This window comes from Loxodonta africana, chromosome 1 (genome assembly GCF_030014295.1).
Source record: "Loxodonta africana isolate mLoxAfr1 chromosome 1, mLoxAfr1.hap2, whole genome shotgun sequence".
NCBI classification, from domain to species: Eukaryota; Metazoa; Chordata; class Mammalia; order Proboscidea; family Elephantidae; genus Loxodonta; species Loxodonta africana.
This window is the reverse complement of record NC_087342.1, coordinates 206,977,316-207,118,364: the sequence shown is the minus strand read 5'-3', so window position 1 is coordinate 207,118,364 and position 141,049 is coordinate 206,977,316. Positions and strand designations below refer to the sequence as shown.

The window sequence follows — 141,049 nt, the reverse complement described above, 5'->3', positions numbered from 1 at the left end:
TATTCTGTTTAGAATAATTCAGTTAGTACTGTGATCTATCAGAACCACTCAACAAGGACAATCATCTTGGATTAAGTCTGATGAAGGTTCATAAGTGATTATTGGCTCAAATAGAAAGCCATTAATATGAGGTTGTTAAAAACTGAATAGAGTATATGCTTAGTTGTTTATAGAAGAAGCTGAATTGAGCAGGGCTGTTGAGAATTCCAGCTTTAGGAAGTTACTTTGACTTGACGCAGACCTGAAATTGACCTTGGCATTTCACAAGAGGCAGTCAAGGGCAAATAGGCCCTTTATCATTCTGTCTCAGGGATATGACCTTGTAGTTACTCACTTAGGGCTGTTGATGTATTAATGAACTACACACACTCCATGAGTCCCCTGGGCACACCACCCTCCTAAGATAACCAAAAGTAAGTAACTTAAAATCATTTCACACATTGTTTTCAACTTTAAATCTTTTACTGAATTATATGATATAGTGTTATGGGTCGGTCATCAAGAACTCATTCATTAAGTCTTTCACAGTGGAGAGGAAAGGGCTTTAGGGGAAAAGTCTAGTCCAGTGCTGTCCAACAGACTTTCTCCAAGGATGAAAATGTTTTATTATTGGTGTTGTCCAATACGGTAGCCACTAGCCACATGTGGAGGAGTCCTGGAGACACAACGGTTAACCACTAAGCCACTAACTGAAAGGCTGGTGATTCAAATCCACTTAGTGGCTCTGCAGGAGAAAGACCTGACAATCTGCTCCTGTGAAAACCAAAAAACCCATTGCCATCAAGTGCATTCTGACTCATAGCAACTCTATAAAGCACCATAGAACTGCCCCATACAGTTTCCAAGGCTGTAAATCTTCACAGAAGCAGACACCGTATCTTTCTCCCACAGAGCAAGCAGCTGGTGGGTTCAAACCACTGACGTATCAGCAAAGGAGCGCTTAACCACTGTACCTAAAAAACCCTATGGGGAAGTTCTACTTTGTCACATAAGGGTTGTGATGAGTCAAAATCAACTCGAGGACACCTAACAACAGCCACATGTGACTACTGAAAATTTGAAATGTGGCTAGTGCAACTAAGGAACTAAATTTTTAACTTTTTAAAAATGCTAGTTTAATTTAAATAGCCACATGTAGTGGCTACTGTACTGGATGGTACATCTCTAGAGCCCCAATTCTAGGCAGCCCTTGTGTCTTTTCCCCTTTCTATAGAGCAAGGGGATAGAGAAAGAGGATTTTTAAGGTCCCTTTTTTTTCTATTTCTGACATTCTCTAATTCTTCAATCTTAACTACTTCCATAATCTTAAACACCATCATCTTTATTCTAAACATCCGAAAGATGAAGCAATTTTACTAGTGGCCCAGAATAGAGGTCAATTCTTATGATCCACTTTTTTCTTTATTTTTAATTATTTTGACCACTGATATTCTGAAAGGAAATCACAAAGGAGCAGGCAGCAAAAATGTAAAACCAGGAAACCATATAAATTATACCATGGTGTAACAGGTGAAAACAAAGATTGTCTGAATTCTTCCACGACCAACTCATTTGTGTCTCTGACACATAGAGCTGCCAGTGCATTCGCTTGTTCACTTAACAGACAGTTTATGGGAAGACCCTGTACTAGGCATTAAGAATTCAAGGATGTAGAAGACAGTCCCTGCCCACAAGAAGAGCCATGTTGTTATTGTTAGCTGCCAGGGAGTTGGCCCCTGACTCACGGTGACCCCATCCACAACACAACAAAATGCTGCCCTGTCCTGAGCCACCTGCGTGACTAGCTGGGGATCAGACAATTGTGATCCATAGAGTTTTAATTGGCTGATATTCGAAAGTAGATAGCCAGGCCTTTCTTCCTAGATCATCTTAGCCTGGAAGTTCTGCTGAAACCTATTTAGCATCATAAAACACACAAGCCTCCACTTACAGACAGATGGTGGTTGTGCTTCAGAGGCATTGCCTGGGAATTTAATCTGGGTCTCTTCTCCCACGTGAGAGGTGAGAATTCTACCACTGAACCACCAATGCAGGGAGCCAAAATCAGAGTAATATTTATGTGGAATCCCATCACATGGCTCCAGAGAACAAATTTAGCAACCTCTAAATACCCTAATCTGAACAACTACACATTCAACAAGATTAAAAAAATAAAATAAAATAAAAAACCTTGCCACTAAGTTGATTCAGACTCCAAGCGACCTATAGGACAGAGTAGAAGTGCCCAATAGAGTTTCCAAGGCTGTAATTTTTAAGTAAGCAGACTGCCACATCTTTCTCCTGAGGAACAGTTGGTGGGTTCAAGCCACTTTTGGTTCACAGCCAAGTGCTTTAACCACTATACCACTGGGGATCCTTCCCACAAAGTTATCCTTGCTAAATGCTGACACTTCCCAAACCAATAAAGCTCTGTTTTCATCTGGCTCTGGCCCCCCTGCCCCACTCGCCCCTACACACACACCTTGCAAAGACATTACATCTTTGAAGAGCTGAAAGCTTACTTCTTTGGCCCATATTAGAAATATATCCTGGAATTGTACACTTTCAAAAAGAGCGCATGTCCACGGGCTGAGAACTCTGTTTACTTCAAGAGCTTTTGAATTTTCTTTCTTTGGGATTTAATAATAAATTTTTGAAATTTTCAGCCTCATAATTAATATGTTGTTAGTTAAAATTTGTGTAAATCAAAAATAAATAAATAAATAAAAACCCACAGGTGCCAGTGTACTTATTCCATCCTCAAAAAAGAAACAGCTCTATAACGAGAAATTCAACTTGACTGTTTTAAACTTTATTCTCTTTAGATAAAATCATCTCTTTGAATTTGAAAGCCTGACAATTTTGAACAAGCTTCCTTTTATGTAGCTTAGATGATTTGCTGGAGATATTTTCTTAAAACTTTCAACTAGTGCAAATCCAAATATGCAACATGAAAAGCACCAGCTTGAAAAGAAATCATAAAGATTTTAGCAATGAAAACAGAAGATGCCTGTTGCCTCCTTTGCAACGTTTTTACTCTGAAAGTTATAATAAAGCATTAGTACTTCTCACACTAAGCCTTATATGCAAGTATTAAAACCCCCATTTCAAAAGAATAAGAACTTGAGCCAGTATCCCGCTTACACAGAACACCAGATTAAAGACATCTGTACAACGATTGAGATTCCAGCACAATTCTTCCAGAAGCTCTTGCTCCCCTGCTCACCATGTGCTACACATACATTAATAAAGCTGACAAAAATGTAAGTGAAAGGCATGCCAGGAGTGGAGTTTCTCTTTCAGGATTTTTTCAATTTAATAAAATTCTTCTGAATCTAAATATGCAAACCTTGTAAGTCAAATGCTTTGTTAGAATTTTAAGTCATTTTGTAAAAAGGATCTAGATTTAACATTTCAGTGTTCGGTTAGGAGATCACAGATGCACACAGCAATTCTCAGCAAGACCTATTTTAGGAGTATATACCTTGGGAGTCTTGTCACCTCCTGTGGATTGCCACCACTTCCAAAATGGAATTCAGCAAAAGTTTTTAAAAGATGTTCACAGCTACAGAAGATGATCGGCCTTCTGGAAAAGCAGTCCTTTTAGCTCCTACCACTGCACTATCCATATAGCATGTGTTCAATAAATGCTGAATTGAATAGCATTTCAGCATGTCAAACACGACATGTGGAAAGGCTAATTTTAGTGAGACAGCCACAGCTGTTCAGAGCCAAAGATCAAAGGCATTGTGGAGAGATGTTATTTTTTAAAAAGAGAAAGAAATGGACCCATGAATGACTTGTTCACTTACATAGTACTCCTCATGTCCATTCGTCATTGACATGTTTATAAATTATTTTAGCCTATGGGTTCATTATTTATCGCTATAAAGATTCTCACTGTTAGAAAGTTTGTATTTGTATTCTCATAATGGAAAGTATGATGCGAATGATGAAGTGCTCTGCCTATGTGTATGAGCACAATTTAAACCCAGGCTTCCTGACTCTGAGGCCAGCATTGTTTCTGCCACTACACTGGCCCTACTAGGCTGAGTGAGTTCACATGCTTGTGAGGGTCTAACGAATCTGAAGCACTTCATCACGTGCACTCTGCAACCTAGACCAGGTCAGTGGAGGTAAGCACCAATGCTGAAGGGCATTATCCCAGCCAGCACTGAGGGATCATAACCAGCTTCCATCACATTCCAAGAGAAGATGTTTGCAAGTGATACTCACTTCACTAAGTCAGGAGCATGGATGCCATCCTTTATGGGCACACTGCAGATGAAAAAACAATCACTATAACTGATGAGCAGCTTTTTCCGTTTTCACCATCCAGGGAAAGAAATGGGTACTTTTGCAGTGTAGGCCTTAGTTTGAAGCTAAACCCAAGTGTGGAAAAGCAAATGTCATTGTCACAAAATTTCTAAGCCACCTTACTAAGCCGGATCTCATCTGTCTACTAGTCCTACAGCCTTCTCAAGCCCCTTCTTACCTCAGTGCCTCATTGAGGCCTAGTCTTACCCCTCCAAACACACTCATTGACTTGAGAGACATAAAGCAAAGCTGCTCTCCAAGGAAGCTCCTTTACGAGTCTGTGAGTCCTCCATTAGGATTAGAAAACTCTTCAGGTCATAAGGAGCCCCTGAGTAAGAAGCACTCTGGGAAGGTTCCTCAGGAATTACCACCTTGTAGGTGACATGTAAGGAGCCTTTCACTCTACATGCTGCTATGTTTGTTACTGAGAAATTTTCCTCAACCACAAAATAAAGAGCTGAATCAAGCAATTTCTAATGTCCTTCTTGCCTTAACATAAAAATGCTTTCAGAAGTAACATAAATGATCATAATAAGGAACATTTCAAGCATTTACTACGTTAGGCCAGGGATAGGGCTAATAACTTTATTTACGTTATTTCATTTAACCCCTAATAATACTCCTACCCCTAGAGACCAGGTGGTGGTGATGTTGTTCAGTGCCATGGAGTTGGTTCCTACTCAGAGTGACCTGACGTACAACAGAACAAAACTCTGCCTGGTCCTGTGCCATTGTCACAATCATTGCTATGTTTGAGCCCAGTGTTGCAACCACTACACCAATCTGTCTCATTGAGCGTCTTCCTCTTTTTTGGTCACCCTCTACCAAACATGATGTCATTCTCCAGGGACTGGTCCTTCTTGATAACATGTCCAAAGTATCTGAGATGAAGTCTCACTACCTTTTTCTAAGGAGCATTCTGGCTGTACTTCTTGCAACACAGATTTGTTCATTCTTTTGGCAGTCCATGTATATTCAATAGTCTTTGCAAACACCATAATGCAAAGGCATCAATTCTTCTTTGGTCTTCCTTATTCATTTTTCAGCTTTCATATGCATATGAGACAATTGAAAATACCACTGCTTAGATCAGGCACACCTTGGTCCTCAAAGTGACATCTTTGCTTTTTTAACACTTTAAAGAGGCCTTTTGCAGCAGATTTGCTCAATGCAATGCTTTCTTGACTGCTGCTTCCATGGGTGTTGATTGTGGATCCAAGTAAAATGAAATCCTTGACAACATTAATCTTTTCTGTTCATCACGTTGTTTATTGATCCACTTGTGAAGATTTTTGTTCTATGTTAAGGTATAATCCATGCTGAAGGCTGTAAAAGCTTCAAGTCCTCTTTGCCTTCAGCAAGCAAGGTTGTGTCATCTGCATATCACAGGTTGTTAATGAGCTTTCCTCCAGCCCTGACCCCTGGTTCTTCTTCATATAGCCCAGCTCCTCGGATTATTTGCTCAGCATACAGATTGAATAAGTGCGGTGAAAGGGTACAACCCTGGTGCAGACCTTTCCTCAGGGACCAGGTAGGGGCTCTTAACATTTACAGATGAGGAAAGTGAGGATTGGAGAGTTAGGGGAGTACAATCTCTCTCCACTGACCTTTACTTAACCAACCCAGGAAATTAACTGACTGTAATTCATTTTGTAAAATTGCACTGTGAAAATGCCCTGTGAATGCTGGTGGCTGGCAGCCTCCTCTCTATTAGGCAGGGTCTGCATTCAGTTTTCCCCAGGAAAGTCATGCACTTACCAAAGTTAGACGTGTTTGTTTCCAAACTTGTTTGTGCCAGTTATACTTGTCATGGCAATGAGATAATTTAATAAGTACATGAACCAATGAAGTATAATAAGAAGAAAATTGCTGTTTCAGTTGGATGCTTTGGAAAGGTAAGGCAAATCATACACACACACAAAAAAATGTTGTTGAATTAAATGTAGGGTGAGAAAACGGTATAAGATTGGAGGACAGAAATCCTAAAAGCCTAGGATTCTTTTCTTATATCGTTTCACATGTGTCTTTACATTTTTATTCCATCTTTAAGAGAACCGAACTGGAAATAATCTTAGAGAATGCAGGCTTGTCCCTGGCCTAATGTAGTAAATGTTAGAAATTTCTCTATGATCATTTATGTTATCTCAGAAAGCATTTTTATGGAAATTTTGCAAGAAAGGCAATATGGATCTGAAATTGAAGGTACATTAAAACAACAAGAAAAAAACCTAATTTAGCAAATAAATATGCATTTCTGATTTAAATTTAAATAAAAAGCTTATGGTATGCAAGTGGTTTCTTTGAAGAGTATTTTTTTCTCCTTTATAAAAGCATAATTGACATACAAGGAACTACGCATATTTAGTGTACAATTTAATACGTTTTGACAAATGTGTATAACCGTGAAACCATCACCACAACCAAGATTATAAACATTTCATTCCCTCGAAAAGTTTCTTTGTGCTCCTTGTAATCATTTTCTCTCATTCCTCCTTATTGATACCACTTCCCTCACCCCCAGGCAGCCACTAATCAGCTGTCCTTACAGATTTCTTTGCATTTTCTTGAGTTTTTCCATAAGTGGAATCATGAAGTATGTAATTCTTTCCCTCTAGTTTCATGCCGGTAAAATTATTCTGAGATTCATCCATTTTGTTCCATGTATCAATCGTTTGTCCCTTTTCATCACTGAGTAGTAACCCACTGTATGGATGTACAATATTTTGTTTATACATTATCCTGTCGATGGACATTCAGGTTGTTTCCAGTTTGGGGCTATTACAAATAAAACTGCTATAAACATTCAGGAACAAGTCTTTACATGGACATAGGCTTTCATTCCTCTTGAGTAAATATATAGGAGTGGAATGGTTGTGACTTAGAATAGGCATATGTTTAACTTTTTAAGAAACTGCCAAACTGTTTCCCACCAGCAGTACATCACATTTCCAGTGACTTCACATCTTTGTCAGCACTTGGTATTGTCTTTATTTTACCCATCCCCGTGGTTGTGTAATGGCACAGCTAATTGTAGTTTTAGTGTACATTCCCTGATGACTAATGATATAGAGTATTTTATTATTTTTTTACACGCCATTTCTACATTTTCTTTGGCAAAGTATCTGTTCAAATCTTTTGCACATCCGCATTTTTTATTGGGTGGTTTCTCATTACTACATTTTTGAGAGTTCTTTATACATTCTGGATACAAGTCCTTTCTTCTAGTCCTTGGCTTACCTTTTAATTCTCTTAACAATGTCTTCTGAAGAGTTCATTCTTAATTTTAATAAGATCCAATTTATCCATTTTTAGATTTTACATTTAGCTCTATGATCCTTTTTAAGTTAATTTTTTTTTTCTAATATGGCGCAAGGTATGGACAAAGGCAAATCTACTGCCAAAGACCCCTTTAAAGTGTTAAAAAGCAAAGATGTCACTTTGAGGATTAAAGTGTGCCTGACTCAAGCCATGGTATTTTCAATCACCTCATGTTCATATAAAAGCTGGACAATGAATAAGGAAGACCAAAGAAGAAATGATGCCTTTGCATTGTGGTGTTGGCAAAGAATATTGACCGTACCATGGACTGCCAGAAGAACAACTAGAACTGTCTTGGAAGAAGTACAGCCAGAATGCTCCTTAGAAGCAAGGATGATGAGACTTCATCTCACTTTGGACAAGTTACCAGGAGGACCAGTTCCTGGGGAAGGACATCACGCTTGGTAAAGTAGAGGGTCAGCAAAAAAAAAAAAGGAAGACCCTCAATGAGATGGATTGACACAGTGGCTCCAACAATGAGCTCAATCACAGCAACAATTGTGAGGACGGTGTTCTGTTGCACATATGATTATTACGAGTAGGAACCAACTCCACAGCACCAAACAACAATATGGACCCAAGTTGATTTTATTGTGGCGGGGGGGGGGACAAGAGATGTGGGTATCAAATTGTTCCAGCACCATCTGTTGAAAAAATTATTTTTTCTCCACTGAATTATCTTTACACCTGTGTTGAAAACCAACTATATATGAATGTGTAAGTCTATTTTTGGACTATTTTCCACTGACTCACCTGTCCACCCTTATGCTAACTGTAAATATTTTCTTAAAACTTTTTAAAATTTATTGACCAACTCATGTCGGTTTTGCCAGGGGTCTTTTACTGTACTTCAACACAGTAAACATTTAATAAAACAGGAAAAGCAGGAGAAAGGACAAGGTAAAAGAGAGAGAGCTGGGCAGGAAGGGAAAAAAATAAAGCAAAGGTACTGCTCCAGGTAAAAGGAAAAGGGTTAGAAAATGTGGAGAACATTGAAAACTGTTTGCCATCACCAAAGACAACTGCCCACCCAATATGACTCTATCCTATGCTTTGAAAGTCTATGCCTATAAATTAAACAGCTTTAGGTAATAATTCATTTGTGTTCTCATGTTTTATTCATCAAAGGCATATGCTACTGCCAGTGTTTCTGAGCAGTATGAGATAACCAAGGTTGATACAACTCCTGCCAAAAATAAAGTGACATTTTAGATATCCTGTGCAGTCTTGTGGTGAGTAACTTTATGAGCTACATTAAGCTTCTTGAAATATTCAGAATAGCCCCTGGGACTCCCACCATTCCACCCTGTCACTGGTTTTAGATCTATGGGGTCTGGAAGCCAGAGAGAGCCACTAGCCTTGGGGCTTCACCTGGCTTTACTTCCCTCCTCAATCACCTGCTGTGCCATCAGAGCTGTAGAAAAAGATGTGATTTATGAGCGATGAAAATAAGAAGAAAGCGTAAGGCCTTGACTGCCAACCCACGGTTTTGCAATAATTTGGTTTATCACTAATTAGTTCAAGGAATGGCCCCAAAACCACGAAAAATTTCAATTCTCTCCAAGAAACATGGAACCAGCACTTTTTCCCCCAAGGCTGTATAGAATTCAAACCCCAATCAGGTTCAGTAAGTTCAAAAAGTCTGGGATACCAGAGCTATAGGCAAGATACTGAGAAATTGAAACTGAAACACACCGAGACAGACTGTTTGAAAAGTGAGTTAAAAAGAAAAACCCTGCCCAATTTGGGTAGATCAGTGCAATCAAATCCGACAGCTTGACATGCTTAAACCTAAATATATCTCCAAGTCAGACTCCAAAGTGAATACGATGATGGATTCTTAGTGTAGACTGTTAAAATGTCACACAGACACAGTTCTCCTCAAACAATGATCTATTTTAACAAAAGGGTACAGATGTCAACAAAGTAATGCCTGAAAAATGAGGTAAAAGGCACAATGGTTGATTTCAAGTATTATTCTTCCCTTTTAGTTTTTCTAAAACTATGGGATGCTTGCAAACATGCTTGTCACCCCAATACCGGGGGCCAGGCTAGGCCTCAGAAGTACTATTTTAGTGTGTATGCTGCTGAAGCAAGGGTACTGTACCTTTTAAATCTACTGCCTTGTTAATCCATACCCAAAATTATCCCTTAACTGAACACAAAGTGCCCATCCACTGATACATATTAAAAATGTGTTAGTAACCTCCTCACCCACTAAGCATGCTAATAAGTAGAAAATGAACTGAGATATTGCTGCTTCATTGAGCTAGAAAACCAGTGCAAAGTACTGGCCCCTCACTACACAGCAAGCAAATTTTTGAAAATTGGCCTAACTCTATTCCTCATAAATTGAATCAAACTTATATGATTTAATTCTAGACACTTACTTGAGCCCAGGACAAAGAAAAATTAAATGCTTGGACATGGAGGAAAAATCCATTTTCTAAACTGGGAAGTGAGTCCATGTATGTCTATAGTTTTGTTAGTCTTCATACCTAACACATTTTAGAAGTTATTTTTCTTATACTCAATTAAAAACATTTTATAAACGATGCATTAATGAAGAAAGCCTTCAAAAATCACTATTACAAGTAATATTTATTAAAGTAGTAGATGGGTCAATAATAACATATAGTACTCAAAAAATAGACCAGAAGCCAGAATATTTGCTTGTGAGATATGACACCCGTAAAAAGCCTTCCCTGGCTAGGGGGAGTAAAGCTGTTATCCAAATACAGGCAATCCCGGGTTATGAATGCCCACCTTACATGCAACCCATACTTATCATCCAACCCCTGGAAAGCCTATGATCTTAAAAATTCAAGGCACATTCAATGGTTCAGAATAAAAAAAACAGGCACTACTTTCTGACACGCATCAAAACATTATTATTGCCATATTTTTTTTCTTTTTAAATTTACTGTGCTTTAAGTGAAAGCTTACAAATCCAGTCTCTCACACAAAAAGTTACACACACCTTGCTATGTACTCCTAGCTGCTCTCCCCCTAGGGAGACAGCACACTCCTCCTCTGCACCCTATATTCCCCCGTCCATTCAACATGCTCTTGTCCCTCTCTGCCTGCTCATCTCACCTCCAGACAGGAGTTGCCCACATAGTCTCAGGTGTCTACTTGAGGCAAGAAGCTCACTCCTCACCAGTACCATTTTCTCTTATACTCCAGCCCAATCCCTGTCTGAAATGTTGGCATCAGGAATGGTTCCAGTCTTGGGCTAACAAAGAGTCCGGGGACCAGGACCTCCAGAGTTCCTCTAGTCTCAGTCAGACCATTAAGTCTAGTCTTTTTATGAGAGTCTGAGATCTGCATCCCGATGTTCTCCTGCTACATCAGGGATAATCTGTTGTGTTTCCTGTCAGAGCAGTGATCAGTGGTAGCCGGGTACCATCTAGATCTTCCAATCTCTGGCTGAGTAGTCTCCGGTTTGGGCCCTGTCTCTTGGGCTCATCTTTACCATTTGTCTTTGGTGTTCTTCGTTCCCCTTTGCTCCAGGTGGGCTGAGACCAATTGACGCATTTTAGATGGCTTCTTCCTAGTGTTTAAGACACAAGACACCTCTTACCACAGTGGGATGCAGAATGTTTTCTTAACACATTTTGTTATGCCGATTGACCTACATGTCCCCTGAAACCTAGTCCCCACACCCCCATGCCTGCTACTCTGGCCTTCGAAGCATTCCATTGTATTTAGGAAACTTCTTTGCTTTTGGTTTAGGCCAGATGTGCTGATCTCTCCTGTATTGTGTCTTTCCCTTCACCTAAAATAGTTCCTCTCTACTATTTAATTTTTTTTTACCCCTCTCCCTCCCTCCCCACCCTCATAACCATCAAAGAATATTTTCTTCTGTGTTTAAACTTTTTCTTGAGTTCTTATAATAGTAGTCTCATATAATATTTGTCCTTTTGCAACTGACTAATTTCACTCAGCATAATGCCTTTCAGATTCCTCCATGTTATGAGATGTATCACGGATTCGCCATTCTTAATCGTTGCATGGGATTCCATTATGTGAATATACCATAGTTTGTTTATCCATTCATCCGTTGATGGGCACCTTGGTTGCTTCCATCTTTTTGTTATTGTGAACAGTGCTGCAATGAACATGAGTGTGCATATATCTGTTTGTGTGAAGGCTCTTATTTCTCTAGTATCTATCCCAAGGAGTAGGGTTGCTGGATTGTATGGTAGTTCTATTTCTAGCTTTTTTTTTAAAAAAAGGAAGCACTAAATCAATTTCCAAAGTGGTTGTACCATTTTACATTCCCACCAGCAGTGTATAAGTGTTGCAGTCTCTCCACAAAGTCTCCAACATTTATTATTTTGTGCTTTTTGGATTAATGCCAGCCTTGTTGGGGTGAGATGGTATCTCATTGTAGTTTTTATTTAATGGCTAATGATCCTGAGTATTTCCTCATGTATCTGTTAGCCTCTTGAATGTTTTTTTGGTGAAGTGCTTGTTCATACCTTTTGCCCATTTTTTAATTGGGTTATTTGTCTTTTTGTTGTTGAGTTTTTGCAGTATCATGCAGATTTTAGAGATCAGGCGCTGACTGGAATTGTAGCCAAAAACTTTTTCCAAGTCTGTAGGTAGTCTTTTACTCTTTTGGTGAAGTCTTTAGACGAGCATAGGTGTTTGATTTTTAGTAGCTCCTAGTTATCTAGTTTCTCTTCTGGTGTTTGTGCCTTGTTAGTAATGTTCCGTATACTGTTTATGCCAGCTATTAGGACTCCTAGCATTGTCTCTATTTTTAATTCCATGATCATTATGGTTTTAGATTTTATATTAGGTCTTTGATCCATTTTGAGCTCTTTTTTGTGCATGCTGTGAGGTATGGGTATTGTTTCATTTTTTTGCAGATGGATACCTACTATGCCAGCACCATTTGTTAAAGAGACTGTCTTTTCCCCATTTCATAAACTTTGGGACTTTGTCAAATATCAGCTGCTCATATGTGGATGGATTTATGTCTAAGCTCTCAATTCTGTTCCATTGGTCTATGCACGTGTTGTTGTACAAGTACCAGGCTGTTTTAACTACTGTGGCAGTGCAATAGGTTCTAAAATCAGGTAGAGTGAGGTCTCCCACTTTGTTCTTCTTTTTCAGTAATGCTTTACTTATCTGGGGCCTCTTTCCCTTCCATATGAAGTCAGTGATTTCTTTCTCCATCTCATTAAAAAATGTCATTGGAATTTAAATCAGAATTGCATTGTATCTGTATATCACTTTTGGTAGAATAGACATTTTTACAATGTTAAGTCTTCCTATCCCTGAGCAACATATGTTTTTCCACTCATGTAGGTCTCTTTTGGCCTCTTAACAGTAGTGTCTTGTAGTTTTCTTTGTAAAAGTCTTTTACAACTCTGGTTAGATTAATTCCTAGGTATTTTATCTTCTTGGGTGCTATTGTAAATGGTATTGATTTGGTGATATCCTCATTGATGTTCTCTTTGTTGGTGTTAAAAAAAAAAAAAAACCAGTTCAACTGATTTTTGTATGTTTATCTTGTATCCTGATGCTCTGATGAACTCTTCTATTAGTTTCAGTAGTTTTCTTCAGGATTCCTTACGGTTTTCTGTGTATAAGATCATGTCATCTACAAATATAGTTTTACTTCTTCTTTGCCTATTTGGATGTCCTTTATTTCTTTATCTAGCCTAATTGCTCTGGCTAGGACCTCCAGCACAATGTTGAATAAGAGCAGTGATAAAGGGCATCCTTGCCTGGTTCCCGATCTCAATGGGAATGTTTTCAGGCTCTCTCCATTTAGGGTGATGTTGGCTGTTGGCTTTGTATAAATGCCCTTTATTATGTTGAGGAATTTTCCTTCTATTCCTATTTTTCTGAGAGTTTTTATCATGAATGGGTGTTGAACTTTGTCAAATGCCTTTTCTGCCTCAATGATAAAATCACGTGATTCTTGTCTTTTGTTTTATTTATGTGGTGGATTACATTAATTGTTTTTCTAATATTGAACCATCCCTGAACACCTGGTATGAATCCCACTTGGTCATGGTGAATTTTTTTTCGATATGTTGTTGAATTCTATTGGCTAGAATTTTGTTGAGGATTTTTGCATCTAAGTTCATGAGACCTAAGTTATAGGTCTGTAATTTTCTTTTTTTGTGGTATCTTTTTACCTGGTTTTGGTATCAGGGAAATGCTGGCTTCATAGAATGAGTTTGGGAGTATTCCTTCCTTTTCTGTGCTCTGAAATAACCTTTAGTAGTGGTGGTCTTAACATTTCTGTAAATATTTGGTTGAATTCTCCAGTAAAGCCATCAGGGCCAGGGCTTTTTTTTCTTGGGAGTTTTTTTTTTATTATTATTACCTTTTCAATCTCTCCATTTGTTATGGGTTTATTTAATTGTTCTACCTCTGTTTGTGTTAGTTTAGGTAGGTAGCGTGTTTCTAGAAATTTGTCCATTTCTTCTAGGTTTTCAAATTTATTAGAGCACAATTTTTCATAGTAATCTGATATGATTCCTTTAATTTCAGTTGGGTCTGCTGTGATATCACCCATTTCATTTGTTATTTGAGTTATTTGCTTCCTCTCCTGTTAGTCTGGCCAATGGTTTATCAATTTTGTTAATCTTTTCAAAGAACCAGCTTTTGGTCTTGTTAATTCTTTCAATTGTTTTTCTGTTCTCTATTTCATTTAACTCTGCTCTAATTTTTATTATTTGCTTTCTTCTGGTGCCTGAGGGTTTCTTTTGTTGCTCTCTTTCTATTTGTTGAAGTTGTAGGGATAATTCTTTGATTTTAGCCCTTTCTTCTTTTTGTATGTGTGCATTTATTGGTATAAATTGGCCTCTGAGGACTGCTTTCACTGTATTCCAAAAATTCTGATAGAAAGTGTTTTCATTCTCATTTGAGTCTATGAATTTATTCTATCCTCAATTTCATCTATACTCCAGTGGTTTTTGAGGAAGATGTTGTTCAGTTTCCATGCATTTAATTTCTTTTCTCTGGTTTTTCTGTTATTGATTTCTTTTATGGCTTGATGGTCACAGAAGATGCTTTGTAATATTTTGATGTTTTGGATTCTGCTAAGGCTTGCTTTATGACATAATATGTGGTCTATTCTTGAAAATGTTCCATGTGCATTGGAAAACAAAGTATACTTGGCTGCTATTGGGTGGAGTGTTCTGTATATGCCTATGAGGTCGAGTTGGTTGGTTGTGACATTTAGATCTTTTTTTTTTTTTGAGCTTCTTTCTGAATATCCTGTCCTTCACTAAAAGTGGTGTGTTGAAATCTCTTATTATCGTGGAGCTGTCTACTTCACTTTTCAATGTTGTTAGAGTTTGTTTTATGTATCTTAAAGCCCTGTCATTGGGTGTGTAAAAATTTAACATGGTAATATCCTCTTGGTATAGTGTCCTTTTAATGATTATATAGTGTCCTTCCTTATCCTTTGTGATGGATTTAACTTTAAAGTCTATTTTGTCAGAAATTAATATTGCCACTCTTTCTCTTTTTGATTGTTGTTTGCTTGATATATTTTTTTCTCTCCTTTGAGTTTTAGTTTGTGTCTTTAAGTCTAATGTGTGTCTTTTGAAGGCAGCATATACACAGATTGTGGGTTTTTTTGTCCATTTTGCCACTGTATTGGTGCATTTAGTCCATTTACATTCAGCATGGATAAATGGATAGGTATGAGTTTAGTGCTGTCATTTTGATGTCTTTTTTTGTGTGTTGTTGACAGTTTCTTTTTTCCACTTCATTGTTTTGTGCTCAGTAGTTTTTCTTTAAAAATAGTATTTTCCTCTTTTTCATTGTTATTTTGTTTTTGCTGTGTCTTTATGTTTTTCTTGTATTTTATTTTGATGTGTAGGATTATTAGTCTCCTTTGTGGTTACCTTATTGTTTACCCCTATTTTTCTAAGTTTAAACCAAATTTTATCTCTCTATATCACCTTGACTCCTCTCCATATGAAAGATCTGTAACTACAATTTTTAGTCCCTCTTTATTGATTTAATGTTGTCATCTTTTAAATAATGATTTCACTGTTTTCCTGTTTTGGGGATTTTTAATCTTGATTTATTTCTGTGATTTCCCTATCTGGGTTGATATCTGGTTTCTCTGTCCTGTGTTCTAGTCTTGGGTTGTTATCTGATGTTATTGATTTTCTAACCAGAGGACTCCCTTTAGTATTTCTTATAGTTTTGTTTGGTTTTTATGAATTCCCTAAACTTCTGTTTATCTGGAAATGTCCTAATTTCACCTTCATATTTGAGAGACATTTTTGCTGGATATGTGATTCTTGGCTGGCAATTTTTTTCCTTCAAGGCTTTATACATGTCATCCCATTGCCTTCTTGCCTGTCCAAGTTTATTCTTATTGACTCTCCTTTGTAGGTGACTTTTTGTTTATCCCTGGCCACTCTTAAAATTCTCTCTTTATCCTTGGTTTTGGCAAGTTTGATTATAATACGTCTTGGTGACTTTCTTTGGGATCTACCTTGTATGGGGTTTGATGAGCATCTTGGATAGATATCTTCTCATCTTTCATGATATCAGGGAAGTTTTCTGCCAACAGATCTTCAAAAATTCTCTGTGTATTTTCTGTTTTCCCTCCCTGTTCTGATATTCCAATCACTCATACGTTATTTCTCTTCATAGAGTCCCACATGATTCTTAGGGTTTCTTCACTTTTTTTTTTTTAATTCTTTTATCTAATTTTTCTTCAAATATATTGGTGCCAAGTGTTTTATCCTCAGACTCACTAATTTGACTTTTATTTCCTCAATTCTGCTCCTCTTTCTATTGAGTTATCTAATTCTGTAATTTTATTAATCTTCTGAATTTCTGATTGCTGTCTCCCTATGGATCCTTGCAGCCTATTAAATTTTTCATTATATTCTTGAATAACGTTAATTTCCTCAACTGTTTTATCTGTGTGTTCCTTGGCTTATTCTGTGTTTTGCCTGATCTCCTTCCCAATCTTTTGAAGAGTTCTGTATATTCATCTTTTGTATTCTGCCTCTGGTAGTTCCAGGAACACCCCTTTATCCGAAAAGTTCCTCAGTTCTTTGTTTTGGGAGATTATTGAAGTGATCATGGTCTGCTTCTTTGTGATACTAACTCTTGTCTCTGAGCCATCTATAAGTTATCGTATTAATTTGTTTGTTTATTGTGTCCTAGTTTCTTGCTTTGTTTTGTTTTGATATGCCCAAATAGGCTGCTCAAGTAAGCTAACTTGATTATTGGAGCCTTTAAAGCTCTAATGTCCTGTCACCAGATGGCTAGAGCTGTTACCAGGTATACGAACCTAGGAGTCCATTCACTTTTCTTGTATGAATTCAGCTGAGGTGTCCAGGTAGTTGGTCACAAAGTGTGTGGTCCGGGCTCTCACCTACTATCTTAGAGGAGCAGTAATGATTGGTCTATGTACAGGTTTCTGGTTGTGGTGGGGTCACGCTCTGAGCAAGGCAGAGGGCTGACAACCTTCCCTTAAGTGTCTGTGAGGAAGGAGCTTTCCTGTTCTCTAGAGCAAAGAGGTGGTTGGGCTCTGCATTTATACTGTAGGCACCCAATGCTTTCAACTGTAAGGACTGGGAGGTACCACTTATCCTTGGACCCGTCGCATGTGGCTAGGTGGCATAGGTGGAGCCATCAGTCCTCAGGCCCCTGATGTGGGTAGGCAAGGACCCTGCTTAATAGGCAGAGTGGCATCAAACCTCAAAAAGCCGCCTCTCCACTGCACAGCTGAAACAGTTAAAGTCAGACCTCAGGCACATACACCCTTGCAATGTAACAAGGATCTAGCTGCTGAAATGGGGCCACGTGGGTCCATGCAGGGGTGAAAGCCATTCAAAGTCTGTGGACCACTTGTGCCTGGACAGGAGCCACTTCTGCCCTAAAGTCCCATTTTGGGGAGATGGCAGATTATTTTCCCCCGTTTGTTAATTTGTTCCTTATCCAAGGCTGGTAGAATGGCTTGGGGTGTGCAGCAGGACCCAACTCAGGCCCAGGGAAATCAACCGTCACTGAAGCTGGCTCAGGGCACAGGGAGGAGGGATCAGATAAATGGGAGAGAGTTATTTCAAAAGGGGAGCCATTAGATCCACATGGTAAATTAGACGCAATCACTTATGCCAAGAGACTGATTTTCGCTGATCCTGGAGGCGTGAGTAGACTCTGCCTAAGGAAACTGTGTCCAAAATGCTACCATCAGCCCCACCATGGTCACGCTAGGACATCAGAGCTGAGGGGCACCAAGTCAGGTCCAGCAACTCCTCACTGCTTCTGAACTGCCTCCCTCCCCTGCCGCTCAGTCCAATTTCTTAACTTTGCCTTTGATGTTCAGGGCTCCTAGCTTGTCATATACATAATCGATTCACTTGTTTTTTCTGGTCTTTTTTTGTAAAAGGGACCACAGAAAGCGTCTGAATACTCTGCCATCTTGGCCCCACCTCCTTGCTGTATTATGTTAAAGGTGCTTTAGTGCTTCTGGAAGTGTTTAATGTTTTTATACATAGAAAGCTACACCAAGAAAAATATTTGACTAACTGATGCAGATACTAACTGTACCTAACTGTTCCGACTTCGTACAAATTTGACTTAAAGACAGACAGGAACAGAATTCATTCATAATCTGGGGACTGCCTGTAATGTTTTTTAAATGGTTCCACAGCAGAGGAGAGGGGGTGTATAGATCCAGAGATTCAATGGTGAGATCTCAATCTTCCAGTACCCTATAATCATAAGTTTTTCAGTCTACTTCCTAAGACATATTGTTGCTTATTTTCATATAATGTTATATATCATAGACTAAAATTAGCTCTCTAGCAAGATACACCATGTTTATCTTGTGGCTTCAGAAACTCCTTGAATGGTTTACCCTTTGATCCCCAGTTTAAGAAGCACAGGGCTTTGAGCAGCACTATAAAAACCAAGTCCCCTGGCACCATGCCTTTATTTTGGCTAGCTGTCCTTGGGTAAATGATGGTCCCTGTTCAGAGAACCCCACAGTCCTTTCCTGTGAGGCCATCCATCCACCCCTGCACCCACAGGCTCCTCTCACTTACTTCTTGGTGACTCTGTTCCATAGAGTCCCGACATTTATATACGTTTTCATGTTACACCCACCCACATTTGAAACAAGTTAAACAGATGTCTTTCTATTTACATATTTGGTAAATATGTATGTGCCTTTAGTTGACATTTTCTTTCCTTTTCAGCGAATACAACTGCCATTCACGTAGGCCCCCTTAGCATGAGAAAGTGAAAAAAAGATGAACTGAAGGCAAAAGAAATCAGCAGACACAAAATCAAGACAACAAAAAGAAAAATTAGCCACATAAACTAGAGACCCCAATTAGCCTGAGATCACAAAAATTAGACAGTGCCCAGCTACCAGCAATGACCGCCCTGACGGAACACAACAGAGAGTCCCTGACAGAGCAGGAAAAAAGTGGGGTGCAGAGCTCAAATTCTAGTAAAACGACTGGACATAATAGTCCGACTGAGACTGGAAGGACACCGGAAGACATGGCCCCCAGAGTTTCTGTTAGCTCAGAGCTAAAACCATTCCCAAAGCCAGCTCTTCAGACAAAGATTTGACTGGACTAGAAAACATAAAATGATACTCATGAACAGTGTGCTTCTTAGTTCAAGTAGACATGAGGCTAAATGGGCAGCTCCTGTCTGGAGGCAAGATGAGAAGGCAGAAAAGGACAGGAGCTGGTTGAATGGACACAGGAAATCCGGAGTGGAAAAGAGGAGTGTGCTGAAATATTATAGGGATAGCAACTACGGTCACATAACAATGTGCATATAGTTTTTTGTATGAGAAACTAACTTGAGCTGTAAGTTTTCACTTAAAGCACAATTAAAAAAAAGTAAAATTAGGATCTAGGTAAGGTTTACACTAAAAGGTTTCTCAAATAACATGGGCTAGTAACGGGGGTCTGTTCAGGTACCTAATTTCTAAATCTGGGAGTAATTAACATGCCAAATAAAGTTGACCTTTATGAAAATGTTGACAGAGAGCAGAAGGGAGAATTAAAGAAAATTAATGAATATTCCACCTCTAAGCCATGTTTGAGTATTTACCTAAACCCCATTTTGAGAACTGTGTAAGAGAATCCACATTTAATTCTTAGCTACTGATTATATGAACTTACTAGATTTAAGTGTTCTCGGTCTCTGTTTTTTTATCTATAAAATGAGTACAATGAATGGTAGCCAAAGCAATTTAACAAATATTTACTAAGTAAATAAAAACCATAGCCTTTACTCTGAATTCTGGCATCTCTGTGACTGCTATGGCTATGACTTTGCTACTTTTAGAGTAATTTGGTTTACCAGGAATGTAATTAGATAGCTATAAACTTGATTTTGAAATATGGTATTTTTAATCAAATGTCCCAGAACCCACTTGACATGGTGTCCATCACCAGGAAATGGTGCTATGGTGGCCAACTCCATTTAAACACTGATAAAATGTAATCAGTCTTGTTCTGCTGATCTCCATGAGACAAAAAAGTGCTTTATTTTATTGTTGCTGTCTCTGAAGATTAGCAATGCAAGATCAAGCTTATATAAAAACCACAATGCTCAAAGCTGCCACTAGAAGAATCTGCCTTAAACTATATTATTTCAAATATTACATCTGTACAACACTTTATTGTCTCCAAAGGGATTTCACATTCTTTACCCAAAATTTATCCTACATACAGCACAGAAGAGCACAAGCTGAAGACATGCTTTTTTTTTCCTTTCAAAATCTAACACCTTACTAGAGAAATAGCCTAAATGATTAACAATCTAATAGCTGCCAAATTTAAGTCAAAACAATATAACCAAGATTTAAAGAAATGCAAACTACTAAGAATAAAGAAGACTTTTCTTCCATTAAACTTAAGGTTTGGCAGTGGGATTTAACTTGGGTAAGAGCTTGGCTGCTTACCAAAAGGTTGGCAGTTCAAATCCACCAGCCACTACTTGGAAACCCTATGGGGCAGTTCCACTCTGTCCTATAAGGTAGCTGAGTTAGAAGGGACTCTATGGCAACAGGTTTGGCTTTTTTGCAGAAAGACCTGTACTTTCCTTGCAATTGCAATGGAGTCTTGCTCACGTAGACTACACGGGTAGAAATCACAATATTCCGAACCCCTAAAAATAAATAAAATAAAATTTACACCTCAGACGTCTGTAATAAATTAATGGTAAGGCAGGTTTTGAATCCACTAGCAGAGTATGAAAGATTCCTTCTTCACCCGAGTTTCCATATCTTATCCTGTGTTCTAACGTTTTTGTGGATTTCAATCCACTGGCTTAGAATGATACCTGAAATGAAGTGGCCAACGAGATTTGAAGGATAAACTATACTTTATCACAGTGCATAAAATCAGCAAGAAGTTAAATTGTGACTCAGTTTTCTTTGTTTATAATGAACAAGCATACAGTCAAATCCTTTCATTAATTGTTACAGGTCTAGGAACTGAAGAAAACATTTATAGGACAGGATTATCTATTCAATAGAATCCCCTATAACCAAAACAGTAAGTTTGGATTATTTCATATGGAATTAACGTCTTTATATAGAATGTGTAATTTGTTATACAGGAGTTTACATGTGATACACCACTTTCAAACAGCACAAAAGTTCATATTTTTTATTAGCTGTAGTAGTTAAGTTTGAAATGGTTACCTGAATAGTGATAAAACACCTCAGAAAACATCTCTACTGTCTTTCTTGACGAGATAATCTCAACAACAAAGTGGCACACTAAAGACAGAGTACAATGTTAGCTTCTGCAATTTTATTATTTTTAATACATACATTTCACAAACAGAAACCCTCTAACACCACACACAATTCCATAACCAAATGTTTCAGCTTCATCAACATTCTTTAACTATTTACAGCGTCTTCCCTCAACAAAAGTGCAATCCAAGACATCTTGACAAGAAATCTTTACTGACAAGAATGTATTTTTGAGCTGGTTTCAATGGTGTCCGTCTTTCAGTTACCTGGAATGATAATAAAGCCAAGGGTACATAGAGATGAACTGGGTCAGGCAATATCCTACTGTAGGACTCACAACAATGAACGGGAGCACTTTCTCCCCACTTCGTCCCCAACTTCCATCAAAAAGTACTCAAGGGCTGCTACCTGGGGCTAAAAGAAAAGCAGACTGGAGTTACTGACCTGCACACAGGAGCAGAGACTGCAGGTTAAGCACTGTTCTTGCAGGACTAAACAAAAGATTTCAGCAAGTTAGTTCTGGTGGTTTATTCTGTTAACACATCAGTATACCTGTTAGTTTTAAGGTTCAACACCTATTATTCCCACTTGATGAGTTAATTTTTCCAAACAGGTACGAAAATATCTTTAATTCAGAAAATGAATCTCTTTTAACAAATACTAGAAATTAAAGGATGTCTGGGGAAAACTCTTCCTTAATAAAGACGGGGTAACTTGTTTCCCGATTTCACAGCACAAAGGGTATCTTTTAAGGTGCAAACCCAGCACATCAGCTGCTTCAGATGCAACCAGAACAGAACAGAGAGCTGAGGCGGCTTGAAAAGAAAATGGTCAGACATCAGGAATTGTCTTCTCAGTAAACAATTTTAGTTAATTGAGTAGACAATTTTATTTGCTCAGGGTATATAATTCTTAAAATGATAAAAAAAAAAAAAAAAGGAAATGTTAGAGTAGCTGAAAAATCAATTTGAAATTATTAAGAGTGGTTCATACTATTGAACTGAACATCAGAAATGCAGAAATTGGGTCTCTTGGGTGACTAACATCCTTTAATATCCTAGCCACTACAAAAATAATCATCTTTTCTGACATATTCCAATTCCCATCAAGGTACTCAGAGCAAAGTATTTTGAGAAGACTTTGGGAAAATACCAAAGTCAGCAGATTTCCAAAATAAGATTTATCTTCACAGCGTTGCAGATTCGGTTTTATTTTATTTGCGAGGCAGCCAATTTTTTTTCCCTTTTAAACAAGAATGTTAACACCTTAAAGGCAAAAAATAAATGCTCAAGTGTGACACCTCTGCCCTCTTTTTACATAACGGCAGCATCCACAGACTCCTAATTTTATCATCAAAATAAAGGTCTCAAGAAAATCTTACCCAGTTACAGTGAAACGTTATCACAACTTATTTTTTAAGGAGTGAAAAACAAGATAAGGAGAAAACATTAAACTGGAGCAAACACTATACCCACAGAGGTTTTAGACCAAAGAATTTGCTGAATGCAATCTTTCAGGAAAACTAAGCTTCAGGACAACATAAGTAGGTTTCACTATAAAAGTTTAGCTGGGTTAAAGAACAGCGTTACAAGTATTTTACTATTCATTTTAAATTCAGAAATAAATGCCAAATAGTATTCTAAAGACAAGGGAAACTTACCAGTTTTTATATTTGGGTACATGAGAGAGCCAGTAAGGCAAGAGCTAATTCACAATTACAGCTTTGCGCATTAAAGACAAGTTTGCGAGGGCTCTGTCCTGTGTACCTCTTTTAGTTATGTCAGACACTAGCAGACCAGTGATGATGCTTTTTCTCACAGGCATTTTGAGCTTTTCCCCTACTGGGAAATATTGTTCAGCTCATCAAGCACCATGCCAGATGCAGCAAACCAAGTGACAAGCATCCAAACTGAGAGATGAAGAATATTAGTCAATGCATCTTTAAGGCTGCGCTGTTTCAAAAACATCAAATATTTCATGTAGTAGAACTGAAAGTCACAGTAATGCCTAAAACACTTCTGCAGGGAAAATCCACAGTTTCACTAAGAAAAAAATGGTATAAGCCAAATGAGTAATAAAAAATGTCTCAATTTGGCTATCCATAAAACATGATGATATTTTCAGCATACTCTTAGTATGTACGCATATCACACTTGAAATCATCAGATACATTTTTGAGAAGTCATATTCCAGTTCCAGTTCTATAAATGTATGGGATATGAGTTCATTTAAATCACAAGAAGGCTGAATTCTGGAAAGGCCAATGATCTAACTGATCAAGCCCTTTGTATTAACATCTTTTTTCACCTATGGTAAGGTATAATGGGGTTAATGTGTTTACCTGCTAACTGAAAGGCTGGAAGTTCAATTCCACTCAGAGGTGCCTCAGAAGAAAGGCCTGGCAATCACCCTCAAAAAATTAGCCATTGAAAACCCTATGGAGAACAGTTCTACTCTAACACACATGGGGTCGCCATGAGTTGGAATCGATTCAGTGGCAACTGTTTAAGGTATAATGGGGATCTTTATAATGATGTATTTTTTAAATATATTGTTATGCATTATGCAGCCCTGGTGGCATGATGGTTAAGAGTCTGGCTGCTAACCAAAAGGTCGGCAGCTCGAATCTACTAGCTGCTCCTTGGAAACCCTATGGGGCAGCTCTACTCTGTCCTATTGGGTTGCTAAGAGTCAGCATCGATTCAGTGGCAATGGGTTACAGGTTACGCATTACTACCAGTGTTTTTCCAAAGTGAAATACACTTAACTACAAATATTAAAACTATTAATTTCCTTACCATCCTCTCAAAAAATATTTCCTTTCCCTTCTTGGGTCAAATCTTCGATTCTGGAAACTCAGCATTAAATGGGTAAAAGGGTGGCCATAAGCAATTTTGAAGAAGATAATGAGTGGCAATGACTGGTTCTGAAACTCACCAGTTACGTTCTGTGGCTGTGAGGTTTACCTGTGAGAAGAATCTGACATCAATGGTACACTGACAGAGCGACTGTACAGATCGTTACCGCCCAAATCGTGCTATTTATGCATCTCCTTCAAGGGCTATTTTGACCAACCTCAAAGACATAATTAAATGGCACATTTATGGATTTCTGTCCTCTCAAATCAGTGTGCGTCATTTCTGAATTTCTTTGATAAATCCTGCTATAGGTCAGCTTAGCTAAAAATATTTGTCACATAAATAGCTCTCCTATGTCTTCTAATTTGGACATTGTTTTTAGTATGGAAAACTGACGGTTAAATTACAACAGTGATGGATACAGCACTCAGGTCCACTTTCAAGCACTCTGTCAATGAGGGTGAATTTCATGTCAATGTGTGCTGCAGAACACTAAGCCGAGAGACTAATACACTCAGCTCTCCAGGGACAGACTTACATTCACTTGTCACAAATTCTTCCCAGGGCCCAGGGAAGAGCTACAAGTCAGTCTTTAGACAGTTAACACTTTAGTGAGAGTTTCCTCCCAACTCCTACCATGCTTTTAGCTTGTAACCACATAATCCCTTTCCTAAATTCTCCTCATCCTCCCCACCACCTTAAAGCTGCATCAAAGACTCTTCACAATGGTGAACCACTATCCCAAACTCACAGGATTACCCATTCGGGCTCTGGTCATGACCACAGACAAACACTCAGGAATCAGAAAGCGCAAGGGGTGGCCCCCATTGTAGTGGCACACATATACAAAGTAGCTGTCCTCAAAATTAGAAAAGAAATTAATGTCACAGAATGTTTCCCTATAAAAGATATGTAACAAAGTAAGAATATCAATAAAATAGCTATTACGAAAGCAAAGCTTTCATCAATAAGCTTCGAGGACTTTGAAGGAGGAGAATGGCTTCACAAAGTGGTAGTCCAGGTTCCCACAGTGCGGACACTGCTGGACGTTGCTGTACTCGGAGAAGTACTGCATCCCAATCCTCACGTCGATCACCGGCTTCCCGCAGTGCTTACAGTTCAGGCGAGCCTGGCGGAAACACAGACAGTGTAAACTAAGACATCCTCTGCTTCTCCCCTTGAAGAAACCATCCTGACAAAAACGCGACAGCGTTAGATGGGAAACTGATCACGAGTTTAGTAAAACGTCCCTTTGGTAAAATCAAAAAGTGGGTATTACAAAGCGTAAGATCGTTGATGTGGTCAGCTGTCACTGAGTCAGCTCCAACTCATGCTGACCTCATGTGTGACAGAAGGAAACATCACCCACTCCTGTGCCATCTTCACAATCCCTAATACGCTTCAGTCCGCTGTTGTGGCCACTATGTACTGAGTGGTTTCCAGCCTAGGGGGCTCGTCTCCCAGCACTACACTGGGCAATAGTCTGTCGTGATCCGCAGAGTTCTCACTGGCTAATTTTGGGGAGTAGATCACTAGGCCTTTCTTCCTAGTCTTAGTCTGGAAGCTCTGCTGAAACCTATCCAACATGGGTGACCCTGCTATTTTAAATACCAATGGCATAGGTTCCAGCATCACAGCAACATGCAAGTCACCACAGTGTGACAAACTGACAGACAGGTGGTAGAAGCCTTAGTGTGATAGATTTAACAACTCCTAATCTCTGAATTGACACACTGCATTGGGCAAATCTGCTGCAAAAGATTTCTTTAAAGTGTTAAAAAGCAAAGATGCCACCTTGAAGATTAAGGTGTGCCTGACCCAAGCCATGGATCTATCGCCTCACATGCATGCAAAACCTGGACAACGAATAGGGAAGACCAAAGAAGAACTGATGACTTTGAATTATGGTGCTGGCAAAGAATACTGAATACACCATGGGCTGCTAAAAGAACGAACAAATCTGTCTTGGAAGAAGTACAACCAGAATGCTCCTTAGAAGTAAAGATGGTGAGACTGTGTCTCACATACTTAGGGCATGTTATCAGGAGGGATTAGTTCCTGGAGAAGGACATCATGCTTGGTAGAGAGTCACTGAAAAAGAGGAAGACCCTCAATGAGATGGACTGACGCGATGGCTACAACAATTGGCTCAAGCATAACAATGATTATGAGGATGGCACAGGAATGGGGCAGTGTTTTGTTCTGTTGTATGTAGGGTTGTTATGAGTTGAAACCAATTCTACAGCACCTAACAACAACAACAACAATCTCCTGATCAGGACTGGAAAAAGATTCATTACCAACCTATGATATGCGGATGACCACAGCCTTCAGTATGGATTACACTGCAGCCTAAAGAAAACAAAAATCCTCACAGCTGGACCAATAAGCCACATCATGACAAACAGAGAAAAGACTGAAGTTGCCAAGGATTTCATTTTACTTGGAGCCACAATCAACATCCATGGAAGCAGCAGTCAAGAAATCTGACAACTTATTGCATTGGGCATATCTGCTGCAAAAGATCTCTTTTAAGTATTAAAAAGCAAAAATGTCACTTTGAGGACTAAGGTGCATCTGATCCAAGCCATGGTATTTTCAATTGCCTCATATGCACGCGAAAGCTGAACAATGTGTAAGGAAGATCAAAGAATTGCTGCCTTTGAATTATGGCATTGGCAAAGAATATTGAATATAACATGGACTTTCAGAAAAACAAACAAATCTGTCTTGGAAAAAGTATGGCCAGAATGCTCCTTAGAAGGGAGGATGGTGAGACTTCGTCTTACATATTTTGGACACATTATCCGGTGGGACCAGTCACTGGAGGACATCACGCTAGGTAAAGTAGAGGGTCAGTGAAAAAGAGGAAGACCCTCAATGAAATGGGCACAGTGGCTCCAACAATGGGCTCAATCACAGCAACGACTGTGAGGATGGCACAGGGCAAGGAAGTGTTTCATTCTGTTTTACACAAGGTCGCCATGAGTCAGAACAGGCGCCTAATAACAATTATTTGTCTCCTGATACGCAGCTCTGCTAGTAGTTGCACATACTAATAAGAAGAAAACTCTAATCTCATACTGCCCAAACTTCTCCACCAAAGTTTCCCTAATAATAGGAAACCCATATGACACTGGGCTTTAGGGAGTGAATGAAGCTAACTTCCCTCTCCAATCCTGCATGAAACTTCTTTGAAGATTCTGGGTTTATTTTTAAAAATAATATACATTTTTCATTTTACCCCATACTGTATTTCTGTTTTCTTTGATGTAAAAATAAAATCTCCCCGAAATACTTCAGAAAAATTAGCAACCCAGGAAGAAGTGCCAAGTTTATCCTGGGGCATCTGGAACCCACTAGCATGCTGTATCCTCATTCATGCCCAAGCCTCCATTGAACAGCACAATACTCAAGGCTTTCAATACCCAGAAACTAAAATATGGCTGACTCTCAATCTAGATTCACTCTAAAAATAATCAGAAAAGTATAACCTCATTTTGTCCTCGTACAACTTCTATGAGGTAGGTACTATTACCTGAATTTTTTTAAAAACCCAGTAAAAACCCAGTGTCCTATAGGACAGAGTAGAACTGCCCCATAGAGTTTCCAAGGAGCGCCTGGTGGATTCGAACTGCCGACCCTTTGGTTAGCAGCTGTAGCACTTAACCACCTGAATTTTAGATAATGAAATGAGGCACACAGCAATTAAGAAACATGTCTAAGATCACAGAGGCAGGAAGTAGAAGAACTGGGACTTAAACCAAAGTAGCCTGGCTTCAGAACCCAAACTCTTAGCCTTGTATAGACTGTCTCTCTGTAACTGGAGGCTAAATGTCCTTTTAACTGTCCAATTTCACTGAAAAATGCTAAAAGTCAGGTTCTGACAAGCCCCTCCCTTTATCTACTCCCTTTAACCTGTTATTCCTTTCTAGTAATGAATATTGCTTATTTTTGGTTAAAGTTTTATTGGAAGACTTCCCTTGATACCTTAGCAGTGTATAATGTTTATTTACAGTGAATATAACTGATTTTTTTCATAAAAACAAACAGTGGTCAAACATATTTTCCATTTCAGTTAGGGGCCAGAAAACACAGACCTGGGCTTTGATTGTTTTAAGGAAGAAACCCATAGTGAGTACCAATTCGCTGTGTGTGGCAGGATGCCATTCTTTTTTCTCCCTGAAGATTTAGCAATAATCCCACTGCTTTCCAGTGGGGCAGGAGACAGAAGGCCAGGCCGGGAATTAGGCTTTAGTCCTGGCTGTGACACAAACTGTACACTTGGGGAAAACATTCAGATCCTTTAGGCCTCTGTGATATGTGTAAAATCAGGAGGCAGGACTAGATCTCTTAGGCCGTTTCCACCTCTAACATTCTGTGAGTTACCAGGTCCAAACATTCTTTCACTTCCTTGATTCTTCAAAACATAAGCCTCTGTGGGGTATGTATGTGGAGAAGGAGAGCCACTCCTATGGTTTCTCTCATTTTGTGAGCTGGCATGAAGCCATGGTGACTATTCTGAAATGCTTGTGCATAACTGAAAGAATGTAATATCTCAATTCCAAGAAAAGTTTAAAGACAGAAATGTGCTCAATGTATTAGAACAGTGTAAAAGTAACCAATCCAATCTGGAATGAAAAGGACACGCTATGAATGGCTATTTAGGTCCCTTACGACCATATTACTTTTCTAAGAAGCATTACTGTAAAGTATAGCTAAAGTATCACATTTTTCATTCAAAAGACATGTTTTATCTTCTGAATAAAGTGATAATAGTAAGGATATTCTCTTTTCAAAAGTCAAACTCTACGCAGAAGATACTGAACTAGGTAGTAACTGTTGTCGCTAGTTGCCGTCAAGTTGATTCCCACTCATGGTGATCTCATGTTTGGAGAGTGGAAATGCTCCATAGGGTTTTCAAGGCCTGTGACTGCCAGGCCTTTCTTCTAAGACACCTCTGGGTGGGTTCTAACCGCCAACCTTTCAGCTACTAGTCGAGTGCTTAACCGTTTGCACCCCCAGGGGACTCCATGTAGTAACTAATAAAGTGTTAATCAGTTATTTAAACTAAAAGCCAGACTTTGACACTGAAGAGCAAAGTCAATTCCTCTCCTACCCGTGAGTATCAAGGAATTTTAACACGTGCTTCTTTCCCCAAGCACTCAAAAATAACCCAAGATATTTCCAAGGATTTAGTCCCCTGTGTTTCTATGGGCTTACGTAATATGTTTTTATATGTTAGTATTCTCCTCCTTCTCTGAGGACAGCTAAATTTCAGATGCTCTTGGTGGCATCAGAAAATGCCTCCCGTTAGCAGTGATTTAAGGATTACAAATGTTTCGTGCCAACCTTAAACACCTTGCAAGGCAGGCGGTCCCAGTGTAATAAACTGTGCTATCCCTCAGAGAGGCAAACAGACAATTCTGCCTGCTAAAGACAGTGAAACTTTCTACTTCCTTTGAAACAACTGTTTGCTTATTAGAAACTTAGTATATAGCTATTATACAAAATATTAGAAAATATAAGTAAGCAGGGGAAAACTAATCACTCAGCATCCCACCATCCAGAGACTACCTGTGGTAACAGGCTCACATATGCCTTCACCCTCATTGTTTTAAAAATGGACGCATGCTGTAATGCCATTTTCTAACCTAATTTTTTCACTTAATATACTGAGAGTATTTTCTGTATAATTTATATGTTATTCTCTAATATCCCCTTTAATCACTACATAACAGTCCCTGGATGGTGCAAAGGGTTAAGTGCTCGACTACTAAGTAAAAGGTTGGCAGTTTGAATCCACCCAGAGGTGCCTCAGAAGAAAGGCCTAGTATCTAGGCCTTTCACAGCCAGTGAAAACCTTGCGGGGCACAGTTCTGCTCTGAAACACACAGGGTTGCTATGAGTCAGAACTGACTCAACGGCAACCAGTTTTCGTATTCCACTAAATGGCTGCATCACAGTGCGTTAAATCAGCCAGCACTGTGGGACTTCGGGGAAGTTTGTGGCTGTTCACTATTGTAAGCAGAATTTCTCCTTTACTTCCTGACGCATCTTCTCCATACCCTCACGCCTCCCCCAAAGTAACACAATACAGCCTCTCACTCTCTCGATTCACTTGGGTCAAACCCCTGCTATTACCTACTGCTCCCTCTGAAGGGTCAATACCAACCTGACAGCAAGGCGAGGCGGCCAGGATGTCGTAGGTGTACATGGTGCCCAGCTGGTGCCAGCTGCCATCCCACCGGGACTTACACTTGATGCAGATGATCTTGTGCACCCCCTCCAGGCAGTCCACACACACTGCATACAGGTGCATGAGTCTCCCTGTGCACAGAAGACACAAAGCTGAGAGTGGCCATTATGGAAACCATGGTTTGTCTCCAAATGGGATAGAAAATGCCCTCTCGATCAATTACAAGCAAATGTTTTATCATTTGGATGAGTATAAAAATCAAAACAGGTATTTGTCACATATCCCCAAGTTATCCTTTTAGGATAATGATGAATTGCTATTGTCAACTGGGACATATATTTTCAATTCAAGGTTATTAAATACCTACTTCAATTCACTTTTCGTGAAAGTGCAGCTAGGTTTACAATATGAGCATACAAATTCAAATGACCAAGCCACGTATGTTCAAAACCAGACTGTAATGACGAGGGACTTTCTGCTCAGATGTCTATGTGCAGCATACAGAGTCTGAACTAGTAACACTGGCCTTTAGTCACAGGCTCTCAGATGAACATACAGGGAAGTATGGTGGACAGAAGGTTCCATTAACAACCGGAGAGCTAAGCTCAGCAGGAAGGAGGAGGGACTTAAACTCTAAGCTCTACTCTGACAGGTCCCATCATAAAAAAGCCAGAAGTCTCTCTTGGTATCAACAGCCCAGAATTATACCACAGCCAAAATTACTACGTTAACTGCCCTTGTCCCCAAAATTGCTCAGCCACCACCACATCTAATTTAGGAACCAGAATTATATCTTACTTGTAAAGTGGTTTTTTAAAATAAGTACAATGTCTTGCTATTTACTGGGCTCTCGAGTCACAAAGTGGCTCAACCCCATTCCTCCATTATTTATCAACATCTTAATGCTTGTAAAGGAAAGATATCACTTATATGGAAGAATCAGGGTTCAAATGGTCAGAGAAGAGTCAGATTGTCCAGGACCGGCCTGGGTGATGTGTAACAGCAACAATGCTGCTATTTGGGGACCAGAGAGCTGTGCTGTACTGAAGTCTGGTGTCAGGAGAACACACACTCCTAAGTGACTTGATTCAGGTTGTGTGGCTCAGTGCCATCAGTCAGGCTATAGAGCTTCACCTGTCAGTGGCAAGGATTAGTCTGACCTTTACCTGTGAGAAATGGAAATGTGAAACTTACAGGGCAACCTTTTCTTGCATTTGCTTACATGACTCTCTCTCCTTGAGGGATGGAGCCATGTCTCGGTCACCCCTGTAGCCTCAGTGTCTAGCACAATATCTAGAACGTAGAAAGCACTCCGCAAGTGTACACTAGATGAATGGATGGGGCTTGTTAACAACCGAAGACATTACAACCTGGGGGCCTCTATGCCAAAAATGGGAAGAGTGAGAGGAGCTTCTTGGTAATACTGCCCACCCCTGCTCTGGGGTACTCTGGGTCTGGTCTCCTCCTAAACTTACTCACTGCAATTTTCAAACATTCAAAAGAGACACAGGCTGCTGCTAGGAACAGTGGGGGCAGAGGCACCCACCAAAGTCAGGTGTTGACAACAATGATGATGATGACGATGATGATGACAGGTAACTTACTGAGTGCTTGCTGAAGGTCTGGCACTGTGCTACAAGCCCTACACGAATCATTTCACTTAACCCTTACAACAACCCTATGAAGTAGGTACAATTGTTATTCCTACTTCAGACAGGAGGAACTGAACGTAGAGAGTTTAAGTACCTCGTCCAAGTTCACAGAAATAGTAAGTGGCAAAGCCCAGACTTACAACCATGTTTCTCTGGCTCTAAGCTTCCAGGCAAACTCATGAGACCTCCTGCCCTAACTGAGTCTCTAGATTTATTTCAGTTTCTATCATACAGTGTCATAAGTATGGAGAACTTAACATTTCTAAATGCTAGAATTTTGAGTTCAAATACAAATGCAGATTCCAGAAAAAACAATCACATGTGGTTCAAAGTACTGAAGTCTAATGAGAACTTCCTAATTAGATCAGTCTTAATAAATTATTAAGACCAAACAAGGATACATTCTTAGAGGAAGAGTCAGGGAACTGAGGCTGGAGTTAAAGGGAAGGGCAGTGAGGGTGAACGGCAGAGCAAGGGAGCAACGGTCCACACGATCCACCACTGGAAATTCAAGGTTATTTCAGCAACACAGAAGCAGCTGCAGACTGTGGAATCCTGTTTTACACTAGCTTGTTATAAATAAAATTACACGGGACTGTTCCGAGATATGGCAATAAGAACAGAGACGTGGTCAAGGCCTCAACTGTAGCACTGATGATTTCTCTGACACTGATAAGACATCCTGATCTTCAGGAGATTTTATAATTAATAGTTAAACTTCTCAATATCCTTGTAGCTCACTAACACACCCCCATTATATATGTATGTGTTCGTGTACATGTATACACACACACACACACACACACACACAAACTCAAGATGATTTATTTTTCATCTCTTTCTCCATCCACTACCCTGACTGATAGGTGCCATCAAGATTTAGTCTTGGGCTCTGTCACATAATCTTCTTTTTCTTTCTCGTTCTATCTCCATTCACTACTCCTTGGCATTCATCTCAAAAGCTTATTTCTAATAGTGCTCAGTAGACATCTCCATATGAAAGTCAGATCATCACTTAAAACCCAATATACCCACTCCTCATTTATCAACATGGTTAGGTTCCAAAGACCAGGTCATTATGCAAAAATTGGCATTATGTGAAAATGGAGAATGATCACACCAGATCACAAAATAGAGGCTAACTACATCATTACATAACTACCAAATTATATCATTACATAACTGCCAAGCCACTGAGAATCACGGCTCAGGCAAGTTGACACATAACCTTAACCATCAAAGCCAGCATTACTCTTCCCTCACAACTCAGCATTCATTACTGCCAGATGTACGTCATTAATGTGCAAAATAGTTGGATAGTAGATTATTATTATTGTCATAAATGTGAAATATCGGATAATAAGACAGCTAATAAGTGAGGAGTAGGTGTACACACGAAGTCCCTCCATCTTCTTTATCCTAAAATCCCTTTCCCAGCTTTCTCTACTCCCGTCTGTGACAGTACCATTTATCTGCTCTAGAACCAAAGTGAGCCAATGATGACTCTTCATCCTCCACAGAAGTTGTCCCCAAAGCCAGAGTTTTCCTTTTAAAACAGTATTTGGCAGATATCCTGCCCTCTCAATTCCCACTGTCACCACCCCAACAGTCTCTTATCTCCTCACATCTAGAGTAATAAGTTTCAACTCTGTCTCTAGAGTCCATCCCTTTCAAGCTATTTTGATCCTCTGCTTTAAAAACAATTTTAATAGTTGCACAACTTGATGAGTGTAACTGATACCACTAAGTTGTACAGCAGAAAAAGGGCAAAATGGCAAATACTGTGTTATGTATAATTTTACAAGAGCAGCAACCCCCTCCCCCAAAAAGAAAGGCTAAGTTGCTGATTCTACTTAACCACATCCAAGCACTTCATAGGATTAGTTCTATTGGTCTGAAGGTTCAGGGTCCTGGTTTCGTGGGACTATCCAATCAATTGCCCCAATACTGTTTTTAAAGTTAATGCTCCACTCCCTAGTTTGGTGAGTAGTGCCTGGAGATTTATAAGCTTACCAGCTGCCATCCAAGATGTAACAATCGGTCTCTATTCGCCTGAAGCAGCAGAGCAAGAAGGAGACCCAGAAACCTGAGAAGAAACTAGACTGCAGCTCTAACTGCCTCCATGAGCAACCACCTCTTCAGCCATGAGACCAGAGCTGGATGGTGCCTGGTTACCATTACTGAATGTTTTGACGAAGGACTCAATAGATTAATCCTGATTAAAATAGAAAAATTGTGAAACAGAATTTCAAATTCTTACAGAATCCAGATTTACTGGACCTATTGAAACAGAAGGAACCCCCATATCTACTCCTTTGAGAAAATCTTCACACCACGAACTGAAATTATTCTCTGAAATCTTGTCTAAACTAAAAAACTATTTAGCTAAATTAGTAAACGATGTTTCCTATGAGAACTGCATTCTTTTCAAGAACTATCAATATGAGACCAAATTGTCAATAGTGACTCTAAAGCAAACATGAGAAGTTCGGGGGCCAGTGAGTCTAAATCAACGGTGGTGAAAAAATATGGGTAGAGAGAGTAAAAATGGCGACACAATGTGAAGTATGTAACCAATGTTATCGAATTACACATGTAGAAATTGACAAATGAGTATATGTTCGCTGTGTATATTTTCACCAAAATTAAAATTAAAAGTTGTACATAAAAAAAAAATTTTAAAACCCTTCACTTCAAAAAAGACAGGGAAAAAGCTCTTTATTCCAGCTTGAAAGGCCCCCGCAATCTGTCTCCCACCTGTCTGACTCATTTCCCACTCTCACCCAGCAGTTCTTGCCAGTTCACTTGCTGTCTTCTGATCCCAACCTGGCCTTTCTGGCCACCACTCCTTTGCTCATGCTGCTCTCTCCTCTCATCAACAGACATCTGACATGACTTAACCCCTCTGCCTATCAAATCTGCCTCCTTTGAATACTCCAGGCCAAGGTGGCCCCTTGCTTCTTGGAAAGTACAGGATATACATAATATCCACGTGGTACTAGTTCTGTATATGGTACTAATTCCTGAAGCCTGGTACAGTTAGTTACATTTATATAAAAGTATTTTATATCCTAAGCCTATAAATGAAAAGTAAAGACTGACCCTTTTCTTGCTATGAGCTCTAGAATACCTAGCACAGGAAATTCCTAAGTACTGTTTGATGGATATTGATGGTGCCATTGTCAGGTGCCATCGAGTCAGTTGAGACTCATAGCGACTGTATGTACCACAGAACAAAACAGTGCCCAGTCCTGAGCCATCCTTACAATTCCTCTTATGCTTGAGCCCACACTGTTACAGCCACTGTGTGTCAATCCACTTCGTTGAGGGTCTTCCTTTTTTTCGCTATCCCTCTAACTTTACTAAGCATGATGTCCTTTTCCAGGGACTGATTCCTCCTGCTAACATGTCGAAAGTATGTAAGATGCAGTCTCGCCATCCTTGCTTCTAAGGAGCATTCTGGTTGTACTTCTTCCATTCTTTTGGCAGTCCGTGGTATGTTCAATATTCTTCACCAACACCACAATTCGGAGGTGTCAATTCTTCTTCGGTCTTCCTTATTCACTGTCCATCTTTCACATGCCTATGATACAACTGAAAATACGATGAATTGGGTCAGGCGCACCTTAGTCTTCAAGGTGACATCTTTGCTTTTCAAAACTTTAAAAAGGTCCTTTGCAGCAGATTTGCCCAATGCAATCCATCTTTTGATTTCTTGGCTGCTGCTTCCATGGCTGTTAATTGTGGATCGAAGTAAAATGAAATCTCTGACAACTTCAATCTTTTCTGTTTATCATGATGTGGCTTATTGGTCCAGTTGTGAGGACTTTTGTTTTATGCTGAGGTGAAATCAATACTGAAGGCTGTGGCCTTTGATCTTCAACAGTAAGTGCTTCAAGTCTTCTTCACTTTCAGCAAGGTTGTGTCATCCGCATAACACAGGCTGTTAACGAGTCTTCCCCCAATCCTGATGTCCTGTGCTTCTTCATATTGTCCAGCTTCTCGGGTTATTTGCTCAGCATACATATTAAACAGGTATGGTAAAAGAATACAACCCTGATGCACACCTTTCCTGACTTTAAACCAAGCTGTATCCCCTGTTTTGTCCAAACAACTGCATCTTGATCTGTGTACAGGTTCCTCATGAGCACAATTAAGTGTTCTGGAATTCCCATTCTTCGCAATGTTGTCCATAATTTGTTATGATCCACACAGTCAAATGCCTTTGCATAGTCAATAAAACACACGTAAGCATCCTTCTGGTATTCTCTGCTTTTAGCCAGGATCCATCTGACACCAGCAATGATATCCCTGGTTCCACATCCTCTTCTGAATCTGGCCTGAATTTCTGGCAATTCCCTGTCAATACACTGCTGCAGCCGCTTTTGAAAGATTTTTAGAAAAATTTTGCTTTCATGTGATATTAATGATATTGTCCTATAATTTCCCCATTTGGTTGGATCACCTTTCTTGGGAATAGGCATAAATATGGATCTCTTCCAGTCAGTTGGCCAGGCAGCTGTCTTCCAAATTTCTTGGCATAAATGAGTGAGCACTTCCAGTGCTGCATCTGTTTGTTGAAACATCTCAATTGATAGTCCATCAATTTCTGGAGCCTTGTTTTTCACCAATGCCCTCAGTGCAGCTTGGACTTCTTCCTTCAGTACCATTGGTTCCTGATCATGTGCTACCTCTTGAAATGGCTGAACGTGGACTAATTCTTTTTGGTATAACTACTCTGTGTATTCCTTCCATCTTCTTTTGATGCTTCCTGCGTCCTTTAATATTTTCCCCATAGAATCCTTCGATATTGCAACTTGAGGCTTCAATTTTTTCTTCAGTTCTTTCGAGCCTGGGAAACACCGAGCATGTTGGTCCCTTTTGGTTTTCCATCTCCAGCTCTTTGCACATGTCATTATAATACTTTACTTTGTCTTCTCGAGGCACCCTTTGAAATCTTCTGTTCAGTTCTTTTACTTAATCATTTCTTCCTTTTGCTTTAGCTGCTCGACATTCCAGAGCAAGTTTCAGAGTCTCCTCTGACATCCATCTTGGTCTTTTCTTTCTTTCCTGTCTTTTCAGTGACCTCTTGCTTTCTTCATGTATGATGTTCTTGATGTCATTCCACAACTCATCTGATCTTCGGTCATTAGTGTTCAACAGGTCAAATCTACTCTTGTGATGGTCTCTAAATTTAGATGGGATATACTCAAGGTTGTATTTTGGCTCCGTGGACTTGCTCTGATTTTCTTCGGTTTCAGCTCAAACTTGCAGATGAGCAGCTGATGGCCTGTTCCAGTCTGCCCCTGACCCTGTTCTGACTGACGATACCGAGGTTTTCCATCGTCTCTTTCCACAGATGTAGTCGATTTGGTTACCGTGTATTCCATGTGGCAAGGTCCATGTGTAGTTTGATGGGTAGATGGGTTAAATGAAAAGTAATTTGTCCATCATGAAAAGAAAAAGGACATTACTGCCACGTACCCTGTACTCATGTACCCTCATTCATCTTCATAAAGGATATTCAGTTTTAAGATAGTAAAGGTGCATCCACCCACTTTTTCTCTCTAAAACTATCCACTCCTCCTGCCTTAAGCAGCATGAAGAACAAGAAACAGAAACACAAACTCCATCTTCCGTGAACTTATCAGGAACCTACAACCCTGAACCAAGATACATGAGGTCTGAAAGTGCATGGAAGAATGGTAATGGCTTAGATCTGAAACTGGACAATAAGCACAGAGAAGAGTAGGGTGAGGGGCTAAAAGGGAAACAGTGAGGTGCTATAAATTACAAAAACCATAAGTTCTATGCAACTCTTCCCATCAAGAAGAGGAGTCTGGAGTCCAGATTAGCCTTGGGGCTCACTTTGATGAATAGAATGTGACAGAAGTGATGTTAGCAGTTCCCCATTTAAGGTTCTAGAGACTGCAATTTCCACTTTAACCCTCCTGAATGCTGGCCTGAGAACACTGTGTGAAAAAGCCAGAGCTAGTTTATTGGAAGATGATAATACGGAGCAGAGCTAAGCCATTTCAACTGAGGCCCCCTAACAACGAGTCTGCCATCTGCTTGACATGTGTAAGGCCATTCTAACTGTCCAGCCTCAGGTGTGATGGCCTGGGTCAGAAGAATCACACAACCAACCCATAAAATTGTGAGAAATCACTACTGTACTAAGCCACTAAATTTTAGAGTGGTTTGCTTTATCACAGAGGCTTTAGATACAGGGGATTAAGTTTTACAAAATGTATAATGAAACTACTCCCCGAAACTCCAGCTCCCTTCCACCACTCAAAATGATAAAACAAGAAATTGTACCATGAAACAAAAATAGAATATTAAAAAGAGCCCTTAGAAATCAAAAATGTGAAAACAGAAAATTTAAACTCACTGAATATACTGGAAAATAAAGTCAAGGAAATTTTCAGAAAGCAGAACAAAGATATGAACAACAGGGCTAAAAACATATGTTAAAAATGATCCTCCAAAAAGGATCACACTACAAGGTCCAATATCTGATTAACAGGAGTTGTGTGGGGGGGGGGGGCCCGTGGTGGAAATAGAGAGGAGGGGACTATCAAGGAAATAATATAAAAGAAAATTCCCCCAAACTGAAGAACATAAGTTTACAAAGTCAACGAACCAAGAGAGTGCCCGGCACAATGAACAGGTGGAAAAAAAAAAAAAAAATATATATATATATATATATATATATATATTTGTTGTTGTTGTTCTTAGGTGCCGTCGATTCGGTTCTGACTCATAGCGACCCTATGCACAACAGAAAGAAACAGTGCCTGATCCTGAGCCATCCTTAACAATTGTTGTTAAGCTTGAGCTTATTGTTGCAGCCACTGTGTCAATCCACCTAGTTGAGGGTCTTCCTCTTTTCCACTGACCCTGTACTGTCAAGCATGATGCCCTTCTCCAGGGACTGATCCCTCCTGACAACATGTCCAAAGTATGTAAGACACAGTCTCGCCATCCTTGCCTCTAAGGAGCATTCTGGTTGTACTTCTTCTAAGACAGATTTGTTCGTTCTTTTGGCAGTCCATGGTATATTCAATATTCTTCGCCAACGCAATTCAAAGGCGTCAATTCTTCGGTCTTCCTTATTCATTGTCCAGCTTGCACATGCATATGATGCAATTGAAAATACCATGGCTTGGGTCAGGCGCACCTTAGTCTTCAGGGTGACGTCTTTGCTCTTCAACACTTTGAAGAGGCCCTTTGCAGCGGATTTGCCCAATGCAATGAGTCTTTTGATTTCTTGACTGCTGCTTCCATGGCTGTTGATTGTGGATCAAAGTAAAATGAAATCCTTGACAACTTCAATCTATTCTCCGTTTATCATGATGTTGCTCATTGGTCCAGTTGTGAGGATTTTTACTTTCTTTATGTTGAGGTGTAACCCATACTGAAGGCTGTGGTCTTTGATCTTCATTAGTAAGTGCTTCAAGTCCTCTTCACTTTCAGCAAGCAAGGTTGCGTCACCTGCGTAATGCAGGTTGTTAATTCGTCTTCCTCCAATCCTGATGCCCCATTCTTCTTCATATAGTCCAGCTTCTCGTATTATTTGTTCAGCATACAGATTAAATAGGTATGGTGAAAGAATGCAACCCTGACGCATACCTTTCCTGACTTTATATGTATCTGTGAAACTTTAGGATAACCAGGATAAAGAAATGATACTAAAACCTTTCAAGGTAAGGAGAAGAAGAAGAATTAAAGAATCAGGTATAAGAATAATATTAGAATTCTCAACAGCAACACCAGAAGCAGAAGACAGGAAAGAAATGCCTTCAAAATTCCACAGGAATAATATTTAACTTGGAAGACTGTACCAGGCAATGGCAATCAAGTGTGAAGATATAATCAAGATATTCTCAGACTTTCAAAGTTTCAAAACATCTATTCCCATGTACGCTTTCTCAGAAAGGCCCTGGAAGATGCTCTCAAACAAATTGAGAGAATAATTCAAGGAAAAAGAAAACATGGGATCCAGGAAACAGAAGATTTTAAAAAACGAAATAAATGAAGAAATTCCTAGAAAGACAACCATGTAGCATAGCAGGTCATGAGTGCACCAGGATAGGCAAGAGCAAGATGAAAGTCTCTATGAGAGAAATTTCAGGGGAAAAAATTTCAGAAAATGTCTGACAGGGACCCCAACACCCTTTTAACTGAGTACTGAAGTCACTCCTGAGGTTTACCCTTCAGTCAAAGATTAGACAGGCCTAAAAAACAGTAACACATGTAGTTCAATTATGTACACAAGACTAAATGGGCACACCAGCCCAGGAGCAAGGACCAGAAGGCAGGAGGGGACAGGAAAGCTAGACAAATGGAAATGGGGAACCCAAGGTCGAGAAAAGGAGAGTGTAGACAGGTGGCGGGGTTGACAACCAATGTCATACAACAATATATGTATTGTTGTGTGAGAGATTAATTTGCCATGTAAATTTTCACCTAAAGCACACACACACAAAAAAAAAACAAAAAAATGACAAGTATGTGGAAATGTTTTTTGAGAGATGGGTTGAAGAGCTGCCAAAGAGTGAAAACAATTAGCCAAAGTTTCAAAGAAGGCAAAGCAAATGAAAATGTGATGCAATTATTAGATCCAATAAAAACAAAAGCTGTCCTAGAACGGAAATATAGTACTTCTTACAGGAAATCCACCTATACTTCTTGGATCAGCACTAAATATTTATTTACTCATAATATTAAAAGCTTTAAGGATTTAACCAAGAATTGTGATATATTATCCTGGGAGAGGGGAGGAAGATGTTAAAAAAAAAAAAAAGCTTACACAGTCATCCATCCTAAAAGTAAGTTAATAGATAGTATCTAAAATTGGAGAATGAAGATAGCAGTATCTTAAACTATCACAGTAAAAATCTGAAAACTCAACTAAGATTCGAAAGTCCCTTTGGATTTGGAGACAGACAACAGGGGGTAATAGGAAGAAAATAGTGGGGGGTGTATTATTTTCATTAAAGACTTTTTGTTAGCACTATTTAACTTTTAAGGGTATCAACATGCTACATGTCATGCACCCCATCTTTACGTAAGCTCAATAGTTTTATATGAATTGACAGATTTTTCACTTACCTAACCAACTCCCTGTCATTCAATTTATGGCTGAAATGAACCGAAGTCCTTGCTTCTCATCCAGAGGACTAGCAAGCAGCACTGAACCCTGCCCCGCCTCACACCCGCCACCAGCAGGGTAGTTTCTCAGCTTTCAGTAACCCTCCATTTTCTTTTGCTGCTATCAATAGAGTCTCATTATCTGTAACTTTCAAAATTAATTCTACTCATCTAAAAACATGATGGCCCTCTCTAACCCCTACTTTCCTTCCCACTCTGTTATGTTTACTTGGATCAAAAGGGCACATAGCTTTCTGCACACTTTAAGTTTCAAAGGCAACTGTTTTATACCAAGTGACATAACTGTACAATTTGTTCTCTAAATATACTCCCAGTTATGAAAAACTACACACCAGCAGTCCTCTCTTCAAATTATGGCAAAACAAAAACATAAAATTACCCACTAGGATAGCTGTGCTTGGCACAATGACATCAGATTTAAAAAAAAAAAAAAAAAAAAACAGTACCGCCACCCCATCACTGGTAACTCTGAAATATGCAATGGTTACCTAGCACCTGCCTAGAACAAAGCAGCAGTAGCAGCTAAAATTAAGCCAGAGGAAAGTGATTCCATCATGTTTGCTTTTAGGTTTCTAACAAATGAAAAGCAGGCAAGGTGAATGAACACCTATACCTTGAAGGTGACAAGGAACATCATATTCAATCTCATCGTGTCTCGATGGGCTTAGGAACAGAGTTCCGTCCACCAGTGGGAACTGTTCGAACACCGGGAGCGCTCGGTGGCACAGAGCACAGTTTACAACATTTCTATGGCTGGCACTGAGGGCCGCGAGGATGAACTTCCGCAGATCCTCGCCCTGGCCCACTTGGGCATCGTCTTCCATGCGCACGTGGAAAGTGTTCAACTTATGCCGGGGGATGTGCGTGAGCAGCTCGGAGAGATCGAGCCGCCGCAGGAACTGCACGGGAGCATCAAAGTGTCCCCCCCTGTGAACCGATAACCCGGCTGGACTGTAATCAAAGTGGGCATTTCTGAACACGTGGCCCCCCGCCACGGCCTTTTTATGAGGCTCAAGATGTATGGCATTCTTTAGGAATTCCCCAAGGTATCTCGAGGAGCGGGGACCGCTGAAGTGGGCAGGGGAGAGGATGGAGTAGCCTGTGGGTGGGGACTGGCCAGGGGAGGCGCAGGGGGAGCGGGCACCGTAGGGCACAGCACTGACTGCTTTTTCCTGGGAGTTCTGCCGGTCCATAGAATGGCGTCGGGGGAGATCATGGTTCAGGCCTTTTTGGGGCTTGTTCTGTGGCCTGCACTTCTTTGCCTCCTCCACAGCCTCACCCGGGGGCTTCCCTGTGTTCTTCTCCAACCCAGATTTTTTCTTTTTCTCGTCCTGCATCCGCTTCACCTGGTACCAGTCTGTGTCCTTCTTTAAGTGGCCTTGTCCACAGCGGCAGGAGCAGAAGCGGAAGGCCAGGTCATAGCCCTTCTTTGTCCACATGTTCTGGCGGCACTGCTTCTCATTCCAGCTGCGCGCCCGGCCGATGCAGTTGAACTGGACCAGGATGCTGCTCTCCCACTCGTAGAAACACTGCAGGTGCATCCAGGTGCTGTAGGGGCAGTGCTCGTTGTTACACACCACCTTCTGGTAGTCGTCCTTCTCTAGGTCAACTGGCCGCCCGAAGCTGCAGATCAGGGGTGTGGCACAAGGGGCTTCTGGGGAGGAACAAAAAAGGAGAAAGAACTTCAGTATACAGAACATTGGGAGGCCAGGTGACATCAGAGATCAAGACTATCATCCCAAAGTAGCCCAATCAAGCCAAAAGTCTAATCTTTCTGGTGTCAAGAGTTCTACCACTGGCATTACCACCACAGACAGGGCGAGAAAATATTTACCATTTTCTTCTGATACGATGTTGTGCCAAGGACATTTATTTTCTGATATTTGTTAAATGCTGAAAAACATACCAATGAGCTTCAAAAAGTCCAAATCCTTCATAGTACCTTTAGCTCTGTGTCAGTACTTCCAACGATATACCATGACGTTTTCCTAAGATGTGGGTGTAATGACAGGCAGTTCTAGGGCTCCCTGAAATGAGTCACTCCAGTGAATTAGAAAATAATATGATGAAGCTACTTAACCAACCAATTCTGGTGGTATCTCCAAAAGAGCCCTATATCATAGGGTTTAGGTTGTCCTAAATACCATATGGAAACCTTTGTGGCGTAGTGGTTAACTAAGTGCTGTGGCTGCTAACCAAAAGGCTGGCAGTTCGAATCCACCAGGCACTCCTTGGGAACCCTTGGAAGTTCTACTCTGTCCTATAGGGTCGCTGTAAGTCGGAATCGACTCGACAGCAATGGCTAAATATCACATAAAACAAAACGAATAAAAAAACTAAACCCATTGCTGTCGAGTTGGTTCCAACTCATACCAACCCTGTATGTCAGAGTAGAACTTCACATAGAGTTTCCAAGGAGCACCTGGTGGATTTCGAGTTGCTGACCTTTTGGCTAGCAGCCATGGCTCTTAACCACTATACCACCAGGATTTCCAAATATCACACAGAGGCTAGAAAATAGGCCAGCCTCATCTCTAATTCTCTTCTACAGTTATTTGATACCTGATGGTAGGGATAGATCAAATTAACTTTTGGTTCACACAGAATTATATGCTAGGTTGTGAAGAAAAAAGTCTCCCAAAACCGTCAGGACAGAAAGCAGCAACACTGAGATCTTTCTACCCTATCTCAAACATATGTCCCACAAGGGGTCCAAACAGCCACATAGGTTCCCAGAAAGGAAAGGAAAGCATGGTGACACAAGGAGAACCCATTTCTTAAGAAGTAAATCTGGGTCCCTGTAACTTCTCAATGGCAACTGAATTTCTGAGCTTAACCTAACTAACTCATTGCCACTAAGTTGATTCTGACTCATAACAACCCTATAGGATAGAGCAGAATTCCCTTCTAGGGTTTTCCAAGGAGCAGCTGGTGGATTCTAACTGCTGACCTTGGTTAGCAGCCAAGCTCTTAACCACAATGCCACCAGGGATTCACCATCTAAGCTTAAACTTACGAACAAATCTGTCAAACAGGTATGTGTTAAAAACCCTTTCAATACAATTTTTTTTTTTTGATGGGATGTGTTTTTAGTATTGGAATGCACGCTTACTAATTAAGGGTGTTTAAATTTTTGACTGGTAATACGGATTTGACAAATATGATCTGGCCATACAATCATCAATGAGGTGAGCGGCACCTTGGTGCCACCAATCTTGGGCATGACAGTATGCTACTGAGAACTAGGTAGGTAATTTACTCCTGGCGCCTTTCCATTAGGTTACATGAGGAACCTCTGGTTTTCCAAATATGACACAGAAAAACTAAAATAAACCCATCAGGTCTCCCTATTACCCAGGAAAGCCACAATTATGCTTGCAAGCCTTATCTCACCAAAATAAAGGGGAAAAAAGGCAAAAGTTTACAAAACTAACATATCCAGGAAGCATCACCTAATAGAATACTCAACCTATACAACAACAAGCCTCCGATTCTGGTCAGCTGAGCTTCACTCATTTCAAAAGGGACCCACCTTGACGCTAAACACATTAGAATTGAAATAACGCCTTTCCCCTAGCGTCCGGAGGCATAAAAAGGGGCTCGCAGATGGGTTAGGTCAATGGTAACGAAAAGGTTAAGTCCTAGCCCCATGCAACACTAGCTGTTTAACAGTGGAGAAGCTATTTTATTTATTTAATCTCCAATTTCCTCAATGGCAAAATGGACATAATCATAGTAGCTACCTTACAGAGATTTTTGTGAGGATTAAATAAAAAAAGTTTGTTGAGTCTAGCACAGCACAATAACGTTGTAGCTGTTATCCTTCTCGTTAGTTGAAACTTTATAATACAGCCTGGAACATCTTCATTTGTAAAAGAAACTGTGTAATGAGGTGATTGTGGGTCCAGATCAGAGATGGAAAAACCGATCTAGTCCAAGAACCAAAGGTGGGGTCAGAACTGGAAGACTGAAAGGCAGGCAGTAAAGCAATAGAACAGAGCCAGGGAAGGAGATCCGAGGCAATGCCAGAGACCCAAGCTCATGGTACCAGTTGTGTGGAGTGGGGGTTCAGTGTAACCAACAGGTCTGGGATGAGAGGAGCACAAAGAGCAACAGCACTAACCGCCTTCTGCAGTTGGTATCTTCTGTGCTTTTCTACAATTTTCAATAAAACTGACCATTTCCTTTAAAGCTCCTCTTTCATTTCACTGTTATTTTATTATTATCATCCTTTTTTTTCCAGCTTTTTCTCCGGCTCCTCTTTTACCTTCCATTCCCCAAAATAAGTACTTCCCAGGGCTAGATCTTTAGCATTTCCCTCTTTTATTTCTCAAGGCAGGAGCTAAAAATTAAATTTAGTATTTCTTAATGGGGGCATTACTGACATCTGGACAATTCTTCGTGGGGTGCAAGAGTCCAGTGCATTTTAGGAAATTTAGCATCACTGGACCCTGGGCACTAAATATCTGTAGCTCCCCACCTGCTCTACCTTCCCCGCTGTGGTAGCTCCAATTGCTTGTATGTTTTCAAGCACCTCCCCCCACACACTTTTAGAGAACAGTGCTACTTCCAGTAGAGAACCATTAGGCTTAATCAAGAAGGTTCTATATGCCATACTCAGGAGTTTAGACATTATATGTTATAGACAAGAAGCTACAGGAGAACTCTGAGCTGTAGGCTCCTGAAGTCGAGACTTCTATTTCAGAAAGCTCACCCTAGTGGCAGTGGGGTATGAGACTGGAGGCTGCTGGGGGATGAAGCAGAGGAAGCTGTAATCACACAGGTGAGAAATTATGAGCGACTGAACTTTTGAAGCAATGTGAGGTGACTAAAGTTTCCTCGAAATAAATGCTGATAACAGGAGGGGCAGGTTGGAAGGAAAGAACACTTTGAGCTGGCCCTGTTTTGGACCTGCTGAGTTGCAAGTATTTACCTAACACCAAGTTGGAAAAAGACACAACTGGAGCTAAAAAGAGCTAGAGCTATTCCTACAACAAAAAGACAAACAACCCAATTAAAAAATGGGCAAAGGATTTAAACAGACATTTCCACAAAGAAGATGCATAAATTGCCAATAAGCCCAGATGCCAAGGCCATTAGTCATTAAGGAAATTCAAATCAAAACCACAATTAAATATTACTTCACACCTACTATTATCGAACAAGTGAGGTAGGATGTGGTGGGAATATAAAATGGTACAGCCACTATGGAAGAGTTTGGGGTTTCCTCAAAAAGTTCAGCATAGAATTACCATATGATGTAGCAATTCCAATCCTGAGTATATACTCAAAAGACTTGAAAGCAGAGACTCAAACACATATGCATACATCAATGTTCACTGCAGCATTATTCACAATACTCAAAGACAGAAACAACCCAAGTGTTCATCAATAGATGAATGCTGTTGTTAGGTGCTGTCGAGTATAGTTCCGATTCAGTGACCCTATGCACAACAGAATGAAACACTGCCCAGTCCTGCACCACCCTCACAATTGTTGCTACGCCTGAGCCGATTGTTGCAGCCACTGTGTCAATCCATCTCATTGAGGGTCTTCCTCTTTTCTGCTGACCCTCTATTTTACCAAGCAAACAGATGAATAAAGAAAATGTGGTGTATGTATACAATGGGATATTATGAAGCCATGAAGACAAAAGAAACTGATACATGATACAACATGAATGAACCTTGAAAACATCATGCTAATATCATCATAATGTCAGACACAAAAGGACAAACATTGTGTGATCCCACGTATATGAAATATTTAGAATAGGCAAATGCATAAAGACCAAAGTAGATTAGTGGTTACTAGGGGCTGGGTATCATTAATATCACACATAAGAAAGCTTTTGCTGAAGATTATTCAAAAGCTGTTGTAGCAGGAATTCAGGCTGGATTCAGAAGACATGGAATGAGGGATATCATTGCTGATGTGATATGGATCTTGGCTGAAAGCAGAGAATACCAGAAAGATGTTCACCTACGTTTCACTGACTGTGCAAAGGCATCTGATTGTGTAGACCATAACAAATTATGGACTAACACTGCAAAGAATAGGAATTCCAGAACACTTAATTGTGCTCATGAGGAGCCTGTACATAGACCAAGAGGGGGTCATTTGAACAGAAAGAACAGCGGGATACCACGTGGTTTAAAATTAGGAAAGGTGTGCATCAAGGCTGTATCCTTTCACCATACGTATTCAATCTACATGCTGTGTAAATAATCCAAGAAGCTGGATTATATGAAGAAGAACAAAGCATCGGGATTGAAGGAAGACTTATTAACAACCTGCGGTATGCAGATGACACAACCTTGCTTGCTGAAAGCAAAGAGGACTTGAAGTACTTACTGATGAAGATCAAGGACTACAGCCTTCAGTATGGATTACACCTCAACATAAAGAAAACAAAAATCCTCACAACCTGACCAATAAGAAACACGTGATAAACAGAGAAAAGACTGAAGTTGTCAAGGATTTCATTTTACTTGGATGCACAATCAACGCCAATGGAAGCAGCAGCCAAGAAATCAAACGACATGTTGCAGGGGCAAATCTGCTGCAAGAGACTTCTTTAAAGTGTTAAAAGGCAATGATGTCACTTTGAGGACTAAGGTGCACCTGACCCAAGCCATGGTATTTTCAATCTCCTGAGATGCATGCAAAAGCTGGCCAATGAATAAGGAAAAGTGAGGAAGAACTGATGCCTTTGAGTTATGGTGTTAGCAAAGAATACTGAATATACCATGGACTAACAGAAGAACAAATAAATCTGTCTTGGAAGAAGTACAGCCAGAATGCTCCTTAGAAGCAAGGATGCCAAGACCTTCTCTCACATACTTTGGATATGTTATCAGGAGGTACCAGTCCCTGGGAAGAACATCATGCTTGGTAAAGTAGCGAGTCAGTGAAAAAGAAAATGACCCTCAACGAGACAGACTGCCACGGTGGCTGCAACAATGGGCTGAAGCATAACAATTGTGAGGATAGTGCAGGACTGGCAGTGTTTTGTTCTGTTGTACATAGGATCGCTATGAGTCGGAACCGCACCTAACAACAACAACAGGTGGTGGAAGGAGGAGGGAATGGGAGTTATTGTTGAAGGAGTACTGAGTTTCTGTTTGGGGTGATATAAACATTGTAGAAATATATAGTGGTAATGGTTGTACAATAGGATGGATGTACTTAATGTCACTGAATTGTACATTTAAAATGGTAAAAGGAAAAAAAAAAAAAAGAGCTAGATTTGTGAATACAGGTGTGGAGTCACTAACCCAGAGATGGAGGTTAAATGCCTGGAACTGGTGAGAGCGAGCCAGCCTGAGAAGACTGTGAGGAGTGGGCAGAGATGAGGGACTGGGAAAAAAATTCTAAGAAGCAACATTAAAAGGCTGGATGAGAAGAGTTAACCACGGAGACTGATTAGCAATCAACTGAGAATTTACTGGACAAGTCAGGAAAGAATCATGTCAAGGGACTCGGAAGAGTTTTAAGAACGGAGGAGTGTGAAATGTGGTAGAGTGACAGCGAAGATCAGTTTCTCAACCTCAGAACTACTGACATTTGGGGCTGGATAATTCTTTGTTGTGGGAACCGACTATGCATTGTAAAACGTTTAGCAGCAACCCTAGCCTCTATCCACTAGATGCCAGTAGAATACTAGCTGGGGTATTTATTTTGTCCTGAATATTATAGAGAAGCTAGAAAACAGCCTCACCTCATCCCTAATTCTCATTCCTAAAGGTAGGGTAATTATGAGTCGGAATCGGCTTGACAGCAACAGGTTTATGTGTTTTTCTGTTTTTTAACAGCAAAGAAAGGAGCTCTCGTGGTGCAGTGGTTTAAGAGCTCAGCTGCTAACCAAAAGGTCGGCAGTTCAAACCTACCAGCTGTTCCATGGAAGAAAGATGTGGCAGTCTGCACCCGTAAAGATTACAGCCTTGGAAACCCTACGAAGCAGTTCTACTCTGTCCTGTAAGGTCACTATGAGTCGGAACAGACTCGAAGGCAATAGGTGGTGGATGGCAGAGATGTTGGTCTAGAGAATTATGCCACCAGGCGGTGAAGACAAAAAAGAGAATTCTCTCAAAGTTATCAGGGGGGACCTTTTAAGTCTCCAAAATGTCTACAGACGTTGCCAAGTGTCTTCTGGGGGCAAAATCTCCCCTAGGGGCAAAATCTCTCCTAGGTGATGACCACTGGATAAGACAGAGACTGAGATGTCCTCAACAGAATGAGCAGTGACATCCCTGTGAGAGCCAGTCCAGTGGAATGATGGAGCTCGGGGTCACAGTGGACAGTGACGAATGAGTGGGGAGGTGAAGAAGCAGGAACAGTGAGTACAGAGGGCACCTCGGAAAACTCTTTCTGGGAAATATAACTGTAGAGAGAAGGAAGAGAAAGGGCACAGCACAGAAGGCAACAAGGTCTGAGATCAACTGGGCCAAAAAAAAGATAGGCTGAAGAGATAGGTTGTCATTGTTAGCTGCAGTAGAATCGGGCCCAGGCTCATGACAACCCTACGCACTATAGGATCAGACTGTTGTGATCCACAGAGTTTTCACCGCCAGATTTTCGGAAGTAGACCGCCAGGCCTTTCTTCCTAGTCTGTCTTATTCTAGAAGCACCATTGAAACCTGTTCAACATCACAGCAACACGCAAGCCTCCAAGAACAGATGAGTAGCAGCAGTGCATAAGGTCCGTTGGCTGGGAGTGGAACACAGGTCCACAGGTCTCCCACATGGAAGGCAAGAATTCTACCACTGAATTACCTACCACTGCCCCTCAAAGATACAGAAGAGGGTACAAATTATGATTCCCCTACTCAAAAAACTTTACAACCTCACCACTGCCCACTGAATTACAAATACAACATTCCACCAAATGAGAGAGCACAGGTGATAGCACCCACACAGCCTATACAAGCATAGGTTATGGCTGTGTTTGTTGTTACTTGCCACTGAGTTGTCTCCAACTCAAAGCATTGCTAGGTCCTGCACCATCTTCATGATCATTGGTATGTTTGAGCCCACTCTTGCAGCTATTGAGTACTGCCTTCCAATGCAGGGGGCTCATCTTTCAGCACTATATTGGACAATATTCTCTTGTGATCCATAGTTATGGCTATGTTACCATTATCCACTTCAGTGTAGAATCCCAGGGCTGTAGCAAAATGGCCCTAAGCCAACTTTCCGACTTCCATGTATTTGGTCATCACCACCTGATCACTGTAGCTTCCTCATCCACCCCCGGCGGTCCACAATCATTAATCTTCTTTATCAAAATCCCATTCAGTGTATGTAGCAGTTCATAGTACAGACTCCGGAACTCTGCTGCCTGCATTAGGATCCCAGAAGCACCAATTCTCAGCTGTGTCCTCTTGAACAATTACTTCTCTTTGCAGCAGTTTCCTCAGTTTGAAATGCAGATAGTAGCAGAATGTACCTGATATACTTGTAGCCCTTAAAACAAGGCCTAGCACTTAGTAAACCTCTCCCTCCTCTCCTGCTCTTTTAAAGCCCAACTCTAAAAACACCCATTTCTCCAGGACTCCCAGTTTCCCTCTATCCTGAGTCTCCTCAGCACGGTCAGGTCTGAATCTGACTTAAAATCCTTTAGTGCCCCGCTTATTTTCTTCTTTGAATTTTTTGTTGATCCCATGTGTTTTCAATAACGAAAGGTATGCTGATTAAACAACCACTTCAGAATTTTTGTTATGAGTTATAGATTTTGACACTATCTGGAGTTCCGTATGTTCCAGAGGACTCCATGATCCCCATTGTCTAGGATCACATACGCCCCAGCAGATGCCAAAACACAGTAAGCCCTACTGATATGAGTCAATGAATGCATGGCAAAAATAACTTGTGAGAGTTTGAGTCTCTTGAAAAGTACCACTGCAATGCATTATTTCTTATTGGAAAGGCATTATTTACCATTCAGAAGCTAGAAAGGAGGATGTCAGCAACACTTGGAAACAATGAATGGCATAAAGCAGAAAATGGCTACTACAAACGAAGACTGGCAAGAGTTTATTCTTGTGATAAGTACATTCTCATGAGAACATAGCAATTGGGAAACACAGTGAGGAGAAAGGCAAACTGGTCAAAAGTTTAGAAAATTCACACATTAGGGAGGCATTTACCTAAGACAATACTCAATCTACACAAAAATGAAGCTCCCATTCAGGATTTTTCAGTTTCACACATTTCAAAAGGCTCCCACATGGAGGCTAAACACGTTAAAATCAGGTTACCTCTTTCCCAAAAAACTCCAGAGGCATAAAAAGTGGTTGGAATATTATATGACCCACAAACCCCCAAAGGGTTAAGTCCCTCATCGTACTTCCCTGGCTCAGGAGAGCGCACCTCTCACTCATCTTTGTGTTCCTGGCACCACAGGCCCCAGGCCTTACACAAACCTGGTAATGAACAGAACTGCAACAAAAACACACCAGCAGATCAAACCCACACAGGACAGGCAGAGCAGAAGGAAGCGAGAGAGCTGTAGCCCCGGACAGGAAGACCTAAGTGTACTGCAGTGTGCTGAAATGAAGTGGAAGAATGGCTTGTAAACTCTGAGTAAATTAACTGCAGTCCCCAGTGCTGTGACCTTTTGTGTCCTTTAAAATGTTAATTAGTCAATTAAAGTTCAGCTGCTTTTATCCTCAGTCCTTCAGAGGAATAATAGCCTTGAAGGGAATGTCTCTGGAATGTAGTGGCAGTAACCAAAATGATATTAACCCAGGGCTAATGAAATCAAATCAAGGGATGACATAACTATACTTTTATAGTCACAATATACAAAACTAAAAATTTTTTTAATGCTGAGACTAATTTGATATTTCTTTACGAAGTATTTTCACATTAAAGAAAGGAAGGCTAGAAGGGGAAGGGAGGATGGGGAACTTCGTCTTACATATTTTGGACACGTTATCAGGAGGGATCAGGCCCCAGAGAAGGACATCATAAGGCTCTCAAAGAGATGGACTGACACAGTGGCTACATTAAACATATCAACAATTGTGAGGATGGTGCAGGACCAGGCAGTGTTTTATTCTGCTGTACATGGGGTTGCTATGAGTTGGAACCGACTCAACAGTACCTAACAACATATCTATGCACAAAGGTTGAAAAAGTATCATTCAGCCAATGCTGAGCACTTCCCACGTACCAGGTCTTTGGAGATGAAAGACTAGTAAATCGTGCTGAAAGCTCTACCAGAACACGTACATGGAACATGGAGGAGGTCCCACTGCTCTGCCCACATCCCTGTTTCTGTAGTGTTGTTTGTAGTCATCATAGCCAATCTCACCTGCTTTGCTGCCTTCAAGGACTCTACAAGGAAGAGCCCCAGATCCGCTTGCCAGCCCTGCTTGTTTACATGTCAGCCACTTTGATGTGGCTGGTGTGGCCAGGCTTCAGAGAGAAATACTAAGCCAACAGGTTGTTTAATATCAAGTAATATGTGCATCAAATACCTCACCCCATTACAACCTCAAGAGAGAGCCTAAGAGGGAAGTAGGCAATTCAGAACAGGGTGAGCCTTGGGAACAGTCTGAGGACTTCTGACAATGCTTTTACATCTCACACAGCCTTCTGATGAAGCAGGTGGAAGCCAGCCTCTACCTCATGAACATTTTTTCTTTCAAGGCTTAGCTCAAACTCATCTCCCTTCCTAGCCTCACCCTTCCATTGTCCACCCTGGGATGACGGCTGGGAATAATGAGAGGGCTACGTGGCCGCTTCTGCCATGGACTAAGAGTTGACGCTGAGGAGTTTCCTCACCTGTAAAACAAGGACAGAATGCTGCCCCACTCACCTCAAATACATGTGGAAGCACTTTGTAAAGTTCCATAAAAATGTTTACTCTTTTATGCTGCTTCATAACTATTCTACCATAACTGTTCACCTGTGTATCTGGCTCCCCATTGAGATGCAAACTGATCCATTTCCTGCATTTTCTATCTAATGTTTCAGACACCCAGTAAATGTTTAGGTATTAAGTAAATATATGAATAATGCCAGGCCTCTTTTTCAACTCCCCAAGCCTTATAATTAACCAAAATAAACAGGAAACGATTTCAAAGCTCTTCAAAACAGCACTGGTGGCATTTAAATTCAGACCTATAGCAAATTAGCAATATTATAGAAGCCCATTTGACTGCTTTGTGAAAGAGATACCTAAAACTACAAAATCCCTAGTTCCTTTACGAACAGCAGTCCCACAAAAGTATAATAAATGTAATATAGATTCATCTGATACAACTAACCCTTTAAGGCAGACGAGGGGAGGAAACCTACATTCAGAGAGGACTTGTGTCAGGCACCTCCCTTGGGGCATCAGCACGAGCTGTGGTAATGAACAAGCAATATGGGAAAGCACTGTTCAAAAACAGGTATGTAAATCCCAATGCCTGTTTTTATAGCTTCATCATTCAATACTCAGTGCCCCGCTTCCATTTCTCCCTACCCAGGTGAAAATAAACAGGGGTCATCTCACTCTGGGCAAAACTCTCAAGTATTTTCAAGTCTGGACAACAGATAACTAGGCTGAGGACACTTGAGCAAAGTTTGTCTTCTCTCCTCAGCCCTCTCACTGGTATCCCTCCTCCCACGCTGGTCTCGGGTCTCTGCCTCCCCAACTACTAAAAGGGAGGAATCTGACAGCAGCCATTTATACTTGGCTGCCTGACAGAAGACTCTGACCTCTTCACAAATTCATTCATACTGACTGAAGAGAACCACAGGCATGGCCATTTACAGCTTTTTAACTGTAAAATTACATTTCCACCCGTCTTCAAATAGGTGCAAACCTCACTCACAAGTAGGAGGAGGGTTCTGAGAGTCAGGCGAAACACAGAATTTTCTGAATTCATACGAGGCTTTCTAAACAAAATCTAAGGTAGGAACTTGGTCATATTCATCCTCGTGAACCCAGTACTTTCAAAATCATGTTGTTGTTAGGTGCCATCAAGTGGATTTCGACTTATATAGGAACCCTATGCTGACAGAGTAGAACTGCCCCCATAGAGTTTTCTAGGCTGTGATCTTTATGGAAGCCAATTGCCAGGTCTTCCTCCCATGGAACCGCTGGTGAGTCCAAACCACCACCCTTTTGGATAGCAGCTGAGTGCAAACCGCCACACCACCAAGACTCCTTTTCAAAATCATACTAGGTGTTTAATAAGTGTTTTTGTTGAAGGAAAGTATGTCCTGATCAGATTCAGTACTCTCCTGGGGACTGAGGGGCTGGAGGATGGAGAAGGGAGGAAGGGAAGGGGTGAACCCTTGGGGTGAGTCAGTATGACTGCTGGAGACTGCCCCTAGTCAGGTCTTCTAGACATTAAGCTCCTCCAAGCCTTCTCTGCCAGCACAGAGCCTGGCCCTCACCTTCACTTCCTCAGATTTAACAACATCTATTCTATCCTTCTCCTGCATCTAACTTAATATTTTCTGAACATTTACTTAATAAAATATTGCTGATTTTTTTTTTTCATACAGTAATTTTTCTTATCTAGAAACACATTCTCCTCTAGGCAGGAAGTTTCTGACAAGAGTGTGGGTCCTGTCTCCAGCTTCCGGAGAGAGGACACAGAACGTGGTGCTGGAGGAGCAGACTCTGGAGCCAGCCTGCCTGAATCTGGCCCTCAGGTCTGCCACGTATTAGTTTTAAGACCTTTGGTAAGTCATTTAACCTCCCTGTGCCTCTGTTTCCTCACCTGTAAAACGGAGGAAATAATAGCAGCTACCTCAAAAGGCTGCTGTGAGGATTAAAGAAGTTACCAAAGTTGTTCAAACAGCGCCTGGCACACGGTAAGCACCATTTAAATATAAGCAGTTATTATTAAAGGCCGTATCATTTTATATTAACCTGTAACCCATTGTCACCGAGTCAATTTCGACTCCTAGTGACCCTGCAGGACAGAGCAGAACTGCCCCATAGGGTTTCCAATGAGTGGCTGGAGGATCTGAAGTGCAGATCTTTTGGTTAGCAGCCTGAGCTCTTAACCACTGCGCCACCAGAGCTCCATCACTTTATATTACTTGATGTAAAAATAAGGGACTCTGAACGTGTTTAGATGGTGGCTACAACCGGGAGGTGACCAGCTTCCTTTCCCCAAATGTAAATCAAGTGCAAGGAAGGCTTACCTGGATTCCACCAGAAGTTGGGCACTTTAGACCGTGTTAAATTAAACCCTTCTCATCTAGCCCTTCACCACACACAGGTGCACACCCTCCTCTCACCTCCTGCCTCTCCTGGAGCTGATCTTCATCCAGCCGCAAATCCCATCAACGCGCTCCGGGCTCAGATGTGCTGCCTGCCCCTCTGACCTGGGAATGCCTGCCAGACCATCTTGACAGCACTGAGTATGTGTGTTAAATCATCTTAGGTCTAATGTCTGGCTTGCTCTCTGAACTTTTACTTTTGCCAATCGTGATGTCTTATGTGGACTTTAAACTTATTGAGGACAAGAAATGTACTTCCTCCCCCACAACAAGCAATGCAGCGTGGCGTATATAATTCATTAAATATATGCCGACTAGTTTTTTTTAGTTTTAAGGAGAAGAAAAGGTGACCTTCCAGATTCTCTTCTCCTCAATGTCAGACACATAAGTACCTTGTTCTATGTATTTTTCAACCTAAGCCATCTTAGCCAAGCCTAGGTAACAGGGACTCACAAAAGCTGGTTCCATTTTACGCATGCGATGCATTCGTGAAAAACTGACATAATTCAAGACCAATCTTCCCACAGTCTGGGGGGGATAGTGTGGGGAGTGCACTTTCCGAACACATAAATCTGTAGGCATGGTGTTATATTTTTGCTTTCCTGGTTCTTTTTAACTTTACTGGCATCATCTCATATTTCTGAGCTTACCTCATAAAATAACGGCATGGCATATCATAGTATTTTATCATGCCTAATTTCCGTTTCAAAGTTCCTGATTTTCAGCACTGCTATAAATACTTGGAAACCCCGGTGGCACAGTGATTAAGTGGTACAGCTGCTAACCAAAAGGCTGGCAGTTCGAATCTACCAGGTGCTCCCTGGAAACTGTATGGGGCAGTTCTACCCTGTCCTGTGGGTTGCTATGGGTCGGAATCGACTCAACAGCAATGGGTTTGGTTTTGGTTTTGTTTTTTTTTAATAGCATACCTGGGTGACATTTTGAAAGATATAATAAAGGTTTTAAATTATAGGAAGCTAAAATAAAAACACAAATGTCACCAAAATCCTTGAAGAAGTTCATTACACAGAGTTCATGTAAAATTGCCAAAGATTAGTAGAAGACATTTCTGTTTATAATAAAAGGTGGTGCCGCTGGGTAACCAAGCAGTTTTACAATTCCACTGGCCTGCCAGCTTTGAAAATCTGAGATGACTTGCTGCATAATTTGGGGGAATGTGTCCTTTGAAGTTCCGTATATACTGTGAGGCTTTTATTAATATTACTTATGTCTCATTTTTTTTTTTATGTCTCATTAGTTAGAATTTGCATAATTCAATTTGCATATAATAGGATCACACTGTATTAGAAAATTAATTAGCAGGCTGCCTTTTCTCCTGCTTGGAGGTGCTGGATCACTGAAAACTACACTATATCCTAGCATCTACACATACGACAGCTACATAATCTGAAGGAAAGCTCCAGAATGCTTAGAACCAAATATCATAATATCACAAGATGGAAACAGGACTCCAGACTAAGTATATGGTGTTTTTATATATGCATGCATGCATCTGTGCATGTGTGTGTGTGGATGGATGAAGGGATGTATGGAATGATGGGTGTGTGCACATAAATAACTAGAAAACTATTCCATTTAAGGCTCCAGAGAAGACCTGATATCATCTTTTGATAGGAAATGGTCTTCTTCTAAAACACTGAAAATCCAAAAACCAAAGCTGCCGTCGAGTCTATTTCGACTCATAGCAACCCTATAGGACAGAATAGAACTGCCCCCCAGAGTTTCCAAGGAGCGCCTGGTGGATTCAAACTGCTGACCTTAACTACCTCATCACTACTCTAAAACACTATAGAGCTTAATTTTGATTATCCTCATCAATGTCCTCCTTTGCGAGGACACATATTCAAAATCTGCCCATAATCAAAACTTCTTAATCACATTTTATATATGTGATTTCCATTTACCATCTACGTTACAACATGGTGTCCCAAAACGTTGGACCTGTTTCTTCTCTTCTGGTGGACCCCAAAATGGGGCCTGGAGGCCCAAGGCCATATTGGAGTTGACCACCTCCCCTTATCTCTGCAATCTCAACGATCTCATGATTTTACCTCAGCGTGGGGCATCTACGGACCAGGTACTTGTCAAAAAAATACAACCCATAACTCACTGCTATTCATTATCTTCCAAAAGCTCAAGTGAGAAAAAGTTTTTAAGATCTCCTAGATGATATGCTATCTACACATTCCTCTAGACCAGAATTTTAACGGGGCAGTTTGGCCTGTACTGTGTCCTATGAAGTCAGTACAAGGTTTGTGTTATGAAATGTGAATCTGAATGCCGTTTAGCTGTAGCATGCGCTCTCCTAGCAGCCACACCTGCACCCCAGGCCCATTCATATACTTATGTCCTGTAGGCATGTGGGTGTGTGACTCCTGTGCTAGATAAAATCTATCCCTCAATTAAACCAGACCATCAGGGAGCTGAATACCTGATCACATTGTTTCAGTCCCTGGACAGATTGCTTTCAATGACGTCAGAAGGCCTCATAAATTTGTTTTATCTATGAAAAGATATTGTCGTGGACATTGTTCAGTATTTTAAAATGTCTATAAATAGCTAAGCAACTGGCTTGTTTTGATCTGATGGACACTGTAGAGCACAATATATACTAGAAATGTGAAGGACCAATTTGTGATCTACCTCTTGTACATGACTCAAGACATGCATGATTTTTTTTCCTAATAGTATTTTCCCTATCACTAATATCCTCACTTATTTATTATTTATCTTATAGTATTACGTGTCATTTGGAAAGCCACTTTAAATTATTTTTGGAACAAGGAGGGTGTAAATAATCAAAACAAAGACTCATTTACCACCTGGTAATTTTCAAATCAGTTTTGCCCAACATGCGTTAAAGTCTGTATGCCATGGGTGTCAAAGTGGTTCCCTCCCTCTTCATTTTCCAAAGTCTGGGAAAGATGGGCTGGAGGTGAGAGGTAAGGGGAGTGCTGATCTACCGACCCTGGGAACCCTACAGGCTCAGTACCTTCCAGGAGCAGCTGCCCTCCAGACCATACCCTGTGCTCCACCCCTTACAGAAGTATTCAGAGGCACAAGCAGCAAGGGCTCTCAGTTCTCGAAGCCAGCTCACTCTACCCATTTCACATTTCTCTTCCACCTTCCCTGTCTCAGCTACCTCAGCTCCAGAATTTGCTATTCATCCTTCTGTTATAACATGGCCTCTGCCTATTCCCATCATTCCTGGTTTCTCTCTCTGTTATTCTCTCAAGACATATTTTTGGCTGGCTCCTGTCACTCAACCAACCCAACCTCCTCAGTCTTCCTTCCTCCATCTGTCCATGCACGTCTCCTGCCCCCCCAAGATCACCCTCTCCCCTCCCCACCTCACTGATGAAACCCAAACACATTAGAGTAGGCCCTGATTCCTTTCAACTCTGCCCTGCCTTGTCTTCTGAGGGATCCTCTCTCCTTGGCTCTAGCTCACGACGTCTAGACTCTTCTAAGGGTCTGTCATCCTCGTGTGGGCCCAGTCTTGTCTCCACTTGGCTTTTCGCAGCAACGCCCTCTTCCTGCCCCCTTCTCTCTTTCTCCTCCCTCATGTATCAACCTTGGAATTCATTTCTGACAAACATGAAGAGTCCCATAGTTGCCTCAGAGACCTTACCTATGGGGAAAAGAGAAAGCAGAAAGGAACTAAGAAATGACAAATAATAAAGATGTGGCCATGTAATCCAAACTGACTCCTAGATAACATTACCATTCACATTTACAGAGTCCAACTCGACCTTCTTAGGATGGCTAACGAAAAAGTATCAATGTAATAATTTAATAATGAGAACAACAGGTTATATTTATAGCCTTTATCAATGGCACTAACAATCTTAATGTTAACTTGTTTTAATAAGAAAAAGTCATATTCAATTCAGGACATATACATGTACTCTTATGTAAATTAAAAGAAAAAATAAGTTTATAACAGGCACCAATTGAAATAAGGTACACACACATCCATGTATATGAGCTTATCTATAAATAACTATAAATACACCCTTATCCATGTAATTGGATACATATGTACATGTGCACATGCTGTTGTCGTCAGGTGCTGTCCAGTCTGTTCCAACCTATAGCAACCCTATGTACCACAGAATGAAACACTGCCCGGGTCCTGCATCATGCTCACAATCATTGTTATACTTGAGCCCACTGTTGCAGCCACTGTGTCAATCCATCTCATTGAGGATCTTCCTCTTTTCCATTGACCCTGTACTTTACCAAACATGATATATCATTCTCCAGGGACTGATCCTCCTGACAACATGTCCAAAGTATGTAAGATGCAGTCCTGCCATCTTTGCTTCTAAGGAGCATTCTGGCTGTACTTCTTCCAAGGCAGATCTGTTCGTTCTTTCGGCAGTCCATGGTATATTCAATATTCTTCGCCAACACCACAATTCAAATGCGTCAATTCTTCTTCGGTCTTCCTTATTCATTGTCCAGTTTTTGTACGCATATGATGTGATTGAAAATACCATGGCTTAGGTCAGGCGTATCTTAGTCTTCAAGGTGCCATCTTTGCTTTGCAACACTTTAAAGAGGTCCTTTACAGCAAATTTGTCCAATGCAATGGGTCTTTTGATTTCTTGACTGCTGCTTCCATGGGTGTGGATTATGGATCCAACTAAAACGAAATCCTTTTCAAATTCAATCTTTTCTCCATTTATCACGATGTTGTTCATTGGTCCAGTTGTGATGATTTTTGTTTTCTTCATGTTGAGGTGTAATCCATACTGAAGGCTGTTGTCTTTGATCTTCATCAGTAAGTGATTCAAGTCCTCTTCACTTTCACCAAGCAAGGTTGTGTCATCTGCATAATGCAGGTTGTTAATGAGTTTTCCTCCAATCCTGATGTCCCGTTCTTCACATAGTACAGCTTCCTGGATTATCTGCTCAGCAGACAGATTGAATAGGTACGGCGAAAGGATACAATCCTGATGCACACCTTTCCTGACTTTAAACCAATCAGTATCCCCTTGTTCTGTAGAACAACTGCCTCTTGATCTATTTACACGTTCCTCACAAGCACAATTACGTGTTCTGGAATATCCATTTTTCGCAATTTTATCTATAATTTATTGTGATCCACACAGTCTAATGCCTTAGTATAGTCAATAAAACACAGGTAAACATCTTTCTGATATTCTCTGCTTTCAGCCAGAATCCATCTAACACCAGCAATGATATATACCTGGTTCCACGTCCTCTTCTGACTCCAGCCTGAATTTCTGGCAGTTCCCTGTCGATACACTGCTGCACCGGCTTTTGAATGGTCTTCAGCAAAATTTTGCTTACATGTGATATTAATGACATTGTTTGATAATTTCTATATTCGGCTGGATCACCTTTCTTGGGAATAGGCATATATATGGATCTCTTCCAGTCAGTTGGCCAGGTAGCTGTCTTCCAGATTTCTTGGCATAGACGAGTGAGCACTTCCAGCACTGCATCCATTTGCTGAAACATCTCAACTCCATCAATGCCTGAAGCCTTGTTTTTCACCAATGCCCTCAGTGCAGCTTGGACTTCTTCCTTCAATACCATCGATTCCTGATCATATTCTACCTCTTGAAATGGTTGAACGTCTACCAATTCTTTTTGGTATGATGACTCTGTGTATTCCTTCCATCTTCTTTTGATGCTTCCTGCATCATTTAGTATTTTCCCCAGAGAATCTTTCTCTATTGCAACTTGAGGCTTATTTCTTCAGTTCTTTTAGCTTGAGGAATGCCCAGTGTGCTCTTCCCTTATGGTTTTCTATCAAACTGACATATATAGGTGTGTATGAGCACACACAGGTCTATCAAGATGAAGTATTATTTCCACAGTGAAGAATAATAACAAAAATGCTCTTCAAAACTCTTCTGTTTTAATTTCACTTGCTCTAGTGGAGAAAACCCAAAATACTCTTTAATACGAAAACTGATTGTTACAGTCTTATATATATTTTTTGCAAACAGAAAGCTATGAAAACAAAAAGTAGAAAAGACAAGGGCCTTCAGTTTATTATAAACCCAAGCTAGTACTTGAATGGGAGTTACAGTTCTGCTAGCCAAATTCTCTGAGCAGTTACATTTTAACCTCATGGTCCATTGTGAACCCCACTTGTTTTTGTCTGTTCAAAAATGGCCAGCTCTGTCCAACGTGTGTTATTCCCATGCAGCTTTCCTTTGTTGGTTGGGTTGGTTCTTTCTCATGTCACTCTTTGAATGTCAGCCAGTTGAGTGTTGGCCACGCAGGAATCTGTCACCACCATTTTGAATTCTGACCACAGTCTCTAAGATACTAATCATTCCTTGCCTCCTTACTTGGCATCAATACAAATTCAATGAGTACCTTCTCCTTTGGTATAAAACCAGATTTTACAGTTTGCCACTCTAGTAGGTGTACTTCATCTTTTTCATATCAGACAGTGAAGCAAAAGAAAATGATAGAAATATATATATATGAATATTTGGAAACAAAAAAAATTGGTAATACTCTGTGCACACATGTGATGACATCAGCATTTCTAGTTTCCCCTTTTCTGCTTCTAGAATGAATCAGGAAGCATCAATACAGGACACAACAACCCTGAATTTCTTCCATCATAACAAATGATAATAAAAACGATAAAAGTTAGTTACCTGGAAATATTGTAGATCTGAGGCCAAATTTTTTTTTATCAGCATGGGATGATAAGTGGACAACACCAATTTACTAGGTCTGACACACAAAATCCCTCTGAAATCAATACAATTAAGAACTCAAATATAGGATAATCTGGGTACTTGACTGTGTATCAACACCTGCCAAAAGTATTATAGTTATATTCCAAAAATACTTTAAAAACTGAAGCCATAAAGATAAACTTCATATAGAAAACCATTTCAAAGTGTTCCAGTCTCTGAATAAGTCAGTTTTCTTAGCAGAAAGAGCTTTCAAATTTCGAGGTGACTAATAACCAATCATTTTGGGCAGATGTATGATTTATTTTTATAGCTATCATTTGATAAGGGCTCTGTTCTAAGAAATACAGTAAAGGCCCCAGAGTTCGCCTTAGGGTTAAACACTTACTGCATAAGAAAGAAAATATATAGGTCTCTGAAAATAAGCCAATTACGACCAACTGCCAATCAATCAATCGTCGATTCAACCGATGTTTCTGAACACCTATTATGTGCCCAGTGCTGAGTTTAGTGTAGAGAATGCAAAAGGTGAGTAACAGAGAGATGGTGGTCTCCTGCCCTGGTGGAACCCATTGTCCACTGAGGGAAAGAGACAACTAACTGTACAGATAAAACAGCTATAATTCTAAAAAAAAAAAAAAAAGGCTAGAGGGACCCTGGAGGTCATGGTCCCCAGACTCTTTGTTAGGCCAAGACTGGAACCATTCCCGAAGCCAACTCTTCAGACAGGGATTGGACTGGACTATAAGACAGATAATGACACTGATGAGGAGTGAGCTTCTTGGCTCATGTAGACACATGAGACTATGTGGGCAACTCCTGCCTGGAGGCGAAATGGGAAGGAAGGGGGGAACAGGAGCTGGTTGAGTGGACACGGGAATACAGGGTAGAGATGTGGAATGTGCTGTCTCATTAGGGAGAGAGCAGCTAGGAGTACATAGCAAGGTGGGTATAACTTTCTGTATGAGTGACTAACTTGATCTGTAAACTTTCACTTAAGTGAACCAAACCCTCTGCCATCGAATCGATTCCAACTCATAGCGACCTTATAGGACAGAGTAGAACTGCCTCATATGGTTTCCCAGGAGTGCCTGGTAGACATTTATCAGACACTACTTGCCTGATATGGCACTAAGCATCTGAAAACACATCCTATCATTTAGGCCTCACCTATGACACAGGTGTTATTATTCCTACTTGTAAAGTAAGAAAGCGGGAGCTTAGAAACATGAAGTGATTTGCCCAAGATCACAAACCAGAAAGTGACAGAGCCAAAACTGAAAACTGTCTTTTAACTCCAAAGCCTGTTTCCTGTCCACTGTGCTCCCCTGTCATTCACAGAGCTGGAATTCCTGTTGAAGGACTCCATAGTGGGTGTTTACAATTTTAAGCCATTGGTGGCATTCCTTGGCCCTTGAGTGTAGTCACTACATTTGCTGTTTTCATTGGTTAGTTGTTAGAGGCACACATAGAAGCTGTGCTTAGCTCAGATTTAAAAAAGCCAGGGAAGGCTTCCCAGAGCAGGTAGCAGGAAAAATAGGAGTGCACCAAGTGAAGGGGACGCAGGAGGCATGGTACGTGCAAAGGCCTGGAGGTGAGGCAGGGATTCTCCCCCAAGCTCCCTCCACCACAATGGATTATATGTGGGTTAGGAACACAGGAACATTATTTTAGTCACTTCTCATATTGTAAATGTCACTTTACAAAACTCTTAGTGTGGTTTCAGAAAACAAAACAAACTTTACAAGGAATACTTGAGGGATCCTAATTATCTAATTACAATAAATTGTTAATTAAAAATATTTGATATAATATGGACCTTATATTTATCTGGTATAGCAGACATAATATACAAAATTAGTGATTATTTAAAGTAAACTTATTGTTTACACAGCCAATGGCTGACTTAGCATCTAGATAAAACTTATTCTGAATTGTAACTTATATCCCTGTGTTTTAAGGATGTTATGTCTCACTAGGAAATCAATTTTCTTCTAAAGAACAGTAAATATATTGCTACAGTAAAATAAACATGGCTCTCATTGTTCTTTCTAAATAGCCTTTAAAAGGCCCAAATGGATTTTTAAAGACTGTCCCAGGTTTTATTTAAATGGTTTTAAATGTCTCTTTTGGAAAAGTGGAATATTCTTTCAAAAGAAAATAACATTTTTGGCTCTATTCTCTCTGTATTCTTTCACCCCAGAGTTTTCTGCAATTGCTATACTCCTTCCTATGTGAAGACTAGAAAATCTCTACCACAAGCTCAATCCAGAATTACACTTCCAATGCCTATGGGATTACCACCCTTCACCCTCACCAAAACTCAAGATGCCTACCACAAATTCTGCTCCTCTCTTTAATTTACTGGATATGATTTCCTTTAGTTCTTTGAACATATTTATAATGGCTGATTTAAAGGTCTTGTCTAATAAATTCAACATCTGGGCTTTTCAAGGACAGTCTCCATTGACTGCATTTTTTTTGTGTATGGGCCATACTTCTCTATTTCTTTGTATGACTTATAATTTTTTGTTGGAAGCTGGACATTTTAAATAATATAGTGTGGTAACTCTGAAAAACAGATTCACTTCCCACCAAAGAATTTTCTGTTGTTGCTGTTTCTTGTTATTGCTTTTGGTTTGTTTCATGATTTTCCAATTAATTCTGTAAAGTCTGTATTTTTTGTTGTGGGCAGCCACTGAAGTCTCTGCTCAGTTAGCTTAGTGGTCAGCTAATAACCAGACATATTTCTTTAAATGCCTTAAAAGAGTGAGTCTCTCACCCTTTGCCAAGGAGCTCTATGTGTGTACACCAGAGCACACCTTCAATGCACTATGGTAGTTAACAACCTTACTTTAGCCTTCACTTTCTGCTTATGCAGAGCCTCATGTCAGCCACAGTGAGAATTAGAGCGTTCCAGGTCTTCTCTGGGCGTATGCAAGGCCCTGTCCATGCACATGGTCTTCCAAAACCAAACCCGTTATCACTGAGTCAATTCCGACTCATACCAACCCTACAAGACAGAGTAGAACTGACCCATAGGGTTTCCAAAGAGTGGCTAGTGGATTCAAAGTGCCAATCTTTTGGTTAACAGCCGAGCTCTTAACCACTGCACCACCAGGGCTCCACACAGTCTTCTACAGCCCCAGTAATATGTTAAAGCTTTTCAAAGCCCCCTGTGGACATCTCATTTCCAGTGTTTTCTTTTTTAAGTTTTTTGGCCTACCTCATTTGTCCCAACTGGTTATCATTGCCTCAGGCAGCTATAATGTCAAACAATTGTCACTAGCTGTTTTTGAAAAACACCCTAGGAATAGGACTTTTTGCAATGGGCAACCTTCTGCATCAGGTCAAATAAAGACAAACCCTATGAATGAAGGTTTTCCGAGGAGCTTCTGGACAGGTCAAATAGTGACAATTCTCTGGAGTTGGGGCTTTTGGGGCAGTGATAAATATGTTCTTCCCTTTCCAGTGACTGCTATGCTGCTGGTTTTCAATGCTACCATGGAGATACGGAGAAGGGGTGAGAATAGAACAAATTAAAACATCACGAAGCCTGCTGTTCTTACTGAAATTCAGCCATTTTTCTTGAGTAAACACTCCCAGGATATCCAGAATTCTAAAAAGTTGGTTTTGATCATTTTTGTCTGTGTGCTCATTACTTTTATGGAGAAGCAGATTTCTAGAGGTCCTTATTCTGCCATTCCAGAAGTGCCTCTTAACAAAAACTTAAGTTTATGTACAGATTTTGTTATAAAATATATATATATATATATGATAGAATGATCAACAAGTAGTTCAAGACCAGACTTGCCGGCCTGACATAGACTAGAGAAACCCTGATAGTATGGTCACTGGACACCCTTTCAGCTCAGTAACGAAGTCACCCTTCAGCCAAAGACTGGACAGGCCCAAAAACAAAATGAGACTAAACAGGCACACCAGGCCAGGGGCAAGGAAGAGAAGTCGGGAGGGGACATGAAAGCTGGTAACAGGGAACTCAAGGTTGAGAAGGGAGAGTGTTGACATGTCCTGGGGTTGTTAACCAATGTCATTAAACAGTATGTGTACTAATTATTTAATGAGAAACTTGTTCTGTAAGCCTTCATCTAAAGTACAATAAAAAAAATTTTTTCAATTAAAAAAAAAGTCTTTCAAGCAGGACAATACACTGTCTTAGGATCAAATTCTGGGTAAGAATGAAATGCAAAAAAAGAAAAAAGTTTACGCTGATAGAAAAGTCGCATTAAGAGAAGGGTTGCACAGCCGATTAATGTGACTGCTGTCCATAAGTTGTACACCTGTCAAAAGTTGAATAGGCAAAAATTGTGTGAGACAGATACACTTACAAAAAAAAAAAAAGAACAAGTACCCTGGCTCTTGTACAACCAAATACCTCATGGGATTCAGTTTCTGGGTTTGGAGGGTTTAGGGTTGTGGTCGTGGGACATCCCAGTTAACTGGATTAGTAACATGTTTAGTGCTTCTGTTTCTGTCTCTTAGTTCATTGCACAGTGCCTGGGGTCTTAAAAGCTTACAAGTGGTCACCCATGGTACAACAATTGGTTTCCATTCACCTGGAGCAACAGAGGAAGAAGAAGAGTCAGGAAAAGGAGGAAGAAATGGAATGTGTGGCTAATTGCCTCCATGAACATAAACAACTACCTTCTTTGCCATGAGTCCAGAAGAACTGGATAGTGCCTGGCTTCATTTCTGAACATTTTGATCTAATATTCTATATAAGAATCCTGATCAAAAAAAAGGAAATTCAGAACAGAATTTCAAATTCTCATGGAAACCAGATTTTTTGGAGCCACAGAGGCTGGATAACCCCTGAAACTACTGCCCTGAGATTATCTTTAAGCCTTCAACCAAAAATATTCCCTGAAGTTGTCTTGAAGCCAAACAATATTTTAGCATAGGACTAATAGGCCACAACTACCACTGCCTCCAGACTGAGTCCAGCACAATTAGATGGTGCCCAGCTACCACCGCCAACTGCTCTGACAAGGATCACAATAGAGGGTTCTGGACAAAACTGGAGAAAAATGTAGAAAAAAATTCTAACTCACAAAAAAGACTAGGCCTACTAGTCTGACAGAGACTGGAGAAACTCCAAGAGTGTGGCCCCCAAACAGCCTTTTAACTCAGTACTGAAGTCACTCCTAAGGTTCGCCCTTCAGTCAAAAGATTAAAGAGGCCCATAAAACAAGACGAGACTAAATGGGCACACCAGGCCAGGGGCAAGAAGACAAGGTAGGAGGGGACAGGAAAGTTGATAATAAGGAACCCAAGGTCGAGAAGTGGAGAATGTTGACATGTCATGAGGCTGGCAACCAATGTCACAAAACCATATGTGTATTGTTTAACGAGAAACTAATTTGCTCTGTAAACCTTCATCTAAAGCACAGTGAAAAAAAAAAAATAGTTTACCTTAAGTAGTAGAGAATGTCTGCCTTGAGCACTGTGCTCTTTTAAGAATTATCTATATGGGAGCAAACTGACAACAGCAACTTTAAAGTTCAGATATGAAACTTAGGTGGCAGCGAGTTTCTGTTAATGGAGAGGAGCAATGTGGGAAAGAGAAGTGAGAATGGTTGTACAATTTGAAGAATGCAATCGATGTCACTGAATTATATGTGTAGAAATTGTTGAACTGGTGTATGTTCTGCTGTGTATATTCTCAACAACAACAACTACAACATAAAACATTGGAAAATGTGTAAAACATCTATTTCATTTTGAAAATGTATAATAAATGGCTATCAAATCCCTATGATATTTGAACTCTGAATACACGTAAAGGAACAACGCTTACAATTAAGCTAGAAACTAGACTGCATCTATTTCAACCTTAAAAACTGTGTACGACAAATATAAAATGTGCAAGCAGGATTGTTTTTTCAAATTCTTTTAGGAGATTGTCATGGATTGAATTATGTTCCCCCAAAAATGTGTGCATTAAGTTGGCCGGGCCATGATTCCCAGTATTGTGTGGTTGTCCTCCATTTTGTGATTGTTACTTTATGGGAAAGAGGATTAGGATGGGATTGTAACACCCTTACTAAGGTCACATCCCTATCCAATGTAAAGGGAGTTTCCCTGGGGTGTGGCCTGCACCACCTTTTATCTTAGAAAATATAAAACTAAAGGGAAGTAAGCAGAGAGTGAGGGACCTCATACCACCAAGAAAGCAGTGCTGGGAGCAGAGTGTGTCCTTTGGACCCAGGGTTCCTGCACAGAGAATCTCCTAGTCTGGGGGAAGAGTGATAAGAAAACCGACAGAGAAAGCCTTCCCCTGGAGCAGATGCCCTGAATTTGGACTTTTAGCCTACTTTACTGTGAAGAAATAAACTTCTCTTAGTTAAAGCCATCCACTTGCAGTATTTCTGTTGTAGCGGCTCTAGATGACTAAGATGGGGATACACAGGCAAAAGTTTGAACATCACCTTCATATCAGCCTTCTGAAAACTATACTATGATCATGTCACAAACAGATTCAGAAACTCACAGACTAAAGTCCTTAGCATATGTTCAAGGCACTCCACAATCAGGCCCCAGCATGACCTTCCCACTTGATCATCCACCAGGCCCACATGCAGAGCCTCTGCCTTAACCTTGACCTCTCCCTGTGGCTGGAAAATCAGATTGAAAGGAGCTGAGTGGACACAATAAGACCATTTAGGAGGCGAACTGCAGACCACTGATGCCCCAGATCTCAAGTTCACTATGCATTTAAGAATCATTTCTTGATTAACTGGTGAATTTTCTTTTAAAAAACAAAAACTAAAAGGCTTTTAATAAAAACTTTCTCAAATATGTTTGAGACCTTTTCTCTACTAAAAATGAAAATAGACTACTAAACCCCGTATGTAAAGGGAAGCTAATACTTACAAAAATATTTTGTCAACCTGTTTTAATCATTACAGAGGCTACAATAAGGCATTTAAGCATATCTGTCTTAACCTCTGATTTAATTTAAACCCTCTTATGTTATTTTAGTGTTATGAGACTGTTCCAAAATGGACAGCAAATTGAGTACATGGCAATTACATTCAGTTAAACATGTTTTTATGCTTAGAGTAGGGTTTAAACACAAGGCTTTTACACAGGCAAACCACTCTATCCAAATAAACACGGATGCTCCACATACCAAAAAAAAAAAAAAAAGTTCTTCAACTATATTTAACAACTTGGATTTTTAACATTCTCTCAGTATATTCAAGTTATTCTCCAAGACCCACTCTGTTCTTATTTTCAGTTAAAATCTACAAGCTTACCTAGCCTCAAGTTCAAACTAAGTGGAAAGCTGTAGGCTTCTATTTTACCTATTTATTTCCATTCTGGTTCAGACACTCTGGTATCAGTAAGAAGGCCACATCAATAATGACTATAAAGTAGGAATTTCATATTCTCCTTGACTAACAATGGCCATGTCAAGACCCAAAATGACAAAGACCAAAAATATGCTTGGTTAGGCTGGATATAAGGATGAAAATAACGATTTCATAGTTTTTTCTCAATGTTTCTCTTTAAAATACCAAAGTTCCATGGAACTGAAATAGGACAATTCCTTGGTTCAGATTCTACAAACACTTCCTGAGTACACTGAGGCTTCTCTAGTGATCTGCCCAATGTCACTCAGGCAGCAAGGGGCCTTCCCTTTTCCAGTCCCAACAGTGCTGCACACAGATCAATAGAGAGCAGAGCCGGCCTATAAGAAGAGGCAAGGACCACTAGGTTTGTAGACTAGACCACAATAAGCAGTTCTATACTTTAGAATGTGGTTACTGGGTGGCACGAAGAGTTTGCACTTGTCTACTAACCTAAAGGTTGGCAGTTAGAACCTATTTAGTGACACTGCAGAAGAAAGGCCTGGCAATCTGCTTCTGTAATGATTACAACCAAGAAAACCCCATAGTGCAGCTCTTCTTTCTAACACGTGAGGTTGCCATGAGTCTAAATCAACTTGATGGCAATGGGTTTGGTTTTGCTTTTTCTTTTTCTAATTTAGAATATTGTCTGTTATGGATTGAATTGTGTCCTCAAAAAATATGTGTTGTAAACCTTAAACCTGTGGTTATAATCCCATTTGGGAATGGGTTGTCTTTGTGATATTAATGAAGCAGGATTCCAAAAACACAAACCAAACTTGTTGCCATGGAGGTGATTCAGACTCATAGCGACCCTATAGCAGAGTAGGACTGCCCCACAGGGTTTCCAAGGAGTGGCTGGTAGATTCAGACTGCTGACCTATTAGGTAGCAGCCCCACTCTTAAAAAAAAAAAAAAAAGAGGCAGGATTAACCAAAACCTGCTGGTGTTGAGTTGATTCTGACTCATAGCGACCCTATAAGACAGAGTAGAGCTGCCCCATAGGGTTTCCAAGGAAGGCTTCCAAGGAGGGCAGCAACCAAGCTCTTAACCACTGAGCCACCAGGGCTCCAAGGCAGGATTAGTGGAGGGTGTACCTTGAGACAATCTCTTTTGCAATATAAAAGAGATTAAACAAGCAAGCAGAGGATTGATGGGGTAAGACAAATGCCAAGACACATGGAGATCTCCAAGGAACCAAGAAGCAGAAGTTGAAGAGACAAGGACCTCTCTCCAGAGCCAAAAGAGAGAAAGCCTTCCCCTTAAGCCAGCACCCTGAATTTGGACTTCAAGCCTCCTAAACTGTGAGAAAGTAAATTTGTTTGTTAAAGCCACCCACCTGTTATATTAGCACTAAATAACTAAGGCAGTGTCTTACTCAAAATGTTCATTATTCAGATTAATCCTTAGATTTACAAATTATGTATGAAGTAAACCTAGTTAAAGAAGCAAAAAGCAAGTTCTTAAACTCAATTACAAAGGTTTCCTGATTCCAAATCTTTGCACTCTTTAAAAACAAAGGCAAACAGCTACAGACAATGAAGTAAACCTGCACAACTGCTAAACTGAAAAAAAAAAAAAAAGCATGAGCAAAAGGCCACTTCTTGTCATTCAATGAGAATGAAGCAATTTCCTTGGAAAGAAAACGTAGAGAAACACCCTACTATCGGTGTGGAGACTATTGGATTAGGCAGCAGACAAAGCATTGACATTGAGAAGCAAACTCCGCTAGCCTTGGGTCAATGGATTGGGTCAACATATTAACTCCCAAGATGTTCTGAAGACTGAACTGTATTTAAATAAACAAAATCCCAGTACAATGCAGTTAAATGCATTCTCTGCCCTATCCATCCCCTAAACTAAACAAAATCCTTATACTCCTTTGTTCCCCACGTGCATTTTCTGCCCTGCTAAATTCTCTGAAAAACGCACCCTTTCTTTCCCCTGCCATCCCTTCAAAACAAACCTGGTAAACTGCTTTGTACTGATGCCTCCCACCCTGATAGTCATTCTGCTGGGATCTGGGGAGAAAAGACGAAGCTTTCACCTGGGGGCCACACTGCACAGTCAACTTCTGAAATGCTGCATCAGCAACCAACAAGCAAGTTACAGAATCTGTTGCAACAAGGAAAGGCTTGTCAAAGGAGAGGGTGTGCCTAAGTCTTACACATGCCTCAGTAAAATGAAACCTAGACTCAAGAATCAGTCATGACTACATCCTGGCCCCAGTATTCACCACCTATCGCATGCACACTCAGCTTGCTTTTCAAGAAAGTAGTTTTCAAGAGAGTATTTTCTCTCTCAAAAAATTTCTCAAAGGAGAAATTTCTCACTGCTAAGGAAAGTCAAAGTTATAAACCCCATTGATATTTTAAGCCAATGATGTCATTATAACTAGACATTCATTCCTTTTCCAGTTACTAACTTTTGTGGAATACAGATGTAATTTTATAGTGTGACCGCTCTCCAAAACTCAGAGGAAAAAGAAGTCACTTGTAAAAGAGTTTTTAAAAAAATCTGGAAACTTCTTTTGTCATAAAAGAATTTGTCATATTAAATATAATTATACTAAAATATTATGTAAATATATAAACATTTTACTGCATTTCAAATGAATTCTAAATAGTACATTCAAATTCATCAAAAGAAATACATTTCAAATTAATTCATTAAAAGTTCTTCCAAGTCATCTTTACACCACCTATCTCATGGAACATTAAAAAATAAGTTATGAGTAAAACCGACTTATTCCAAAGTCAAAATTTTCAAATATCTCTGAAGCTTACGAATGGTTTTTAATCAGCTGACTCCCAGGAGAAAAAAACAAGGATTCAATACACATATCACCATGCCAAGTATCACATGTCCGTGGAAATTGTTTTGATGAAATTCATAATATAGTTCAGTAAAGTCACAATTTTATAACTTAACTTAAAATGCAAAATGTAAAGTGGAGATAAAGAAACAAATGAAAGTAGCACGCCAGTGGTTTGACACCAATGCTGTCTTAAATTCCCACTTCATACAACCCTAGAGGTAAGTACAGAGCAGAAAGCAGAAAGGCCTGAAGTGAATCAAGATGCAAATTATGTGCAGCGTAATTACAAATGCAGGCACACACAAGTAAACCACGCAGTGCAACAGGCCAAAAACTGGCTCTGTTAAAACAAATGGTTAGAATCAAAGTGGAAATCTGGCTGTTAACAAGGAATCCAGGAAAGCCTAGGGGAAGGATGATTCACAGATCACAAAACAACCCCCAAGTTACCTAAACTCACACTGGTTAAAGAACCCTCCTCTAAAGCTTTAGCCATCAGTCCTGCCCCACCAGGGTCAGAAAAGTAGAATCCACTCTCAACTCCAAAAGGGCTCACTCAAAGAGCTGCTGGGCTTGCCCCAAGGCCAGCAGGCCACCACTATAGAGTCTCTGGGGGGAAACCCATATAGCAGGAACTCCTGGATGCACATTTGCAGAGAAACTAAGGCTCTTCCAAAGAAGCTAAATACAGATTTTGGGTGTTTAGCATTTACTGGAAACTCCCTGGTGGGAAGCCAAGGTCTGCCTGGGTTCTTCCAACAAGTCAGAGTGTACATTCATCACCAGCTGGGAGGCAGCCACACCACCGCATCAGAGATTCAGAACCAAAACCCAAATAGTGAATGGAAGGAAGCTCCACAACTACAAAACACTAAAAACTCCGAATCATGACACAGCTACTTGCTTCTCAAACAGCTCTACAGTTTGCATGCAAAGAATTCGTCACCAACAGTATCATTTTATCCTCACTTTCTACAGATCGGAAAACTCAGGCTCAGAAAGGTTCAAGGGCCCTAAAAAAATGGCAGAGCCAATTCTCACGCTATGACTTGTCTCTCTAACCTCATACTCTTTAGAACAAGAATGAGTTTGGGAATCTTTCTGAATTGGAGACGGTGCAAAGAGCTGGTTGAATCAGCATGATCCATGGTGTGAATAAATTCTTGGTTCAACTGAGTACTATGTTCTCCTTTTATTGACATACAATTTAATTTCAAGTGCCAGAATGAGAAAAACATGAACTTTCTGAAATGAAAACTTTTTTTTTTTTTTTTTTAAATGACTCAGCATTTAAGTTTGTTATCACAAGCAAGCTATGGGCAATTTAGCCTTAAGAGGCCTCAGTGTGCAGCTTGGTTCCTGAGAAGAGGAGATAAACAAGTAAAAAATGGACCTTTATCTTACATGTTTCAAAGTCCTACACAGCTGGAATAAAAACTGCAGGGGTTTTAGAAATGTTCAAGAAGTGACAAGTGTTGGGCACTGGGGCTCAACTGAAGAGTAGTGGGCAGGGAAGCGAGAGGTCAGGAAGGAGATAAGAGAGGGCAGCAGCAGCTGAAACCAAACCTGTGTAACAGCCTCCCAAATTAAATACCAAAGTAAAGAGAACCTGACAAATGTGAACAGCATTAGTGGACGCTGGTGTCCAAATTACCTCAAAGTCACCAGCCTTATCCCATGCCCAAACCACTTTTCCTACAAGCAATTTCATAGACAACTCTCCCCAGTCTCTCCCACCTTTCTCTTGAGGTTCTAGCTGTATGTGGGTGTTATGTCATCATACAAAAATGTAGCCTTTCTAACCAACAAGAACTACCTTAAACAAGGATGAAAGACACGTGATAAACTAGGGAAAATATATGTCAAAAAGTTTTCTGAATGTACAGTCTTCGTGCCAATCAGTAACAAGAACATGGATACCCAATTATTAAAATGGGCAAATGGCACAAATAGGAAAAAAAAAATACAAAGGACCAGTACACATATAAGATATTTTCTCACTGATGACACAAGAAATGCAAATAAAAGCAGTCACTGGATTAAGAACAAGTTCCGTTTTTAAATCTACCCCTAAGTTGAGTTTGTACCCAAGTTGGAACAACTAAGTGTGGTTCATATTTAACGTCAGTCAAATGTTTGTCTTAGATTATAGCATACAGTATACCTTTCTATGCATAAAAGACATTAAAGAAACACCTCCAGATGCCCTAAAATATCTTTAACATAATACAGTAATAATAATAATAATGTTTTGGTGCACATCACAAAGTAGTGCCCGTTTGTTATTACGAACCATTGTATACAATGTAATAGGCTTTATGACGATTCGTAATTACGGGTTATACATAAGTCGGACATGTGTAACCTGAGGAAAAAAAAAATTTTTTTTTTTTTTTTTTAGAACTGCCTATAAATACAGTAAAACCTACGAAAGCTGGAACCTACGTAAGGCAGAAACCTGTCACAGAAGGAAAACTCAAATATTTTCCAATAATGTAAAACAAAACAAAACAAAAAACCTGTTCCATCGAGTTGATTCCAACTCACAGCCAGAGTAGAATTGCCCCATAGGGTTTCCAAGGAGCGACTAGTGGATTCAAACTGCTGACTTTCCAGGTAGGAGTGGAGAGAGTATCAGAAAAGTCTTAAGACTGCACTCTGTCAGAAGCCGAAAACTTGCAAAACCCGGACAAACAAGACAGTCCCATTGAGCTCTGGCTCTCACCATTTTCACTGTATAACAAAAAGATGTGATTTTTCATCTCTCTGACTGGCAAAGATTAAAATGGTTATCAAAATCCATGTTGAGGAATGGGAAGAAACGAGCACTCCAGGCACTGTCAGTGGTATAAACAAGGAACGCCTCTCTAGAGAGCATTTGGCAATATTTATCCAAAGCCTTTCAAAACCACATTATCTTGTGACCAGTGATCGCACTTCTAGGAATTTACCCTACAGAGGATAGTCATATCCTATTTATGAACTCTAACCCATTTATTTATTAATTTATTTTAACCCATTAAGAATAGGAAGTATCATTTTGAGTGTTCACAATCTCCAAAATGCGAAGACCAGGAAATCCTTCTCTCCTAATGAAAGGAATCAGATCAACATAAATACACAACGTGTGAAAGTAAAGTGCTTCCTTGGTTAAGTGTTATTCTCTTGTTTTACAAATTTAATTTCAGGTCGAGTACCAGAATGATACACATGCGGCCTTTTTTAAAAAATAATTTAAAAGGCCCTATTCCATGCTGGCTACTAACCAAAAGGTTGATGGTTCAAGTCCACTCAGATGCATCGGAAGAAAGTCCTAGCAATCTACTTCCAAAAAATCAGCCACTTGAAAACCCAATGGAGCACAGTTCTATTCTGACACACGGGGTGTCATGCATTAGAATCAACCCGACAGCCACTGGCTTTTTTATTGCTTCCTTGCAGTTTTAACACTGAATTTAAGTCCTCTACTTAAAAGCCTTCATATAGTTGTTCATTATTTGCACACATGCTTACGTGTTAGTCACGAGGATTCAACTGTGGCATCTGGGTTGGGCACATTTCCCTATGCCCAAACATGCCTTTTCTAAAAAAGGGAAGGAGGCTGTTTCTGAAGCTTGGTGTCCTCATCCTCCAATGTTAACTAAAGGAATGCTGGTGTCCTACCCAGCTCCCAGTAAATAATAATGGATAGTTGTACTATCATCCTCGCCCCTATTGCCAGGAATGCACACTTCTCCTTTCTGTGGGTTCTGTAGGTTCTGCAGCCCCAGCACACCTACCATTCAGGGATTTTACCTGATATCCTTTTGTACTGTAACACACCATCTTCACTCCTAAGCCTGGTGGAACCATATTATTACAGGGCTAAAGTCACTGCAAAGGAGCCCTGGTGGCACTGTAGTTAAGCACTCGGCTACTAACTGAAAGGCTGGTAGTTCGAACCCACCAGCCACTCCATGGGAGAAAGATGTGTCAGTCTGCTTCCATAAAGATTACAGCCTTGGAGACCCCGTAGGGCAATTCTACTGTCTGAAAAAGTCTCTATCAGTCAGAATCAACTCAGCAATGGGTTACAGTTACTGCAGGAGCCCTGGTGACACAATGGTTACACGCTTGGCTGCTAACCCAGAGTTCGGCAGTTCGAACTCACCAGCTGCCCTGCTGGAAAAAAGACCTGGCAACCTGCTCCCCAAAGATTATAGCCTAGGAAACATTATAGGGCAGTTCTACTCTGTCCTATAGGGTCGCTATGAGCTACGAGTAAGAATCAACTCCACTGCACACAACACCAACAATAACAAAGTTCCTGCAACCTGTAAACGTTGCAGTGTAAGAAAAGATCTGAGGAGCTGGAAACCAGTTGGAAGAATTCTTTGAGCGGCATGCCTCCTGTGTTAGAGACACACATTTCTGCTGTTTGTCAATACCAGGCTCGCTCCGTGGCTTCCGAAGGCACTGCTCTGGGCTCTCATGCCTACTTATTAACACCCATCACCAACCACCCCAAGCTCTGCCCACCAGACTACTACAGACTGCATCTGCCGCCAATCAAAAATAGCGAGAACTGACTCTACACATTCCCCCCAGCTTCCATTTCCGCCCAGATACTGGACTGTTTGGGGCATAGCAAGGAGTGTGCCTCTTTAATAAGAAGTTGTGTTAGAACATGGTTCCACTAAATATTATACTGAAATGGTCATGTTCAGGAGTGCACATTCAGAAACCTAAAACAGAGCTTGCGATTGTTTTAGAATTAGTGTTGAAAGGCTCTCCTGGGATGTTTTATAACTTGAAAGGACATGATCTAAAGAGTCATCAAACTTATGTTTACCCCTAGGGAAAAGTATGCATTTTAAATTTGGGGAACATTTCCCTAACTTTTATGAGCAATGTGATACCCTGCTAATATTCGCCTAAATCTACCCTCTTTATCAGTTTTATAAAGGCATATACCTTAAGGCAGTCTATTTCTAATAAATTTCCAACAAACTGATACAAACAGTATTCTGAATTATGATATCTGGGCCATCTTTTGCTATCTGGCTATATCTGTAATTGCTCTTTTTGGGGTGATATGATTTGAGCTGCAGTATATTTAAATCTACAAGATACACTGTATTATAAGTAGATATGAGAACCATGGTAACTTTCTTATTAACTGCAGTCTAAGCAACTATATGATTAACATTTAACACTTTTTCTTGAAGTCTTCCTCTTTCCTCACTTTTCTTTAAACTTGTTAATATCTTTCTTGCTTTTAACTTTTAAACTGTTTTCAAATATTAGCCTCATGAATGCAATTTACCAGAGACAATTTGTTTTCCCTTTTTATTTCTGATCAATCAGAAAGCATGATTTTTTAAGTATTAGAAACACTATTCACTTTTTCCAGTTTATAAAAAACCTCTCAAGTACCAAAACCAAACCCACTGCCGTCGAGTTGATTCCGACTCATGGCCACCCTGTGGGATGGGGCAGAACTGACTGCCTCACCTTTCTCGCACGGAGCAACTGGTGGTTTTGAACTGCCACCCTTTCAATTAGCGGCCAAGTGTTTTAACCACTGCACCACCAGGGCTCCTCTCTCAAGTACAATCAAGTTAAAACATCCTGTTGATTAAACAAAGCCAGTTACTATTTAAACAACCATTGAGAATTGGGAGCTTTCTGAAACATACACAATTACACACACATCCAGACATTTTGTATAAAACAATGACATCCCTCCTCACCAGAGTTTATTGTTTTAAAACTGATTAAACAATGATAAAAATAAAATGGCAAACCAAGATGATTAGTCCAACCTGGCAGTCTATACACTTTCTACCCAGGCATGAAAAATAAAGCATAGGGTTAGCACCCCCTGACTCCAGAAAAAAACCCTTTCTGCTCAGATGGCCTCAACCCCTTCCCTTGGCATTTAGTTCTCAGAAGCTAACCTCAATTAGCTAAGCTACCAGGGCTGGGAAAGCATGGGGATACTGGGACCCACAATTAAGACAGGCCTTCCACAGGCATCCTCGGGTGGGTGCTGTGACATTAGCATCCTGCAGTGCACCCACGGCTTTAACTGGAAACTCACAATCAAGGGCCAGCAGCAGGTTCAACCTCTGATCCCTGACTTCTTGTTGCCAGTTGCCATCGAGTCGATTCTGACTCATGGCAACCCCATGTGTGCAGAGCAGAGCTGCTCCATAGGGTTTTCAACGGCTGGGACTATGAGTCGGAATCCACTCAACAGCAACAGGTTTGGTTTTTTTTGGTTTGACCTTTCAGGAGCAGATCATCTGAGGCACCTCTGGGTGGGTTCAAACCACCAACCTTTCAGCTAGTAGTCAAGCACTTAACCATGCACCACCCAGGGACTCCCGATCCCTGACTTAACTGTATCAAAAGAAAAAACGTCAAAAGATACCCATTCTGTTAAAATATTTAATAACTTTACAAGATTATCAACAACCTATGATTACCCCCTTTTGCAAATAAAGTTGACCATGTCCCTAATAATGGTTCTCCACTGGCTACAAAGCACTGAGACTTGGCTGTCTGGCCCCACTCCCTTACCACCCTCGCCTCCTGTCACTGCACTCTCACCCAGCCACATCGAACTCCTTCAGCAACCAGAACTCAGGGCCCTTTCTCATCTCCCTCTGCTTGGGACATCCTTTGCTTTCAGAACCAACTGCTTCTCTTCCTGTAAGACTCAGCTCAAACGTCTCCTCCAAGAAACCATTTTTTCCATTGAGCAGCTACAATACATTATCATGGCTCCCAGTTTTACATGCCTCTCTCCAAGCTTCACTATGAGACCTTAAGGGTATGAATTCTGATGCCCCCGAGTATAATTCAACACTATACTTCCAGTCCTAGAAGACAGTAGGCACATAATAAATGTTTAACCAATGGATGAGTACACAGATGAACAAAGCAATGAACAAATGACCTAACAGTGAGCTCTCTAGTTGTTGCCTGAAGACAGGGGAGGGTCTTCTGTTTAATTCTCAGTAGTATTAAGCCCTGGCTGATCCCCAAAGAACATGCTGGGCTCCTCATGTCCTCTCAGCCACTCACCAGCTTCACATGCTCATTTCACTTTTCCATATCTTCAAATCCAATCCCATACTTTAACCCCTTATGAGACCCCCTGGTTTTTATTTCATAGCTGTGCTTGCATAGTACACATAATAACCTATTTGTATGTATTTCCATAAAGGTTCCCAACTTGATCATTAGCCCCTAGAGCCCAGGTCTTTTGTCTCTGTAATCCTAGAAACTAGCACAATGTCTGACAAATAGCAGATAATACATAGGAGATGGATGGATGGATGGATGGGTGGGTGGATGGGTAGATGGGTGTGGATGGGTGGATCGGTGGATGGTTGGATGGATGGATGAAAGGGTAGGTAAAGGGAGGGAAGGAAGGGAGTAAGTGGGAAGGAGGACCATTTTCACACTTTTTTCTTTTTCTTGCTAAACCATCTGATTTTTTTTTCCAGGTAAACTATGATCAGAGAGAGAAATGATGGGAGAAGAACAGAAGATCATTTATAGTCAAATCAGTGCTTACCTAAAAGCATGTATGATACCACTGTCTTTTTCTACATTAATAATCACAGGCCCTTTACCACTATCTTATTATCTCCCAGTACCCTTTCTCAATAGCATAATGGCTTAGCAAGTTTTTAACTGGATAAGACTGAACAAACCACAAAACTTAGAAAGCTATCGCTGATAATGCTCATATCTGCCAGGCCCTGTGCCAAGATCTTTCACATATGTTATTTTTCTTAATCTTCATATAACACTGCAGAGTTGCATTTAGAAAATGGAGACTGAGAAAGATTAAATAACTGGCTCCGAAGTCACTAGGCTAGTAAGTTGTGGTGCCTAGACTAAAACCCAGGTATGTTCAAACCCCATGCTTCTTGACTGAAACCTCAAAACTCTAGGCCTTGTTCATAAGATTAGAATAACGGTGTCAAACACTGTCCAGTTACAGACAGAATTTCAAAGGCCTGTGTTGTCATCTTCACTAACTCTATCATTCACCATTATTAGACATTTTATTCAATTCTTTTTAGCCACCAAACCACTGAAGACCACAGAATTCCCAGTAGGAATAAATCCAGCCTTAGAAAATCTTCCTAAGTGTGGCAGTACCTACTCCAGGTTCTTGATGCAAACAGGACACTTCTGTTGCTGAGACATTTCAGGGTCTCACCAATTCTCCAGCATGTCTTTAAAACAATAAGAACCAGGGACTGGTGACGCTATGGAAAAAGGGCACTCTGACCACAGTGGTGTCAAAATGGTACGACCTTTCTATGGGGCCATCTGTCAGTATGTATTAAAAGTCATAAAAATATACATATCCTTTGGCTGAGCAAGTCGAAAGTAAGAATGTATTCTAAAAAAGTAACTGGCTGAATGCCCAGATATGAAGGTATAAGGACTAGAAAGGTCAAACAATAGAGGAATGATCAAATTACCCAAGGTACAGACATTCGATGACTTATTGTAAAAGCCTTAAAAATGGTGATACACCTGAATATTTACTGCACTGCTAAAATTATAAGTGGGAAAAAGAGATTATAAAATATATAAATGATCCTCTTTTTGCAAAAACTGTACTATATACTTTAAAAAGTCTATAAGAAAAATGTTTAAAAAGCTGCGAGAATATACATCAAAAATGTTAACCATGGTGGATCTCTAAGTGGTGGGATTATAAGGGCCCGAGTACAAAATCAGAGAACTTTGCTTATCTTTTTTTTTTTTTTTAGATTTTCTACAACAACCATTTTATTACTGGCAAAATAATAGCAAAACATTTTAAATTAACTAAATCCCTGAAAAATGCCAAAAAGTTGGTAATAAAAACCATTAAGCACAAATTTTTTTCCCTCTAAAGTCTCCTTTCTGATACCCTGTTGTTAAGTTTGTATGTACAACAGAAAGAAACACTGCCCGGTCCTGTGCCATCCTCACAATCGTTGTTATGTTTGAGCCCATTGTTGCAGCCACTGTGTCAATCCATCTTATAAGGGTCTTCCTCTTTTTCGCTTACCCTCTACTTTACCAAGTATGATGTTCTTCTCCAGGGACTGATCCCTTCTGATAACATGTCCAAAATATGTAAGATGTAGTCTTGCCATCCTTGCTTCCAAGGAACATTCTGGCTGTATTTCTTTCAAGGCAGGTGTGTTAGCTCTTTCAGCAGTCCCTGGTATATTCAATATTCTTCATCAACACCACAATTTAAAGGTGTCAATTCTTCTGCAGTCTTCCTCATTCATCGTCAAGCTTTTGCATGCATATGAGGTGACTGAAAACACAACTTGGGTTAGGTACACCTTAGTCTTCAAGATGACACCACCACTTTTCAACACTTTAAAGAGGTTTTTTGCAGCAGATTTGCTCAATGCAATGCGTCTTTTGATTTCTTGATTGCTGCTTCCATGGGTGTTGATTGTGGATCCAAGTAAAATAAAATCCTTGACAACTTCAATCTTTTCTATGTTTATCATGATGTTGCTTCTTGGTCCAGTTGTGAGGATTTTTGTTTTATGTTGAGGTGTAATCCATACTGAAGGCCGTGGTCTTTTATCTTCATCAGTAAGTGCTTCAAGTCCTCTTCCCTTTCAGTCAGAAAGCTTGTGTCATCTGCATAATGCAGGTTGTTAATGAGTCTTCCTCTAATCTTGATGCCCCGTTCTTCTTCACAGAGTCCAGCTTCTCAAATTATTTGCTCAGCATACAGATTGAATAGGCATGGTGAACACATACAACCCTAACTCACACTTTTTCTGACTTTAAACCATGCAGTATCCCCTTGTTCTATTCGAACGTCTGCCTCTTGATCCATGTACAGGTATCTCATAAGCACAATTAAGTGCTCTGGAATTCCCATTCTTGTCAATGTTATCCATAATCTGTTATGATCCACAGTTGAATGCCTTTGCACAGTCAATAAAACACAGGTAAACACCTTTCTGGTATTCTCTGCTTTTAGCCAGAATACATCTGACATCAGCAATAATACCCCTGGTTCCACATCCTCATCTCAATCTGGCTTGAATTTCTGGCAGTTCCCTGTCGATATACTGATGCAGCTGCTTTTGAATTATCTTCAGCAATATTTTACTTGTGTGTGATATTAATGATATTATTCAACCATTTACACATTTGGTTGGATCACCTTTCTTGGAAATATACATAAATATGGATCTCTTCCAGTCGGTTGGCCAGGTAGCTGTCATCCAAATTTCTTGGCATAGACAAGTAAGCACTTCCAGCAACGCATCCGTTTGCTGAAATATCTCAACGGGTATTCCATCAACCCCTGAAGACTTGTTCTTCACCAAAGCCTTCAGAGCAACTTAGACTTCTTCTTTCAGTACCATCGGTTCCTGATCATATGCTACCTCTTGAAATGGTTGAACATCGACCAATTCTTTTTGGTATAGTGACTCTGTGTATTCCTTCCATCTTCTTTTGATGCTTCCTGTGTCATTTAATATTTTCCCCATAGGATCCTTCATTATTGCAACTCTAGGCTTGAATTTTTTCTTCAGTTCTTTCAGTTTGAGAAATGCTGAGTGTGTTCTTCTCTTTTGGTTTTCTATCTCCAGCTCTTTGCACATGTCATCATACACTTTACTTTGTCTTCTCAAGCAGCCCTTTGAAATCTTCTGTTCAATCTTCATTCTTCCGATGAAGTAAAAGAGCTGAACAAAAGATTTCAAGGGGTGGCTCGAGAAGACAAAGAACACACTCTGATACCTTAAACTTGTTTAAACTGCTCACATCCAGGAGCCTAGAGTAAACTGAGAGGAAAATCAAGCTGCAAGAGGTTTCCCAATTTCATCTCCTGTTTTCAGTTCTCTGTAGAAGGATACATCTTCTTGCATTTGTAGGAAAGCTGACACTGAAGGTTTAGTTTCTAGAACTTAAGCACAGGCCCTCTAACAAGTAAGGAAATAGAGAAAGAATAGGACTGTGCACAAAACACCATTAGCAGAGCACAGGTCTTCACTCTTATATACGAAGTGCAGAGGAAGAATGTGATGGGTGAGGTAATGTTTTCTTCTAACCCCCCTTACAAAGAAGGATTTCAAAAGACAACATTCAAAAGTAGCAAATATTTTTAAAAACTTGACACAACTGACTTCTAGATAAGGCAAAGAAATGTCTTCCGAAGTCACAATGGTGCTCTACTTACTTTAGACTCTCAATAAATTTACCATAATTAGAATATAAACAGCAACCACTCTCCATTTTCCTTCTGATGGAACAGGCAATTTAAATGTAGTAGAAATTAAACATCTAAAAAGTGAAACTATTCAAAACATACTACAAACCTGAGGTTATAAAAGAAGTATGTATGGCGGACTACGTATGCAGCAAAATACACATCTTGTTCATAAGAACAGGAGCTGTTCCAAAAATCTATTACAAAACAGATGTATGGAATTAAGAACACATTTCCCCATCCAAACAATGCTATACGTTATGGTGGTTAACTCCCAGCATTGTTCACAAAGTCTATTTAGTCATTGTTGTTAAGTGCTGTAGAATTTAGTCATTAGTGAGAAATATTTATCCCACACTTGTGCTTTATGTGAATGGTACTGGTGGTCTAAGTGAAGAAATCAGTAACAGTAGGGGAATAAGAAACATAACCAAGGATCTGCACCCAAAGGACTCTGATACTAACAACACTGTAGTGGATACTGTGGTGTGCCGCCCAGATCCCTCCCTCACTACTTGAGCGCCAAAGGCTCTCGGCTGAGTCCATCTCCAGAACAGCTCTCCAGCTGAAGAGAACACCCCCCCACGCCCCCCTTCCCGCCTACTGCTGATCATACCCTCTTCCTAGGGGTAGGCCATGCCCAAATGATTAGTCAGTGGAGGGGGTGCAGGGAATAAAGGCCCTGCCCTCTTGCCTCAAGGTAAGATAACTCAGAAGTGCCATCCCAGCCCCAGAGCTCCCTACTGGGAGAATCGGCTAAGGTCTCTGTTCTAACTGCATCATAGTTCAACTACTCCCTCTGCCCAACCCTGCTTCCATTGCTCCCTCACTAGTAATGATACCAAAAACACTTACCGCACATTTTACTAGATACATAAATGAAAACAGATAGATGATAGATCGACAGATACATAGAATATAATTCCATTTTACACATGCAGACACTGAAGCTCAGAAGTGAAATGGCTTGCCCAAGGTCCTATGGCAAGTAATTAGAGAGCCAGGATTTGACTACAGACTCTAAAGACAATCACTACATAAACTAACTCTATCTGCTACAAAGAAGTGTTGAATGAATTAAGGCCAACTAGGCAACCCAACCCAGGGCGCCCTGGTGGCATAGTGGTTAAGAGCTCAGGCTGCTAACCAAAAGGTCAGCAGTTCGAATCCACCAGCTGCTCCTTGGAAACCCTATGAGGCAGCTCTACCCTGTCCTATAGGGTCACTATGAGTCAGAATCGACTCAATGGCACACAACAACTACAGGCAGCCCAGGTTCCCTGCAGTCAGGAATAAGTGGAGTGGTGAACAATGGTCATTCCTAAAACAGGAATTTACAAAAATACTTGGAATCCAGGCCTATCAGAAACTACATACCACAATTAAGGCTTCAGATATTCTTATGCCTGAAGCAAAAAAGCAGAGGCTTAATGGAACCAGAATTTCATAGTGAAACTACATAGTTATAAACTTCTGCATGATTACTAGATCCTAAAAATAATGGTTGGCAAATCTTGTCCACCTACAAACAAAATACTACAATATGTGCAGGCAGATGTTTACCATGGAGTAGTGCTTCCTCATTCTTCCTCATCTTTTATGACAACTCCAATCCCTATAAGAAGCTACATAACATAGTACTTAAAAATGTATGACCAATAAATTTCTTATCAGGGGTACAACACTCTTATAATTAAAATTCAGCTTACCCAAGATGTACAACTTCTTCATCTACAACCACACCACAGCTTCCCCAAGCTTGCCATAGCCAGCAATCTTCTTTTATAGAATAAGTGGTTATTTATACCTCCTGACAAACACTGAACCACTAAGAGTAATATTACCCTTCCCCAGTGGCCACGCTGCCCAAGAGCTACAAAACATAAAACCATTCTTTAAACTCTAAACAACTGCAAAAAAAAACTATTAATTTTAAGTTAACACATTAAGCTTGTATGCTTGCAAATGGAGGTAAAAACTGACTTCAACAACAAGAACAAACCATTTGAAGCTTTAACATAATTGTAGATTTACTATTTCCTTCGAATAATTGTTTTAATTCTTAATATTCGTAATCACAAAATCTAATGTCACAGTCTTTCACACGTATTTTACATATCATGATTATTTTTTAAAACTCTAATGTCAGTTAACTAAAAAATTGACATACATTTTAAAATACTAAAATAGTCCAATTAATGCCATTTTAAAATTTAAAAATAATTGGGTTGTTTCAGTTGAGTCTGACAAGTTTCCACTCTTCCTTTAAAAATTCACGAATGCCACTTCTCATGCCACTACTTTGTAAAGCACAGCCGCAAACAGCACACACACACACACACAAAAAGCATTTGTAATTTCCTGATTAATCAATTTTGCCAACCAAACCAAAACCAAACCCGTTGCCGTCGAGTCGATTCCAACTCATAGCGACCCTACAGGACAGAATAGAACTGTCCCATAGGATTTCCAAGGAGCACCTGGTAGATTGGAACTGCCGACCTTTTGGTTAGCAGCCGTGGCTCTTAAGCACTACACCACCAGGGCTCACCGTTAAATTATCCCTGAGTCTGCCACTTCTGAAGAAAGTAATTACAGGCCCCATGACCACTTCCCAGCCACTAGGTCCTCAGGAGAAAGACCTGGCAATCTGTTCCCACAAAGATTACAGCCTAGAAAACCTTATGGGGTGGTTCTACTCAGTCCTACAGGGTAGCTGTGAATCGGAACCAATACAATGGGATACAACATCACCAGTTCAACGTTTATGAAACTGGGGATACCACGAGTCTAAGAAAAAAATTTCTCGCACTGCCTTAAAGTTATCTAATCTTTTGGAGCAACAAAAAAAAGGAAAGCTTCCACGTAATCAGGCAGAAGATAGCAGGGTAAACCAGATCCACCACCAGAATGGGAACACAAACTCCATGAGAAGCAGGATGGTCTCTATCCAAACTACCACCGTCCCTTTAGCACAGCACCTATAACACTAAAAAAAAAACTGTAGGTGCTTAATAGTTTCTGAATGAATAAATGAATGATACCCACTGCCGTCGAGTAGATTCCAACTCACAGCGACCCCGTAGGACAGAGGAGAGCTGCCCCAGAGGGTTTCCAAGGAGTGCTTGGTGGATTTGACCTGTCAACCTTTTGGTTAGCAGCTATAGCCCTTAGCCACTATGCCACCAGGGTTTCCAAATGAATGATACCAAAACCAAATCAAACTTGTTGCTGTGGAGTCGATTCCAACTCAGAGCGACCCTACAGGACGGAGTAGAACTGCCCCATAGAGTTTCCAAAGAGTGCCTGGTGGATTCGAACTGCTGACCTTTTGGTTAGCAGCCAAAGCTCTTAACCACTAAGCCATCAGGGTTTCCACGGCTATCATTTACTGATCACTTACTACAGTGAGGAACTTTCCTAAGCTTGTTACGTACATAACTAAAACAGGGGACTGGTGAGGACATAGGGAAAGGGCATCGGGGGACCCGGATTAGAGTGAAACTTGTAAAAGGTGGATCTCGGCAGGACTGCCTTGTTTTACCAGGTCTCACAAACTTTCTGCCTTTGCCAGGGTGCAGGGTGCAATTTTACCACTTTTCTATCACTCTCTTTTAGTGGAAAATATTTGAGTTTTCCTTTTCTGACAAGTTTCCACATCACATAGGTTCTGGCTTTCACAGGTTTTGTTTTGTTTCCATTTTACAGATAAGGAAGCTGAGCTTCAGATGGCAAAGCTTAAATGGCTGAGCCAGCAATTTGTCTTACCTAGAGTCTGGGCAGCTTCCCCTCTGCCAGATCAATACCAAAACGAAGTTTAGAGCTACAAAAAGACAAAAAAATGGAGAGCATAGTCTGGCCAAAAGTTGTATGATCAAACAATTCACAAACGAGTAAGTCTGTGAACCTCCTAGTGCCATTTCAATACAGCAGACATACAGCCAATGGAGTTTACGCTTGTTGCTAACAAGCTACACTTCAGTCTCCTGTATTCACAGCACTGTGGGATTCTTCTAAGAACAGGTACCCTGTTTAAAAAAGTGACTGATCTACATAAAGAACAGCTTCCTAAATTGAAAACTACAAGTTCAAAGCGAGACATAAGGACCCTAACCTCCCTTCATTAAAATATACCTACAGTTCCCTCCCGAAAGCCTATCTGACCAAAGGAATTCAAAGAACTGTCCAAATAAGTAAAAAGTGTTTGGCCAGCACACTAGAACTAAAATCTTGTCTGAGTAGTAAGAACTGAGTCCCATCACATCTTAGCTATTTCCTAAATGCCCCTCAAAAGAAGACTTCAGGCACTACCTAAGATTATTAGGCTTCCTTCTTAAAACGTGAAACAATTATTTAGAGGATGAATTTTTTTCAACTCCCGGCTGGGAACGGAAGTTAAGTTGAGATTCTCTTCCTTCCTCAAGCAAGCAAGAGAATTGAAGAGCACCCCCCACACACACACACTCACGCCCTGCAGTAAAAACGTCTCAGGGCCTCTTCACCTGTGGCAGTCAGCCTAGCAAGCCTGGATCTGCTGGGAATTAAGGCTCTTTCCTCTGCTCGGGGCTAAAGCGGGTGGGTGGGGAGCACAGGGCCGAAGGAACTGGTGCCTAAGTTTTCAATCGGATCATTTTTCTCAAGTTGGGCAGCTCTTTCCTTCCGTCTTTCCTTCGGCCTGGCCTGGGGCACACACCGAGCTTTTCCAGCGCGGGCATCGTGGCCCGGGCCGGAGGGTAGCGCTGTCTCAGCCAGGCACCCCAGTCGTCCTCGAAGTCTGGCCGCTGGCTGCCCGGGGCGCGCGGCCGGTGTCCGGCACGGACCCAGGGGCCGCACAGCCACCCCCGCGGCCAGGCGTGGGGACCGGGAAGGGGCACCCACCGCGGGGCGGAGGGGCGGGGTGAGCACTTCCTGACTCTCGCATTGTCCACGCACCGCCCGCGCCACCCAGGGCCCCGCCACCGCGCGGTCCCCGTCGGGGAGGAAGTTGGCGCTCGCCCCGCCAGCCCCGTCTTACCGTTCTTGGCGTCGCCCGCGGCCGCAGCCCCCGCGGTGGCCAAGGCGTTCGCAGCGCCAGCTCCCGCGCCTCCCGCGCCCGTTGCGCCCCCGGTGCCCGGCGCGCCCGCCGCCGCCGCTCCGCAGCCGGCCGCCGCCGCCAGGGCCCCCCCGGCCACCGCGCCCGCCGCGCCCGCCGCTGCCAGGGCCCCGGCTCCATTTTCCTGCTCGTCCCCGCTGCTGTTGGCGCGCTTGTTTTTGCGGCCGCCTTTGCTGTTTTTGGGGTTAGGCATCTCGTGAGCGTCCAGGTGCCCCGAGTCAGCGAAGGCGGCTCCCCGCGGGGCGGCAGCTCATGCCCCCCGCGGTCCGGCACCGAGAGAGAACGGTGGGCGCGGGCCGGCGGCTCCTCGGCGCCCGTCTAACCGCGCGGCCCGCGCCGCGCCATCCCGGCCCCCGCGCCCTGCCCGGCTTCCTGGAGCCGGCGCGCGGCCACCCGAGCTCGGGGCGCCGCGGGCTCGGGGCGCGAACGAGCCGCTCCCGAACCGGAGGGAAAAGGCGGGTCTCCGGCTTGTTTTGATTCGGCTTCGCTGACACGCTCTGGCCCCGCCCCGTCCGTGACGACACTGGGGATTCGTCCTGGCCGCTCCCACCAGGTGACCTCATGGCGGACGGGCCCGCCCGTGTGACGTCACGCCCTTGCGCTGGGCCGACCCACCTTGGAGTGACGTCATCCTGACTCTTCGCGAGCCTGCCTCCTTGGTCCCGGACGTCTTCCAACACTCCTTTCCTGACAGGTCCCCAAAACGCCAATCTAGTGGCATCTGAAGCTATTCAGTGGCCTGCTGACCTTAATGTTATTGAGGAGTTAAAATAATATAGTCCAGAAAAATAGGCAGATGTTTACCTAAAAAACCAAACCTGGTGCAGCGGAGTGGATTTCGACTCACAGTGACACTATAGGACAGAGCAGAAATGCCCCATAGGGTTTCCAAGCAGCCACTGGTGGATTCCAACTGCAGACTTTTTGGTTAGTAGCTGAGCTCTTAACCGCTCCTCCAGCAGGGCTCCAGGCAGATGATTAAAACCAAACCCACTGCCATCATGGACTTAATCTGGAGTCATAGCAACCCTGTAGGACAGACTAGAGCTGCCCTGTAGGACTTCCAAAGCTATAAATCCTTATGGAAGCAGACTGCCACATCCTTCTTCCCTGGAGCAGCTGGTGAGTTTGAACTGCCAACCTTTCAATTAACAGCCCAGTTAGCAGCTGAGCGCTTAACCACTGTGCCACCAGGGTTCCTTAATTCAGGAATGGAAAACAAGGATTTCAGGTAGAAATCCATCAAAAGGCTTTACCATATAGTTTTAAATTCCGTAATTAAAGATACAGGGTGGAGTTCTTTACACCGTGATGGACAGCAGTCCCCCTTTATGGCTAGGCTTGTAGTCCAGTGGTGAAAACAGTTCATTCAAACAGGGAGGACTATTCAAGGCTGGCCCTGCCTTGGGGGAAAAAAATCAATCTCTGTGAAAAGGACAGAATTGTCCTGAAATAGAGGTGGCCAAGTTGTGAACAGGTGGAGAATAGAAGGTGACATCTGTGAAGACAAGCAACGACCTGAGGACAGGGAACCCCTGGGAAGAGTTTCTGTGCAATTTCATTTTGCGTTTTCACAGGCCAGCTCCTTCCTGTCCCTCAGCTTTCAGCTCAAATATATCACTTCCTTCAGAGACACTTTCCTGGAAGTGCTATCAGAAGTATCTTCCTGTTTATTTCCGGTTGCCCACAAGTCGTTTCTGACTCAAAGTAACCCTATAGGACAGAATAGAACTGCCCCATAGAGTTTCCAAGGAGCACCTGGTGGATTTGAACTGCTGACCTTTTGGATAGCACTTAACCACTAGCCACCAGGGTTTCCATAGCACTTATAGCCATGTCTAATTATCTGGCCTTGTATATGTTTACTTAAAGGAGCTCTGGTGGTGCAGTGGTTAGGAGCTTGGCTGCAAACAGAAAGGTCAGTGGTTTGAACCCACCACCTGCTCTGGGAGAAAGATGTGACAGTCTGGTAAAGTTCTACTCTGTCATCTGGGGTCATGAATCAGAATGGACTCATAACAATGGGTATGTTTACTTATTTCTTGTCTGTCTCCCCCTCATTCAAATGAAAGCTCTAAACGTAAGAGATAATATCTGTCTTGGGCACTTCAGGGAAGACCTAGCGTGTATTTGTTAAATGTATAAATTGAGTTCTTTTCCCATGAACTATGGAGGAAAGACCTATTTTAGCTGACAGTTTTAGTTTTCCCCTCCTTTAGTGTAATCTTCTTTAATTAACCTAGCTCTTCAGTGAAGGGCTCTGTGGCTGTGTTGTGAAGCATCAAGAGGCAGTACCCTCCCCACACTGGCCAAAACCAAAAACCAAACCAAAACTGTTCCCATCCAGTTGATTCCAACTCATAGCGACTCTATAGGACAGAGTACAACTGCCCCATGTGGTTTCCAAGGAGCACCTGGTGGATTAGAACTGTACCCTCTTAGCCGCTACGCCACCAGGATTTCCACACTCACCTAGTAGGGGGATTATAGTTGGGAGCTCTGGGACAGCTACCAGTCCCAAAGCCCAGAGGACACCTTAGCACAGCAGGGAGAAGCCCTGGATACTCTGGAATAATTACTGGCTGGACTTTTTAGTAGGAAAAAAGATGAACCTTTTAATCTCCCCATTTATATTATAGGCAAGTGACCCTTTAAACGGCCACATCGATACATACATTACCTACGTATTTAGTGTCCACCTTTTCAAGTCTGTTTCTCCCTTTCCCCAACCTCCTCTAAGCAAGAGGAGAGCAGGGATTGTATCTATCTTTCTACCTAACTCTGCAGAGCCTAGCATGAAGCCTGACTCAGAGTAAGTGTCCAATAAATATTCACTGAATGAAGGATGCCTAAGGCATTTTTCTTCTGGCTAGATTTTTCTGACCTTAACGTCTCAGTGAAATCATCAATACTCTGAGAAGCCTCCCCTGACAACCCAAAGCTAGGCTTACCCCCACGTGCTCTCTGTACCTTTTCTACCACAACAACTTGAATGCACAGTGCTGAAAACACTTATTTATTTGTCTGGGTCCCTGCTAGAGTACGAGCTCTCTGATGGTGGAAATTATGTCTATGTTATTCATCATTGTATCCTTAGTGCTTAACACAGTGCCTGGCCCATATTAGGTACTTAATAAATACATGATAAATAGATGAATAAATAAACAGATACTTTGGAGCAACAGGATTTGATGGCCACTTGGGCATGAGGGAAGTAGGAGAGGGTGACATCAAGAACTTTTAAAGACAGAAAAACTAAGAGAAGTGAGGATGATTGTTAATTAAATGGAGGGCACTGCAGTTGTGGAGAAAGGTAGTTTTGTGTGGCCTATTCAGACTTAGCTTAATTTCATTACTGTATCAGTAATGCCTTACTCGAGATGGTTGACAGATCTCTAAACATTTTGGTGATCTTGGCTTTGGCTTTTTTTTTTTTTCCGTGTGTGTGTGTTTTAAAGCAGCAAGGGGAAAGAAGTGTTAGGTTAGAGTACAAGAAAATTGAGGTAGTTATTTTCTTGACTACCATATTGCTGTCATGCCATATTGGATCTGAGTCAATGGGCATGTACCCTGCAGACATTCACACCACGTGCCTCCCACCTCTGTATGGCTGAGACTTAAGAATTGGAAACTTTCCCACAAAAATATAATTGGTTCAATGCACACAGACATCCAGCCAGTTGCTGTTTTTACTAATTGTGTGAGCCACCTCCTCATTCAATCTAAAACAAAATGAAAAGGGAGGAAGAAGAAGCTGGGCCACTTCTTCCATGCTCAACCTTGATAACCTATTTTTAGTCTTAGTCAAATTTGAAGCAGAGGCCATACTTCCGTTTCTCTTGCTACAAAGACAATATACTCAAATCAAGACGTCAGAAACAAAATTTAGGTGCAGTTAAAGGACTTCCTTCCCCTCTAACAAGTATGGAATGTCATGGGAATCCTGCTGTTCTAACTTTTTCATCTTTCTCTTTTCCCCACCATTTTTTAAGGTTCGCAAGCAAGGGAGAGACAGAGAACCCGCTACAAGGATCAAAAGATGGTGGATGGAGAGAGAGAGCCCTCCTCTCGGGGCTTCCAAACCAAAACCAAACCAGGTGCCCTCAACTCCGACTCATGGCAGCTACATGTGTTGCAGAATAGAACTGTGCTCCAAAAGGTTGTCAAGGCTGTGACCTTCCAACTGCAGATCACCAGGCCTTTATTTCCCAGGTACCTCTTGTTAGGTCCAAAGTGCTAACTTTTCAATTAATAGTTGAGTGCTTAACCATTTGCAGCACACGGGACTCCCAGAGATTTCCAGGAGGAAATATAAAGAGCTTTGAGAAACTGCAAGCCGCTGTGCTCATATATGCTCTGAAATAAACTTAAAAAAAAAAAAATTATACCTCTATCCAAGGTTTCTTAGTCATCTAGTAGAACAAAATAACACAAGTGGATGGCTTTAACAAAGAGAAATGTATTTCTTCACATTAAAGTAGGCTAAAAGTCCAAATTCAGGGCGTCGGCTCCAGGGGAAGGCTTTCTCTCTCTGTCAGCCTTCTCATCAATCTTCCCCCAGACTAGGAGCTTCTCCATGCAGAAACCCTGGGTCCAAAGGATGCACTCTGCTCCCAACACAGCTTTCTTGGTGGTATGAGGTCCCCCATCTCTGCTCGCTTCCCTTTCCTTTTTATCTCTTGAGAGATAAAAGGCAGTGCGAGACACACCACTGGGGAAATTCCCTTTACATTAGATCAGGGATGTAACCTGGATAAGGGTGTTACAATCCCACCCTAATACCCTTTAACATAAAATTACAATCACAAAATGGAAGACAACCACACAGTACTGGGAATCATGGCCTAACGAAGGTGACACATATTTTGGGGGGACACAATTCCATCCATGACAGTTTCCTTCCCCCATACTTCATCTGCTCCATCCCCCAGTTCTCTGCAAAAACAGAATAAATTCAACTCACAGTAACAAATCAAGGTCATAAAAGGTAAACAATTTACTTCCTTGAGAAAAAGAACATTTTCTCAATCCATAGGGCTGGATTGGAGTAAGTACCCATTGTTTCAATCCTCTAGTTTTGTTTGTTTGTTGGAAATTTTGTAACCATCTCCTGATCTCTTGAGGTCAACGAAATCATTTTGGCTAGGGTTTGTGTTTTATCTAGTGTTTATCCAGTGCTGCTATAACAGAAACACCACAAGTGGGTGGCTTTAACAAACAGAAATTTATTTTTTCACAGTTTTCTCACAGTTTAGGAGGCTAGAATTCTGAATCTAGGGCTCCAGGTCTAGGGGAAGGCTTTCTCTCAATGTTGGTTCTGGGGGAAGGTCCTTGTCTCTTTTCGGTTTCTGTTTCTTGGTTCCTTGGAGGTCTCATGTAGCATGGCATCCGTCTTCCCCCATCCGTGCTTTTTTGGCTGCTTGCTTAATCTGCTCTTTTATATCTCTAAAGAGATTGATTTAAGATACATCCTACATTAATACAGTCTGTTAACATAACAAAGAAAACCTTATTCCCAAATGGTATTATAACCACAGGTATAGTAGGATTTATAACATATTTTGGGGGACATAATTCAATTCGTAACAATTAGGGTACATACTATATGTCATATGTGTTAAAGTTACTTGAAAACAATAAACAGGAAGTCAGAAAACCAATAGTAAAATACCACTGATTGAAAAATCACACAAGGAATTCCAGAAATAACACAGTAATGCACTCAAGAGTATGTCCCTCAACTGAAACATAAACTAAAAAGTGTTAAAGCCCAATCTGCTAAGAAGTTACTTCAAGTAAATAATATACATTATCTCTTCTTCCGGAATTATCCTCTCCTATGCCAGAAATTCAAGCCAGATTCAGAAGAGGACATGGAACAAGTAATATCATTGCTGATGTCAGATGGATCCTGGGTGAAAGCAGAGAATACCAAAAGGATGTTTACCTGTGTCTTATTGACTATGCAAAGGCATTCGACTGTGTGGCTCATAACAAATTATGGATAACATTGTGAAGAACAGAAGTTCCAGAACACTTAATTGTGCTCATGCAGAATGAGCCAAGAGGCAGTTGTTGGAAAAGAACAAGGGAATATTGCATAGTTTAAAATGAGGAAAGATGTGTGTCAGGGTTGCCTCCTTTCACCATACTTACTCAACCTGTATGCTGAGCAAATAATCCAAGAAGCTGGACTGTATGAAGAACTCAGGATCAGGATTGGAGAAAGACTCACCAACAACCTGCGATACGCACACAGATGACACAACTTTGCTTGCTAAAGAGAAGAGCACTTGAAACACTGATGAAGATCAAAGACTACAGCCTTCAGTATGGATTGCACCTCAATATAAAGAAAACAAAAATCCTCGCAACTGGACCAATAAGCAGCATCAGGATAAACTGAGAAAAGACTGAATTTGTCAAGGGTTTCATTTTACTTCCATCCTCAGTCAATGCCCGTGAAAGTAAAAAAAAAAATAGCAGTCAAGAAATCAAACGACATATTATGTTGGGCAAATCCACTACAAAAGACCTCTTTAAAGTGTTAAAAAGCAAAGATGTCACGTTGAGGACTAAAGTCCGCCTGATCCAAGCCATGGTATTTTCAGTCACCTCATATGCATTTTTTTTTTTTCATATGCATGGAAACCGAAAACTGAACTGAACCCAGTGCCGTCGAGTCGATTCCGACTCATAGCGACCCTATAGGACAGAGTAGAACCATCCCATAGAGTTTCCAAGGAACGCCTGGTGGATTCGAACTGCCAACCCTTTGGTTAGCAGCCGTAGCACTTAACCACTATGCCACCAGGGTTTCCATGCATGGAATAAATAAGGAAGACAGAGGAAAAATTGATCCATTTGAATTATGGTGTTTAAGAGGAATATTGAATATACCGTTGATAGCCAAAAAAATGAACAAATCTGTCTTGGAAGAAGTATAGCCAGAATGCTCCTTAAAAGCGAAAATGGTGAGACTTCATCTCATTTACTTTGGTTATGTTATCCTGGAGAAGGACATCATGCTTGGTAAAGTAGAGGGTCAGATAAAAAGAGGAAGACTGTCAATGAGTTGGATTGACACAGTGGCTGCAATAATGGGCTGAAATATAACAACAATTTCGAAGATGACACAGGACCAGGCTACGTTTCATTCTGTTGTACATAGGGTCACTATGAGTTGGAACCAGCTCAACAGCACCTAACAAAAACATGCCCACAGGTTTACACTGAGAAAATGACTTGTGATTTTAAAGAACTTTAACAAAAAATGAAATATTAATGCAAATAGTATTGTGGATATTAAATGCCATAGATCTGCTCTCCCATTAAACTGTTCCCAATTTTTAATATTAATATTTTTTCAAATATTTGCCCTCAAAAACCTCTTTGCAGGCCTCTAGTTAAGACATACATTAATTCTATTGTGTATAAAATGAGTTGTATAAAAAAGATCCAGAATTCTGTTCTCAATGATCCTTATACTTGCTGCTTTCCAATCTCTGTGCCTTCTTTATTCATTCTATTGTCCCAACACAAAGTCAACACTGTTCTGGACCCCACTAATCTAAACAGGACTCTTTCTTCAGGAACTAGTTTAATATCTTTTCCATGACAGACATCACCATAGTTATCCCAGCCTACATTCTCTTACTTTATATCTTCCTGTTCTTGCCAACTGGCTACACCAATGTTTTCCAGACTGTGGGTCACCTCTACCTGGGGGTTTGTGAAATCAGTTAATAGGGTTTCTATTAGCATTTTGAAAACAAATACAATAGAAAATATCAGAGTGCGTTGTATATAGAAAGTAAATTTTGTTTTGTAAACTGTAAGTACTGACTTGTAAAAATTAGGATATATACAAACACATATAAATATAAAAAAATATATATACATACAAACATATATATAAATATACATATAAGTATACAACCCAAACCAAACCCATTGCTGTCGAGTTGATTCTGACTCACAGCAACCCTACAAGACAGAGTAAAACTGCTCCACAGGTTTTCAAGGAATGGCCAGTGAATTCAAATTGCTGACCTTTTCTTAGCAGCTGAGCTCTTAACTACTGCACCACCAGGGCTCACTCTCTCTCTCTCTATTTATATAGAGAGATACAGCTGCTAACCAAAAAGGTCAACAGTTCAAATCTACCTTGGAAACTCTGTGGGGCAGTTCTGCCCTACGACAACAGCATGGAACTTGTAAACAGAGCACTCTTGAATGGTGGGTTGATGGGAAGAAATATAAAAGATGACAGTTGGAGAACTTAAAATGTATTTGGGGAGATAGAATGTTCTCCCTGAGGTGACAGGACAGTGGAAAGACATCCTATATATAACCAAATATTTGATAGTATGTTTCAGCAAGTGGCTTTCAGATTTTTTGGGGGGGTGGCTTTCATTCACAATGACAAATGCAGTTTATTTTGTGACTAAGTATGTATATACATAACCCATTGCTGTCAAGTCAATTCCGACTCCTAGCAACCCTACAGAACAGAGTAGAACTGCCCCCATAGGATTTCCAGGGCCGTAAATCTTTAAGGAAACAACTGCCACATCTTTCTCCCATAGAGCAGCTGGTGGGTTTGAACTGCCGACCTTTTGGTTAGCAGCCAAGTGCTTTAACCACTTTGCCACCAGGACTCCATGTTATTGCGAAACGCCATCAAGTCAATTATAACTCATGGTGACCCCATGTGTGCAGAGTAGAACTGCTCCATAGGATTTTTAAGGCTGTGACCTTTTGCCAGGCCTGTCATCTGAGGTACCTCTGGATGAGTTCAAACGGCCAACTTTTAAGCTAGTGGTCCACTGCTTAACTTTTTATACCACCCATGGACTCCTAAGATACGCAAAAACAAACAAATGAAACTCAAAGACCTTGATATCTCATTGGGGTAACAAAACAAAACACAAGTAAAACAAATCAAAATCAACTACTAACCTGAAAATAAAGGGGATAAGGGGGAGATGGGTTGGTTGTATCTTGTTCTGTCTTGTTTCCTTCTCCTTTGAATTGGGAAAGCAGGCTTCCCAAGAAAGATGTCTTGTAGTCATAAAGGCTAGCCTTTTAAAAAGACATGACAGCAAGAATAAGTATGGAGCACACAGAGAAGAGAGGGGAAGCCATAGAGTCTTTGGTGTTTGTTGGGTAGAGGTGGATACGATCAGATCTCAGTGGGTCTAATGAAACAGTGGACCCAGAGCTGGTTGTAGCCCAAACCTTGATAACCAGCAAGGAAAGTTAGAATTCAACACACTCTCCCTATTTCCCTTTCTTGCATTATTTTTTCCTGATAGTTCTTAATTACTATACTATACATTTTATTTTTATTACTATACTAAGTATTTTATTTTTATGGTTATTTATTTTGTTTATTGTCTGTTTTTCCCACTAGAATGTAAATTCCAAGAGGGTAAATATTTTTCTTTTGAATTCTCAATGCCTAGAGCAGTGTCTGGCATATATGCCTGGCTCGATACATATTTGTGCGATAGAGGAACACATAGAGAAACACGTAAAAAGAATAATCCAATCTAAACCTCAGGAAGAAAAGGAGCCTTCTGAGGCTACATGACTATGTTCTTGGCAGACATAACACCCTCCCTCCATTTGCTAGCATAATGTTTAAACCAGTAGGAAGTTGCTCAATTCCAGGTTTACTTTATGTGACTAGGAGCAGTATCTCCTTTAGTAGTCGCGGTGGTCACAGAATTATCAATTTCTATGTCTTGTATTTCTGGTGTCTTCTCTGGAAGGGACATGGAAAATTCAAAGATTTTATCACCTAGATTTCATCTTCAAGATCCCCTGTTTCTTCCAATTTAATCAATATTTTTCTATGCTGCCATTCAAAAGCATGATTTAGCTAGCAATGCATTAGTCACAGTGTCTTGAATGTTGGACTTAGATAATATAGCAGTGCCCTTCTCTAAATGTCTCTTTTTAATACTGTATTAGTTATATATTGCTGCCTAACAAATTATCCCAGAATTTAGCAGCCTCATAAAATATACATTAATTATATTCCAGTTTCTGTGAATCCGGAATCTAGGCATGGCTTAGCTGGGTCCTCTGGCTTCAGAATCTCTCACAAGGCTGCAACCGAGGTCCCAGGGTGTAGTCATCTCAAATCTTGACTAAGGGAAGATTCACTTCCAAGATTACTTGCATAGTTGTTGGCAGGACTCTTCCTTGCCATGTGAGCTTCCTCATGTGGCAGTCACAACATGGCAGCTGGCTTCATTGGTGTGTCCAAGTAAGAAAGTAGGAGAGAGTAAGGGAGGCAGAGGCTAGTCTTTTTTAAATCAATCTCAAAAATAACACGAAAAACCAGAAAATCAAACCTGTTGCCATCAAGTCAATTCCGACTCATAGCAACCCTACAGGACAGAGTAGAACTGCCCCATAGAGTTTCCAAGGAATGCCTGGTGGATTCAAACTGCCAGCCTTTTGGTTAGCAGCCGTAGCACTTAACCACTATGCAATGAGGGTTTCCAAAGTAACACATACCACCTATATTAGAAGCAAGTCACTGGGTTCAGTCCATACTCAAGGGGAGGGGATTACATAAGGGCATGAATACCAGGAGGCAAAGGGTCTTTGAGAATCATCTTAGAAGCTGTCCACCACAAATACATTAACATACTACTTGCAATCTGTTATGGATTGAATTGTGTCCCCCAAAAAAGATATGTTGAAGTCTTAATCCCTCCACCTGTGAATGTGACCTTCTTTGAGGAAATAGGGTTTTTCTTTGCAAATATTATCAGTTACCGAAGTCATACCAGAGTAGGATGGGTCCTAATACTAATCCCTCCTGCATGTCTCTTTTAAAAGAGACAAACTGACATGGGAGGAGAGTCATACACAGGGGGAAGACAGCATCTGAGGACCCCTCTAAAAACCAAGGAATGCCAAGAAACACACAGGGCTGACACAAGCTGAAAGAGAAAAGGAAGGATCCTCCCCTAGAGCTGACAGAGGGCGTAACCTGCCATCACCCTGAATTCAGAGCTCTAGCCTCCAGAAGTGTGATACAATACATTTCCGTTCTTTAAAGCCACACAGTTTGTGGAATTTTGTTATGGCAATCCTAGGAAACTAAGACACAAATTCTAATTCTCATGGGCTTCAAGGTTAGTTTGTAAGGCAAGAAAAAAGATAACTTATTCTGGTTCTTCCCTTCTAAATTACAGTTTAGTAATGATGGTCTTTGATGATTACATTTCATGAATTTAAAATAAGTTTTGCAAAACAATCTTCTTCACACTGTTTCAGTCGTCTGTATTTAAAACGTCTTTGACTTTTAGAATGAGCACGGTCAGGGCAGCACCTTAGATCTCAGGGTCTCCCTCAAGGATACCTATCTTCTTTAAGAGATTAAGCTCTTGCTATTTCTGCTTCTGGAATCGATTTTGATTGTTCTTGAATAGAATTCTCTTTCAAGATTCCTTTTCCTACTGGTTCAGGGGTAAATATTGGCAACATAGAACTTAGACTCCTCCATAGACTGATGTTTTTCACCACCTCTCCCTCGAATCCCAGTTAATACAAAAGAAGGCAAGCTGGCTAGAGTAAGGACGTGCAGGAATTTGACAGCCCCAGAGAGGGATGACATCAATCCAAGAACCACCCTGGGAAAATATCACAGCAGTCACCACGGCAGCTGGACCAGAGATAGGGTCCATGGCTGGTCACGTCTCTCTCCTTTCTCTGACTCAATGTCCAACTCATTAACATAATGTTCACCTCTGAAGCCTGGCACAGAGATTTCTATGAGGACACATTCATACAGAACACAGAAGCACACACAATAAAAAAATGCAAAAAATTAAATTAAAAAAAAAGATTCCTTTCCTTCTTTTTCCCCCTTACAGCAAGTTCTACAAAGATTATTCTGAGAAACACTGGTATTTTCATAAATGCACTGTTGTCGTGGATTAAATTATGTCCTCCCAAAAATATGTGTCAACTTGGTTAGGCCGCAATTCCTAGTATTCTGTGGTGGTTGTCATGGTTTGAATTATGCTCCCCCAAAACTGTGTTTATCAATTTGGCTGGGCTATGATTCCCGGTATTGTGTGATCTTCTGTATGTTGTAAATCCTGCCTCTATGATGTTAATGAGGGAGGATGAGTGGCAGTTGTGTTAGTGAGGCAGGACTCAACCTACAAGTTTGGATTGTGTCTTGAGGCAATCTCTTGAGATATAAAACAGAGAAGTGAGCAGAGAGACAGGGGGACCTCATACCACCAAGAAAGCAGCACGGGGAGCGGAACACGTCGTTTGGACCTGGGATCCCTGTGCCTGAGAAGCTCCTCTACCAGCGGAAGATTGATGACAAGGAAACTTCCTCCAGAGCACACACAGAGAGAAAGCCTTCCCCTGGAGCTGATGCCCTGAATTTGGACTGCTAGCCTACTTTACTGTGAGGAAATAACTTTCTCTTTGTTAAAGCCATCCACTTATGGTATTGCTGTTATATCAGCACTAGATGACTAAAACAATGGTCCTCCATTTTGCAACTGTAATTTTATGTTAAAGAGGATTAGGGTGGGATAGTAACACCACCCTTACCCAGGTCACATCCCTAATCAACGTAAAGAGAGTTTCCCTGGGGTGCGGCTTGTACCACTTTTTATCTCAAGAGATTAAAGGAAAGGAAAGCTAGCAGAGAGTTGGGGACCTCATACAACCAAGAAGGGAGTACCGGGAGGAGAGCACATCCTTTGGACCTGAGGTCCCTGTGCTGAGAAGTTCCCAGACCCAGGGAAGACTGATGACAAGGACCTTCCTCCAGAGCCAACAGAGAGAGAAAGCCTTCCCCCGGAGCTGACACCCTGAATTTGAACTTGACACCTACTAGACAGTGAGAGAATAGATTTCTCTTTGTAAAAGCCATCCACTTGTGGTATTTCTGTTATAGCAGCACTAGATGACTAAGACAGCTATGTCACTTTTTTTTTTTTTTTTTACAGCCACACGTGGAAGAGGATTGGCATGGCAGTGCTTGTGAGGGCGCCTTGTGTGTGGGAAAGGAGGGCGTGGCCAAGGAACAAACATAGAAGGTGTGCATTATTTGCATAAAAAATATGGTATATAAGATGTGTCTCTAATTTTTGCAGTCAAATAGGTCTAGAAAACACTGTATACTTTGTGAGTCACAATACACACTAGGATATTAAAGGCCCTAAGAATTCCAGCTTACTCACAACTCAGAATTCCCCAAATCTATACAACCTATAAATCCCTTTACATGTAATACCCATTAACATCCCGTGGAACTCTGGATTTGCTAAATACTTTTTTAAAAAACAGTGCCTTAGAGCAAGCAATACCTACTTCTAGCATCAAGTGAGTTTATGCAGTGGGGAAAATGCAAGTGAAAGACAGATATTGGGTCCCTCTTATAAACAGCCAGTCCCTTAGAAACCATCTTGGGAAATATCTTTAAAACTCTGTTAACTTCAATTGTTATAATGATATAAATGTGTTAAGTACTAATTCTAAATGATGTAAAACAGCTGCACATTCATGATACTGCTCGCATCTTCAGAAACTTCAATTGTGCTGTCATTGTTATGTTGAAGAACACACATTAGCCTCAACAATTTAGCAAGGAATACTTTTTTAAAAATGGAAAGATATCTTTACCAATATTACAACTAAAAGACATCTTTATCAATATCACAACCAGAATCAACTTCCAATTTTTGTTCATGAACTTTGATATAATAAATACTATAGAATCTAGAAATATTTGTCTTCTCTGTGAATATGATACACTTCTTGCCTGAATGATGAATTTCACCTTTAGTCCACTAACAAAGATTGCTATGCCTGTTTCTGGAGCCCCTTGGTAGTGCAAGTAATGTTCTCATCTGCTAAGCGAAAGGTTGGAGAATCAAGTCCAACCAGAAGTGGCTTGAAAGAAAGGCTGGGAGATCTACTTTTCAAAAATCAGCTATTGAAAATCCTGTGGAGCACAGCTCCACTCTGACACACATGGAATTACCATGAGTTAGAATCCACTAGACAGCAACTGCTTACTGGTTATGCCTGTTTCTGGAGTTAATTTTGATTGATCTTGAATAGAATCCTCTCTCCAAATTTCCCTTCCTCCTGCAGAATATTCATTCTGAGTCCTTGAATGCATCTGTGATGGATTAATGATGGCCACAAATTTGCTACTTCTCTCTTCAAGAGATAGAGTCTATTTTCCATGCCCTTGAATCTGATCTGGTCTTGTACTTGCTTTAACCAATTAAAGTGCAGCAAAAAGAATGCTGTTCCCATTCAAGCCCTAGCTTTTGCGTCTGCTCTCTTAAAAGCCAACTACCATGCTGTAAAGAAACTTGAGCTAGACCGTGGAATGATGAGAGGCTATGTGGAAAACGGTGCTGGATACCTAGAGGATAAGAGGTCATCTTGGAAATTCCAATTTCAGTTCAGTGATTCTCAATCTGGGGCAATTTTGTCCCCAAGGGATATTTGGCAGTGTCTGAAGACATTTTTTGTTGTCACTACTGGCATCTAGTGGGTATAGGTTAAAGATGCTGCTTAAGCATCCTACAATGCACGGAACAGCCTTCCACTACAAAGAATTATCCAACCCTGAATTAACAATGCCAAGGTTGAGAAGTCCTGTCCTAGCTGAATGAAGCTGCATGAATCACCATAGCTTCAGAACATGAAGCAGATTGCCCAGATGCGCCCAGGCAACCTACAGAGTGGTAAGAAATAGTGAATAGTTGCTGCCTTAAGCCACTAAGTTTGGGGATAGTGTCAGTGTTGTGCTGTTGTTAAACCAGCTACAGAGGGTGTGGGGAAAGCTCTGATTCATAGCATTTGTGCAGGCCCCTGGTATAAATGCCTCTGTCATGGGCAATTCAGGCTACCAACACAATGTCACTGAAATCAAAGTCAGAAAGAGGTGCACACCATAGGCTCTCATAAACCAGTAGGAGTTGGTTACTCTGCAGTAAGTAACTGAAGCAGCACCCAGTGTACAGTGTCTTTCTGGGTATGAAATTCCGGGTATGGGCATTTCCTGGGTTCTGTTGACTATCTAGTGAGACTTTCTACTTGCATATTGTGGCAACATATTTGTTGGAAACTTTTCCTTTAAATGCTGAGATGCTGATTCTGCAGGTTTCTCTGGCTTGGGCCATTTCTTGCACCATTAAAATTATCAAATTTGGTCTAGTCAAGAGGTTCCCACAGAGGACCACAGCACGGATGCCGTTCCTAAATAATCCCACCAAAACCCAGTGCCACCAAGTCAATTCTGACTCACTGTGATCCTATAAGACAAAGTAGAACTGCCCCATAAGGTTTCCAAAGCTGTAATCTTTAAGGAAGCAGACTACTACATCTTCCTTCCTTGGATCAGCTGGTAGGTTCGAACCATAGTGACCTTTTGTTTAGTAGCCAAGCGCTTTAACCACTGGACCACCAGATCTACTAAGTAATCCCGCAGCAATCTCAAATTTGTAATATTGAGGCGAATGATCTGATTTGAGATGAAACATTGCCCCCGCTAAAATATGGGTTTTCTTTGTGAAATGAAACATCTGAACAATAGCTGAAGAAGCTGGTCTACAGTAGAAGCAGGGGCGGTGAGAGTTCCAGCTGTGTCACATTGGAGATTTTGTTGAGAAAAAAATTTTGTTGATGTTTTTCTTGAGGATAGAGAGAATTCTAGCACATGTACCCAAAACTTTCTTTGTTATTTCCTAGAGCACCCATGTCTCAGATTTCATGGTGGACACTGGATCTAGAGTCTATGAAGAATTATTGTAGTCATGTGGTTAGGAACCCACTTGTGGAGCCACGTTTCTTGGGTTTCAGTCTTGGCATACTAGCTGTGTGACTTTGGGCAAGATATTTGTGAAATAAGGATAATAACAGTATCTATTTCAGAGTTAAGATAGATAATATTTCTGTAACACCTAGCACATTGTAAGCTGTCATTAAATAGTAGTCATTATTATAACCAGGAGCATTTCAAGTTTATATTCACTGCCTGTTGTTACTTAAATTTCTTTTTTTTTTTTTTTTAACTGTAAACAGGTATTTTTCCAAAAGTGATGCTTGGAGTAGCAGTTCTAGGTCAAGCATAAACTGTTTCCTGCATAAAACTTTGGTCACATCCAAGTAAAAACCACATCCTACTTCCTGGGCATGCAAATACAGATACCTCAAAGGGACACTCTAAACCAGTCTAAACCACGGAAGGCAAAGAGGACTTGAAGCACTTACTGATGAAGATCAAAGACTACAGCCTTCTATATGGATTACACCTCAACATAAAGAAAACAAAAATCCTCACAACTGGACCGTAAGCAACACCATGATAAATGGAGAAAATATTGATATTGTCAAGGATTTCATTTTACTCAGATCCACAATCAACACCCATGAAATCAAATGACATACTGCTTTGGCAAAACTGCTACAAAAGACCTCTTTACAATGTTACAAAGCAAAAATGTCACATTAAGGACTTACGTGTGCCTGACCCAAGCCATGGTATTTTTTTTTTCTTTTTATTGTACTTTAGATGAAACTTTACACAACAAACTAGATTCTTATCAGTTAGTACACATTGTTCTATGACATTAGTTAACAACCTCACAACATGTCAACATTCTCCCTTCTCAACCCTGGGTTCCCTATTACCAGCTTTCCTGTTCTTCCCTCCTGCCTTCCAGTCCCTGCCCCAGGGTTGGTGCACCCCTTTAGTTTTGTTTGTTCCATGGGCCTGTTCAATCTTTGGCTGAAGGGCAAACCTCAGGAGTGACCTCATTACTGAGCTGAAAGGGTGTCCAAGGTCCATACTCTCAGGATTTCCTTAGTTTCTGTCAAGCCAGCAAGTCTGGTCTTTCTTTTTGAGTTAGAATTTTGTTCTACATTTTTATCCATCTCCGTCTTATACCCTGTATTGTGATCCCTATCAGAGCATTCAGTGGTGCTAACCGGGCACCATCTAGTTTTACTGGACTCAGTCTGGTGGAGGCCTTGGTAGATGTAGTCCATTAGTCCTTTGAACTAATCTTTCCCTTATATCTTTAGTTTTCTCCGTTCTTCCTTGCTCCAGAAGGGGTGAGACCAGTGGAGTATCCTAAATGGCTGCTCACAGGCCAAGCCATAGTATTTTCAATTGCCTCATATGCATACAAAAGCTGAAGAGTCAATAAGGAAGACCAAAGAAGAATTGATGTCTTTGAATTATGGTGTTGCTGAAGAATATTGAATATACTGTCGACTGCCAGAAGAATTGTAGCATCACTATGCGTTGGAATTGACTCAATGGCAGTGGGTTTTGGTCTGGCCAGAGGAATGAGCAAATCTGTCTTGGAAGAAGTGTAGCCAGAATGCTCCTTAGAAGCGAGGACGGTGAGACTTCATCTCATGTACTTTTGGGTATATTACCAGGAGGGAGCACTCCCTGTTGAAGGACATCATGCTTGTTTAGAGCAGAGGATCAGCAAAAGATAGGAAGACCCTCAATGAGGTGGCTTGACACAGTGGCTGCTACAATGGGCTCAAACATAGCAACTGTGAGGATGGTGCAGGACTGAGCAATGTTTCATTCTGTTGTGCATAGGCTTGTTATGAGTTGGAACCAACTCGACAACATGTAACAACAAACCAGGGATAGCCGCAGGATGCTAACATTACAACAGAGCACACTCTGGTGTACACAGCTGGGAGCCAAAATGGGAGGAGATGCTTTGCCCAAGAGTTTGAAGTTGATTTGTACAGATATAAGAAGTTATTGTTAAGTTATTACATATGATAAAAATATAATTTTTGGAAGAATGATCTGACAATGGAATTCAGGATGAATTTGGTAGAAAGATTGGTGACAGGGAAACCAACTAAAAACCTACTGTACCATTCCTGGGACAGATAGTGGGAGTTTGGGATTAGGGAAGTGACGGGGGAGCTAAGAAAAGGATGAATATGGCAAACATTTTGAAGGAAGAAATGTTAGGACTTAAGACAAAAATCTTTGATCTTAAGAAAAGGTGATCCCATTAACATCTTATCAGTTTTGACAGGTTCCATAAATTTTAACACTCAAGAATAATTTGTTAACATTTTCCAGTCTAGTAAAGCCCAAAATGGTAAAAAAAAAAAAAAAAAAAAAAGTGTATATATATATATATTTGCTGTGCTGGTTTTAAAGAACAAAATTAGCCTGTTATTAATTAATTAGCTACCTGAAAGTTAGAGGTGAAATCAGGCCTTTTGTCATTAAGAGGCTTTGCCCTCTGAGCGAGATGTCTTTTGTACTGACTCTAGATTAAGTCGTTGTACAATCCATACTGAAAGCTGTGGTCTCTGATCTTCATCAGTAAGTGATTCAAGTCCTATCCACTTTCAGCACGCAAGGTTGTGTCCTTTGCTTAACGCAAGTTGTTAAGGAGTCTTCCTCCAATCCTGATTCCCCATTCTTCTTCATATAGTCCAGCTTCTTGGATTATTTGCTCAGCATACAGACTGAATAGGTATGGGGAAAGGATACAACCCTGACGCACACCTCTCCTGACTTTAAACCAATCACTATCCCCTTGTTCTGTCTGAACAAATGCCTCTTAATCTATGTAAAGTTTCCTCAAAAGCACAATTAAGTGTTCTGGAATTCCCATTCTTCACAATGTTGTCAATAATTTGTTATGATCCACACAGTCAAATGCCTTTGCGTAGTCAATAAAACACAGGTAAACATCCTTCTGGTATTCTCTGCCTTCAGCCAGGATCCATCTGACATCAGCAATGATATCCCTGGTTCCACGTCCTCTTCTGAAACGAGCCTGAATTTCTGGAAGTTCCCTATTGACATTTTTGAATGATCTTCAGCAAAATTTTGCTTGCATGTGATATTAATGGTATTGTGCTATAATTTCCGCATTTGGTTGGTCACCTTTCTTGGGAATAGGCGTAAATCTCTTCCAGTCAGTTGGCCAGGAAGCTGTCTTCCATATTTCTTGGCATAGACAAGTGAGCACCTCTAGCACTGCATCTGTTTGTTGAAACATCTCAATTGATATTCCGTCAATTCCTGGAGCTTTACTTTTCACCAATGCCTTCAGTGCAGCTTGGACTTCTTTCTTTAGTACCATTGGTTCCTGATCATATGCTACCTCTTGAAATGGTTGAACATCGATTAATGCTTTTTGGTATAATGACTCTGTGTATTCCTTCCATCTTCTTTTGATGCTTCTTGCGTCCTTTAATATTTTCCCCATAGAATCCTTCACTATTGTAACTTGAGGCTTGAATTTTTTCCTCAGTTCTCTCTACTTGAGAAATGCCAAGCATGTTCTTCCCTTTTGGTTTTCTATCTCCAGCTCTTTGCACATGTCGTTATAATACTTTACTTTGTCTTCTCGAGCCGCCCTTTGGAAATCTTCTGTTCAGTTCTTTTACTTTATCAATTCTTCCTTTTGCGTTAGCTGCTAGACGTTTGTGAGCAAGTTTCAGAGTCTCCTCTCACATTCATCTTGGTCTTTTCTTTCTTTCCTGACTTTTCAATGACCTCTTGTTTTCTTCATGTGTGGTGTCCTTGATGTCATTCCACAACTAGTCTGGTCTTTGGTCACCAGTGCTCAATGTGTCAAATCTATTCTTGAGATGGTCTCTAAATTCAGGTGGGATACATTCAGGGTTATATTTTGTCTCTTGTGGGGTTGCTTTGATTTTCTTCAGTTTCAGCTTGAACTTGCATATGAGCAATTGATGGTCTGTTCCACAGTCAGCCCTGGCCTTGTTCTGACTGATGATATTGAGATTTCCATTGTCTCTTTCCATAGATGTAGTCAATCTGATTCCTGTATGTTCCATCTGGAGAGGTCCATGTGTATAGTCACCGTTTATGTTAGTGAAAGAAGGTATTTGTAATGAAGAAGTCATTGGCCTTGCAAAATTCTATCATTCGATCTCCAGGGCCATATTTTCCAAGTACTGATCCTTCTTTGTTTCCAACTTTCGCATTCCAATCACCAGTAATTATCAATGCATCCTGCATGCACATTCTATCAATTTCAGACTGCAGCCGCTGATAAAAATCTTCTTTTTCTTCATCTTTGGCCTTAGTGGTTGGTGCGTAAATTTGAATAATAGTCGTATTAACTGGTCTTCCTTGTAGGCGTATGGATGTTATCCTACCACTGACAGCGCTGTACATCAGGATAGATCTTGAAATGTTCTTTTTGATGATGAATGCAACGCCATTCCTCTTCAAGTTGTCATTCCCAGCATAGTAGGCTACATGATTTTCTGATTCAGAATGGCCAATACCAGTCCATTTCAGCTCACTAATGCCTAGGATATCGATGTTTATGCATTCCATTTCATTTTTGACGATTTCCATTTTTCCTAGATTCATACTTCGTACATTCCAAGTTCCGATTATTAATGGATGTTTGCAACTGTTTCTTCTCATTTATGTTGTGCCACATCAGCAATTGAAGTTCCCAAAAGCTTTACATCATCCATGTCATCAAGGTCGACTCTACTTTGAGGAAGCAGCTCTTCCCCAGTCATGTTTTGAATGCCTTCCAACCTGGGGGGCTCATCTTCCAGCACTATATCAGACAATGTTCTGCTGCTATTCATAAGGTTTTCACTGGCTAATGCTTTTCAGAAGTAGACTGCCGGGTCCTTCTTCCTAGTCTGTCGTAGTCTGGAAGCTCAGCTGAAACCTGTCCTCCATGGGTGACCCTGCTGGTATCTGAATACCAGTGGCATAACTTCCAGCATCACAACAACACACAAACCCCCACAGTATGACAAACTGACACCTCAACTGGATTGCACCTTAACATAAAGAAAACAAAAATCCTCACAACTGGACCAATAAGCAACATCACGATAAACAAAGATAAGAGTGAAGTTGTCAAGGATTTTGTTTTACTTGGACCCACAATCAACAGCCATGGAAGTAGCGTCAAGAAATAGAATGCCACATTGCATTGGGTAAATCTGCTGCAGAAGACAGACCTCTTTAAAGTATTAAAAAGGGAATATGTCATCTTGAAGACTAAGGTGCGCCCGACCCAAGCCGTGGTATTTTCAATCACATCATATGTATGTGAAAGCTGGACAATGAATAAGGAAGACCAAAGAATTGACACCTTTGAATTGTGGTGTTGGCGAAGAATATTGACTATACCATTGACTGCCAAAAGAACGAAAAAATCTGTCTTGGAAGAAGTGCAACCAGAGTACTCCTTAGAAGCAAGGATGGCGAAACTGTGTCTTACATACTTTGGACATGGCAGGAGGGATCAGTCCCTGGAGAAGGACATCATGCGTAGCAAAATACAGGGTCAACGCAAAAGAGGAAGACCCTCAACGAGGGAGATTGACACAGTGGCTGCAACAATGGGCTCAAGCATAGCAATGATAGTAAGGATGGTGCAGGACTGGGCAGTATTTCCTTCTGTTGTGCGTAGGGTCGCTATGAGTTGGAAATGACGCAGTGGCACCCAGCAACAACTGCAACAACTGGATTAAGTCAGCAATCCTGAGTTCTGTGGTTTCTCTAGATTTTTTTAGGCTTTAGTCTAAGAAGAAAGAAGTGCCAGTCATTTCCTACAAAACACTCTAGATGACTCCGTTTTCCTACCTAGTATATAGGGTCACTATGAGTTGGAATCGACTGGATGGCACTGGGTTTGGTTTGGTTTTGGTTATCTAGAGAGGTAGGAAAACAAAACAACACAACAACAAAAACCTGTTGCCGTCGAGTGGCTTCCGACTCACAGCAACCCTATAGGACCAGGTATAATTGCCCCATAATGTTTCCAAGGAACACCTGGTGGATTCAAACTGCCAGCGTTTTTGGTTAACAGTCATAGCTCTTAACTACTACACCTAGATTTAATTCAATGTGTATATATCTAGTACCGATTATGTTCAAGGTCCTGTGACAGATGGATAAGAAGCATCTGTCATTTTCCTTGCTTTATAAGCAATGAAAGTGAAGTGATCACACATCAACAGGTTAAAAAAAGGGGTGGGGTTGTATTTAGTCCACCTAAGTATCCTTGTGGGAGCCCAGGTAGCCCAGCGGTTCAAGCGCTTAGCTGCTAACCAAAAGGTTAGTGGTTCGAACCCACCAGCCACTCTAGGAGAAAGGTGTGGCAGTCTGCTTCTGTAAAGATTCACAGTCTTGGAAACCCTATGATGCAGTTCTACTGTGTCCTAGGCTAGGTTCCTCATGAAAAGAATGTCTTCCACTTTCTTGCGTGTAGGTTTGATTCAGTCTTTTCCCTTTGTCTTACCATGGAAAAGAAAACTGGCATTGTTCAAATATACAGATACTCCTTTCTATTTTATATTGGCAACTTCCTTTAGTTTACCTTCAAAAATATTTGTTGAGCATATAATGAAGCTCAGTGCCAGATCCAAGTGCAAAATGATGAAGAAAGAATCCCAGCCCACTCTCAAAGAGCTCACAGGCTGGTTTGTGAGCTCTGCAGATTTGTCTTTATTTATTTTCCTGCCTCTCTTCAAAAGGACTTACAAAGGGGAACAAAGAGATCTACAACACAGGAAAATAGAGTACATTAGAAGCAAATGAGAAAGATAAGGCAAAGGAAAAGCAATGATGGAGTCATACAATAAAAGCCAGCTAATACACAAAATAAATACAATGAAGACCTATGTGTATTTGCTAAGGATCTACCTAGAATTTGGTTCTAAGCTTTTTAGCAATCTCTGTAAAGAGAGAAACATGACCAGTTAAATAATCCACAGGTTCCACCAGATAAGAGCAGACAAATTGCATAGGAAAAACATAACTATTCCTGATATAAGCTGCTCCCCCCCTAAAATAAGTAAATAAAAAACTCCTTCAATTATCCTGCAAAGGCACTGTTATGTAATATAATGAAGAATATACTCAATAATATCCTTACTGCAAAAGTAGCAGGGCTATTTCTTACAGCATCTCACAGTATATGTTGATGGCTTATCAGCAAAGTCCAGTTCAGTAAAAGCAATTTTACAGGGGTTCACCTAAGCAGATAATTTCATTATAATGTGATAATTATAGTAATAGAAATACATACAAAGTGCAGTGGGAGAACGGAGGGAACGCAGTTGGAGTTTCATTATTCAAGATTGGAAAAAAAAAAATCACCAAGGTAAGGTCCTGGGAACTTCTATTCAATTTCCAAAAGAAATACGAATGTTTTGTTTCAAATACCTAACTTCCTTACACCCAACCCAGTGCCTTAGAACCCAAATTTTTATTTTAGGTGGAATATTGTATTCAAAAGGCTTTCTCATCATAGCAAACATTACATTAAAAAAATAATCAAAATACACCTTTAATTGAAAGATTCACATTTTCTTTGCACTTTACATATCTTGATCCACCTTTAATACAACAAATAATAAGATACGAAAATATATTCTACCCACCTGATGGGTGGATGCCCAAAGTATTTTGATAACATGGTTTGGAGTTATACAGAGTTTAAGGTAGTCCCCTGACAACTCAAGACCACAGAACAATAGGTGTCCTTTTGTGACTAGAGCTGTTTCCATGTAGGAGTGCATTTTAAAAAGTGATATGGCCAAGAGTTAAATTTCTACCTAGTAATAGAAAAATAAAGAGTAAACAAAGAAAAGGAAACTCTAAACATAAAATAACTCACATATCAGGTGTCAAAGAAAACACCTTAGATTTTTAGTCCATTCAGTAAATAGGGATAACAAGATTTGTCATGAAGTGGGGAAAAAAAAAAAGAAGAATTTAGTACGTTCCTGTGGTTAGTTTATGGAGTCCATGGGTAGCGAAAATGGTTAAGAGCTTGGCTATTAACCAAAAGATTGGTGGTTCAAGTCCACCCAGAGGCACCTTACAAGTAAAGTCGTAGAGGTCTATTTTCGGAAAATCACAGCCATAGAAAACCCAATGGAACACAGTTCTATTCTGACACACATGGGGTCGCCATGAGTTAGAATTGACTTGACAGTAATTGGTTTACTAGTTATGGTTAGTTTTATAAAGATAATGTTTTTCTTCAGTATTCAGCCAGGAGTGAAAGCAGAAGTAGCATTTTCTAGCCTCTTTACACAGAAGCTTCTTCCTACCGGTTTCTTTATACCATGACTAACTTCCTCAACAGACACAGAGAGGCTTCTCGAACCGTGCATGTATGTGATAGAAAAGGCTTCCACAGTTATGTGGTTGGCACTAACTCCAGACAACTGAGGATGTTAAATCTCCACAAATTAAAATACCCGAAGTGAGAATGATGGGCACAGATGAGAAATCTGACAGGATGTTACTTGCCAACCACCAGACAGAGAGGATTCAGAAAGGTCTTCGCTGACTTCTTCTCTGTCTCTGGGCACTTGTGGTTGTTCGCTGAGAGGACAAAACTGTATTAAAAATCTTTACCCAGCAGCGCTTTAGATATTCAGTTGACAGAATTTTTGTGTATGACAGAAACAAACAAACAAAAAAGAGTATTTAAAATCCACCTGCCACTCTGTGAAGACAGTGGATCTTTTAGCTAAAAGATCTTTTGTTTGCTGAGGACAAATGAAGTCATCCTCAGAGTTAGAAGACTATTAAGTGATAGGTGAGGAGGAGTTGGAGTGAGATACATTTCTATGCATAGGAAAGTGGAAAGGTAGCTGGGGAAGGAAACGGGAATGGAAGGGAGCTAGAGGTTGCATGAGAAGAGGGAGGGGAAATACAGGGAACAAGAGTCCCTTCAACTGGGAAGTGAAGGAGAGAGACTTGGGAAGGAGACTTGGGAAATGTCTTACCCTGTAACTGCCTCCCCCTGCACTCCCCGCATACTCACAGACGTACATATAAAATTGTAAGCAAAGGATCAGTGTCTCAACTGACTTATGGGGTGGATTTTCCTTTGGAGAATCAATTAAAAAAAAAAATTTGCTGTCGAGTCAACTCCGACTCACAGTGACCCTATGTGTGTCAGGGTAGAGCCGTGCTCCATAGGGTTTTCAATGACTGATTTTTCAGAGGTAGATCACCAGGCCTTTCTTCCATGGCACCTCTGGGCAGACTTAACCTCCAATCTTGAGGTTAGCAGCTGAGCTCATTAACCATTGGCACCACCCAGGGACTCCAGGGAATCACTAGTAGTGGTCAGTCCTAATTGAAAGCAGGAGTGGAGCAAGAACAGAAGCTGCCATTAAAGAGGATAGGCACATTGGTCTGCCATGTTTTCTTTTCTACTTCTGTGACTTAACCAGAAACATAATTGAAATGCTGCAGACATCTTTGACTCCTTACTCCTGCTCACTTTATCCACGAGTTTCCAGGTCCTATGGATTCTGCCTCCACACTCTCACAGTAGATCCTCTTTGCTTCTCTTCCCACTGCCATTTCCCCTGTGTGACTTTTCCTGACCTCTCGTGGAAAGAAATTGCTCCCCTCATCAACACCCATCACTCCCTTCTGTACTTCACTTACCCCATTGGGCCCGTCCTAACGTATATTCGGGTTATTTATGAAAACACTGTGTCCTTGAGTGTAGCTGCAGCTATGTGAGGGCTGCTATCTTCTCAACATTGTAAATTGATAAGACTTTGTATGCAGATGATGTTTAGGAAATCTTTGTGAAAGTGAAGGAGAAAAATTAGGGAAAAGGAAGGATAATGAAACTGGGCAGAAAAGGAGTGGAAGGGGAAGAAAGGACGGAAAGGAAGGGAGTTGAAGAAAAAGCATCATTTTATGTGAAGTATATAATAAAAAACAAGTCTAATTTTACTTCCTTTCAAATTAAGCTTTCCCATTGTCTTTTTTTTCCCCCCACCATAACCAGGTCCTTCTTTTATTTGGGATGAATGTCCCTGAGTGGCTTAAGTCTTTTTTTTTTTTTCCCCCATAACCAGGTCCTTGTTTTATTTGGGATAAATGTCCCTGAGTGGCTGAAAGGGCTAAGAACTAGACTACAAAACAAAACGTTGCCAGTTTGAACCCATCCGGAGGCATTTTACTTCTGAAAGGTCACAGTCTTACAAACCCTGTGGACCACAGTTCTACTCTGAACACATGGGGTTGCTGTGTGTTGGAATTGACTCGATGGTAACTGTGTTTTTTTTTTTTTTTTTTCCTGGTCTTAATGGTACCTTCAAAGAGCTTAGATCACACAGCACTCACACATATTCGAATACCAGTGTTTAGCCCCATGGTTTTCTCTTACTCAAATACCTCTTCTATTTTGTTTTCCTTTACAATCAGTATTATTTATTCCTAAAATAATATTTAAAAAGTGAACTAAATAGTTTGGAGACTGTTCAAAACAATTTCATTTTACCCTATGCTTCAATTCTCCTTCCTGAGTACCTGAGGCATTTCATGAAGAGTACCGGGTTATATATTTCTATAATGATTATTTTCTCATTTCTGTGACTCCAAATAATCTGACAAGAACTTCCACAGCTGCACTGGCTATAGAATCCGACTGCAATCCCCCGCCAGGTGCGTGGACAATGGCCGTCTATTAATATCCCACACCAGTTGTTTTTCCAACACGTGCAACTTCGGGGTGCTGAGGCAGAGGACTCTTTCATCTGCAGCCTTCCTTTTTTGGTAAGGAATGAACATTGCTATCAACTTTGAAATAGCTCCTAAGGAGTTAAAAGGAATAAATGATGTTTTATGCAAAATATATATATTTTTTAATCCAAAGCACCAATGCCAGACCCTTTCTGGCCGAATGCCCAAGGTGGACACAAAGCATAGGACTTCAGTTGGCAAAGGTAATTGGTGCAATTATGTACGTGGTTTCACTGGAGTCTGTGATGAAAATCAGTCTGCCATGAAAGTGCCTTGTAATTGGGTATAATTGTCATGAGGAACAGGTGAAACATGGAACAGACGAACATCTTGGCAGGTAAGACTTAAAGGGGCCTGAGGGGACATATGTAAAAGGAATCAAAGACAATAAAGCTGGGTGATGTTTCAGTTTTGAGAAGTACCAACAGAATTGTCCAAGGAACCCCCAATATAGTGTGATGGGGCTCTAGTTCACAAACAGGCCCTACCTTTTTTTCACTGATTTTTGGAATACTGCCTTATTCGTAAATACTTGACAAACTGAATGATCAACTAAGATCAGAAAGGTGGTAGAAACCGAAGTATTCTATGTCACTTTTATTTTCTTCAAAGTCATATAATCTTATATTGGGAGCAGAATTTGCAGTCTAACCTCCTGTCCAGCACTAAAATTCCTTCCACAGCAACCCTAGCAGGTGATCACTTAGTTTCATCTTAGCTTAACTCTAGACTTAGCTTGATCATTTAGCCTGGGCTTGAACTCTTCCCGTGACAGTGAGCTAAGCCCTCTGCAAGGCAACTTACTATTAGGTATTTTGGTTCCCAGAAAGTTCCTTTTTACGTTGTGATGGATCTTGTGTCACTGTGATTTCTCTCCGTTGATCGTAGTTTTGCTATCTGGACGATGTTACATTATACTTTACGTAGTTGCCCTCAGGAAGACAGGGTAACTATATAAGATATCCTGGGTCCAAAGAATAGAGAATTAAGAGAGGTGAGATAAGGCATATAATTTTGTATTCAACAATGTTTTCTGGACCAAAATAAATAGCATAATTCATTATAGAATCAAAAAGTTAGCATATATAGTTAAGATTTAAATGGTTAAGCACTGAACTACCTGAAAGATTGGAGGTTCAAACCCCTCAGAGGCACCACAGAAGAAAGGGCTGGCAATCTGTCTCCAAAAGGTCACAGCCTTGAAAACCCTATGGAGTGCAGTTCCACTCTGCACACATGGGGTCACCATGAGTCAGAATCCACTTGACGGCAACTGGTTTTAATGCCTAGGTGCCACCACTCATCTGTCAGTTTGTCGTATGGTAGTGACTTGCATGTTGCTATAATTCTGGAAGCTATGCCACTGGTATTTCAAATACCAGCAGGGTCAGCCGTGGTGGACAAGTTTCAGTGGAGCTTTCAGACTTAAGACAGACTAGGAAGAAAGGCCTGGCAATCTACTTCTGAAAATTAGCCAATGAAAACTTTACGGATCATTACAGGATATTGTCCAGTATAGTTGTGCAGGACCAGGCAATGCTTCATTCTGTTACACATAAGGTCGCCATGAATTGGCGCTGACTCAACGGCAACTAACAGCACTACCACCCAAGTACAACGTGACCCTTTTTCTAATTAGACTCAACTGTCATCATTCAATTGCTTGTGGTGATTTAACTCCTATAATTTCCCCAGCCTACGGTCAAGCAGGTTAAAGGCTTTGGAGTAGGAGACATAGGGAAATAATTTTTCCCTGCAAATATTGGGGAATGGATTTTTTTTTTTTCTGTTTCATTTCTCAGTCCAAATAATAAACTTGACAGTGAAATTGTTTCTTATAACCAGGAACCTTGGAGACACCTGCATCGCTCCAGCCCTCTGGTAGAACTTCAGACTTTGCAAACATGCTGAGACTCTACCACTTCCTCTGCTTCTGCGGTTAAAACCTAGTGTTTGCCCTCATTACTAAAGTTAAGATATTATCTTCTGTTGTTTTTCTACCTCTGATAGGCTGCCTGGGTACTTCTCCTCAAGGGTAGGACAGAAAGTACTTTGATACTTGCTTTCCTTATGTCTCAAACTGAAAAAATGTCGTCAGGAACACGCAGACACACACAGCATTAGTCTCTGCAGAGACTTGAGGCCCATACTGAGACTACATTCTAATACGTCTTCCTCATCTGTGATAGATAAACCACCCACAGGTCATGTCCTCTATCAGCTTTGGGCTTTTGTAACCGTGAGTTCAAATCAGAGATTTGTTCACCTCAGGTAATCAGTTCTTTTTTTTTTTTTTCTTCCTCCAAAAAATTTGAAAAAGATATATTTTAGACATTATACATTCATTTTTTTTCCACAGGGGGTGTTGTTGTTAGGTGCCGTTGAGTCTGTACTAACTCATAGCGATCCTATGTATAACAGAACGAAATATTGCCCGGTTCTGGGCATTCATCACAATCATTGCTATGCTTGAGCCCATAGTTGCAGCCACTGTGTCAATGCACCTTGTTGAGGGTCTTCCTCTTTTCCGCTGACCCTGTACTCTCCCAAGCATGACGTCCTTCTCCAGGGACTGATCCCTCCTGACAACATGTCTAAACTATGTAAGATGCAGTCTTGCCATCCTTGCCTCTAAGGAGCATTCTGGCTGTACTTCTTCTAAGACAGATTTGTTCATTCTTTTGGCAGTCCATGATATATTCGATATTCTTTGCCAAGACCACAATTCAAAGGTGTCAATGCTTCTTCGGTCTTCCTTATTCATTGTCCATCTTTCACATGCATACCCTCTACTTTACAAGGCATGATGTCTTTCTCCAGGGACTGGGGTCCCTCCTAACAACATGTCCAAAGTATATTAGGTGAAGTCTCGCCATCCTCCCTTCTAAGGAGTATTCTGGCAGTACTTCTTCCAAGACAGATTTGTTTGTTCTTCTGGCAGTACATGGTATATGCAATATTCTTCACCAACACCGTAATTCAAAGGCATCGAATCTTCTTCAGTCTTCCTTATTCGTTGTCCAGCTTTCACATACATTTGAGGCAATTTAAAATACCGTGGCTTGGGTCAGGTGCACCTGAGTCCTCAAAGTGACAGCTTTGCTTTTTTAACACTTGAAAGAGGTCTTTTGCAGCAGATCTGCAATCCGTTGTCTGATTTCTTGACTGCTGATTCCATGGGCATTGACTGCGGCTCCAAGTAAAATGAAATCCTTCTCAACTTCAATATTTTCTCTGTTTATCATGATGTTGCTTATTGACCCAGTTGTGAGGATTTTTGTTTTCTTTATTTTGAGGTGCAATCCATACTCAAGGCTGTAGTCTTTGATCTTCATCAGCAAGTGCTTCAAGTCCTCTTTGATTTCAGCAAGCAAGGTTGTGTCATCTGCATATCACAGGTTGTTAATGAGTCTTCCTCCAATCCTGATGCTGCATTCTTCTTCACATAGTCCAAATTCTCAGATTATTGTTCAGCATACAGATTGAATACAAATGTCTTAGGCTAGGTTTTCTAGAGAAGCAAAACTAGTGAGGTATTATATATATGTAGAGAGAGAGATTTACCTCAAGGAAATGGCTCAAGTGATTGTGGAGGCTGGCAAGTCTCAAAGTTCATGAGCCAGGCATCTGCTAGAGGCTTCTCCTGACTCACTGGTTGCAGGGGCCGATGAATTCAGAATTGTCAGGTCAGATGGCAGGCTGCTGGCTCACAGGGCTATGAAAACCAGCCAATCCCAAAGTCAGTAGGTCAGAGGATAGGCTGCTGGCTCAAGTCCCAAGAACTGGAGGTCAGATGATGACGAGGCAGAAACAGAATCCTAATATGCTAAGTTCTTTCAGGGCAACAAATGGTACAGAACGAGTACCAAGAAGCACCGCAGATACACTTGATGAATTCGAATGGTCAGGTGAAGCCAGGTTATGGTGGGACTCTTGAGACATTTTAAAATCATTAGAACTGACAGAATAAATAAATACTTATCCAAATGCAAAATGATTCTTTTTCTCTTCGTCATTTAAAGTCAGTGAAAGAAAGTTCTCACAATTTTACAACTATTAAAAAAAAATATGGACAAATAAATCTACAATGAACATGGGCGTGCATATGTCTATTCATGTGATGGCTTTTATTTCTCTAGGATGTATTCCTAGGAGTGGGATTGCTGAAGCATATGGTATTTCTTCTATCTCTAGCTTTCTAAGGAAGTGCCATATTGTTTTCCAAAATGGTTATATCATTTTGCATTCCTACCAGCAGTGCATAAGAGTTCCTATCTCCCCACAGCCTCTCCAACATTTTTTATGTCCTGTTTTTTTGATTTATATCGGTAATGCTGGAGTGAGATGGTATCTCATTGTGGTTTTGATTTGCATTTCTCTAATGGCTAGTGATCGCGAGCATCTCCTCATGCGCCTGTTGGCTGCTTGAATGTCTTCTTTGGTGAAGTGTTCATTTCCTTTGCCCAATTTTTAATTACATTATTTATCTTTTTGTTGTAGAGGTGTTGAATTTTCCTGTAGATTTTAGAGTTTAGACCTTTGTTGAATTTGTAATACCAAAATTTTTTCCCCAGTCTGTAGGTTCTCTTTTTACTCTTTTGGTGAAGTATTTGGATGAGCAAAAGTGTTTAATTTTGAGAAGATCCCAGTTATCTAGCTTATCTTCTGGAGTTTGTGTGTTGTTGGTTATGGTTTGTATCCTGTTAATGCCGTGTATTAGGGCCTCTAGCATTGATCTTATTTTTTCTTCTATGAACTTTATAGTTTTTTCTTTTATCCATTTTGAATTAGTTTTTTGTGTATGGTGTGAGGTATGGGTCCTGTTTCATTGTTTTGCAGATGGACATTCAGTTTTGCCAGCACCATTTGTTAAAAAGACTGTCTTTTCCCCCATTTGATGGACTTTGGGCCTTGTCAAAGATCAGGTGATGATAGGTGGATGGATTTACATCTAGGTTCTCAATTCTGTTCCACTGCTCAGTGTATCTGTATTTGTACCAGTACCAGGCTGTTTTGACTACTATAGCTGTACAGTGGGTTCTGAGGTCAGGCAGTGCGAGTCCTCCTACTTTATTCTCTTCTTCAATAGTGCTTTATTTATCCGGAGCTTCTTCCCTTTCCATATAAAGTTAATGATTAGTTTTTCCATCTCTTTAAAGAATGTTGTTGGTATTTCGATCAGGATTGCATTGTATTTGGAAATTGCTTTGGGTAGAATTGTCATTTTCACAATGTTGAGTCTACCTATCCATGAGCATGGTTATGTTTTTCCATTTATGTAGATCTCTTTGGCTTCTTGCAGTAGTGTTTTGTAGTTTTCTTTGTATAGGTCTTCTATGGAAACCCTGGTGACATAGTGGTTAAGTGCTACAGCTGCTAAACAAAGGGTCGGCAGTTCAACGCCGCCAGGCTCTCCTTGGAAACTCTGTGGGGCGGTTCTACTCTGTCCTATAGGTTCACTATGAGTCAGAATCGACTCGAAGGCACTAGGTTTGGTTTTTAGGTCTTTTACATCCCTGCTTAGAATTATAATTATTTTTTTTAGGGGTTATTATAAATGGTATTGTTTTCCTGATTTCCTTTTCATTGTTCTCTTTGTCAATGTGTAGGAATCCAACTGATTTATGTATGTTTATCTTGTATCCTGCTACTCTGCTGAATCTTTCTATTAGTTCCAGTAGTTTTCTTATGGAGTCTTTCAGGTTTTCTATGAATAGTATCATGTCATCTGCAAATAGGGACAGTTTAACTTTTTCATTATCGATTTGGATGCCCTTTATTTCTTTGTCTTGCCTTATTGCTGTAGCTAGAACTTCCAGCACAATATTAAATAGGAGTGGTGATAAAGGGCATCCTTGTCTTGTTCCTGTTCTCAAGGGGAATGTTTTCAACCTCTCTCCATTAAGAATGATGTTGGCTGTTGGTTTTGTATAGATGCCCTTTATTATGTTGAGAAACCCTTCTATACCTATTTTATTGAGAGTTGTTATCAGGAATGGGTGTCAGACTTTGTCAAATTCCTTCTCTGTGTCGATCGAGATAATCATGTGATTCTTTTCTTTCCTTTTACAACTATTAAAAAAAATTAAACCAACTATATATCGCCTGGTGGCAGTGGTGGTTCAGTGGTAGAATCCTCATCTTCCATGAAGAAGACTTCCATGTAGAAGATTAAGGTTGTTTCATGGCCAATATACCTAATGTGCAGCCACCACTCCGCTGTCGGTGGAGGCTTGTGTGTTATGATGCTGAACAACTTTCAGCAGAGTTTCCAGACTACAATGGGCTGGGAAGAAAGGCCTAGTGATCTACTTCTGAAAACCAGCCAATGGAAACCCTATGGATCGCATGGACATATTTGCAATCAATCATGGAGATGGCACAGGGCTGGGCAGCATTTAGTTCCATTGCACATGGAGTCACCATGAATCGGGTGCCAAATCTAACAACAACATATATCACCTACTTTCATAAATATTTATCCAATTTAATCCTCAGAACAAGCCTGGAGGCATTATTCTTCCACATTTTTCAAATGAGGAAACTGGCTTAAAGAGGAAAAGCCAAGACATGCCCAACATCCTAGAAGACAAACTTGAACAGATCTCCTGACTTCGGAGCCCAGGCTCGTCCATTAGATCATGCAACTGACCCAAGCCATGGCATTTTCAATGACCTCATATGCATGAGAAAGCTGGACAATAAATAAGGAAGAGCAAAGAAGAATTAATGCATTTGAATTATGGGCGTTGGCAGAAAATATTTAAGAAAGGACTGCCAGAAGAATGAACAAAGCTGTTTGGAAGAAGTACAGCCAGAATGCTTCTTAGAAGCAAGGATGGTGAGACTTCTTCTTATGCACTTTGGACATGTTATCAGGAGGGCCCAGTCTCTGGAGAAGGACATCATGCTTGGTAAAGTAGATGGTCAGCGAAAAAAAGAGGAAGACCCTCAACAAGATAGACTGACACAGTGGCTACAACAATGGGCTCAAACATAGCAACGATTGAGAGGATGGTGCAGGACTGGACAGCATTTCATTCTGTTGTATATAGGGTCACTGAGAGTCAGAACTGACTCGATGGCACCGAACAACAACAACCAGTAATCTGTGGACTCCCTTTGGTCTGCTTATTCCAAATAAAAGAGACCACTGCATTTTCTTTCTAAATAGTTTTCTTCCAATTGTTTTTAACCTAGTTAGTCTTGAAATTTTCTGGGTAGCTCAGGTCCTTTGTAGGGAGGTTTCCACAAATAAATTGGAAGAGATGAATTCTAAAATATATTTCAACCCTAAAGCCCATGAATCCATGACATTATACATAAAAAGCAGAGAGAAATAAAGAAATATAATTTTTTTTTATACTTAAATATAGATGTATTAGAGCGTGTGAGACTCCTGCTTTGTGTAAGATGAGTGTCATCCCTAGATAAAATTGAAATGACCTGAGGAATTTTTTTTTAAGTGTAGGAGCTGCATCATCAGAGATTATTTTTAATTAGCCTAGCACCCACCTAGCACAGGGCTCCCAAATTAAAGCTTCTTCTTAAACTCTTGAACTTTTAAAAAAAGAACTTCTGAAAAGTTCTCTAGGTGGTTCTAATGTGCAGCCTGGGTTGACAGCCACTGATTCAGGGTATATGGGGGAGTGTCTGTGTTGGGGCTTGGAGAATGGGATCTGGGCAGAAGACTTCTTGGCACCTTTCCCATCCTGAGACTCTACAATTCTGCTTATGTTAAAAAGATTGCGGAATAAATACCACAACAGTCTTCCATTGGCATTAGTCTGGGAAGGCTTATTAAAAGAGATGGGGCTTAAGCACAATTTTGAAAAAGAACAGGGTATAATTTTATTACAAGTATAAAAGAGGTGAGATTAGGTCAGGGATTTAGGTGTAAGAGTGAATTATGTTCAGAAGTGGAACAATGAAAAGAATACCGAGAAACCAGTGATCAAAACTTTGCTTCCTCTGGCACAGAGTAAGTGGTAATTAAATTTCATTTTAATTGAATTGAGATAATCTTAATGGAAAACCATTAAGTGGCACGGATTAAATTTTGCATTTATCAGTATATCCATTTAATCCTGGATCTGCTTTCAAAGATTTAAAAATATTAAGAACTGGGGATCATTCCATTCATTCTCACTTCCCACCACATATTATCCTTCCAGCAGCAGAATGAACAGAAATACATACTATTAGCAAATTCCACCCCTTATTTTCAGCAAACAGAGGGCTACCCTGATCCCATTCAATGTAAGGTAACTTTGAGATTTTATAAAATTTCAAGTATATATCAAATCTCCCAATATTCACAACATATTAGATGGTTCTTAAGGGTCCCCTGATAATGGGCCCATGACCATGAGAAAACAAACAAATTTTAATAAACCATGTCCACTGAACTTTAGAATCTAATAGTACCTTAAGAGTTATGCCTAGTTCCTTTTTAAACATTGTAAAACATTTCTCATTCTGTTTTAAATATTACTTTTTATTCCCAATGGAGACCTGAGTCAAATGTACATAGCTTATGAGATATATAAAGAAACTATTCACTGGCTGATTACTTTAGAGTGAAATTTTAATGAGAATTGCATGAAAATCAAGCATGACCTTTCCATAAAATCTCTCCTTGGAGACCAGGCAATCAGCCCTTGAAGATGAGCAGCTATAGCCCCAATATCAAAATAAGATTTTACCAGTAGTCATCATTCATAGCTAGTGAGATATGGCAGAACAAAATGTACTATCCTTGTCATCTTTAGATGGAAATATATGATGAGATGTGCTGAACTCATTAATAGAATCTGTGGGAACAGCTGACCTTGGAAAATACTGAAACTGTTTTTGGTGCTATCATCCCACAATCATGAATTTATTCATTCACCCAATCATTCATTCAACAAATACTTACTGAGGCTGCAACTATGTGCCAAACACCGTAAACACAACAGGCTTATTTTCTGTCCTCATAGAGTTTAGTGGGGAAGATTAGAAATAAACAGATGTCTTAGTCATCTAGTGCTGCTGTAACAGAAATACCACAAGTGAATGGCTTTAACAAACAGAAGTTTATTCTCTCACAGTCCAGTAGGTTAGAAGTCCAGATTCAGGGCGCCAGCTCCAGGGGAAGGCTTTCTCTCTTGGTTAGCTCTGGAGGAAGGTCCTTGTCATCCGTCTTCCCTTGGTCTAGGAGCATCTCAGTGCTCTGCTCCTGGCGCTGCTTTCTTGGTGGTATGAGGTTCCCCTGTCTCTCTGCTCGTTTCTCTTTTATATCTCAAAAGAGATTGGCTTAAGACACTACCTACTCTTGTAGACCTCATCGGTATAATTGCCACTAATCCATCTTATTACATTATATGAAGGTAGTAAAGAGTAGGTTATGCGAGAGAATAATACGTGCGTGACAGAAAGAGTCAGGAGAAGGGCACTTGAGCAGAGGCAAGGAGCCTCTAATGGGGGAAAGAGTGGGGTGAGTTCCACAAACGAGAGCAGGTCAGTGTGTGAGAAGAATAATTCTAGCTGAAGCTGGAGAGTAAAGAGGTCATGGCCGGGTTTTATAAGACCACTTTTCTATTCAGCCTTGATCCTATTTACTGCCCGCTGCCAGGAATTCAGTCAAGCTAGCCAAAACACTTTCTGCAGGTCCCAAACAGCTTGTGCCTTATCGTCATTTTTGTGAAAACTCTTCTGCTGCAGATTCAGCCTTTCACTCTGTGTGTGTGCTGAGTTCATGTGTATAGTAGTGGGGGTAATGTATGTGTGTTGGGGAGTATCGAGGATTGAATTGTGTCCCCCCAAAATATGAATTTGGCTAGGCCATGATTTTCAGTATTGTGATTGTCCACCATTTTGTCATCTGATGTGATTGTCCCATGTGTTGTAAATCCTATCTCTATAATGTTAATGAGATGGGATTAGCAGCATTATGTTAATGAGGCAGTACTCAATGTACAAGACTGGATTGTGTCTTGAGCCAATCTGTTTTGAGATATAAAAGTGAAAAGCAAGCAGAGAGACGGGGACCTTATACCACCAAGAAATAAGAGCCAGGAAAATAGCATGTCCTTTGAACTCCGGGTCCCTGCGCTGAGATGCTCCTTGACTGGGGGATGATTCATGACAAGGACCATCCTCTAGAGCTGACAGAGAGAAAAAGCCTTCCCCTGGAGCTGACGCCCTGAATTTGGACTCATAGCCTCCTAGACTGTGAGAGAATAAATTTCCCTTTGTTAAAGCCATCTGCTTGTGGTATTTCTGTTACAGCAGCACTAGATGACTAAGACAGGGAAGAGGGGTAGCATTGCTAGCATAATTCAGGTTTCTAAAAAATGTAAGTTTTTTTTTCTTCTGCAGCTATGGACTTAGACAATTTTTCGAGAAGACCACATGAGTGATTTTTTGAGTATTGCTTGTCCAGGCAACCCAAATTTATTGACAGTGTGGAAGTCTCCCCAGTGAGGGACCTTCTGACTTACTCATTCCTTTGAGTTGCTGAGACGGTAGGGAATAGGTGTTCTATAGCCAGAGCTTAAAAGACTTTGATGCATCTCAGCAAGTTAGAGACAATGTGACAAGGAAACTTATGTGACAAGTCAGCTCTGGTGGTTACACTCTTTAGCTTTGAAGTTCTCAACTTTTTAAAACCAATGCCTCCTTTGATAAACATAAAACTCATACACTCCTAGTATCCTATATGACATTTAAACATAAATGGAAAAGCAACTTCCTGTGAGTCTATAATTATTTTAAAATAAAAAGCTAAATAATAAATGAAAAAGCATGACTAAAAGCAAATGAAAGCAATTGAAATATTGAATATGCATGTCTTTAGAAATAGTATACACTCATGTAGAAAATTAAGTACACCAAAAAAAATGAAAATTAGTCATAATTCTATTACCAATAAAAAGCCATCATTAATATGAAAAAAACGAGAAATACATATTACAGCCACCCATTCCTGGAGTCTGATATTCATCATGGTGAGAGAGTATCCCTCCCTCACACTGTACAGTTGAGAATCACTGTTCTAGCTTCTCTGAATTGTGTATGAATACGGAGTGAAGGCTTGGGAGCCAACCAGACCTCCTTTCAGCCCAAGGGCCATCCTCCGCCAAGATATAATGTTACAGAAAGGTAGTGGAATCCTGTATAGTACTCTACCTGAGATCTCTACCTGATGGTGCCCATAAAATACTACAAAAGCCATCTAGGCTATTATAGCCACCCTTAAGCGTGGGTATATGGGAATCCATCCAAATTCACAGAAGAGTGGGACCAGGAAGACCTCAACTTTACACTATCTTGGGACTAATCCTAGCATATGATGAAACGGGGGAATTTTGTCTTGCCTTGGAACTAAGGTTATGGATACCGACCTAACTATTCATGCTATGAGAAACAAAAGAACATTAGTGAGGTTTTTGGATCAGGACCTGATCCAGCAGACCCACCTACTCAACCGTTCAAAAGAAGCTGCCATAAATAAGGACAAACACTGCCAAGGGGCTCCCCCTGCTGGAAGAGTCAAGCTAAACTAGCCTCAGCTGCATTTGCACCTGTGTTCTAGGAAAAATTAGCCCACAAATTTCCACTCCTTTAGTTTTTAGGGAAACCCTGGTGGCATAGTGGTTAAGTGCCATGGCTGCTAACCAAAAGGTCAGCAGTTTGAATCCACCAGGCACTCTTTGGAAACTCTATGGGGCAGTGCTACCCTACCCTGTAGGATCACTATGAGTCGGAATCGACTTGAGGGCAGCGTGTTTAGTTTTTCTGGGTTTTAGTTCTTAGAGGAAACCCTGGTGTTGTACTGGTTAAATGCTACAGCTGTTAACCAAAGGGCTGGCAATTCGTATCCACCAGGTGCTCCTTGGAAACTCTATGGGGCAGTTCTACTCTGTCCTATAGGGTCGTTATGAGTCGGAACCGATTCAACAGCACTGGGTTTGGTTTGGTTTGGTTTTTGGAATCAAGGTTACATCATTCTCATAACATGAATTGTGGACTTGTCCCTTATCTGTCTTCTGGAATAATGTGGTTACGATAAGAACTATCTGTTCTGTTGCTGAAGGATTTGGTAGAATCAACTTATAAACCATCTTGACCTTCTGATATTTTGCTTTGTAGGTGGATTTTTTAAAACTACTGATTCAATTTTTTTAATGGGTCTTAGATCCATCCAGACTTACTGTTTCTTTTTTGAGCTAGCTTTGGTACATTATGTTTTTCTAGAAAATTGGCAATCCATCTACATTTTCATAATTTTGGCATATACTTTTTCATGGTGTTCTTATATAATTTTAAAAAATATCTGCTATATATTGATTATATCCCATTTTCACTTAATTTTTTGTGACTTCGTTCTTCTCTATTGTCACTAGTTTATCTATTTCATTAGCCTTTTCAAAAAAGAGTAATTTACATTTTTTTTCTTAATTTCTTAGCTTCCTTCTGCGTTTTTATTATCTACTTCCTTCTAATTTCTTTGGGTTACTCTATGTTCCTTCTCAGATGCTTCTTAACTGTACATTCAAGTTGTATAAGTGGGTCTTTTGTTGTTGTTGTTGTTGTTGTTTTTCTTTTAAAATATGTTCTAATTTCCATTATGATTTCATCTCATATCAATATATTATTTGAGACTATTAATTTTTCAATTGTCGAACAGTGGTTTTGATTGCTTTTTTGTTATTTATTTCTACTAAAATATATTTCTAATTTTAATAGAAATTTAAAATTTTATAATAAATTATAAAATTTACCTCTAATTTTATTGCATTTGCGTTAATAATGCAGTCTACGCAATATTTATTCTTTGGGCTTTATTTTGTAGCTGCTATGTATCCAATTTTTATAGACATTCTAGTGAATTTAAAAAGCATGTGTATTCTCTGAATGTTGTGTGTGAGCATCTGTTTATATCCATTTGCCCAAGTTTGTTGGTTGTGTTGTTTCAGTATTCTATAACTACTTATTTCTTCTCGTCTGCTTCCTTTACCTATTGCTGACAGAGTTATACTGATTTACCTATTTCTTCTTCTAAGTCTGTCAAATTTGGGTTATACGTCTTAAGGCTATATTATTGAGGACATAGGAGGCCAGAGTTGTTATAGCTTCCTAATAAATTGTTACTTTTATCATTATGTAATGATTCTTTTTATAACCAATAATGCTCTTATTTTTTGTCATTGTGCCATCGAGTTAGTTCCGACTCATAGTGACCCTATGCACAACTGAATGAAGCATTGCCGGGTCCTGCGCCATCCTAACAATGGTTGCTATGCTTGAGCCCGTTGTTGCAGCCACTGTGTCAATCCCTCTTCTTGAAGGTCTTCCTCTTTTCCCTGACCCTCTACTTTACCAAGCATAATGCCCTTCTCCAGGGACTGATCCCTCCACACAACATGTCCAAAGTATGGTAGAAGCAGTCTCACCATCCTTGCTTCCAGGGACATTCTGGTTGTACTTCTTCCAAGACAGATTTGTTCGTTCTTTTGGCAGTCCGTGGTATACTCAATACTCTTCGCCAGTACCACAATTCAAAGGCATCAATTCTTCTTTGGTCTTCCTTACTCATCTCCCAGCTTTTGAACGCGTATGAGGCAATTAAAAACACCATGGCTTGGGTCAGGGGCACCTTAGTCCTTAAGGTGACATCTTTGCTTTTTAACACTTTGCAGAGATCTCTTGCAGCTGATTTGCCCAATGCAATGCATCTTTTGATTTCCTGACTGCTATTTCTGTACCCAGAGTCAGATAGATATCCAATGGCACAGCTACCTAAAGACAGCTCTTGCAACTATAAAAGGAAGTTACGCTGAAGTTTCAGGATAAAACTGGAGTACAACAGGACTGGTAGGCATTTTTTTACCCTAAACAGGAAGCATACTATTGTCCCAACTCAAGCATGTCTATGAAGCCTTAGAGAAGACTCAAGAAGCCATGTTCACTGAACATCTGCCTGCCTGATGTTCTCTGTTATGCTGAGAGCTTGTTACAATAAAATGTAGCTTGTACACAATTTACATGTCAAAGTGCTCATTTTCATGGAGACATAGAATCAGCTTTCTGCAGAACAACTTTGACTGGATATTTAACAAAATCTATATTTAATTAACATCTTGGATCCTGTACTTGAACAATATGAGAACTTAGAATGCTTTTACTCTAAAAACTCCGTCCCCTCTCACATGTAACCATTTTCTAGTATTTAGGTCTACGCCTTATCACCCCATATAATCATTACTATTTGTTTTTCAATTGTTTTAATAATTCTTTTATATTTCATTTTATTTTTAATTTCACGTTTCAAATTTCTGGGGGTGTGAATCTTCCCATTCCTTATATCTGCTGACTCTCACCCATGATAGCTTCTTTCCCTGTTTGTTTTGTAAATTTCTGCATGTGTCTGTGAACTTGTTTTAACAGGTTTTATTCTGTGTGAATCTGATATGTCCTGGGTTGTAGGATTGTGCCTCCAGGTAAAGTTTATGTTTATTTTCTGCTATAGCTTGAGACCAATTTCTGTGTTAATGTCTAGAATAGGAAGTTCATGTACCTCATAAGCAGTTAGCAAAGAAGCAGATAATAGTAGATGTAAGAACTTAAAGAGCCTTACAAATTAGAGGTGAAGAACAGCTATTTTTAAAATGTAGTGCTGGGGTTTTCCGATTCAACATGTAAAGTGCTTGGAAGTTGTCACTTTCATCTTCACAAGAGAAAAGCATAACAAGCTAAAAATTGCCAACTCTTCTTATATCCATCAGCGAATCAAGGTCACAAGGCAAACTGCTGCCCTGAAAACTGAAGAGACAGGCAGGAAGATACACAGAATCACAGCTTACTAGGAGCAGAAGCCCAGGACCAGAAACCAACAGCTGGATCTAGTATCTACAGAAATTCTTTAAACTATAACTGATGAATTGGTGAAGGCTCCATGTGGACCAGCTTAAAAAATAAAAACTCTGAGGGGGCCAGTGTTAGTTGGACCCCCACACTTTTGTGAGTTTTACCTCCAAGAGTCCAGTTGGGTTCTCACTGTAAGGATTGGAGAAAAAATCTCCTCATGCTTCTAGCAGGGAGAGGAGAAAAGTAACCATTTTAAAATATGCCCAGAGCTCTCTGTTCTCCTTGACAAGACCTCAAAGGAAACTATTTTACCAGAGCCTAACTGACGGGTTTTACCAAAACCTAACTAGCCAATGGAAAAAGAAATGCCCAACTCCATTTCTGTCTCGCCAAAGCGGGGAGAGGAGCTGAGAAGCCTTTGTGAAGGTCACAGTCCAGGGGTACAACCTCACTAAATGACTGAGATCTAATCACAAGAATATAGAATGCTTCTACTTCCCCCACACCTAACCACCACATCCATAGGGCTCCTGTATAGTAACCAGAAAATACAGCTAAAAGAACTGCAAGCCCCTGGATTCTATTTAAGAAGGAGTTTCTGGAGAAGCCCAAAGACAACGAAGGAGAAAAAACAATGACACTAGAGAAAATTTTAGCTTCTGTCATCACAGCTACAGAAAAGACCAAACACAGTCTAATTCCTAGCCAGATAAGCATAAAAGCCTCACACTATCTATCTCAGTTCCTTTCACCTAAATAGATCATGTCTGGCTTTTCAAGAAAAAATTACGAGACATGCTAAAGGTAAAAAAAACACAGTCTAAAGAGATAAAGCAAGTGTCAGAACCAGACTCAGACAGGACAGAGATATTGGAATTATCAGATCGGACAATAATATAGTTTTACAAAAGTCTTGCAAGATTTGTACCATCACTCTCATTTTATACATGAGGAATTAATGCCAGTGCAGGTAAGAAATGTGTCCACAGTTCTCTAAGTAGTACTAGAGATGGGTCTTAGGTCTGGATCTGGGTGACTACAAAACATAGGTTTCATACTTTTCCAGGTAAATGGTCACCTGGATTCATTGAGGTTCAGTTGCTTACTTTCATTCAGTTTCCTCTTTAATAACATCTGAACAGAATTCTTTATCTTGTGAACCCAAAATATAAAGTGATTAATTGAGAGGAATCCAGACTATTCTACAGGTTTACCACGCTTTTAACTGGGCGGATATTTGTGTCCAACTATTAATGAGTAATACACAGGGGTGGTTTTCACTCAGTTACACATATTTTCTCATTAAAGAACTGGTAAACACGTCTCCACTACCTTTCTGTCAGTTTGTAGTACTGGGGTAGTTTGCACATTGCTATGATGCTGGAAGCTATGTCCAGTATTACAAGTACCAGCAAGCTCACTCATGGTGGACAGATTTCAGTGGAGCTTCCAGACTAAGACAGACTAGGAAGAAAGGCCTGGTGAGCTACTTCTAAATATTAGCCTCCCTCTGCTCCCCCCCCGCAAAAAAACCCTGTGGGTCACAACCGAATATTGCCTGATATAACAAAAAACAAACAACAGCCCACTGCCATTGGTCAATTCCCACTCATAGCTACCCTACAGGACAGAGTAGAACTGCCTTATAGGGTTTCCAAGGAGTAGCTGGTGGATTTGAACTGCGGACCTTTTGGTTTGCAGCCACAGCTCTTAACCACTGCATCACCAGAGCTCAATTGCTCAATATAGTGCTGGAAAAATGACTCCCCTAGATAAGAAGGCACTCAAAATACACAGAGGCCACAACAATGGACTCATACATACCAACGATAGTGGTGATGGCACAGGATGAGGCAACATTTCTTTCTGTTGTTCATGGGGTCGCCATGAGTTGAGGCCAACTCAACAATAACTAACAACAACAAATGCTTCCAGCCACTGGTAAGTGGGGGCAAAGCCTCAGTCCTCATTATGGTCCTCAGCTTTGCCCTCCCCTGGTTCAATGCCTGACCTGGACAAATGACTCTGTCTTTGGTAGTAGCCAGGACTTTCCATGATTCTCCTCAAATCTCTTAGGCTTTTGCCTTTTTTCATGGTCATAGTTACTGCAGTGCTTTTATCTTGCATCTCCTATCACTGTCAGCATTTTTGTTCATTCATACACAGCACGAAGCCTATCATTGAACAAGAGACACTTCTCTTTTTCAGATCCTAAAGATATGGTTCATGGTTTGACCTGTGACTCTGTCCTTTGCTCCCCCTTCTCAAAGCCGTGATTTCTCTCTGCCCACCAGGCCCTGAAGATACTCTTCCAAGGGTATTCATACAGGCTCCAAGACCACAGGTCAGTAAAATCTTTCTGGCCCTCTTTACCCTCTGGTCCATTATTACCATCAGAACCATCTCTATGGTTCAGGACTTCTCAGTTTTCAAATGCTCCTGATGTCCCTGCTCACACCATCCTGGGAAGAGCTATTTCTATTGTCCCTGTGGCTTTCAGTAGTCAGGATTAATCCTTAGGAACAGACAATCCCTTCCTCTGGAGTTGCTTTCTGGAACCCATTTTAAAAGGTTCCTCTTCTTCCACAGTTTCAGGGCAGGGACAATAAGATTTGTACTTAATATGCAAACCTTGCAGCCAGCCTTCCAACTGCTTTTCCTACAGAAAATCCTTTTCAATACTCAAAAATTCTTTTACTTTTTCATGTTCTGTCCATCTGCATGGGTTACATATTTTTATCACAAATGCTATCACAGATGCCATAAACTATCTGCCTTTTAGTATGCTTAATATAATTACTATGTACTGAAAGATGCTGCTTTTTAACCAGCTAAGTTAACTGGAAAATACAGACTTGAACTTTGGGGCTGAGAGTAAATATCATGTTTCTATATCATGAAATATTTATAAGTGCTTTGATAATCACATATTTAAAAAAAAAATCATTGCCTTTGAGTTGATTCCAACTCATACTGACCCTTTAGGACAGAGTAGAACTGCCCCATAGGGTTTCCAAGGAGCAGCTGGAAAACTGGAACTGCCTACCTTTTGGTTAACAGCTGAACGCTTAACCACTGTGCCACCAGGGCTCTTATAGAATATTGGTATATGCTTATTTTTAATCCCTCCCCCCAAAAAACATGACCTCTTTAAAAATTTAAGCACAATTCCTGTACATTAAAATTTCACAATGTGCTTTCTAATTGTTCTTACTCTAAGAATGAAAAGAATAGCTTTCATTTAATGAGAATTTACTACATACCATTCTCTGCACTAAGCACTCTATAAACATTATCTCATTTAGTCCTCAGCAAACCTAAGAAACTGCAATTATAATAATAATTGCCAGTGAACTAGCTGAAGTTCACAGCAGGTAAGTAACTTTAGCAGAGTCCCAGACCTAGGATATATTGGGGCTTGATTCCAAAGCAAATCATAAATATCAAGTAGCATTGCTTCCCAAAACTAGTTAAAGATAAAACTACGTGTAGTTGAATTGGCACATGTTGTGTTACATACATTTTTACAACAATAAAAATATACATGTGTGTGTGAGAGAGAGACAGAATGAGAAAGAGAAAGAGAGACAGAGAAAGAAGAGAATCAGGAATCAGACCTCCAGAACATAATGAATCTCAGAGTTTCATTAGAATCATTTACTGGGTAGAAATCTTCATTTGAGTTTCAAAACATTGACATATTCTAAGCTTAAAAATATTCTGGCATTTCTGCTCATTCATAACCTATCATTTACATAATTCCACAATGTTACAAGAAAATTTCTTAAGACATAGTACTAACAATCAGGTTTTCTTTGATTATGCAAATACGGCCAATAAGAAACAAGCAGCAAAGGAGCCAGATAATCCCTTAAGCCCAAATCATTTGTTAGTGATAAAGTGCCCAGGAAGCTGAATTAATTTTTTCTGTTTTTCAGCTTACGAAATTACCATTTGGTGTATTGCCACTTCAGAGTGACAAATAGGCAACCGCTTCACCCAGATTTCATTATAAAGAGAGTTGAAGTGTTAATAACAGTATTAGTCGTGAGTCATCACGGCAGAAGCAGCAGCAACAGTAATCAGGATACTATATTTATTACATGGAGATGATGTTATTAAAGCTATGAAACCAGAACATGGCACATCCATCTCCTTATCCTGCCATTTATCTGGAAAGAAGCAAATGACTCTAGTCCAATCCCAGAGTAGGTCCAAGCCAAAAACCAAAGCCATTGCCATGGAGCCGATTCAAACTATGGGAAAACCATAACACAGAGTAGAACTACTCCATAGTGTTTCCAAGGCTGTAATCTTCACGGGGAGCCCTGGAGGCACAGTGGTTAAGACCATGGTTGCTAACCAGAAGGTCGGCAGTTTGAATTCACCAGCCACTCCTTGGAAACCCTATGGGGCAGTTCTACTCTGTTCTAAAGAGTCATTATGAGTAGGAATCAGATCCATGGCAACAGGTTTGGGTTTTTTGTTTTGTTTTGTTTTGTTTTTGGTTAATCTTCACAGAGGCAAATGACCACATCTTTCTCCTGAGGAGCGGCTAGTGGGTTCAAACCATGGACCTTTGGGTCAGTAGCCAAAAGCTTAACCACTGAACACCAGGGCTCCTAGGCTAGGTCCAGGGAGCCCTAATTTATCCCCAGACCAATGATAAAGTAATGTTGTTTTTAGCTGCTGTCAAGTCAGCCCCTGATTCATGGTGGCCTCATCCACAACCAGATTGCTCTGGCAATGGCTGATTTTTTAGAAGCGGATCTCTGGTCTCTGCTGAAAGGCGGGTGGTGACTGGCTACACATGACGTGGCTGGCTACGCATGAGGTGCGTTGATAGGCAGTCAAACCCGGACTTCACACATGGATGGTGAGAATTTTATCACTGAACCACTATTGCTCATTAGTTAGGGGAGGATAGGTTCCTCTCCCATCGTGCTGATCCGAAATATGTCAGTACCGTCTGCACTGCCTGTCCTTGCAAGAGGTCTTGGAGGTACTTACTGCTGTACTCTGAAATCCACAGAAATTTCCTTCCAGTGAGTAAAGGGACTCTGGAATTTCACATACACAAGCACACACACGCACACACACACACCGTACCCTGAATTATAGGGCTCGAGGCCTTCTACTGTGCATCACAAACTAACATCATTGAGAACTTCCTAATCAATGTAAGTACATTATTTGAAGCTTATGATGGATACTGTGGGTTAGCTAGCTCAACATGAAGCCCATCCTCCTGACTGAAAAGATTGGAAATTATCTTTTCGAGACTTCCTTACAGCTAGGGTTCTTGATACGAATTGTATCTGCCAAGTACATGCAATCCCGTAAAAATTGGGAGGCAGAGATGAGAAAGATGCCATTTTCTTAATGTTTTGGTTGTTTTCGTTCGTTTTGCTTCTTCCCTTTAGAGCAGTGTTCCAGGACCTGTTCTATAGCTTCCTGGGTGTCAAGAGCAGTTGGAGAAGCAGTGATGGTGTCCGGATTCAGCTTCTTGACCACTGGAACACAGCCGCGAGGCTGCGTTTTTGAACTCATGGCTCTACTGACAATCTTAGTAAGACGAATTCAGTGGGCATCAGACCCATATTGTTCTTATACCCTTAAAGCAGCCAAGCCCTTCAATCCTGCACTGACAGGGGCAGCTGTGAAAGCTGTCTGCACCCAGGGGGACACGCTCTCCAATACCCCTCCTCTGATGCATCGCCCTTAGCACTGAGAGTAATAGACAAGAGGCCAAAGCCAGGGCCCAGGGAGGGCAATGGACTAGGGTTCTCCACCCATATAGCAGATACTGGGACTAACCAAAGACCTCTCTTCATCGCCAGGGTCCAAAGTTTCACAATTTCCACCCAGCAAGAGTTCATCATTCACATTGACCAGTGATCACTATGCACTTCTCTTTCCTAAATGACAGTAGTCATTGAAGTGAGCTTGTTTCTATTTCTCCATCGTATTTTGGGCATGGGGTGCAAGACAGAACATTTGTTGTCATGGATTGAATTGTGTCCTCTAAAAAAAGAGTTGCCATTGAGCTGATCCCAACTCATAGTGACCTTATAAGGACAGAGTATAACTGCCTCATAGGGTTTCCAAGGAGCGGCTGGTAGACTCAAACTGCTGACCTTTTGTTAGCAGCTGAGCTCTTAACCACTGCACCACCAGGGCTGTGTTCCCTAAAAAGTTATGTTGAAATCCTAATCCCTGAACCTGTAAATATGACCTTGTTTAAAAATAGAGATTTTCTTTTGCTATATTAATGAGACCATTCTGGAGTAGGGTAGTGTTGTGGATTGAATTGTGTCTCCCCAAAATGTGTGTCAACTTGGCTAGGCCATGGTTCCCAGAATTTTTCTGGTTGTCCACCATACTGTGACCTGATGTAATTTTCCTATATGTCGTAAACCCTAAACTCTATGATGTTAATGAGGCGGGATTAAAGGCAGTTATGTTAATGAGGCAGGATTCAATCTACGAGATTAGGTTGTATCTTGAGCCAATCTGTTTTGATATATAAAAGAGAGAAATGACCAGAGAGGAGAGGACCTCATTACCGCCAAGCAAGGAGAGCCAGGAATGAGGCACATCTTTTGGACCCAGGGTGCCTGTGCTGAGAAGCTCCTAGACCAGGCAAAGATTCATAACAAGTACCTTTCCCCAGAACCAACAGAGGGAAAGACTTCCCCTGGAGCTGGTACCCTGAATTTGGACTTCTAGACTCCTAAATTTTGGGAGAATAAACTTCTGTTTGTTGAAGCCACCCACTTGTTGTATTTGTGTTGTAGTAGCACTAAATAACTGATACAAGTAGGTGCTAGATCTAATCCCTTCTGAGTGGTGTCTTAAAAAAAAAAAAGGCAGAATAGACACAGACACACACAGGGAGAAGACAGACACCATGTGATGATGGAGGCAGATGCATCTACAAGCCCAAGGTTTGCTTGCAGTTATTAAAAGCTGAAAGAGACAAAAAAGGCCCTTCTTCTAGAGCTAATGCCCTACTTTGGACTTCTAGCCTCCAAAACTGTGAGACAATACATTCTGTTCTTTCAGGCCACCCACTTGTGATATTTTTTGTTACAGCAGCACTGGGAAACTAGGTCAGCAAACCAAGATGGTCCACTTCCAGACCTGATGGAGAAGATGACACATCACACAGAAAGCTGAGACTTTGAGCTGGCTGCAGTAACCGGAAGGGAGTTTGAATCATTTCCTTTAGGGAAGGAGTAAATGTGTTCAATATGTGGGAAAAGGAGTATATATATTTGGGAAGCCAGAGGCAAGGACTGTGGCAGAGCCTACTTGTTCACCAAAATCACTTTTCTCTTTAATGATGCAACTCCCAAGTTCCAGGAAGCATATAACAACCACCAAGGTATAGAACATATCTCTCATCATCCCTTTCAATTTGGTGTAGCCATACCATTAAATTCTGGTCAGTGGGATGTGGATAGAAGTGATATGTCTCTTCAGAACGGTGCCCTCCATCAGGAAGGCAATATGTGCTCCCCTATCCTTTGACCTTTCTGTTGTCTGGGAGATGAGAAGGTTCGAGAAGAGAAGACGTTTATTAAGGATGACGGAGCCTCCTATCAGTTCTGAACTGATTAATCCTGCCCGTTATGTGACAGAGAATTATACTGTTGTCTCATTTAAGTGACTGCATATTTGGGGTGTTTTGTTGCAAAAGCTTATCCTGCTAATGTAGAAACAAATAGCAAAGTAAATGACTAACTGAACCTAGGGCAAAATCTGGCAAAATTGAAACTAGAAATTAGAGCCATGTATAATAATTACCAGTTGTTATTGTTACAAACCCTGGGACTGTGGCATTTCTGTGACATCTGCTATGATCCCTAAGACATCTGTATTTCCATCTTTCTTTTCAGGTTCTTGTGTTTCCATGGTCTTTCTACCTACTTCTCTGGACCCCTCAATATAAATGTGATACAGAAAACAGCTCACCTGTTGTTATGGATGGAATTGTGTCCCCCAAAAATACGTGTTGTAAATCCTGACTTTTATGCCTGTGGTTATAATCCCATCTGGGAATGGGTTGTCTTTGTTATGTTAATGAGAAGGATTAGCATAGGGTGTGTCTTACGTCAGTCTCTTCAGAGATATAAAAGAGATTAAACAACTAAGCAAAGAAGTAGAGATGCGAGAAGAGAGATGCCAATCCACCTGAAGATTGTCCAGGAGCAGAAGCTCAGAGGAGACAAGGACATTTGTCCAGAACTGACAGAGAGAGAAAGCCTTCCACTGGAGCCAGCACCCTCAATTCGAACTTCTAGTCTTCTGACTGTGAGAAAATAAATTTCCATTTATTAAAGTCACTCATTTGTGGCATTTCTATTATATCAGCACTAGATAACTAAGACACGTGTATTCAGCACTTTTCCATGCTTAACACTTACATGTGATGTGAGTAAGATAGTATTATCATCTCTTTTTTCTGAAGAGAAAAAAGCAGTTAGAAGATACTGTATTTTTACTTAAATAATGTGCACCTTCTGCATTTGTCTGCCAGCCTTGCACTTCCCATTGAGGCACCCTCACAAGCACCACCATGCCAATCATCTTCCGTGTGTTGCTGGAAAAAAAAAAAATTAGCATAGCACACTTAAAAAAAATACCTCAAGGGTCGGGGGGCATGGCAGGCAAACAGACACAGAAGACGAGCATTATTTGTGTAAAAATACAGTATTTATTAATATTACCTAACGTCACTTATGTCCTGTTTTGGTTTTTTTAACGTCACTTATGTAGTAACTGGTGAGACCTGCCTGAAAATCAGTCTCACTGACTTTAAAACTTAAAGTTATAGAATTATATGCAACTTGTATACACAGCTCTTTTTGTGTGATCTCAGGTGTCACTGAGTTAGGTAGAAAAGCAGGTTTCCTCTTTGTGTTCTGTGTGGAGTCCCTGAATCTGACACATAAATATTAACACTTTCAACTCGTTGGGGATGTTTACTTAATATAATAATGATGCCAATACAATGCACATTACTGTGCTTGCTTTTTTTCCTTGCATTAATTATTGAATACATTGGGTGTTTTCCAAAATATTGCCTACTCTCTTTCCTTTAGGGACATCTAATTCTAATTCGGAAACCCTGGTGGCGTAGTGGTTAAGAGTATGGCTGCTAACCAAAGGCCAGCAGATCAAATGTACCAGGTGCTCCTTGGAAATTCTATGCGGGCAGTTCTACCCTGTCCTATAGGGTCTCTATGAGCCAGAATCAACTCAAAGACGAGTTTGGTTTGGTTTTCAAATTGTAATTCAATGTGTTCCAACCTGCGTATTTTATTGAAGGGAGCCTGGCATCCTAATGAAATCTTCTTATTCATAGTCCAATCTTTTTAAAAATATCAAACAAAACGGAATAGACTTGCACGTAGTATAGGTAAGCATGATTTTCTGGAAAAAATTGTTTTAGTATATGTGTGTGTGTCTGTGTGTGTGTGTGTACTGGGTCAATAAAACATATATATTTCTTCTTGTGTATCATAATCACAAATTTGAAAGCCTCTGATATCTAGTGGAAGGGAGCACGGCATCCCCTTTTCACAACACCAGCAAATCACTACAACACATACTGAGCACATGAGTCCTCAGAGGATGCCAAGCAGAGATGTGAACTGAGCCATGTGTTGTCCAGGATGAAAGCTCAATATAACACCCACCCTCACACTCATTTGACAATAGACGTGTGGGGAACTCATCAAAAATGCTGGAGATGGACAATGTGTTAAATTACTTTAACCTTCGTCTTTATCATGTGTTAGTAAACATGAAGAATAGTAGTTATTTTGTTGCCACTTCAGTGACATTAAGCTGGATTTGAACTGGTAACCTGGAAAGGAGTTCCTTGAGTATATTGATAATAAGTCAAGGACTTAGACCAAGTTAGTTATAGTTAAAAGGGAAGGTTTCAACTGTTTATTTTTATGAATCCCACACGACCAAGGACTAGACAATAACTCTAAAAAGTAAATTTTAAAGATACGATGGGCAAAGCCAGTGTTTCTTTTTTGAAACCTAGTCACACCAAAATATCAAGCTTTCCTAAGCTAAAAAAAACTTTGAATATATTGCTATTAGTGTTTGATGGTAAAAGAGCTGAAGCAAATATGTCAAAATAGTTACACTTGTTAAATTTTGGTAAGTGAGACATGGGTACTTCTTATAATGGTCTCCATACTTGTCTATATGTTAGAAACATTTATTTCTTTAATTTTTATGAAATTCATTGCTCCAAACAGTACTATTTTGCTTATTCAGGTCTCACAAAGTCAAGGGGTAGCTGCCAGGTTCTGTTTTCAGATCTCCTGACTTCCTTCTACAGACAATTGTACAAGTTCTTCCTAAACTGTTCACTTGCTCTTGAATGTCACACACAATCTTCAGTTTCACCAGGAAAAGACTTAAGCCTCTAGTCCCCTTTGTAAGGTGGCTGTATCCCCTTCTTCACACACTCTGGTTATTCTTCATGACCACAGAATGACTCCAGGACAAGCTCTTGATGAGCTCCAAAACAGATGTTCACAATAACACCCCGTTCCAGGGAAAGCCTGGTGCTGGGTACTGACCCAGACTCTGGGAGTGAGGGCTGGGCACAAGACAGTGATGCGTGTTTCGTATAGCCTACTGAAATGAGTCCTGGAGCCAGGGAGGACCTAAAGGACCAACTTCCAGATAAGACAATGGAACAGAGTAGTGGTCTTCAAACTATATTTTGCTCCAAAACCTAAAAATATTTTGTAAATCTATGTACTTGATTCACACATTCGAAACCTGATTCTAAAAGTACTTATTGTGTGAGCTTAAATCTTTGCAAAAGATGTAATTTCTACCGTGCGTTAAAATGATGACACAACTCG

At 40.6% G+C, this 141,049-nt stretch overlaps 1 protein-coding gene and 1 long non-coding RNA gene across 8 annotated transcripts; both read right to left on the bottom strand.

Moving 5' to 3' along the window:
• Positions 1-21,382: 21,382 nt before the first annotated feature.
• On the bottom strand, positions 21,383-89,022 carry HECA (hdc homolog, cell cycle regulator). 7 transcript variants are annotated; one of them, XR_010323026.1, is made up of 6 exons: positions 88,637-89,022; positions 41,849-42,889; positions 30,383-30,537; positions 24,148-25,336; positions 21,794-21,840; positions 21,383-21,615 (listed from the first exon to the last, which is right to left on the bottom strand). XR_010323026.1 is itself a non-coding variant. In XM_064291452.1 (5 exons), the coding sequence occupies exons 1-4, from the start codon at positions 88,905-88,907 to the stop codon at positions 25,172-25,174; spliced, it is 1,632 nt and encodes a 543-aa protein (XP_064147522.1). In that variant the 5' UTR covers positions 88,908-89,022; the 3' UTR covers positions 21,383-24,315; positions 25,156-25,171. The 7 variants fall into 7 exon arrangements, 3 of the variants coding, with proteins under 3 accessions (XP_064147522.1, XP_064147543.1, XP_023402396.2); XR_010323032.1 differs by having other exon boundaries at positions 25,156-25,336; XR_010323024.1 differs by having other exon boundaries at positions 21,794-25,336.
• LOC135232439 (uncharacterized) lies at positions 54,721-88,624 on the bottom strand. Its single transcript, XR_010323033.1, has 2 exons — positions 62,139-88,624; positions 54,721-61,907 (listed from the first exon to the last, which is right to left on the bottom strand). It is a non-coding gene; the product is annotated as an uncharacterized LOC135232439 (long non-coding RNA).
• Positions 89,023-141,049: the final 52,027 nt, after the last annotated feature.

What these genes read in the sequence shown, in the direction of transcription:
- HECA (XM_023546628.2), bottom strand. Translation starts at nt 88,907, where the DNA reads ATGCCTAACCCCAAAAACAGCAAAGGCGGCCGCAAAAACAAGCGCGCC. An exon ending in CGCGGGCGACGCCAAGAACG is followed by an intron (nt 42,890 to 88,636) that starts GTAAGACGGGGC and finishes GTTCCTCCCCAG; the next exon opens with AAGCCCCTTGTGCCACACCC. An exon ending in TGTTCCTTGTCACCTTCAAG is followed by an intron (nt 30,538 to 41,848) that starts GTATAGGTGTTC and finishes TTCTGTGCACAG; the next exon opens with GGAGACTCATGCACCTGTAT.